At 41.8% G+C, this 144,179-nt stretch overlaps 2 protein-coding genes across 2 annotated transcripts; one reads left to right on the top strand and one right to left on the bottom strand.

Annotated features, from left to right (window-relative positions):
• Positions 1-51,736: 51,736 nt before the first annotated feature.
• Positions 51,737-115,099, bottom strand: LOC149309074 (src kinase-associated phosphoprotein 1-like). The gene is made up of 5 exons (XM_089532053.1): positions 115,034-115,099; positions 109,853-109,955; positions 89,924-89,949; positions 57,272-57,385; positions 51,737-51,831 (listed from the first exon to the last, which is right to left on the bottom strand). Exons 1-5 carry the CDS (start codon positions 115,083-115,085, stop codon positions 51,737-51,739), a joined length of 390 nt encoding a protein of 129 aa, XP_089388179.1. The 5' UTR covers positions 115,086-115,099.
• LOC149309075 (uncharacterized) lies at positions 103,373-109,664 on the top strand. The gene is made up of 3 exons (XM_089531206.1): positions 103,373-103,405; positions 104,185-105,288; positions 109,644-109,664. Exons 1-3 carry the CDS (start codon positions 103,373-103,375, stop codon positions 109,662-109,664), a joined length of 1,158 nt encoding a protein of 385 aa, XP_089387332.1.
• Positions 115,100-144,179: the final 29,080 nt, after the last annotated feature.

The following is a 144,179-nucleotide window of genomic DNA, read 5'->3' as shown; positions in this document are numbered from 1 at the left end:
TCAACAACAGAACATCAGATAGTAAGCGACAATTATGCGATGCCTGGGAAGGCTTCTCTGAACAGGATGGTTCAGGATGTAGTCAGCATTGTTCAAGGACTGCTCTGGTGTTCATGTGGCCTGTATGACTGCACCAGAAGCTGTTACCTACCCACTGAAGTGGTACCTATCTATCTATTTGCATTTACATGCTTTCAAATTGCTAGGTTGGCAGAAGCTGGGACTAATGACAGCAGCTCACCCCATAATGTGGCACTTGGGCCTCGAACTGCCAGCCTTTTGATTTTCCAATCATCAAAATTGGCATCTTAACCACTAAGCCACTACATCCCCAAAAAGTGGGTTAACAGAGGATTAACTGATGTTGTCCCTACCACACAGGGAAAACTGGAGAATATCCACATTGAGCACTGCATACTTTGGTTTAGGGGACAGAATGGGGCTTTTCGCTTGGCTTATTAATTCATCTTACCTCTCCTGATTTAAATTTCAATTTGGACTGCATCCTGATGTTATCATGTTTTTGCCACCAAATTTCCCGACCGAATACAGCCTGGGTACATCCCCGCTTCCAGGAGCACTCCGCGCAGCTCTTTTTAAATCTGGGGCCCCATTCATACTGGTCTAAAAGACCTGGAAGGAACTGGGCTGATCCGGATGCCCCTCCCCCGAATCGCTCCGTTAGCAAGTGCCCACTACAAATTTGAAATCGAATGCATTTTGACCTGCAAATTAGAAATCGAATGCATTCTGTGTCTGCTGGCGAGGTGGCTGCTGCCAATCAAGCTATCATCATGGTGACGTTTGCAGGGCATCGGGGAAAGTGTCCTCCCTTTTTAAAGAGCCAGGCACAGGGGTTTCAGCGGCTGAAGCAGGGAGAGAGATGCCTCTCTCTCTCTCTCTTTTTTTATAAACCTGTGGGCTTTTGGGTCAGATCTGCCCCTGTCCCAGGCAAAGAATGGGATTGCCATGCATTTTTTTTTATGCTTTTAAAAGCAACATTAGCTTTCCCTTTGCTTCCCTTGCTGTATCTGCTCAAGAAGACAAACCATGCGCATATTTGCTCCAAAAAAATTGTTAAAAATGTAACATTGATTGTTTGCAACATTTGTAGCTTCCCCCTCTGCAGAAGGCAAGGAGATCCAAGGATATAAAGTGCAAGCCCAGCTCCATCTGCCTCTGGAATACAAACATAATGTATTCCATGCACATATTTGCTCCAAAAAAATGTTAAAAATGTAACATTGATTGTTTGCAACATTTGTAGCTTCCCCCTCTGCAGAAGGCAAGGAGATCCAAGGATATAAAGTGCAAGCCCAGCTCCATCTGCCTCTGGAATACAAACATAATGTATTCAATGCGCATATTTGCTAAAAAAAAAATTGTTTGAATTTGAAAAGGGGGGGGGGGTTGCCTGACATGAGCTCCGTTCGTGACCTGAATTTTTTCCTCCTGCAAGGGAAGGAATGCCCAGCGACAGAGGGCTTTGGGCAGGGGATGCAGGGAAAAGAGGCTCCTAAAGAATGCCTTCCCTTGCTCTCTTCTTCCCAGGACTCTTTCCTCCTCCCCCTCCCTTCCGATGAGGGGAGGAAATGCCTTGCCCTTTGCCCACCCTCTGACCTAAATCCCTCCCTCATTTTGCCTCGATCATGATCGAGGCCAAGTTCTCATTCCCAGGACCCGGGGTTTTCCAAAAGAAACGGTATTTGCGCCGATTTCAAAAACACCGCGCTAGGGGCCATTTAACACGGAACGGGTGTGCAAGCCCCGGATTCGCTTGTGTGAGATTCGGGGTGAGTAGGAACTTCACGTGATTGAATCGGTTTCAGAACCGATTTTTTTTGTAATGTGAATGGGCCCTGGGAGTTTTCTGGCTTAAAAAAAATGGCTGCCGGAGCACTCCTGGAAGCGGGGATGCATCCAGGCGGCATTCAGGTGGCAAATTCGGCAGCAAAAATCTTCTGATAAGATCAGGATACTGCCCGAATTGAAATTTAAACTGGGAGAGGTAAGCCGAATTAATAAAACAAGTGATAAGCTCCAATTTCTAGGTTATGCAGTGTTTCTTGGCAGGATACAGCTTCATGTATCTTACCCCACCCCACCCTTTTAAAAAAACAAATTACATTCTGAGTGAATCTTCCTTTATACAATAATTGCTTAAGAAAGAGGGGAACTATAAAAAGAGAGGAAACATTTTGAAACTAGCACTTTATAGAGGGGAAAGGACAAAGACAGTGTGAGGAAAGTTGGGTGGGAATCCACTATTCCTTAGCACAGAATCTGGGAGGAGACACCATAAGGGGAAATGAATGAGACTGTTTGTGAGTAATACTCGTTCTCTCTCCTTCTTTCTCTCTCTCTCTCTCTCTCTCTCTCTCTCTCTCACACACACACACACACACACACACACGCATACACAGACACACATACTACCAGATGAGTCTTTAGGGATTTGCATGAACTTTTGAACCAGAGGCTCAAAGACAGGGCCCAGCCTGTTCCCACTTTAATAAACAATCTTTTTCTTCAATTAATTAAGGTTTGGAAAGGAAAAAAAATAGCAGAAGCGAAGTAATTTAGCATGCAGCACATACGTTACAGATGGATCCCACCTTTGGATGCTTATTAAATCTATGCATGATTGCACTGGGAGAAAATTAATTGCATTGTTTTTCACAATTCAAGATGGCTTTGCAAAACAGCGAAGAAAACGATCCAAAACTCTAGACTTTTTGTTCCTTTTTTAAAAAAAATTCAACCCTTTCCAAACATCAAGAGCCTTCTTGGAGAAATTTTGTTTCAATTAGCTCCCAGATGCTTTAGGAAGAGACGACAGATAGCTTCTAAAAATGAGTAAAGGGATTATAACAATCTGCTGGAGTAAAAAGGCGACACTGATGTAAAACCATCCTACTAAATTGCATCTTTCCTTCTCCTCAGAATGACCCCTCCTTCCCTGCCTCATGGTAACAAATAAAAAGTCGCACTCAGCAATTACCAAACTTAGAAAGCGAGTTTTGCCAAATGTAAAAAGTTAGAGGAACAGCTAAATGCTCGGGAAAATAGGAAATGGTTTTATACCAACCCATATTATTGGTCCAAGCAGCTCACTATTGCTCATACTGGCAATAGCTCTCTGGAGTCCAGGACCAGCCCTACCATTAGACACAGTGAAATAGCCATATCAGATGGCAGATGCTGAGGGGCAGAGAATGCCAGAAAGCTGTGGGGAGGACAGAAGGAGTGCCATTTTGGCTTGCCCTGCATCCCTGAAACTAGTCTGCTGTCCTCACATGTTGCCCGAGAAGAAAGGATCATTCTGTTGGTCAACGTGGACAGCAAAATGTCTTGGGCCACACCTAAAATTATTTTAAACCAGAATCTCTCCTAGCCTTCTGAACTTTTAGGTTAAGCATGTGCTCTCCCATTTAGCCATGCCCCTTTCCTACAAGTGGCTTTACCAGATGAAGTGGATGTCTTTAGGGATAATATTTGGTTGCCAGCGGAGTGGAAGACTAGCCCAAGGAACACAAATCCCCAGCCATTTTCCTGCACAAACTGAAATGAAAGAGCTGAAAAGGCTATGTTCATTTCAATGAAAGGTGAACTTCACTTGGGCAAACGTCTAGGATGTTCCTCTCCATTTCAGTGGATTATTGGATACCCTGAACAGACAAGATCAGTCCATTCAGAGAAGCATAAATTCATGGAACTGTTCATTTATATTTTATATAGACCAGAGGTGGGCAACTGTGCAGGGGCCAGGGGCCAATTTTCCCCTCAACTCCCAAGTAAACTACACATTCACCAGTAGCAGGACCAAATAACTTCCGTCTTCTCTGTATCTTGGTCAAAAAGGCTACCAGCAGTGACATTATACTTCTGGATGTGATTTTAGCCAGGATATAAAGGGAACAGAAGTATGTAAGGAGAATGTTTTTGCACATTTCAACTTCAGCCCTTCATCTGCAACTTGGAGTGTGCAGTGCTGACATCCTATAAAAGTCGTTGTATGGAATACTGAAGTGATGTTCATGAAATACTTTGAATACTATGAATTGCCACATACACAGTTACTGTTATGAATTTTTGTCATTGTTCATTAAAGTTTCAGTGTTCAAGACAAAAGAGAAAAACAGAAGTTGCACTTGGCGTTGTGGGCTTACAAAGCCACTGCCTAAACAAGGTGGACATGTTACGTTTTCTTGATGAGTCTCCTAGTAAATATTATTTGGGAAATGAGCAAGAAACAAAATCCAGGGGGAAATGTTACAAACTGAAGGAATATCAACTCAAGCAAGCCTACTATTTTGCTCATTATCCTTTCCCATCTACCTCCCACCCCGCTGCCTCTGGTTGGCCTAGTCTTGGGAGTCTATAGATGAATTGTAAACTCACCCAGACTGCCCCTCAAATGACCTCGTGCCGAACTTGAAAGGCCCACACGTTTTTCTAAAGGGGGCAAAAAGAGCCATTTGTTTTCCTAAACACACTTCCAGGTTCTTTCAAATACAGCTCTTTCCCTTGAACACATGCTGCCTTTACACAAGCCAGCTTTGTACCATGGGAATCTCTTGCTCTCGGATGGAACAGTGATGACCCCATGATACTTTCAACCTAAAACCAGAAAACAAACTTGAACCTGGCCCTCAGAGAGGCCAGAGTATCAATGCTTTTTCCCCCTTTACCCAGGAAGAATCCTGAGCGAAAAGGGCTCTCAAATATGAATTCCACAGCACCTTCTTCAAAGATAAACTGAATGCCATCCCGACCTCTAATGCTATCAAAGGCCACTGCTTGCTTATGTTGATGTCATGCAACTGACATGATTAAAAGGTGATAGCAGGTATCACCTGGAACACATGTCTTCAATGCACATACATCTGGAACACTGCTCCTGAATGATCCTGGTAATGTTTCAGCTTATTGGAGTGATACGACTTTAAAATAAAATACATGTTCATATGTAGTTGAACCAATAAGATTTTCTGACGATGCAGGAGGTGGAGTACAAAGCAATCCTAACAATGTTCTTGTTGGTGTTGAATGCATTCTAGTCACTTCTGACGTATGTTGACTCAAAGGTGAAAGTGTCACGGGGTTTTTGGCAGTATTTGTTCAGAAGAGGTTTACCCTTGTCTTCCACAAAGGCTGAGAGAATGTGACCTGTCCAAGGTCACCCAATGGATTTCCATGCCCAAGCAGGGATTTGAACTCTGGTCTCTCAATGTCTTTGTCCAGCACTCAAACCACTATACCATGATGGCTCATTGTTCATGTAAAATACATTTTTCAATGTAAAAAAACAATGAGGGGATCGTGTGATCTGATGAACATATGGTAGACTGCAATTAACTTCCACTGAATTCAAAGGCCTTATGTCATGACTAACTTGTCCCATTGATTTCTGACAGGATATACCTTTGCTTGAAGCCAGCACATAGACTTCAGTGTTACAGGAATCATGACTGCTAGCTCTTTGTTTGTAAATGGAGAAAGGGAGCATCCAGCTTCCCCCCCCCCCCAAAGGCTTTAGATTCTCCTCCACCAAGACCATGGTGGACAGTGTATTTCTAAGACTGCAAGATAATTATACATACATAACAGACTGGTGTGACACATCAGAAATATGGACTCTGTCGTTCAAAGTGCTTGGTGCCAATTTCAACTAGTGTGCCAGCTTCAAGTGATGTGCCAACTATGGCCTTTCCTGGACAGAGATAACCTAGCCACAGTAGTCCACACACTGGTAAGCTTCCAATTAGACTACTGTAATGTGCTCCAGCATGGCGTAGTGGTTTGAGTGTTGGACTATGACTCTGGAGACAAGGGTTTAATTCCTAGCTCAGCCATGAAACCCACTGGGTGACCTTGGGTAAGTCACATGCTCACAACCTCAGGAGAAGGCAATGGCAAACCTCCTCTGAACAAACCTTGCCAAGAAAATGCCATCATGGCTTTGCCATGACCTTAGGATTGCCATAGGTCAGAAACAACATGAAGGCACACAACAACAACAACAGTGCGCCTTTGTAGAAGACTCAAAACTGTAGCTAGTGCAAAATGCAATAGCTCAACTGCTGCATGGAATATCATACAGAAAGCACATAATGCCAGTCTTAAAAGAATTGCAATGACAGCCAATACCTTTCTGGTCTAAATTCAAAGTGCTTATGATGACATTTAAAGTCCTAAATGACTTGGGAGCTCAATACTTGTGCCTAACCTATTAAATGTGCCTAACCAATTAAAACGTCTTAATTTTTAAAATATGTTTTTAAATTTAAATATGCTTATTTAAAGTATCTTACTGTTTAACCTGTTTTAACACTATTTGTAAGCCGCCCTGAGATCTGTTGGTATGGGAGGGGAATGTATAAATAAAGACTCTAGACCTCATGTAAGAAAAGGGAAAAAAACACATTTATATCCTAATCAAGTAAACTTAATTCACATCTAAGACCCATAGGTGCTTGGTGTACTAAACTCTCATATATTTTCAAAGTAGTAACTATGGACTTGGTAATTCAAGAGTAAATCAATGTCTTATCCCTATATATGTCCACATGTGCCCCACATTTAGACCCAAATTTCTCTTTATTTGTAAGAGCATCAGTAGGCAAGCAGACTTTTGTAGCTATTGTGGTTCAGTGGATCAGTTTAAAAATATGAGGGGAGCACTTTCTGAAAGCTCAGAAAGCAAGAGATAATTTATGAGTTGTTTTAAATTACTAGTAGGTAGATCTGTGGACCTCGACACTTTTTAAAAACTGTAATATAATAAAAAATGTACAAGTGGGTGTAGGGAATACTGGCAGATTTGGTTCTGGGCAGCCCAGGTTTATATCTGTATTTGGATATTAAATTCTCAGTGTAGTTTTGCACAAATTTTTGTCTCCCACCCTACTCTAGCCTAACCTATTTTGAAGAATTCTTGTGTGGACAGGAGAGATAAGAAAACATTTTGTGCACTAGAATATGCTACAGAAATCCTTGATTTCAGAAATCTTGCCCTTAATTAAAGCTTGGTGAATTCCTCAAATGCTCTGCACATAAATCTAATCTGGTAATGTACAGAGGAGTGGGCATTCTTGAAATGCTAGCTGCTATTTTTTTTAAAAAAAGCAAGTTTCTAGTCCTTGTTTGTGCAGAAAGAGGTGAAATGGCATAAGAAGTGCCTGGTGGAATCTGGAAAATTGGAAAACAGACTGACGGAGAAGACTTTCCATTGGTCAATGAAAAAAGTATATGTGAGGAGGAGGGGACAGGGCCCTCCATTATTGCTTGCCGTTCCTCATAAATCAGAAATGTGTATTTTGTGTCAAAGTAAATGCGAAATTTGTATGGTGTTCTTAGTTTATGCAACAAAAAGAATTTTGCTTTTACTTGAGCATGTTTTTTAAGTGCTGAGAACATTTTCCTTGACAAACACACCTTTGTTTGTCAAACTATGGCGGGTTACAAACCGCCAAAAAGTGGCGGCCTGCACCTGCCCGTTTCCCCGCCGGATTGGGGCCTCAGCAGCCAGAGCGGCAGCCGCTGAGGCCCTGATCCGTCGCTTTCCAGGCCGTGGGGAAGCGGCAAAACGCCGCTTCCCTGCTGCCTGGAAAGGGGTGTCCTTGGGGCTCCAAGCCCCAAGGACACCCCGCGACAGCAGGGAGGAGGAGAAAGGGGCTGCTTGGCCCCTTTCTCCTCTGCGTTGCTGGACACAGCTGTCTGAAGGCTGCGCCCAGTGACGCAAAGCCAGGAAGGAGCTCTGAAACGGAGCTCCTTCCAGAGTCACAGAAAGGGTGCCCTAGGCGCCCTGGCGTGGCCCCAATACATCACAACCGCACCGCCTTGTTTGGAGGCGGCGCGGTCGTGACGTAGTGATGGCAGCGGCCGTGTGGAACGGCTGCCGCCATTTTCTACGTGCAGAGAGCATACTAGGGTTAGGGGCGTTCCGGACGCCCCTTTCTAACCCTAGTATGTGCTCATTGCGTACTTTAAGGCCCGTTTGTAACGAGCCTATCAAAGTAAAAACGTACCTGCAGTGTTTGAACCAAAAAGGTACTTCAGGTGAGTTCACACACACATCTAACTGCTAAATTACTAAAACAGGTGGCTGAAATATTTGAAATAGATCCCTTGACATCAAACAGTGCCAACAAAGCTTGTTATCACCATATAGACAGACCTATTTCATTGGAATGGTTTAAGCATTCAGTTGAAAGTTATCATGCAAAATGTATATATGTGTGTGAAACAGTTCTCAAACATAGTCCCTGAACATTTTTAGAACTACATTACATTTAGACATCTACAACTGTTTAGACTATTTTAAGATCCTGTGTCACCTGAGAGCTTGTGTACTCCTGCACAATAACAGGATATCTTCACTAGGAGTGGCCATATCATTAGACAGAGTGCCTTGGCTGTCAGATGTGGGAGAGTGGCAGAAACAATCTCCTGGCCATGCTTCTTGAGCCTTTTGATCTTTCTCTTCAGTTGGGGGAACAGGGATGTATCTGTCACAACCTTGGAATCTCAGTGATCTTCACAGAAGTCCTGTAATGTAGACAGCATCCATACTGCAGAAATAATCCAGCTTGACCCCACTTTAACTGCCACGGCTCCATATTATAGACCTCTTGGAATAATAGTTTGTTGTAGCCCTGGAATGGAGCAGAGCAGTGCCATAACTACAATTCCCAAAACTCCATAGCATGGAGCTGTGACAGTTAAAGCAGAGTCACACTGGATTATTTCTGCAGTGTGGATGCAACCGTAGATGAGTACTATCATCTTGTGTAAACACGAAAGCTGAAAATATAGTTTAGCTTATTGCCAGTAGTGAGTTAATGGTTCAAGCAAATGTTCAAGCAAGAGCTTCATTCATACACTAAGTCATTACATCATAAGGACTAGCCTTATTTGTGCTTATCTTTCGGGGAATTGAAGTTTTTTTTTAAAAAAAGTAACATGCTCAGTCACACTCTAATATTTATTATTTACTTGTCTGAGAGTTGAGTTATGATATTCAGAACTAAAGAGGGATTCATCTATCAACTTTGGTTCATTCTCATGCACATTTTTCTTATCTTCAAATGGGTTTGTCCCATTTGCACATCTGACTGTAAATCTTTTGAAAAGTCCATACATGAAAATTCATACATGTTTTGCCCACATTTCCCTTAATAGAGTAGGTCTTCGGTATCAGCTCAGGTTTGGTCCTAAGAACCCCTGTGGATGCCAATATCCATGGATGCTCAAGTCCCATTAAATACAGTGGTGTAGTGAAATGGTGTCTCTTATATAAAATAGCAAAACCAACATTTTCTTTTTGGAATGTATATATTTTCAGAATATTTTCAAGGTATGGATGGTTGAATCCTAGAAAAAAGAATCTATGGATACGGAGGACTGACTGTATATATATTTTTGCAATCAGTAATCCTGGACATAACATGCTTCATATGTTGATGTAATTAATATACACATTATTGCACATGCCGTTCCCTGCTACACAAACTTTTCATATACATTTTTCTATTGAATTTGCACTGCAAAATCTGGAAAACACAAAGATCAGTATAAACGTGTGTTTTGGTTTGTGTATTGATTCACAAAATGAGAATTTGGCAAGTTCACATTAAAATAAGAACCAAACAAATTTCTTAGCCATTACAGTTCAATATATGTTTAACCATCTCTGTTCAGTATATAATGCATAGCCCAGGTTAAGATACTTGCTGGCTTAAGCCCACTCCTGTTTGAAGTGCAAATCTCAATTAAAGCATCATGTCTCTTCTGTAATCATACACAAGTCTGTGTATTCTGGACTCATGATTTAGAAACAGCTGAACGTAGAAGAATAAAACTGTCTCTTGTTGAATGGCAGAGCAGCATCAAGGCTCCTAGCGTAAGGAGAAAATCCCCTGTTTCTCTTGTGGTACTCCAAAGTGGCCTAAAGAAACCCTGTGAACATATTTGATACTGTGGATTTTAAGGGGAGGCAGCGGAAAAGAGTAACATCAACAATTTAAGATATGCCGATGACACCATACTAGCAGAAAATAGCAAAGTCAAGGAAGAAAGTGTAAAGGCAGGCTGAACAGTAGGAAAACAAAAATAATGACCACAGATGAGTTACATTGGTCAGGCCCCACCTGGAATACTGTGTCCAGTTCTGGGCACCACAATTAAAAAAGGACATTGAGAAACTGGAGCGTGTCCAAAGGAGGGTGACTAAAATGGTGAAGGGTCTGGAAACCATGTCCTATGAGGAACGACTTAGGGAGCTGGGGATGTTTAGCCTAGAGAAAAGAAGGTTAAGAGGTGATATGATAGCCCTATTTAAATATTTGAAGGAATGTCATATTCAGGAAGGAGCAAGCTTGTTTTTTGCTGCTCCAGAGAACAGGACCCGGAACAATGGATGCAAGCTGCAGGAAAAGAGATTCCACCTCAACATTAGGAAGAACTTCCTAACAGTAAGGGCTGTTTGACAGTGGAACACACTCCCTCAGAGTGTAGTGGAGTCTCCTTCTTTGGAGGTCTTTAAGCAGAGGCTGGATGGCCATCTGTTGAGTATGCTTTGATTGAGATTTCCTGCATGGTAGGGGGTTGAACTGGATAGCCCTTGTGGTCTCTATGATTCTATGATTCTATGATAACTTTTAAAGTAGACAATGAAGACACTGAAACAGTGAAAGATTTCCCATTGCTTGGCTCAGGATCTACATACATTTAACCTAGAGAATGAGGAAATTCAAATAGAGTTCCTGTACCTTGGATCAAACACTGATTGGAATGGAGACTGCAGTCAAGAAATCAGAAGATGACTAGAATTTGGAAGGGCAACTATCAAGGAAGTAGACAAGCTCCTGAAATGTCAAAATATATAATTGAACACTAAAGTCCATGCCATTGCGTTACTGATTTCTATGTATGGTTGTGAAAGCTGGACAGTGAAAAAATCTGGTAGGAAGAAAATGAATTCATTTGAGATGTGATGCTGCAGAAGAGTTCTACAGATACTGTGAACTGCTAAAAACAACAACAAATAAATGGATCCTAGAGCAAATCAAGCTTTGATTCCCTAGGAATCAATATGAGACTATCGTACTTTGGCCATATCATGAGAAGAGATGACTAGCTAAAAAATACAATAATGCTTGGTAAGGTAAAAAGCTGTAGGGAAAGAGGAAGACTGCATTCTAGATGGATAGACTCAACTGAGGAAGCCACAGCCCTGAGTCTGCAGGACCTGAGCTGGGCTGTTGAGAATAGGGTGACTTGGAGGTCTCTCATTCATAGGGTCCCCATAAGTTGACTTGACGGTAGTTAACAACAACAGTGAGAGTGGGGAAATAGAGGGGGGAGATGGGGGAGTATACTGCTTTCAGTTGCCATGGCTGCCCAGCGTGCCTTCTAGACTTGGCTTGTACCAGCAGAGTTCAGACAGGTCAGCGTGTGACCGGCTCAAAACCCCTGAGGTTAAAAGTTCAAGCAGCAATGGAAAAACCAATATGTCTGCGTTGGAAGGTATGCTGTACAATATATTTCAATTTACATCAACCCATGCATATAAAATTTAGATAAATTCTGTTCAGATCTCATGTGGTTTGACACACAAGTCTACGCAACCAGATGTCCGGGAATGGGGGAGGGGGAAATGCCTAGGACTCTCCAATTTAGAACTGGAGGGTGGGGGATGACATTTAAAATACATGAGTGTGTATATACTTGTTATTTAAAAGCAAAGTGAAACAGCAATTATGTATCTGGGATTTTTCTTTAGCTGATTACAAAGAACAAATGCCAGCACACCTTGTTAAAAACATCTAAAACATAGTTGCATCATTCCAATCCCCCTTTTCAGCACTTTCCTCCCCCCTCAATCTTTTGTAATTTCCTGAGGCCTTGCAATTCACATTCTGTCACATTAAGATAATGAGTATTTACAACTGGAGCTCCATCGCTTTTGTCGTTCCAGCTCCTATTTATACTCCATGCCATTTTCTGTGGCTTTGTAGTGACTGATCATTTTGATTTATATTTGGATCCATCCCTCCTCCTCCTGCATGCCTCCCCACCCCAGCCAATATCCAGTGTGCACCCCTTGTCCTCTACTGCTGTTTTCTCTCCTTGAAAACCAACCTTCGAAATATTTTTTTATACCATAAACCCAAGATGCTGGTTGCAAAACCAGCCACAAGATGGCTCCCTGTACCCCTTCCTTCTTTCCTTCTTTGGCTTCCAACAGCAAAAATAGGCCATGTTTAAGTTCTCCAAGACAACAACAATGGAAGAGTCCAAGTGTTATTCATATTTGAACTAAATGGGCCACAACATATCCACCAGTGCAATAAGCCAGAATACAACACTGAACCAAAAAAGAACACACTTCAACCATAGCGTTCCTGATGCTAACTTTCCCAAAAAGCACATCCTTCTAGATGGCCAGATACATATAATTCTGTTTGCTGCTTTTGAGAAGCTGAAGAAGCTATCAAAGGTCATAGAGATGGAAGGATCCAAGTTGGGCAAGGTAGGACTACATATTTGCCCCTCCAGTCAGTCCCCTCCCAGTCCAGAAAGAGACCACCTTGGCTTTTCCACCTAGCCTCCACTTCCAACTGGAAAGTATCAGATTGGACAGGTTTGAGTTAAGCCTACATCTGGGCTGTATCCATTCTTCCATATAGAAACTGTTCATTCAAATCATTACACTACATAAGAATCCCCTCCCTCCCCCAAGATCTGGGGGCTATTCATAGTACAGCATTATACTGCTATCATTCCATGTCAAAGGCCATAATTCCAGCCTATAAAAATCTATTTGCAATTTAGGGAGGGACATTTAAAATTCTCAGCCAGGGTGTTCCAGTGCCTCATCAAACTAGGATTCCACAGGATGAACCATGGCAAGTGGAATACTGCTATAGAGTCAGCCCCCCACATTTGCGGTTTTGACTTTTGCGGATTTGATTATTCACAGATCTGATCAATATGTTCTCTTTAGGAATCTCTAGGTCCTCCAGCATGATTCTATGGTCAACTTTCATTGGAGAAAATGCTCCTCTGGGCATTTGTAGATCCTCCACAATGCAATTCTACAGAGTTGCACTGCAGGACCTCGAGGTGTTCTCTCAGTTTAAAAAAAAAAGGGTTTTTTATTTGCAATTTCTCCACTTTCACAGGGGTCCTGCTCCCCTAGCCTCAGCGAATGTTGAGGGCCCACTGTAATTCTGTAGTGTGAAAGAGCCCCTAGTTTTTCATATTCAGGGGGGCTTTTTACTGGGGGTGAATAATTATTCCATCATGTGTGTCACCTCCTGTAGTCTGAAGTAGCACAGCCCAGACAGTGGATTAGCATTTCAAGGTCTGGCTCTACTAGTAGGCAGAGATGGCCACTGAAGGGAACTAATTTTGACTATCATTAAAAAGCTGCATAATTTGAGTTCTTTAGCCTATTAGTATTGTGTGCGTATGTGTGCATGTGCATGTGTCCACATGCATGCTGTGTATTCTCCTGGGAGAGGTAGAAGTTCTTTTCTGACTCAGGTGCCTCTTGATGGTTGGGGTACCATGTCCATCACAAGCAGCAACATTTCTCTGACAGGTCCTGCCTATATGGTGCAAGGAGAAACCAGATGCTCTATAGAAAAGTGCCTATGAACTAATATCTATATATAGCTTGAGCAAGCAAGCCAAGCCATGAATTACCTAGGAAGGCAGAACAATTCCCAGATGTACAATAACTCCCAGATTGACAAATCAGGAAATATTTGCAGTTGTAGAATCTGTGTTAAAGACTGCAACGAGCAAAGAAGAGTGTTTGCTGTCTGTGGAGAGTGAAGAGACTTTTCAGCACTGGCCTCAGGAGTCCTGTGCAAAGAAAGGTCCAATTCTAGTCTAGAATACAGGCATCAACCTGTTGGCTCAGGCAATTTTTAAAGGCCATTTTTGAAATTGTTAGTATTATTGCATAATTGACACTATATAATTACATTGTTATTGCACAATAATATAACTGTATAATTTAATCTTATCAGACAACAGCATAGTTGATTGTTACCAGCCCTTAATGCACTACCACTACAACCACTATCAAAATATCACTTTTCCAAATCTCAGTGCCCTCTCCAGAAGACACTAACAGTGCTGGCACCAGATATTTTTGCGCATGAACCAAATGGGCATAACATGACATTAAACACACACAAACACAACACTCAGAGACGATGAGGCAGGAGGAGGAAGAGTCCTAAAGATTCCCTCACTTGATGATAAAATCAAACTAGAAAACTACTTATTTTATACCACAACTAAGGAAGGTTTGTATTTTATTTTATTTCTGTTAGAACCAATTAGTCTATCACATTTCCTGTTGTGGTTTCCCCAGATATAGCAAAAGTGAATGGAGTGATAAAATTTATGGAGTTAAAATGCATATCCTGTTCTACTCTATGGACTTGTGACCAGTGATTATATTTTCTAGACAGCACCCAGGCATAAGGTTTAAAGCACATTAAAATGTTCAGGAAGAAAAACATGTGGCACCGCTTCATAATACTGGGGATGTAACTGAATGCTCCATTAAAACTTCTCCTTGTAAGTGGAAACCCAGCATGTACAGAAGCTTTCTCCTTCTTTGCTAGTTGTAAAATTTCTTGCTAGTTTATTAGGTGCAGGGAATTTTGACATAATATTATGGAATCCCTGTTCCAATATCTAAAGTAGAGCAATCCTAGAACATTTTCTAGAGGCTTGTATTTGCCTTTATGCTGCTGTTGGAACATGACCAGATCTTAGTAAACTTCCCAAAGGCAAGGAACTGCAGAGCAGGCTGAGAACACCTCTGGGGTTCAGACATTCCTTGGAACTTTCAAGATACAGCTGAAGAAGTCATTAGAGAAGCAGAAATGGGGCGCTGGAAAAGAGACAACCTCCATGGGATGTAAAAGATCTTCTACCTCCAGAATACATTTTTGAAAATCAGAAAATCTGGCAAACTTCAGATGAAGCCCAGACTTTCTGTTCTGCTAACAAGTTTGTTGTTATGTGCCTTCACGCTGACTCCAACTTATGGAGACCAGCTCATATCATCTTCTTGGCAAGATTTATTCAGAGGAGATTTGCCATTGCTTTCCTGTAAGGGTGAGAGAGCGTGACTTGCCCAAGGTCACCAAGTAGGTTTCTACAGCCTGAGAAGGGATTCAAACCCTGGTGTCCCAAAGTCCTAGTCCCACACTCAAACCATCACACTATGCTGGCTCTTAACAATACATTACACCTGGAAATTGTAATTTTGGGAACTATGAAACCTAGGACTTTCACATTCAATGTTACATTAAATTATGAGAGGCATTGGCCTGAATTACTACGTTCCGAGGAACTGAATTAGATCTTCATGTCCAACTTCCAACCTCCAGACAGGCCATCAAATATCTAAATCCTCATTAGCAGGTACAAGGCCAACTTTCTTCAGATCTGCAGTGGTCTAACCTATTTAAATCTAGCACTGCAAGACTGACTGTACAAAACAATCTGTTATATGAAACAACCTGTTTGTTCAGTGCTTTAGGGACCGTACCACCCAAACGCAGATAGGCAAAGGAATAATGCTGCCAGGTTTTCAAAACAGGAATAATGGACAGTCAACATTCATGCCATGCAAGATTGACAATCAGGAAGTGCCTATTAAGTGTGTGTTGTATCTAAATAGAAAATGGAAGTTGACTTCAGTTAATTTAGCCATTTGTTTCTCTGCAAAATTAACATATTGTCCACATTCAAGAATAACATGATAACACACACTTTTGTTATTATGAAAGGCCCTAACCCTGCAATACAGGATTTTTTTTAAAAAATTGGCATTTCATTCCATCCATAAAAAGAAAAAGCTTCCCAACCCTTAAATGGAGGGCATCCCTCATATAAGTCACACCTGTCAGTCCTATAAGGGACAAGCTTTCTGTCCCTCAAATAAGGGGCATCCCTTATAATAAAGGATGCTTGGCAACCTTATTCAGCCACCATCGTGCTTGGACAGGATAGAGCAGGGTTGTACTCTATCTCCATTTGTGCTTGCAGTACTTTCTCTTTGCATTGCTATCTTATTCACAGTATATGAAATGTGTGTGTGTGCGCGCATGCACGCATGTGTGCATGAGACTTCAAGTTGTCTGTCGACTTATGGCAACCCCATGAATTTCACATGGTTTTCTTGAGCAAGGAATGCTCACAGGTGCCAGTTACCTTGGTTGTTTTTGTTGTTTTTTTGTATGTATCTTCGTTGTGTACCTTTCAATTGTTTCCAACTTACGGCAACTCTAAGTCAACCTGTGGTGTTCTTGGCCAGATTTATTCAAAAGGGATTTGCCACCGTCTTCCTCTGAGACTGGGGAATGTGACTTGGCAGAGCAGTGATTTGAACCCTGGTTTCTAGAGTGATAGTTGAATGTTCAAACTACCATAGGGCATAGACCCATGTCTTCAAGTGCAGGTGAAATCAAAAGAAAATTCTTCTATACATGAAATGTGGAGGGGAGCATCTTGGCCATGCTGACTAGGGAATTCTGGGAACTGTAGTCCCAAAGAGTAAAATTTCCAAACTCTATGAAGGATTGGATGGGAAGAGGAATGCTGAATTTTTCCTCTGCAAGTCACATGTTCTCTCTGGAATCTGGAAATGAGACTACATAATGGGAAAAAGCAATAGGGGAAAGATTACAAGGTGGAGGTCAGAAGGCTAACTGGAAAGGGAAAGGTTTCAGCACTCTCCCCCCTCCGTCTGCTGCATCTTTTTCACTGGAAACTGCCTCTTCCTTACTCTTGGTGGCAGCCCATGTTTGTTTATTGGCTTGTCTTTAAAAAGTGTTTATACCATACTATTCATCTGGGAAGGCTCCCAGGATGGCTTGCAGCTCATTATTCTTCCTGCTCAGGTTTACAGTCTAAAAGAACATAACACAAGCTAAGCAGGGCCAGCCCTGGTTAGTAATAGGTTGGGAAATCCCCAACAAATACCAAGTGCTGTAGGGTATATTCAGGCGAAGGGAAAACCACCTCTAGGATTCCTTTCCTAAGACAACCCTATGAAATTCATGGAGTCACCATAAGTCAACAGGTGATTTGAAGGCACATCCACCCACAGAGGAGAAGCAAGAGATACAAAAAAAAAATATTCAGACTTCAGCACACATGTTTTTAAGATATGGCTTTGTCACTATCACATGTAGCTCCACCTTCACTTGAGCAGTAACTTCTAAACTGTGCATACTGTCAGGACTGGGGTAGACAACTTCAGATATAATCATATATAATCAAAGAATATAGAAGGGTTCACCAAGCTCTGAACCTGGTAGACAGGGAGTGAGGTAGGCCTTGTTTTCAATGGAAAAAGTGTATAAAGGATAGGTTCCTCCCACTCCTACTCCACCACCACCACCTCCTTTCATAATGCTAGAATTCTTAGTTACTTAGTCCAATTCACACATTTTGTAATGAATTTTTGGTCACTAGCTCAGGTCAGAACTTGATAAAGCTATATTTTTCAAACAATAGTTCCCAGAGTGCTGGTTCTGACATTCTGATAATTATAGTCCAAAAAAAAACAAAAACCCTTCTCCAAGATTTTGCTCAAATGGTTTCTAAGGACATATCTATAATGCAGTTTGACACCACTTTAACTGCCATGGCTCCATCCTACAGAATCCTGTGATTTGTAGTTTTGTGAGGAACCACCACTCTTTGACAGAGAAGGCTAAACTTCAAATTCCAAGATTCTATAGGTTGGAGCTACAGTACTTTAACTGGTGTCACAGTGTACTATTTCTACAGTTTCAATGCACCCTAGAACCACCCAAGAAGGACTAGATAGACTCTAAGCTTCAGCTGCTTTACTGACTTCATGTCCTCTGGTGGGATTCCTTGTCACAGGAATGTGGCTGGTCAATGTGGGAAACAGTATGTCTGATCCAACACTGCCCTTCTTTGTTTTTTATTATCCCAACTTTTTCTGGCAAACTGCTTTGGCAAGCATGTTAGTACATACTTTTCTGCCACTAAAACCTTGTTAGTTGTACTTCAGCGTGTGTGAGATTCAGTCTGAACTTTAAAGACATTATCCAAGATGCTGAACTCTGTACCCAAAATGGACCCAACACTTTTCATAGCTCCTGAAAAGAGTCGTATTTGTTCAGCCCTACTGTAGCCCTTACTGTCCTTAATACAAACCTTTGGCCTTTCAGTGACCTAAACATAACTGCTAGTGACTGCAGTTAGAGTAGACCACTAGATGTTATGTAAGTCTTGAATTATAAAGGCTAGAATCCTGTTAGTGTACTACTCTAGTGTAATAGTCTATTACCATGGTGCACTTTTTGCATGGCTGTGTAGTGGCTGCAAGGGAAGGCAGGTAAAGCTGTTTCTATCAGCCATCAATGCTGAACAACCTTTTCTCTAATGCCTAACTTCCAGGAGGCTCTTTAGAGGCAAGGCATCCAGGGAAAGAAGACTTTGAAATTTGCTTATCCTGTGCAACAGGTGATTTTCCACAGCAGCCTTCCAATACCATCCTGGAATTGAGGACCCACCTAAAAGCCAGGCTTTGAAGAAAGAGGCCACTCGGCATCAGCAACCTCTCCCAGTGACAATAGAGACAATGTTGCCTGCCTTCCCTTATGATTACTATGGCCAATGTGTTTTTTCCCCTCCAGCCACCAGTGTAGAACATCCAGAGGATTCAAATTCATTTTCCCTCTGATTCAATGGGTTCACCCTGCTTGGGACTAACAACTGAATTTAGATCAATCTGTTCCTATGTACTCCTATTTCTACAGCTGATAACTAAAACAATTAACAGTACTACACTAATATACTTATCAAAAAAACATGCAAATTTCAACCGCCCATCCCAAAAAAACTACAGCATAATTTTAGACTAGTGCTATTATCTGAAACATTACTAATGGGTGCTGCAAAAGAGAAACCGTAGCTGCTAAAGGTTTCTTCTGATTATTCTCAACAGTATTTGTAACTTCCATATTAAGCAAACAGAGCATCTGAGATGGTATAATTGTATTAAACACTTTCCACAAAACAGGTGACTAAAAGTTCATAGAACAGAGGAAGGTTTTCAAAGATTTCCCCTCTCGGCCCATTTTTTGTTATTAAAAAAATCAGTCTACAACATCTATGCTGTAAATTAGGCTGAAAGTCAGGATGCCACCTTTCCATCAGCGCTGTACTATGGACTACCAGAAGGCAAAATGCAAGATTGCTGAGGAAAATAGCTTTTACAGTTATTTCAAATAAATGTTTCTTTCATTCTGGTTCCAGACTTCATCTATGAAGATATCCTCAAAGAGCAGATGGGTAGGTGGTAGAAAGGATTACAATTCATCCTAAATACAGTTTAGGGGGTCAGTCCCCAAAGGCTTTCTGGCTTAGGGGATTCAAGTAGCTGAGGAAGGAAAAGTTACTTTGTTTTATGGCATGCTGAAAAATAACATAAACTGAAAATGCTGCAAGCAAAGATTGCCAATTTGCTGCACTCTAGGAGAGAAGTAAGGATGTTGTGTGAGTGTGTGCACAAGAGAGAGTGTGTGTTAGAGAAAAGTGAATGAGTGAGGAATGCCTACAAGAGCTCCAGAATCATCCATGTCTTGAATCTGCTTGCAGCCCTTCATCAGTGTGAAAAATGACAACCCCAGCCAGATTTCTCTCTGTCGCTGGCATAAATGTGCGATTACATTACAGCTGTTCATATTTTCACTCTAATGAAGGGTTGTGCGTTTAAATGGCGAGATTTATGGCACAAGTCTCTAACGTCTGTGTACAGGCAAAACTGTTAATTGATGTCTAAAACGCTTCTTGTTTATTTTGACATCAATTATCATTTTTCTCTATTTTAAAATTTTTTGAAAAAGAAAAAGAAAGGGGAGAACGTGGCAGAGTGTGTGTCTGTGTGCATACATGCCTGTGTGTAACCAACCATTTCCATGCTGCTACTGACTTGGAACAGACGGGGCTTCTCGCTTCTTCCACAGGGAAGAAATTAATACACACGAATAATGAGGAAAAGAGATGAGCCTGAAAAGGCAGCAGTTTGGAAGAAGGTTAAAAAAAAGTCGGCACCTCATTCTCCACATACTGCAATACTCTCAGTGTTGATGAAAATAAAAGAACCAATTGTGCAAGTCTGTTTAATTTTGCAAAGGGGGAAAAAAAACACCCATGGGTAAGAGGTTGAGTTCAGAAACAGGTGAAATCAGAGCTTATTACTGCAAACGTCAGGCGATGAAACTAAATAACTGTGTTGCCGTCTTGGTGCTGTGGAAAAGACGGATGGTAAACTTGACCTGACGCTGGTACTATCCGATAGCCATTTTTTATCTGTCCTAACCCCCACCACCACCACCACAAGGCTGAGGCATGTTGTGTAAAATGCATAGACACGGTCGGGTCAGGCCTCGGGATCGGGTGAAACTAGGTTCACATTTGCATACAGGCGGGGTTTCACAATGAAGGCCCATCTGTTCCCGTCAGAGAGTACAAATCGAGTGTCACCCAAGTCGGTGCAAAACGACAGCAGCACGGCTATTAGGTGGAGAAACATTCAGCTTGGGTTACGGATATGGAACTGCTGATTTGGGTTTAAATACCTGATAACTGAAGAGTTTTTATGGTGCGCGAACAAAGCGTGAACCTTGTCTGATCCACTGCCCTCTCCTTCCCTGCACTGCTGTTGCTATTTTTCCTTCCACATCTCATCCACTCACAATCTATTTTACCAAAGATAAAAGTGATGTTATTTTTGGAAGCTGTCCTAAGAAAAAGGAAATTAGAAAAGAAAGAAGAGATTCTATTATAAGGTTCCAGGAAAGAAGCTGGTGGTGGTGGTGGGGGGGGGGCAAGAGTAGAAGGGAAGCTTTTATTGGGGATGAAGGAATTATACAAAAAGGCGTAAAATAGAAGATGAACTCTGAACTTTGCATGCCCTCTGTGGTCATTAATATTGCAGTAAGGTTAGGCCATGAACTTTTAGTAAATTTTATCCTTGCTGATATTTATAGAATGTGAAACTGCATTCCTTGTCTATCTCCCACACCTAAGCCTGTCCCAGGACAAGGCATCTTGTAAGCTTTTCCTCCATTTCTGTTCACCACTGACGATCTATTTACAAGGCTGTTTAGCAGAATCAAGTTAAAATGCCACATAAACTTTACTCTTTTTACATTATATTTAGAGACACTGGGGGATGAAGGAGAGGATGGGAAAAGCATCATCCTTACTGGTATGCAGTGGAGAGGCAGCTAGCTAGCTAAAAAGGCTGTGCAAAGAGAAACAATTATAAAATTCATGTTCCAAAGCCACAAAAAGCTTTGTCTAAACAACCAAGAGTCTTGGGGCAGAATGAAGAATAAAGAATTTACATGACACAAGATTTCATGGACAGGATCAACTTCATCTTTTGAAGTCAATTGGTTTGTTACAACTTGACACAACTGGCACAAAACATAGGATGGCACCTTACAGCAGGAGTGGGCAACTTCCCCTGGCTATATAGGGGACTATATTGGCCCCTAATAGGGACCATTTACTCCCACTACCACCAATCCACTAACTACAGCTTTCTGTTTTCACTGCCAGAGTTAACTTGTCCCCATCAAAATCCCAACAATCTTCTGGGAAACATGCAAGGAACAAGACTGCAGGAATTTTGTCAGCAGCACCTTTGGCAGCAAGACCACAGAATACAGAAATAGATGAGGTGCATATGAAGCCTGTAGGCCATGTCTTGGCCACCCTTTCTTAAAGACAATAGGAATGCAAAGCACAAAGGTAACTAAAGTTTGTGGTAACCAGGTGTTTAATGTATGAATGCAGAACAAATCCAAATTTCCTGCCAACTATTGTTCTTGTATTCCTTCATGTTGTGTGCCTTCCCCGTAGTTCATGACTTATGGAGACTAACGCAAACCCACTGTGGGGTTTGCTTTGGCAAGATTGGTTTAGAGTCGGTTTGCCATTGACTTTCTCTAAGGCCAAGAGAGTATGACTTGCCAGTGTCAGACTGTGAGTTTCCATGGCCAAGAAGGGATTTGAATACTGATCACTCTGAGTACTAGTCAGACCACTACACCACACTGGTTCTCCCACACTGTCTATATACTTTCTGTTTCATGTGTTTTAGACCTGCCTATTTATAATCACCAGAGCCAGAATGGCATAGTGGTTTTGGCATTGGGCTAGCACTCTGGAGACTTGGCTCCACCATGTAAACCAATTGGATGACTATTGGGCAACTCACACTCTCTCAGCCTCAGAGGATGGCAATGGCAAACCCCCTCTGGAGAAACTTGCCAAGAAAACCCCATGATAGGTTCACCTTGGGGTTGCCGTAGAAATAACTTGAAGCCATAACAACAACAACAGCAACCAACCACATGTCTTCTTGTACATTTGACAACTTTTACATTTCATGAAGTTGACTGTAGTCCACTAAATGTACACCGCAGTAAAGCCTTTGGTTGACACAAAAACGATTCCTCTTCCTCCTTCTCCCCTTCTAACAATTCTACATATAGCCTCCATTTGTTGGAGTGCTGAATATCAATTGTTTGCTGTATGAGCAAAGAACGAAAAACCAGATGGTCTAGTAAGGATGCTTTCCATAATCTTCATTTAAACAACAGAGTCAAATATATTGATAAATGTCTGTTCCATGGGTTCTTCCTATGACTGACTCTTTAATTCTTGACTTTAAAAAAGCAACTCCAAACTTCACTGAGCATCTTGCAACAAAACAAGTGGGCTTCTGTCTCTGAAGCATTGTAGCTTCAATGATGTCAGGTGATAATGACAGTTTTACTTGGGGATACTGGATCTTTAATAGCTTATTCACAGTAACAAACCATCATTTGTTGTTGCAGACATCAAACGATTCAGATGCAAACTCACCAGTAAGGGACAGAGGATAGGATGCCAAAAGGAATACCTACTACACTATTTGTTTAGTGTAGCTAATGCAATTGTATAGTTAATCCCAATTAGAATAGACCCACTGAATCAATGAAATGTACAAATGTGTTAATTTAACAAGCTGTCATTGATTCAGTGGGTCTATTCTACTTGGAACTAACTATTGGATTCAGTGCTTTGTATTATTTAGAGTTGAGTCTTCTTGCAAACATTGGAATTTGGAGTCACCTAATTTCAGGTTTTGCTTAAGACTGTGAGCTGCAGAGAATACTGAACAAAGCCTTTGAGTGAGGGAATATATGAAGGTATTGAATGTTACACGTTTACCTGACCATCTCATTATGAAGGATAATGAAGAATTATTCCTTCAAAAAAATTAGAACATCTGTCTTGCAAGCCTTCCTTGAGAGGCAACACCAGATTACTGTATGTTTCTTTCTCTGAAACAACTATTTTTCCTTTAGAATTGTCAAGTAGTAAAAAATAAAAGAGAAATTCTGATGGAAGCCCATAATATATCCCCTTTAAGCATTTAGAGAGAAAGGCTTATCCCATAGCCTATTGTTCTACATGAGAAGTTTTATCCCTGTATTTACCAATATGGAAAAGAAGGAGCAAAGGGAGATAAGAGCAACAGCTGTCCCTTGATAGTGTCTACTTACCAGACTGGATTCCAGAGTTTGAAAGAATGAAAAGCAATCTAAGCACAAGCGGTGCTCCTGTAGTACCCATGGCTCCTTTATTGACTGTGAAAATATAGAACACTTTTCTGTTCAGCCATAGCTTTAATGATGACTAAGGTTGTATCCACACTGCAGAAATAATCCAGTTGGACACCACTTTAACTGCAATGGCTAAATGCTACAGAATTCTGGGAAGTGTAGTTTTGTGAGACATTAAAACTTCTCTCTCAGAGAGCTCTGGTGCTGCAACAAACTACAAATCCCAGAATTCCATAGCACTGAGCCATGGCAGTTAAAGTGGTGTCAAACTGGATTGTTTCTGCAGTGTGGATGTAGCCAGAGTAAATGTGTGTTAAATAAAGAATATTTGACATACAGAATCATGGACAAAGCTGTATCTCACTGAACAGCTTACTGAAATCAGGCTTAGATACTTGTACATGAAATCACCCTGTCTTATTTACAGAATGTTATGGTGTGATATTTCTACCTCTTTATAACCCGCCCATGATTTTCCATCACTTCTTCCACTCTTTCTCTTTCTACAAAAGAATCAATCATCGAGGAACAGATAGAATAATCACATAATGCTTTTTGACTTCGAGTGTCAGAACCCCTCCACCTGGAAGTGTTGCCTAACATGAAAGAATCCTGAATGTGGAGCTTGATGGATTACAATCTTACGATCTAACCAAAGATGAGAATTACAGGCTAAGTAGGAATATAAAACCTCCTACTGGAATCCCCTAGGGTTAACTCTCAAAATCTGAGAAAAAGAAGGTTGTAGCATAAGACTGAGGATGGATCCATACTCACAAAAAAATCCAAACCCACCTTGATTCCTGTGCAGTTGGAGCACCCAATGTATGACTGTTTTAGAGTACAGTTGCTTTTTTTAGACTTTAATACGGTTTAGAAAAACTCACTTTTTACTCTGCAGTTTTAGGGAAAACTGTGTGGAATCAGGGAAAGGGGCAGAGGATGGGACAGGTTGGTGTGTGGCTACCTAGGTACGGAAAGTGGCGTTGATATTTTTTAAAAAATTAAGTGTATGCATGTATGTATCAGAGCTCAAATATTCAAAGAGGTCCCACTGTTTCAGAAGCCCTACAAACCTTTATTTACGGTTATGGGGGTATGCATGCTGGGCTGTACGTGTTACATTTTATTAAATAAAGGGATGGGATGTCTCTGGAATAGACAGAGAAAGCTGGATATGGGGAGGGGAGAGGCATTGTCGTAGTCCCTTCCTACTTCCCTTCATAGGCCTGGGCATAATAGGGACTATAAAATTCAAGGGAAGTGGGAAGGATCACCATCGTAGAATCTTCCAGCTTCCCTTGATGGGTCTGGGTTTAATAGGGACTATAAGCTTCAAAGGAAGCAGGAAGGAACACCATCATACTCCCTTCGTGCTTCCCTTGATGGATCTGGACTAATCCTAACCCTAACTTTTTCTTTCTTTCTCCTTCTCCTCAGGGTGGTCTGTGTCAGGAGAGATTCAAAGTTCCCTTGCTTACTCACTCGGGCACAAAGTGGGGAAGGGGATTGGATGGGGGAGCCATCCAAAAAAGAGTATAAAGTGGGTAGTAAGATTGGCAGAAAAACAAGAAAGGCTTTTGGTTGAGAGGTTTATGCATTCTGGGAAGGTGGGAAACACATAGCAAGAAATGCCCCTGAAGCTTTTGTACCAATTTGAATTCAGCTGGAGAAATGTGTGGTGTCAATACAATTTGAGTCAGGATTTCTATAAGTCAGTGTGGTGTAAGCGGGGTGAAATTTGGGCAAAATACTGGGTCTGGATTATTTTCCTGGGGTGAATTCAGCCTAAAATTTACTTCATCAGATGTATCTCATGAAGCACACTGAGCCTTTGGCCCGTTACAGACGGGTGTATAGTACGGACTGAGTCCGTACTAGGGTTAGAAAGGGGCATCCCTTTCAGACACCCCTAACCCTAGTACGGATCGAGTCCATACAAAATGGCGGTGCCCGTTCCACATGGGGGCCGCCATTGCTACATCACCACCACACCGTCTCCAAACAAGGCGGCGTGGTTGTGACGTACTGGCGCCACGCCAGGGCACATAGAGCGCCCTTTCTGCGGTGCCAGAAGGAGCTCTGAAACAGAGCTCCTTCCGGGATTTGCATTACTGGCACAGCCTTTAGACGGCTGCGCCAGCAACACAAGGCAGAAAGGGGCCAAGCGGCCCCTTTCTACTTGTCCCCATTGCCGTCAAGTGTCCTTGGGGCATGAAGCCCCAAGGACACCCCTTTCCAGGCTGCGGGGAAGCGGCCTTTTGCCGCTTCCCTGTGGCCTGGAAAGCGGTGGATCGGGGCCCCAGAGGCTGCTGTTCTGGCAGCTGAGGCCCCGATCCAGCGGGGAAAGGAGCACCTACAGGTTGCCCCAATGGGGCGGTCTGTAACACGCCTATGAAAACCTATGCTACAGCCTTCTTTCTCTGTTAGTCTCAAAGATGCTACAACATCCCTTTGCATATTGATTCAGACTAATGCGGCTATGTCTTTGAATTCTCAAAATCTTGTTGGACTACAATTCCTATCAGCAAGAGCAAGCACAACCAACTGTGACAGATGCTGAAAGTTACAAGCCAACAACACCTAGAAAACCATGTTTCACAAGCCTGTATTACAAGTTTATTTCCAAGTACAGCTTTCTGTCCAGGATTCAATTACTTCTTTATAAAACTGCATGTAAGAGTTATGGCACCTCCCAATCATGCACTGTTTTTGAAACTGAATGTTGCTTCCTATAGATTTCCTCCTTGAACACCAGATCTGGATTCAAGTCAATCCAGCATGGATCCTCCCCTAGTATGGAAACATTCCAGAGGATGCATTCAGACTTATCTTGCTCTGTGTTCTTTCATTGAGTCACAACATTGACTCACAACATTTAGCACTGCGTTGTATCTTGTCTAATGCTTGGGAGAAGCAGTGCTTGGAGATATCTCACAGAAACCAAACATTATGTTGTGCAACATCTATTGCTGGCATCACCCATCTTCCACCATTTGTAACATACAGAGCAACTGGGATTCTGCTCTATTTGTCACAGTAGGACAGCCATTTAAAACACATTACACATGCGCTTGTAACACATTTTAAGTGGCAGTGATATGGAAGCACTGAGGACAGGTAGAGGAAAATGGCAGCAATGTTGACAAAATAATGCCCAAGGGAGTCCTGGGAAATGACAGGGGCAGTGGGGTGTTCTTTCTATTGTACGGCCATTTCTGGATCTTTTCCACCCTGCAAACAAAACAAGAAGAAAAAGAATGAAAAATTAAAAGGTATTTCACAGCCCCCACCAATCTGCTTGTTAAAGCAGCCATATTTTTCTGCAAAGCCATGAGCAAATCGTTCTTGTGTATAACAAGCTACATTAGTGGCGTATCTTGCCGAGAGATGTGGTTTATTTGTGCACTGATGACTGGATGTGCTTGGAATGAAAAGAACAAACCAATGGGAAACTGGAGAGATTCATCGTACCTTTCTCCCCCCCCCCACCTCTTCTGTCCTTCCTAGTGGGGGGGGGGAACCTAATTAGAGGCCCTTGTCTCTGTTTTAATTGCCTTTCGTCACTCTGATATGATCTCTTGCTTTCTCTCCTCGGATCCAAATAAAACAACATGTCTGATAGAAATATTAGCCTCCTGCTCTCCCCCCCCCCCCCCCAAGTACGAGAAGCGAACAGGAACTGAACCTTGAACTTAATTTCCCCTTTGAACTTGTTACCTTTTTTAAACAAGTTAACTACCAAGCACGCGCACACACACACACACACACACACACAAGAGAGAGAGAGAGATCATACACACACACCCTTTGCTTCCCTCTTTTCAGACAAATTTCATCACAATTACTGCCCCTTCCACTTGGCCTTAAGATATATAATCATTGATTTGACCTAATTACCTGGCGCGGCCTCTTTCTACAAGGTGAAAGGTGGATTCGTGCGAACAGAAGCTGACCCCAATGTTCCCGATACCCCAATTTTATTCTAATTATTGCAAAGCAGGTTGTCCATCTTACTAGCAACCCCCACAGCTCAGATGACTATTTTGTTCCCATCATCCTCGGAGATGCCCCTTGGGTTAACTGAAGTGGCTTGGGGACCTGTTTTTCCCCCCAACCCATCTCACACTCAAAGCTTAAGCATGAGAGGCGTCCTTTTTGTTATAATTGTTCATGGTTTCAAAAAAGGAGGAGAAAAGAGGAGTATTAGCAGCAGCTGCAGCAGAAGCAAAGCGTTACTGGATGGGCTTTTGATACCCGCTCACTCGCATTATTCCACATTCAGAAGTGAAAACAGATATTTGATGCATAATGTTTGAAAAGGGGGATAAAATCAAGAAGAAAAAAACTAATAAATTATTCTTGTTATTGTTGTTGTGTGCCTTCATGTCATTTCTAACTTATGGTGACCCTAAGGCAAACCTGTCATAGGGTTTTCTTGGCAATTTTGTTTACAGGGATTTTGCAACTGCCAACCTCTGAGGCTGAGATAGTGTAACTTGCCCAAGGTCACCCAGTGGTTTTCTATGGCCAAGCTAGGATTTGAATCCTGGTCTCCCAGTGTCCTAGTCCAGGGCCCAAAGCATTACACCACACTGGCTCTCAAATTACTATTACATCATTTGGGGGGGGGGGTGAATTATATATGTGAAATAAGTATGTTTGAGTGGCTAACAATTGAGCTTTATACTGTAAAATCAAAATGATAACAGATCAAAATAGCCGTGTTTTGTTCACATAATTTAAAGCAAACAAATGCTTACGGTGGAAGTATGTATAGTATATATATTTTTAAAAAACTATTATTACATCATTTTGCTCTGATAGCCTTTTGGCTGAAGAGCGGGATATAAATACTATAAATAAATAATAATAAGTACTTAAAAAAAAAAAAAAAGAACAGCCAAAGAAATGGGTAAAGCCAATCTGAAATGGGTCAAGATGGTCTAGTTTCTACATCCTGATAACCTACAGTTGTGGAGGAATCCCACCCTATCTATCATTTAGGACCTGTCTTCTCATGCATAGTGCCTGATCATCCCCAGTGTAAGTGGAAACAGATAAACTGGAGGGCTTTCTGTCCATGCTTTGTTTAAGGTGATGTGCAAACCAGAAACTCTGAATTATCTATCTCCTTGGCAAGTCAGGGTCATAAGCCTTTTGGGATATTATGGTTTGTTGGGTGACAAAGAAGAGAGAAAGACAAGTCAAAATTCCTAGTTCACCCATCACACATTAGGTAAACCATAGACAAAAGGCCTCTTGTTGCAAGGGGAGCCAGGCAGAGATAACTGAGCAGTACAGCCTCAGGTAAGTATGATGACTTATTCCCACATTTTTAGAATTCTGGCTTATCAAGATATCCAGATACGTTCACTGTGACATCAGCTGGGATAAGTGGAATTTTATTTTACTTCATTTTTGCTGAAAAAATTACCAAAATTCAGATTACTTCATTTGTTTTTTCCTTTTGTTGTTTTTGTTGTTGTGTGCCTTTAAGTTGTTTTTGATTTATGGAGACTCTAAGGCACACTACCGTGGCTTTTTCTTGGCAAAATTTAATCAGAGGGGCTTTGGCATTGCCTTCTTTTGAAGCTGAGAGAGTGTAGTTTGTCCAAGGCCGTTTCCGTGACTGAGCATGGATTCAACCTAAATTTCACAGAATCCTAGTCCAAGATTAAAAATTTACCAAATTTCAGATTATTTCACATCCGGAATTAAAAACCTGAAGTTTCAAATATGGAAATGTTGGATAAACAAAACATGAGAGAGTCATCATCCATCCAGGCCCAGGGCTGTGAGTCCTTAACTTATAAAAGTCTTTAATTACCCATATATTCAACCAAGGACAAGGAGAGCTACTATAATAATCAATGCAGAGAAATAGAATATGACACCACCCAAAAGGAAGAACAAGAGACCTCTTCCACAAGATCCAAGAAATCAACAGGGGAGTTAAACCAAGAATGAGAATGCTCTATGACCAGCAGAGGAAAATATTACATGACCAAGTAGAAACAAATAGACAATGGAGATTCATCACTTCTCATTATCTCATAACCATAGTGAGTCCCTACATATCTAGGATGAGAGGAAAAAGCATTCAAATGCGATGAAACAGGTTCCAGACAGACTTCAGTCTTGGTGTCTCACATTAAAAAAATTAGTCACCTTAAGGATAACTGTCTGAACAAGAATGTCGTAAAATCAGACATGTTTCTAGTCATGTGGTAATGGATATAGCTTGGAAAGCCTAACAAATCAATCCTAGTTTTTTTTGTGGATTTTTCGGGCTATGTGGCCATATTCTAGAAGAGTTTCTTCCTGATGTTTCGCCAGCATCCGTGGCTGGCATCTTCACATGCTGGCAAAACATCAGGAAAAAACTCTTCTAGAACATGGCAACATAGCCTGAAAAACCCACAAAAAATTATGGATGCCAGCCATGAAAGCCTTCAACTTCACAAATCAATCCTAGTGGGGAAGGGAGCAGCAGCAAAAGACTGATCACAACAGATTAAATTTTTGCCACCAGAGAAGAGAGAGTATCCATTGCGGGGTCCACTTTTGTAGGCAGACCTCTCTCTCATCCAGTGGGGGGAGTTCCACAGTAGTACCTTATGCTTAGTACCTTAGTACCCTTCCACCCAACTAATGGTGTCGGTTGTACTGGACTACAACTCATATGTACTTCCCTACTGGCAATGAAGCTTGGAATAATGGGGACCATAGCCCAACCTATCTGAAGAGTGCCAGCTTAAGAAAGACTGTCCTTATCGCCCCCTCTGCTGCCACGCCGGACGCCGCCGCCGCTTTGCCACCGCTGGACTGCACCCTTTGCCGGACGGCCTCCTCCCGGGGTTTTTTCGAGGTGCGCAGCTGCGCACCGCCCCCGGGAGTGCCGCTCTTGGACTTGGGGAACATCCCCACTGGAGACCGGGACTGTCTGGCCTTGGCGGTTGGCGGCCAGCGGGCTGTGCGGGCCCTTTAAGGACCATCTAGGGGGAAGTTTGGGAGGAGCCCCGCTGGTGAGAGCGGCGGGGATAAAAGCCGGGGAACCGGTCCCTCCCGACACGCCCCCTCTGCTGCCACGCCGGACGCCGCCGCCGCTTTGCCACCGCTGGACTGCACCCTTTGCCGGACGGCCTCCTCCCGGGGTTTTTTCGAGGTGCGCAGCTGCGCACCGCCCCCGGGAGTGCCGCTCTTGGACTTGGGGAACATCCCCACTGGAGACCGGGACTGTCTGGCCTTGGCGGTTGGCGGCCAGCGGGCTGTGCGGGCCCTTTAAGGACCATCTAGGGGGAAGTTTGGGAGGAGCCCCGCTGGTGAGAGCGGCGGGGATAAAAGCCGGGGAACCGGTCCCTCCCGACACGCCCCCTCTGCTGCCACGCCGGACGCCGCCGCCGCTTTGCCACCGCTGGACTGCACCCTTTGCCGGACGGCCTCCTCCCGGGGTTTTTTCGAGGTGCGCAGCTGCGCACCGCCCCCGGGAGTGCCGCTCTTGGACTTGGGGAACATCCCCACTGGAGACCGGGACTGTCTGGCCTTGGCGTTTGGCGGCCAGCGGGCTGTGCGGGCCCTTTAAGGACCATCTAGGGGGAAGTTTGGGAGGAGCCCCGCTGGTGAGAGCGGCGGGGATAAAAGCCGGGGAACCGGTCCCTCCCGACACGCCCCCTCTGCTGCCACGCCGGACGCCGCCGCCGCTTTGCCACCGCTGGACTGCACCCTTTGCCGGACGGCCTCCTCCCGGGGTTTTTTCGAGGTGCGCAGCTGCGCACCGCCCCCGGGAGTGCCGCTCTTGGACTTGGGGAACATCGCAGCTGCGGAACTGCGCAACTGCGCAGTTCCGATCAGGGCGTGGGAGGGTTGTTTTAGCCCGGGGAGCATGAGGATGCCTATAGTGGCTGCCCTCTGCTCCACTAGTTGCCATAGAGGGTTGGGGGGAGGCTAGGGGCGCGGGGGATGCCAGGGCCAGGGATGACATCTGGGAGAGCGGAGCCCCTATTGAGGTAGTGTGGGGCAGGGGGAGGTATGGCGGTGGGAGAAGGGACTTGCGTTCCAGGGGAAGGCGAGATAGATGCGTTATATCTATCCCGCCTTCCTGTCCCCCTCCCAACCGAAAGAACCTGAGGGTCTCTCCAACCGTGCCACAAACCCTGTCGCTGCTCCTGTGCAATGCCAGGTCTATTAACAACAAGTCCCACATCCTCCATGACCTCCTGGAGGACTCTAAGTGTGGCCTGGCTTGCATTACCGAGACCTGGCTGGGGCCTGAAGGGGATGCTGTGTGGGCTCAGGCCCTGCCTGCCGGGTACTCGGTGAAGGACCAGCGCAGGTTAGGTGGGCGGGGGGGGGGGGTGTGGCCTTGGTACATAGGAACATCGTGTCCCTCACCAGGAACCACGTCCGACAGACCACCTATATCGAGTGTATTTACCTGACCCTAAAGGCTAGGGACAGTCTAGGGATTCTGTTGGTGTATCGGCCACCCCGTGCATTAGCGGACTCCCTTAACGAGCTGACACAGCTGGTCGCTGAGCTGATGTTGGAGACGCCCAGGCTTCTTGTCCTGGGCGACTTCAACATCTCCCTCACGTCCAACTATGTTCCATCCGGTGCGGCTCGGGAATTCATGGAAACCATGGCGGCCATGGGCCTGTCCCAGCTGATACAGGGTCCTACGCATTGTGCGGGTAATACCCTCGATTTGGTCTTCTGTACGGATGCGGAAAATCCGTGGGTGGAAATTGCTAAAATTTCCCCCTTGTCATGGACGGATCATTTCCTGGTAGAGGTGGAAATCAAGGCTTCTACCCAGATCCCTCCCGGGGGTGGTGGACCAGTTAGGATGGTCCACCCTCGAAGGCTGATGGAACCTCAGAGGTTCCAAGAAGCCCTAGAGGGGCTCACGGTTGGAAATGACGGCGACTCTGTTGATGCCCTTACCGGTATCTGGAATACCGGTCTTTCTGGGGCTATACACAGAATCGCTCCCAAGCGTCCTCTCAGGCCCGCTTCCAATCGTAAGCCCTGGTATACGGAAGATCTCCGGGCAAGGAAGCGGGTCCTGCGACGACTAGAGTACCGTTGGCGGAAACACCTTCGCTTAAATGACAAGACTCTCCTAGACCGGCTGTTGAAGGACTATGGAGAGGCAATACGAGCAACAAAGAATTCGTTCTATGGTGCTCGTATTGCGTCCGCTGAGTCACGTCCGGCAGAGTTGTTCAGGGTGGTCAGGGAGCTAACCCAGCTCCCTCCTGCCCCGAACCAGATCCTTGAACCTTCTAAGGCCTGCTGTGACCTTTTCAATGACTTTTTTGTGGATAAAACTTCTCGCATAAGCGAAGGTCTGAACGCCGATGTTAATGCAGAGCCTAGGGTAGAAGTGTCCAGAGCCTCCGTGGACTGTGTTACACTGGATCAGTTTGAGTTGGTGAGTACCGAGGATGTGGACAAGATCCTCGGAAGTGTTCGGAAAACGACCTGCTCTCTTGATCCCTGCCCCTCATGGCTAGCGGCCCAGGGGGGACCGGTAGTAACGACATTGTTACGCCGAATAATTAATACCTCTTTGAGGGACGGGCAGTTTCCATCGGATCTCAAATTGGCCATAGTAAGACCGATCCTAAAAAAGCCCTCCCTCGACCCCCTGGTACATAATAATTATCGGCCTGTTTCGCTGCTACCATTTTTGGGGAAGGTGATCGAGAGGGCGGTTGCGATCCAGCTTCAGGCGGTCTTGGATGAAACTGATTATCTGGATCCATTTCAAACTGGCTTCCGGGCGGGTCACGGGGTCGAGACGGCCATGGTCGCCTTGGTCGATGATCTCCGTCTGAGCATCGACAGGGGAAGCGTGTCCCTGTTGGTGCTCTTGGACATCTCAGCGGCTTTCGATACCATAGACCATGGTATCCTTCTGGGGCGCCTGGCGGAGGTTGGGATCGGGGGCACTGTGCTCCAGTGGTTCCGGTCCTACCTCTCTGGGAGGTCCCAGATGGTGCAGCTGGGAGACGTGTGCTCCAGTGAGCGGGCCCTTAAAACTGGGGTCCCTCAGGGAGCCATTCTGTCTCCCATGCTATTTAACATTTACATGAAACCGCTGGGAGAGATCATCCGGAGACATGGGGCGCGGGGTTATCAGTACGCTGATGACACCCAGATTATTTTCTCTATGTCTCCGACTGATGCAGTGACCAGGGATGGCGTCTCCCCTCTCGTGGCCTGTCTGGAGTCAGTAATGGACTGGATGAGGAAAAACCGACTCAAACTAAATCCAGAGAAAACGGAGGTACTAGTGATAGGTTCCCCCGGTCCAGGAATGGCCGTGGTTCCACCTGTCCTGAACGGGGTCACGCTCCCTGTGAAGGACTCTGTGCGCAGTCTGGGCGTGCTTCTTGATTCGTCGCTTCATCTAACTGCTCAGGTGAATGCGACGGTCAAGAGCACTTGTTATCAGCTTCGGCTGATCCGCCAGCTGCGCCCATACCTGGACCGGAGGGACCTAGAATCTGTTGTACATGCTCTGGTAACTTCGAGATTGGACTTCTGCAATGTACTCTACATGGGGCAACCCTTATACCAAACTCGGAAGCTTCAATTGGTACAGAATATGGCAGCCCGGCTGGTCACTGGCGCTACCAGGACCAGCCATATAACACCTATACTTAAAGATCTTCATTGGCTGCCTATTCGCTTCCGAGCTCAATATAAGGCGTTGGTTATTACCTATAAAGCCCTAAATGGCTTGGGCCCAGGTTTCCTGAAGGACCGCCTCTCCCCGTACAATCCGCCTCGCACCCTCAGAACATCTGGGCAGCAATTGCTGAAGGTGCCAGGGGCTAGGCTTGCTTCTACTTCTAGAAGAGCCTTTTCCACAGCTGCCCCTGCCCTTTGGAATACGCTGCCCACCGAGCTCCGCTCATCTACTACCCTGGCCCAATTTAGGAAGGATCTTAAGACCTTCCTATTTAAGCAGGCATTCCCCGACTAACATCCTGTGGGCCTCCCTCCTCTTCCGTGGCCATGAGGACGGGCTAATGGGGCTTTTTATTGTTATTTTTATTGACCTTGTTGTGTTTTTAATCTGTATTTGTTGTATTGTTATATTGTAAGCCGCCCTGATCTTTCTGGAAGGGCGGGATATAAATAAAGATTTTATTTATTATTATTATTATTATTATTCTTGGACACCCTCTCAGGAATCATAGGCTTACACTCCAAGACAATTTAATAAATGAAACATATTCCAAGAAAATGATGCTATCATATCAATCTGGACTGCGCATTTTCTTCTTTTATACTAAGACATCTTGATTAATTGAGATAGGCAGCCAGGACAAAAGCTGGGATCAAAAGGCTGCAGTCAGATCCAGTAGAACAAGCAAGTACAATGCAAATCAAGTGACAAAGAGATCAGTTTAAAATTTAGGTTAGAAGCAGCAACACCCTCTGCAATCAGATTGGCCAAGACGAATGTTTAGAGCTTCCACTGGCACACATATATAGCAGCTCAATAGTCCTATTGCTGCCCACTGTAGTATCACTAACCCAGACATTTTATTTTTCTGAACTAGAATTCTCAGAAGTCTCAGACAGAATTTCTGGGAATTATCATCCAAAAACGAAGTTTTCCGAGCTCTGCTCCAGGCCTGGACACTATAACCAAACCTGCAGATCTAAAGCTGCATTCTCTTCGCAGAAATAAAACAGTTTGACACCACTTTAACTGCCATGGCTCAATGCTATAGAATCCTGGGATTTGTAGTTTCTTGTGGAACCACATCTTTCTGACAGAGAAGGCTAAATGTTTTACATAACTACGTATCCCAGAATTCCGTAGCATTGAGCCATGGCAGCTAAAGTCGTGTCAAACTGGATTATTTATGTAGTGCAGATGCAGCCTCAGGCAAAACAGCCAAAATTAAAGATCTCAGAAGCCCAACTTAATATTAATAAGATTTATTCAATGAATTGTCAAATTTCCTTTTTTAAACTTGTTTTTAAAATAGAAAACAAGGATGCATTGGAAGCAGCTCTTGGAATTAGGCATTGTTTGCGGTGATAATTTTGGCTCATGAATAAACCCACTTTCCCTTCCCAGCCCCAATAGGCCTGCTACTCAGATAACTTTTAAAATGGTAACTAGGCTCTAATCACAGCCTTGTCAATAAGTATATTCACAAGAGGACAGATGAACAAAATTGTAAGGAACTGGATATTTCTAAATCAGCAAACCAGGACAGTTTTCATCTGTCTATCTTAAGGGAATAGTGATAAAAAAATCAGTATTTTTTAAGTTAGTGGGGACAGAGGGAATTAAAATAAATTGGTTCATTTTGCTTATGAAGAATTTACTAACATTGACAAATGTGTTCATATTTAGGAAGGTACGAATCAAGAATCTCTAAAATTTCATCACTTACTAAAATATGGTAAGACAACAGCAATGCAAATCCCAGTAAGTACTGCAGGCACTAGACTAAACTTCTAAGAAAGAACTGTAGTTCTTTTAAAGAGGAATTGCATAGTTATTAGTAAGCAGAACCAATACCAGCAATTACGGTTTTGAAATAACACTACTTCAGTTTGTCTACACAAATTTGTATTTTCCTAACAGTCAGTCTAATATGGATAATGCTAGATAATGCTGTTTATCTGGGGTGTGGAAACAAAAGTGTAAAGGCATCTTTTATCTTTAAAATAAGCTCTTCACAATGTTGCCTTGTATTAATCAGTAAGACTTGAGTTCTTCAAAAGTAAAAATTATTTATTGCTTTTAAAAAGTTGAAATAGTCAGATCTGTGTACATTTACAGCACTATATAAATAACCTATAATCTGATTTATGGAAAAAAAGAAATCATTCCTGCTACAGAAATAAATGAAGGATCGGGGTGTACCCTGCTGGCTTAGTTCAGTTAATTCATTCAAGGGAGTTTGTCCCTTTTGAGAGTGTAATTAATCTGGACTCCAGGATGATGTGAAAATTAATCATAAATAGATGCCATCATTGCCTTACTAGGTCTTACAGGTCCCCAATCATTCCTGGCCTCTTAGCCTACTGGGAAATATAATTCCCAGATAATTCCAAGGCAGAAACCTTAAAATGGACTCAAGCCAGAATGGTAATTGGACTCAATGCAAGGCCTTGTTATTCACCTAAATCACCCAGGCACAAAAGCATGACAGAAGGGACTCAGTTTCCACTGTTCCAAATTTGCTCTTGATAACATAATTTTTTTTCTAACAGCCTACTGCGATGGCATTGGCCAGCTGAAAGAGATGTAGCCAAAACAAGGCAAACTGAGAAAAGAGGGGGGCATCAGTATGATGAGGGGGATAGGAGGGGGGAAATCCCAAAAACCTAAGAAGACAAACAAACAAACCCACTATCCCCCCAAAAATCAGTCTAGTGAGGACTGAGCATGCTCAGCTGTGGAAATTGTCATATCAGGTAAAACAGAAATGCCTAAAAAAAGGCATTGCTGGCTGGGTAGCCAGTAAGTGTGTTCAACTGCTACAATCCTTCTGCAACATGTGAATATCCATTGCAGGCATGACAACCCAGAAATGGTTAACTTAATCTAGAATTTTTTTAAGTTCCAGGAATCCATGTTTGTGCTGTAAGGTTTGTGGTTTGCTAGTCAGCTACACCCGTTCCTATACAAAGATCCGATGTGGCTAAGGTGACACATGCTTTAGTTACATCCCATTTGGATTGTAATAGCACATTCTGTGTATGACTACCTTTAGAAAATTTCAACTGATTCAAAGAACTGCAGCCAAGCTATTGACCGGTTGGTTACATTAGTTCCACTGGCTACTGGTCTCTTGCTGGTTATGATCTATGAATAATCATAATAATAATAGATTTATTTGTAACCCGCTATTCCAACTTGTATGATCAAAGCGGCGTACAATTGTAATATAAAACATTCCAGTAAAATTAATTAAAAACAAGATTAAAAACAGCATAAAAATCATAGCAGCAAAGGGCCAGATGAAAGGGGGAGTTGAAATACACTGTTCCAGGGTCGTCAACAAAAGGGGTAGGGGTAAAATGATTTTTCATGGTGGGAAGGCCTGGGAAAAGAAATACGTCTTCAAGTTCTTTTTAAAAAGAACTAAAGATGTGGTGGAGTGGAGCTCGTCCAGGAGACTATTCCAAGATTTAGGGGCCACGATAGAAAATGCCCTCTGTGAGGTCCTCGCATAGTGTGTCGTAGGGACCTCCAACAGTTTCATCCCTGTCGACCTGAGTGTGCGGGGCGGATTATATGGGGAGAGGCGGTCCTCCAAGTACCCTGGGCCCAAGCCATTTAGGGCTTTATACGTTATTATCAACACCTTGTATTGAGCCCGGAAGCGAATAGGCAGCCAGTGAATAGGCAGCCACCTATCTTTCAAAATAGGTGTTATATGGTCAGACCTGGAACCACCAGCGACCAGTCTCGCTGCCATATTCTGCACCAACTGTAGCTTCCGGGTTTGGTACAAGGGTTGCCCCATGTAGAGCACATTACAGAAATCCAATCGAGAGGTTACCAGAGCATGTACAACAGTTTCAAGGTCCCTCCGGTCCAAGTAGGGGCGCAGCTGGCATATCACCCGAAGCTGATAGCAAGCGCTCCTGACCATCGCATCCACCTGAGATGGCAACTGGAGCGAAGAGTCTAGGAGCACTCCCAAGCTGCGCACCGAGTCCTTCAAGGGGAGCGTGACCCCATTCAGGACTGGATGGCAGATCTCATTGCCCGGATCCGGGGAACCTATCACCAGTACTTCCATTTTCTCTGGATTCACACTGAGTTTGTTTTCCCTCATCCAGCCCTATATGGCTTGGGTCCTGCTATCTGAAGGCAGATGTGAGCCTACTTGTGTCTTGACATCTTTAGGAAAGGTCTCCATCTCACCACACTTCTAGGTAGACCTGGTGAAAACATGAGAGGGTGCCTCCTTGTGGCTACCCCTAGGTTCTGGAACCCCCTAAAACTATATCAGGAGAAAGGCAGGATATAAGTAAACAATAACATCAACTAAAAGCTGATGGGAAAGGGGCTCTTAAGAAAGTGCTGTATTGTCTCTATTTGTTAGATTCTTTTAAAAATGAGTATACTTTTAAATCTGTTTTAATTCAGTTTCTAGAGTAACAATGTTTTAATGAGCCCTTGAATTCCAGGTGGGGGGGAAAGTGAAATGTAAACAAATAAGCACAAACAACATAATCCTCTCTTTGTGCAACATTTCTGTCTCGTGCAAAATCTCGGCCTCACTGTGAAACAGAGACATTTTCCATCCAGATTTCACAAAGGTAAATGAGTGTAAGTAGGTATTTGCATTCACTCTGATCACTGTTCTGAGACCCAAGATTAGTGTGGAAAGACTCTTCCCAAGATACACCTCTGACTTTTGATTTCAGCCTCTCCCTTCATCCCATTTATCTAAAACAGCAAAACTACTTCTGAGATTTAGGTCAAGATCAGAGAAAGCCTAGTTTATCTGTAGTTTTCATGGGGCCCATTCCCACTATCGTTTAAACCGGATTGTGTTGAATCATGATCCGGTTTAAACTACTATGGTTCCCACTTGGGAATCGATTTGAAATTGATTCCTAAGGGGGGGCATAGTCCCCCCCCCCATTTAATCCACGTCAAAAAGGAGCTGGGTATAAATTGATTCTGTCAGTGGAAACCCAGGGCGGATTCAATTCCGCCCTGGCCATGGCTCCCTTCGTCCTCCCGCCTTCTCTCTTTCCTTCTTCATTTCTTCCCTCCTTCCTTCCTTCTTCCTCTCCTCCTCCTCCCTTGTCCTTCCCTCCTTCCCTCCTGCCTGCCTGCCTTGGGGTCCCAGCGGCAGCTGTCAGGGTTCGTTGACCCTCTCCTCCTCCTCCTCCTCCTCCTCCTCCTCCTCCTCCATGGAATCCGTGTGCAGCCCAGCCTCCCTCTCCTTCCCTGCCCCGGGCCTACCTTAAAAGGAGGCCAGGAGGTCTGCTGGAGGATGGGGGCTGGATCTGCCACCTGTCATGGGCAGCTTGCCTTCCTCCTTGGAGTCGGCGGCAACGGCAGTGGTGGCGGCAACAGTGGCGGCTGTCGGGGATCATTGGACATGCCTTTGGCGTGCCTCCATTGGATGTCTGACGGAGGCACATCCAACGAGCCCTGACAGCCACCGCTGTTGCTGCTGTCGCTGCTGTTGCTGCTGCCACCACGGCAGGAAGAAGGAAGGCAAGCTGCCCACGGTCCGGCCCCCATCCTCTAGCAGGCCTCCCGGCCTCTTTCTAAGCTAGGCCCTGGGCAGGGAAGGAGAGGGAGGCCGGGCTGCATGCGGCAAGGAGGCTGGTGACAGGAGGGATGGCCAGGGCCCTTGCAGGGCTCTTGCACCTGTCCCCCACGCAGGCTTGACTCAGCGCATACATAGTGGGAACCATGCTCGCTGCTGGAACCGAATCCATGATTCGGTTCAGCAGCGATTTAAAAGGTGGTCTCTTCCTTAATCTGGCTGCCATCACACCCCTTTGATAGTACCTTCATCTTGCTTAGAAGCTCCTCTTCTCCAGCTGCCTCGGGCAGTTTCCTATGCCAAACACCTCCCAACACTTCCAATAAAATGCCTGTACATCTTTGGCCCTGCCCCAGACTTGTTCTGGCCCTTCCCTGTAATAAAAGTCTGCCTACCTACTTAAAAGGATGCTTCTGTACATACTTTATTTCCAAGAGAAATGCTATCTGATTCTGGGGATGCCTACAGTGGGGAATGAATGGGACAGAACAGAACTGTGAGCTCTCGGGTTCATCTACCACAGCCGTTCTTGTTTTTTTAAACCAGAACTTGGAAGTGGACTGTTGGACTGTTGTAATCCAAAAAAAAGTAAGCTTTTCCTGTTCAACTGGACTGTGGGAAAATATATGTAGGGGAACACAGGGACAAGCTGAAGGCCATGTTTGGTCAGAAAGCCACAGGTTGTGCATCCAACCTATCATATGCACTTTTTCATTATCATCTGTTCTGCCAAGGTTATGTTGGAGCAAAAAGATGAAATGGATATTGTTATTGCCACACATTCTTGTTTTCCCAAAATGCAGAAGTAAGGCACAGGATGGTGCTGACATCAATAGTTTCAAGTGTTTTAGTAAATGCCCCAGCCCATGATGTGGGGGTTTTTTTTTGGGGGGGGGGGGTGGAGAGCTGCAGACTATAGAGAGTTGGTATAGGATAGCAGTCAAGAGCACAAGTTAGAGGCAGATATCCCTCTGTTTACATCTCAACTCAGCCACAACCCCATAGAGGTACAACCACTCAGCTGTACTTAATCCTGTATTTGCTACATAAATAGTAATGCAGACCCATTTTATGCAATGGTTGTAAAGACTGATGAAATAAGTAATGTGGAGATGTGCTGAAACAGGATGGGTGAAAAATTCACCATGTTTGCATTTTTATGCAAAATTATTAAATTTGCATTAAACACAAGTTTTGTCCACAGCCCTAGTGGGTATGGCCCATAACAAAATGCCCATTTCCAGGAAGGAAGGAAGGATTGTTCAAGAAGCAAGGTACCTGGCAGAAATGAGACAAGTGCTCCAAAAAAGAAAACCACTGTTTTGAACCGACAGTTTTCTGCTCCAACAACCATTTCTCAGAAGACAGATTGAAGAATTTCAGAAACAAGCAACTTGGCCAAGCACACCGATAAAAGGTAGAAGTGGGATATAAGCACAAATGAATCCCCCCCCCCAAAGCACAACAAAATATTTATTACATAGAAGGCCAATGGACTGCTCAAAGCAAAGCTTATGTCCAGGCAAAAGCCATGTACTGTATACCACTAACAAAAAAACAACCAGGCAAAAACCATCAAGAGATCTGCATTACAGTTCTCATGCACTGTGTGTAGTTTGATCATGAGGACAGTCCATACATAAGGCTCACAAGGCCCATCACGCTCTTAAAAATATTCTGGATGTACCTCCGTGTCAGGATAATACTCAGTTATGGAAATAACATACCCCTTTATTTATTCACTTATTTCCTGGCCTCGTCTACAGTTCTGCCCAGTATCAAGGAAACAAGCCAGCTGGAACGTCAATATTAAATTGCAACTGGCATGCTCTGCAGTTCCAGAACACCGCCTGCACAGAATATAAAGAACGTCAACAGCAAATTTGTAACAATCCAGTCAAAACAAAAAGGGGCATCTGGATGTCGGGGAGACAAACCGGTAATTGCTTCTTCGGTCACCCAGTCCCTGCCACTGACCCCAAAAATGTTAACTTTAGGAGTGTTAATTGTTTTACACTTCACCTGTGGACATTTCTTCTAGCCCAGTACCCCCAGGTGCTGAACCACCCACATGTCTTCAGACAAAGGCAAACAATGGAAGGGCAACAGCAGCCAGAAAGGAGAATCAGAGCAGGACCCATTACACCATAATATACCACTGGCCACCATTTCCGTGCACCTAAAGTATGTGGGCTTAAACAACATGTGAAAATGGAACCAATGGAAAACTATTCTAAGCACTTTCAGTGCTCAAATCCAAGTTACAGTGCAGAAATATTGCCAGTTAAAGAATCTTTGCTAGGATGCCCTCACTGTGAAAGTTGCTCTTAATGTTTTTTTTCCCATGAGGCATCTTGCAGGGGGGAAAACTCACAATTTTTAAAGGTTCTCTGCGTGCTTTATTTGCTTTAATTTCACTTCCCCTCCTTTTTTTAATTATGGTATTAGGTTTTGGGGGTATTACTGCCAATTAAAATAGCACAAAAACAAAGCTTTTGTCAACTGTTTTATCAAGTGCCCTAGGCAACAACATGCATAAAACTAAGTGAAATTACCAGCATCTGGACAAGCAACCCACACCTCCAGACAGGATATCCTATCCATAAAATGTTCCTCTTCACTATATTGTTTGAAAATGTCCAATGGAACGGCATGACTTTCCAAGGCAGTCCTGTTAACTTAGGAAGCATTTTCCCAGTTGTTCTTGTTGTGTGTCTTCAAGTCATTTCTGACTTATGGTGACCCAAACACAAACCTATCATGGGGCTACTTGGCAGAATTTGTTCAGAGGGAGTTTGCCCTTACCTCCCTATGAAGCTGAGAGAGAGTGATATTCATTTAAATCCATGCTGCTGGACGTTTATTCTTACTGTATCTTCAGAGGAAAGAAGGAACAACTGTAGTTCCATCTTCCTGAAATAAAATATTAAGCTCCAAGAGCATATGTACATTTAGAGTGGGCCTTTCCAGATGAGATCTTCCCTAATCATCTTCTGACTTTTTTGAAGAATCAGGAGCATCACAGCCAGCAATCTTTCCACCTTAAGAATTTTTGGCACCCAGGAAACTTGTGGTGGGACTTGCATACCAGAACTGGATGTTCCCAGAGTCCAAAATGTGTGTGGCCTCCCCACTGTCTCACATGTCAGTCACAAATACACATGCAACACAGCCACAATTCATGCATGCACACACATGCATCCAATCTTCTGAATATTCTATAGAGAGGTCTGACTCTTCATCTGCTATTCAGATTGCAGCACTGAATTCTGGAGGGAAATGGCTTCACCGTATGGTTTTCATCCTCTAGGATATTCTATGGCTTTCAACTGCAACAGGATAGGGGGAAGTGCATTTCCTTTCAATTGACTGTGGAAGTTGAGAAAATGCTATGTGTGCGGGACTTGGCAGTCCATATTAATCAGGAAGGAAAAAAACTTTAGTTTTTAAACACTGTCTGGAAAAAACTACTTTTAGCAACACCATGAAATATCTCCAAGACAGAGCATATAATCTGCAGGTTGAAGATTCTGGGTTCAGTCCTTAGTATCAACTTAAAAGAATCTCCTGGAAGGTTGTACTTAAGAGATCAGGAAGGGCCTTAACTGCAGATCCTACTCTAAATGTTTAGTCTTTTTTTTAAAAAAAGTAACTGTATAGCCTTTGTTTTGATACTATGTACAAGTTGTCAACAGCAATGAACCCAAATATTCTACACTTTATGAAGCCAACCAAAGCTTAGAAACATTATATTTTTTCAGATTACAGGTACACTCCTAGAGTTTTGCCAATCAGCATGAGCAGTGTGGCTAAAGGATTCTGTGAGCTGCAGGACGAAAAGGTCATGTCTCCAACAGACATTTAGATTCATTTGGGGGACCCAGTAACTATGAGCCCCTGCATTTCCCTGTTATATTGTTGTCAGTACAAACATGCAGACTTTGTGAAGGGTAACTGTGGCAGCAAGAGCCTTCCCATCTGACATCCCAGGCTCACCACATGTCTCAGAACCCTAATTAAGAAAGGATCCAGATTGTGTAGATAGCCTACACAAGTGCAGAAGTGTCCTTGATGCCTCACCCTGCAACCTATGGAGAACTACAGGGTTGGATTATGAGGATGCTATGGAGGTGGCAAGATCAATAGGCTCATCCCCTTCTCATGCAGCTTTTAGGAGCCTCAACAGATTGGCAAAAAGAGCCGGCCTCGGGGTGGAGTGGGGGTGTGGCGTTCGCATAACAGCCACCCAGACACCACCCCCACACCACCCGCCTGACCAGATGAAGGGCAGAGTCATGCTGCATCTTCGATGCAGTGCTTACATGCGCTGTGCCGAAGAAGCAGCGAAAAGCCGCTGCAATGGCTAGGACGCCCTTTCCTCAGTCCAAAAAGGAGCTGCTTTTTGCGGCTCCTTTTTATGCCACAGAAATGCCAAATTGATAAAAGAGGCGGCTGCAGGCCACCCCTCAGGGGTGGTCTGTTTAGCCCCTAACTGCACAGGAAGGAAATGTCTACACACCACTAATCACTATATATACATTGTTGTTTTCTGCAGCAAATGTATAGATAACAGAAGGGCATGTAAAATTTTCAGAAATTTTGACACCACAACAAAGTATGAGGGGAAGAGGGGGTCTGCTTTTAAAAAAATAAATAAATAACAGAAAAATTCATTAAAAAATTAAAAATGCAATATTACAAACTGAAAGTAACTTTAGACACAGGAGCAAAACAGGCTGGCATAAAAAGCTGGCCTCCGGGCATCTTGGAGTTTTGGCGTACAGATGACGCATGCCCCCAAGACACCCGGAAGCCAGCTTCAAGCTGCCTGTCTGCCCAGACGTGGACCGGCTTCCAGGTGCACCAGCAGTGCGACCTTTACATGCCACATGCCACTGAGTGGCTTAAAGCCACCCATGGGCCGCAGCAGGCAGGAAAAGCTTCCTTTTTGCTGGCCCAAAAAGGAGCAGCTCTTTGCCACTCCTTTTTTGGCCAGCAAAAAGGCAGATTGGGACTGCTGCACTCTCAATCTGCCATCGGAATGGGCAACTTGAAGCCATCTCTTTGGGGCACTCTGTTTCACCCCCTAATCACACTACGTTGTTGTATGGCTGCCTACTGTGGAATCCTGGTATTTGCAGTTTAGGGAAGGGCATTGAGAATTTTCAGCCAAAGAACTCTTAGGCCTCCCTAAACTACAAAGACCAGAATTCCATTGGAGGCAGCCATAGCAATAAAAATGGAATAATAGCGGTATACCAGTGTAGTGGGATATTGTCTTTTCTAATTTTAGAAACATAACATGCATTATATATACCTTGTTCTTGTATAAAATTATCGTATTTTATATTTTACAGTATACTTTATGTTCAGGATATAATTACAAACTGAACTTATTTTCAATTGTTTGTTCTGTTTTGTTACAAATGGAGCTACAACATCTTGAACTACAAGAAAAACCTCAACTATAAGGAACTTCTTTCATTTTGCCAGTTTGAGGAGCAAGGAGAAAAACAGAATAAACATCAGCTTTAGCAAAACAGAAAATTATTTCGCCTACACTAATCCTCCATAGTGTCAAGCAGCTATAAGACGTTCATTTCCATAAAAGGAACTCAGCAAAGGAAACCAAGACCAGGAACTGTAATGATCGGATACTACAAAGTAATATATAATTTTTTCCATAGTTTTAGCAATGATTTTCAGGATGTAGATATGTAAAAACACTTGGTCTTAAATGTTTTAGTCATCATTTTAAAAGAAAATATTCCATAATCCACCCCCCTCCCATTTTTCTGTGGGGGAGACTTTCTCTCCAATTTTTTCTGTCCCGCCCCCAGCCTTCATATCTCTAATAACAAACACATTTTTAAGCACCCATGTACATGCTTCTTCCAGAAACATCCATGTGGGAAAAGGTACAGACATGTTATCCACACTTCACTCATTTCCTGCAAGAGACACAAATGTAAATGTATTAATTGGATTAGCAGCATTAAGTGTGGAGCCACCCAAGATCTCCTTTTGCCTTGCAGTCTTTAAACCCATCAGTTCAAAGGTAATGGATGATTGACAAGCACTGGCAGGTACATTCAGTCTATGAAAAAAATGTTACTTAGTGTATTAAACAGCAATTATTTTTCATTGATTGAAAATACCTGCCAGTTGCTTGCCAATCATACTTTAATCATATTATAGGTTTCTACTGATTTGCATTCACATATTGAACTACCTCCAGTTTAAATCATGAGGCTAGAGCCACAAATATTCTGATTATAATGCTGGAATGCTACCTGCTTGACACTTTGGGGCAGCTACAGAGTGAGAAGGAAATAGGACTGCATCAGGTTGACCTCCTTTCCCAGGATATGTCCTGCATTTCAACCATTTGTCCAAGAGGAACTTCAACACATCCTCCACGTCGAACATGACCAAGAATGAATTTACATTTATATTAATGTTTTTAGCTTTTATTTTGCAATGCCCTGCATTTTTCTTGAATGTCCTGCATTTAGCAGAGCCTTGTCCTCCTTTGCAGTTAGGACATCTGGTCATCTTGGACTGACTTCTCATGAAACCACTGCCAGATAAACCTTCTTTTGGGGGGGAAAGAATTTCCAAATGTATTAATTCCATTTTACCACAAGAGGGGGCTCCAGAACTCTTCTCGTTTTTTCTCTGCCTATAAATCCCTTCCCCTTCCCCCCTTCTTTTAACTGCCACTTTACAGGCAATTACAACACAAGGCGTTAAGCCATTAATGTAACATATATCCGCCCACATATTGTCATCGTGCGGTTGCAGGCCTATTTCCAAGGGCCTACTCCAAGCACGACACACACGGCACGTCACAGGCTACAGAAGAAAAAGCCAAATAGCTCAAAAGCAGAAGATGGTTTCGGGTTTTAATCTGACTGTAAAAGATGCTATCTCAGTACTGAACTGAACAATACAGTATAGAGCCAGTGTGGTGCTGTGGTTGGAAGGTTGGACACTGGAAACCAGGGTCCGATTCCCTGCTTGGCCATAAAACCTGTGGGGTGATCTAGGGCAAGTCACGCTCTCTCAGCCTCTGGGGAAGGCAACGGCAAACCTCCTCTGAACAAATCTTAGCAAGAAAACCCTATGATAGGTTCACCTCAGGATCACCACAAGTTGGAAACAACTTGAAGGAACAACAACAACAGAACAAAACAAAACAAACAAGGCCATGATCCAAAGGGTCCTTGAACACTCACACTGGGTCTTATTTTTTAATAAGTTTTTATGCCACCACACCCACAATGTCCTACTCACACTACATGCACTTTCACAAAACACTGGCCCTGGCTGCACAGGCCAAATATAATGTCTTTCCAATCCACCCCATCCTCTTGGCAAGGAGTCCAGATAGCGCAAGGCTAAAACCCTAGTTCTGGTGTGAGCAGTCCAGATGATATCCAGCCCATTCAGCACCAAACCTGCTCTATTACACTCTTAAAACATTTTTGGTTTGTTTGTCTTCAAGTTACCTTTTGCTCCAGATTTTCCGGGAAGATCTGGAGCCCTTTGTTGCAATGCCAGGTGGATGTTTAAAAAACATCCCACTGTGCCACCTGGAATGGCCACCACTTCCATGCATTGCTCCTCTGAGGTCAGAAGAAGCACCCAGCTATGTGATGGAGACTAGGCACCTCATTTTTGGCCTCAGAGAGTGTGACATATAGCAGCCATGCCAGGCATCACAGGAGATGCCCATGCAGCCAGCAATAGAGGGCCCCTTGGTAATGGGGAGGATGTCAGGACAGCTATGGAGCCAGAATACATTTAAGGTGTCCCTGGGGTATTCTGGCCTGTGTCAATTCGGCCACAGTTATAGCACTGTGATTCCACTTTAGCTACCACAGCTGCAACCTAAGGACTTCTAGGAGTTGCAGTTTGGTGAAGAACATTTAGAATCTTCTGCCAGGGAGCTCTAGTGCCTCACCAAACCACAAAACTCAGAGTTTCATAGGATATAGTCATGACAATTAAAGAGAGGTCACTGTGTAGCCTGAAAGGGCCCTGTGCCAAAATATGAGTTGTGAAACTATCTCCCAATTTAGGGAATCATTTTATGGCCTACATCCAATTGTTATTCTCAGTGGACTAGCAAATTATCTTTAAGCTCTAGTTGGGATGAACAAGTGCGTCTAGGCATTTATCTTGTATTTTAAGGACTTAAAAAGAGCACTGCTGGGGGGGAAAAAACCAAAGGCCTACCAAGACCAGAATTTTGATCCTGTAGCAGCAAACCAGAAACCACTGGGTAGTCCCAAAACTAATACAGGAGGGCAACCAACATTATTAGTAGACTTCTCTTCAAAAAAGCATCTGGAAGGCTGGTTGTCAATACACTGTCTACCAGTTTACTAGAATGGTTTAGGGGGAAATCACGGCGGGAGGGGGGTGGAGGAGGCTTAAAAAAAGACACACAAGAATTGGATGAGAGATAAATAGTTAATATGTAAATATGAGATGTAAACCTTTGGAAATGTAGTATGCCTTTTGCTGCCTAGGCAGAAACCCATAATCTTCCAAGAAGCATCAGAACATGGTCAAGATCACAACTATTATTGATGAGGGGAGAAATCCAGAGAAGGTAAGGGAATCTGCAGCAATTTGCTTTTGCCTAAGTCTACAGGGAAGGGCACAATCCCCTCCCCTCCTCTTTTCTCCCCCTGCTGAACAATTTGCCACAACTGAAGCAAGCTGAAGACGAAGGAGGAAAGTGAGTGGAGAGAGAGAAACTGGGATTCTGCCTCCTCCTGGTGAATTAATTGACTGATTAATTAGATTAGAGAGATTAGAAACTATCTAATCACTTTTATACTATTAACTCAATGTGCAGTAATTGAAGTAAGCTAAGGACAAAGGAGGACAGTGGGAAGAACAGAAAAAAATTAGGTCAATTTTAAAACAGCTGAAAAAAATGAGATGACAAGATATTAACTAGGACTGTCCCAGAAGATAGGGGATTATTTGACTCAAAAACTCCTACTTCCCAGCCATATCCATCCCAACATGGCTGTCACCCTAGTAAGAGTGGCAAAGAGCAAATGTGAGCTAATAAAGGTTACCTGCCCTGCCCAAAATCCTTTGGCTTTTGGGGGATCATGAAGCATACTTTTGTTGCATAGAGATTTGTGCATATTTCCCTACTACAATTCATGCTTGTTTCAGCAAAGATTTCTCTTCCTGTATAAATGTAGATAGATTTCTGACTAAAAATCGCATTCCATTATGGAGGCTGCAAACTGGGCCCACAAATACAAATCTGTGAGTCCAACAAAGTTCTTGCCGGTCCTTACTCATAGTTCAGTTAGCGACAAGGATGAATGTAACGTGTCTGAGAATCTGACCTGATGCTGTTCCTGCCCAAAACTGCTCCTTATGACTTAAACTCTGGCTGATGCCTGTTCTGGCTGATTCCAGACATGGTGCCAAGTCATGCAACCAATGTGCTGGAAATCTTTCCAACAAACCTGCATCATTACCTTATTACTGTTGACAAACTGACATAATGTTTGCAATCCTGCCATTAATATGGGGGCACCGTTTGAAAGGGAGAAAAAAAAAATCCAGGATATCTAATGGATAATAGATTGAAAGATGGAGCTAGGAAATAGAAACATGCCCAATCAGCTGATTAACATAAATGGAAATATAAGTAATAAAACCACATTACAAAACAACCAGACTTACAATTTGCTTCCTGTCCAAAATTGTCCTATTAAAGTTGCTTTAAGGGTCTTCTTGTTTGGTGAAAACCAAAAAGTACCACAAACACCATTTTTCTACCACATATTCTCACAGAGCTGCACCCGGAGGTCTACAGATTTGATTGCCCACATAAGCCTTTAAAATTCCTCAAGGGTGACAACAAGAATAGAGGCAGAGCCTTCACAATAAAGTCTGGTCTTTGGTAGTACACAGTGGCAGGAAATATGGTGCTTTAATTTCTTCTTTCTCAAAATCAATGTCCACAACCATCATACTTCCTTTCCAATTGGTAAGTAGAAGGAAGCTGGGTAAAACAAACAGGCAGGGGGCCAATAGCTAGGTTTTCATGTCTCCTCTAACTCCAAAGGTGACTGCAAAATATCTAATCACATGCTTAGGCCAGCATTAGCCAATGTTCTTCATGTCTTGTGGGGAGGGGGGCTCCACTTCCTATCCTAGGTGACAGCAAGGTGCATGAGCACATTTCTAACAACAGCTAGGTGACTGCACCTACAGACAACAGTAAAGCTACCCCCAACCCAAACACTCGCCTACACTGACCATTTCTGTCAGGATGAGTTTGACCACTCTATCTCTTCCCTCTACTAGAGAGGATGCAGGATGGGCAAAGTTTTCTGCTATTATCTCTGATCAGACATTGGAGCCAACATTGAAAATTACACATGCACCTGCCTTATCTAAATGGGAAGGTGAGTGAGAGGTTATCTACACTTTCAGTAAAATCTGGGTGGGCCTTGTGTTTTCTACAATCACCGCAACACTGGCCTAGTCTACACTATTACTATGGACACTGAGGCAAACTGCAGAAAATTCGACTTAACCAGCCACATGTTCCCTCATTCCAAGAGTGATTCATTGTAAAATGGCAACTCACAAGCCAGTTTTATTTTCAGCCACATGTCCATGGTCATTCTGCTTTATTTCCCCTTGTCAGGCAAGCATGTGAACATATGCATTTCCGCTTTTGTTGTCATACTTCCACTGGCTGCCCTGGTAGGAACCTTGTGAAAAATTTTCCACACATTCATTAAGTAGTTCATTGGAGGTGTGCAGATCCTGGTATAAATTTCAAGCAAGCAGATATACTTATATCCTGTTATGTGCACAAATGCAACACTGCACCCTTTTAAAAATGGCAAATGAGCCATTCAGACTTCCCAGACTCTTTTGAGGATTGTCCCGTTCTGGCAGGAACAATAATATGACCACTGTTCCCTTACAATCTGTCCCACCCCACCCACCGTAAATTCCTCCTTCCACAGCCAATTTGAATCCACCTGACTCATCCACTCATCTGAATTTTCCAGGAAATTCTGGAGGAAATCTAGATTCTTTTTTCTGCAGATTAGAGCCCTCAGATGCCTCAAAGCCTCACACCCAACGTAAACTGGTCACAGGGTCTCCAATTCAAAGTGAGCAAGGGGTTTTTAAATAGCACAGACAAGACCTGAGATGGGGGCAGACAAGAGATTTTTCTTACCTGAATGCTTCCTTCACTCAATACAGTTTTCAAAACTAATTTCCTTGCAAAAAATGTTACCTTTCTATTTTTAACCCCATCCCCTTTTTTCCCATATGCATCTGTATCAGTACTGAACATAAACAAGCACATACATTTTGAATTAGGTAAAAATGCATTTAACAATTGACATGCTTCCAACTGTGCATATGAAGTGGCATTTGTAATCACCAAATGAACGTGGGGGATAGGTTTGTACTGCTGCTGCTGCTGCTGCTGCTGCCATGGTAAAATGAACTACAGATAGGAAAAAAGATGGTTAGCACTTTGAAATAGCTGCATCTTCCATTTGTATGCAGCTATTTATGTATGAAAGATAAATTAGTAATACAGGAGAAAGGCACATCATCTAGAAATCTGCACAGACCACAGCCTTAAAAGTCTGAGGCCTTTGTCACAATAACAGAAGTTAGCACTTAAGAGAGCTCCTGGACCACCCAGCACCATACAAACATTAGCTCCTTAATCGCTCATTAGAGGCCATCATCTAGAACATGGTCGTGGCTCATTGAATAAAGCCGTCCCTCTCGAACTTTGTGGAATTGCCTCTCTTTATCATCATCTCCCTCTGCCAGAAAAAGAGAGGGGGAGAGAGAAGCCATGTGTTGGAGGAGTGAACAAGCTATAATAAAATACATACACACACATATAAATATACCCACAGATACTGCTGTGCAGATATGCAGGGTGAGGCCCTAAGAAGACAGAACTAGACCAACATTCACAAGGTGAAAAATCCCAAACCACACCATTTACTTCCCCATTACCATGAGACACAACCTGCTTGAGAACCTCTCCTGCACAAACCTCCCTGAAAGGAAACAGTTGTGAAACATTAATATAAAGCTGTATGTTCCCTGGTTTTTATTTGGACAGATTATTTGACTCATTTCAAAGCATATGCTTAAACCTGCCCAACCTTCTTGGTCTGGTGCTGTGCACCAGGAGCTACTCCTCTTCAGTTAAACTGAAACTCATCAATGGTGAGCTAGACCTGCAGAAAGAGCGAGGAAGAAGGTTGTATGAGGGCACAAATGACCATTCAAAGAACCCCAGTTACAAGTAATTAATCTCTTCTTCATCATCATCATCATCATCATCATCATCATCATCATCATCATGGTCTCACACTTTGAGGTCACGCAAATGGGTGAGTAATAGAGGACAGTACCGGCCTTCCAAAGAGTGCATCCGCCCCAGCTCTAAGGTCTACACAGTAGGGCTAAATAAAGGTTGAAGGCAGAGATCAAGTAGCTGCTCTACAGACCTCTGGTAGGAAAATACACTATAGCCATGCCTTGAATGTAGACATCACGTGGGTTGAGTGGGATCTGAGGCCCAATGGCTCAGGTTTCTTGGCAAGCTGGCATGCCAAATTTATCAATTCAATCATCCATTTGGATAGCCTCTGCAAAAAGATTGGAAAACCTGCCTTCTGACTGTCATAGCAGACAAACAGTCTAGGTGATTTCCTCATATAAGCCATATGGTGAGTATAGTAAACTAAAGCACGCTGGACGTCAAGTCAATGCAAGGCCTTTTCCAACTGTGAACAATGGTCTCGATGGAAGGCTGGCAACACATCTTGGTTAAGGTGGAATGGTGAAAATTTCCCTAATTTCTTAGGGAGAAATGTTGAGGCAAAGCATAACAATACCTTGTCCCTATGGAAAATTATATAGGGTTGGTCTGACCAGAGAGAACAAATTTCACTTGCCTACTTTGCAGAATTAACTGCTACAAGAAAAAAACATTTTCAGTGTGAGAAGTCAGAAATCTGTGGCCACCATTGGTATGAAGGACTTCTTTATCAGCTGGGATAGAAGAAATGAGAGGCATCAAGGTGGAACAGGGCCCATGACAGGAAGATAGGATAGGCCACATAAGAATTTCTTGAACAGCATTCAGGCAGTGTACTGATGGGCAGCCCCACCAGTGCATCATTAAGTCAAAGGCATGGTGAGATAGATACCATTCAGGCACTTCTCTGGCCATGCAATTCAGTGAATCTGCCAGGAGATTGTCTTGCCTGGGAATATAAAGATACAACTGAAGTTGTAGGGTGAGAACATTCATGGTAGAGGATGCTGTCCTCCCTGCTTGTTGATGTAGAAAGCTGTGGTCTTAAGACTATCTGTGTAATTCTCCCACAGAGGCTGCCCTTGAACACTTTGAGCACCTTCATTACCACAATCAGCTCCAAGGCTAACCTTTCTCTGTCACTGACCAGTGACCATGGACTGTGAGATTAGCATAGTGGACACCCCATCTCCATGTGAAATTGCAAGGACAGTTGGGTGGGGTGGATGAAGAGGCATGCCCTTGCAGAGGCTGATTGGTCTGAGCCACCAACATAGGGCTGAGTGGATCAAAGGTGCCACAAAATCCGTTAGTTGTCTGCTTAAGGTATTTATGAGTGATGCAAGGCTGTTTCCAGGACAGTTTTACCAGCACTCTCCATAGATTTGGTGGCTGCTGGATACATATATTAAAGTAGCTCTTTATTTTTCTGCTTCTCAATAATAACTAAAAAATCATTGTCTTATTCTGAAAGACAGACAGGGTAAGTAACTACTAGCAAGTCCTAGAGGTTGTTGGACGACAACTTACATCAATCATGGCCACTATGCTTGCTAGAGTTGCCATCCAACAATACTAGAGGAATCACAGCACTTATACAGTCTAATTTAACAATAGCTGCTCATGAACTTTACCATTTAAAGCATGGATCTCCCACATTGCCCTACTCTTCAGTTGTTTAGTTTTAAGCTGTTCTTTCAGTGTGACTTTAAAGAACTTATGCAGACAACCAGAACAGCCATGACACACACCTTCTGAAGAAAATGACTTCTTGCTGTCAGATGGCATGTGAACAGGAAGGTAAATAAATATTTCCAAAATCAGAATGTGTATACATACTGCCAGACCTAATGGAAATTCTCTCTCTCTCTCTCTCTCTCTCTCTGTGGAAGATACCTTTACTTTTCTTGATGTCAGACAAGTGCTCCTGTCTCTTGATGGGAGAGGGGCTGCTGTTTGCGACCACCAACAGTTGTCAGTTGCCAAACCTGGAAATGATTGTTCCTGGACATCTTCATTTATGGGGATCGGCAATGTGTATGTATAGTGCTTTCCCAGAGTCTTTTAAAGAGCTCTTTTTCCTCCCTGTGGGAACCTGAGCCTATGCCAAAGCAATTTTAAAGTAGCATCTATCTCCTCTGTGTTAGAGAAAAGAAAAAGGGTTTACAGAACTCAGGCTACCAGGGGATTTGCTTGCATATCTATTCCTGGTATGGCCTTGGCCTTCTTCCAGTTTGACTGGCTCCTTGAAAGACCATCAAGAAAATTCCCCAGGAGGCAGCCTGGTTTCAAAGCAGGATCCATGATACCAGAGACACGTAATTGCCTTTACTTTTACTATTGTGGCTGCTGAAAAGCACTGCGTGGGGGGTTGCCCTTAATGATTGCTTGGAAGAAAAAGTTGACTCTGATTCCAGCATGCTTGCAGAGCTATCTGTTCCTGCAAAGATATGCACTGAGGACCCTAAACCTGCCAACAAACAAACAAAGCAAAGCAAAGCTCACCAATCTCCAGTATATGCATTTAACTACTTTTCCACCTTCAGTATAAACTGGGTATGTCACCTACTGATCTGTTAGGGATGTGACTATCCATTAGTTTCTTTTTTGTTGTATTTTTCAGAATTTCACCAGATATCTCATCTTGTCTAAGCCCCATTCCAGGCAGTCACTCTTTATTGCTTTTGACCAATGAAAATACACTTTGATTCCGCTTTAACTGCCATGGGCCCAACCTATGAAACGCTGGTAGTTGTAATTTGGTGAAACACTAGAGCAATCAGGCAGATAATGCTACATATCTCACAATAGCACAGATCCCAAGATTCCAAGGGATGGAACCAAGGCAGTAAAAGTGGTATCAAAGCATTATAATTGTGTGGTGCGAAAAAAGACACCATAGTCCTGCCACCCTCAAACACATGTTTTAAAGAAATGCCAAAAAAGGCCTTATTGGTACCAACTTGCCCAAGGTTTTCAACACTCCTCTCAGGCTATCTTTTCTTCCTATCTTTCTGCCAGCCAGTTAAAACCCTTTTTTTCAAGGGTGCTTTCACCAAATATGGGTCTATGAGAAAGCAGCTTTTAACAGGTAGGTGCTGTACTTGTTGACTAATCTTCTTTTAATTTTTTTAACTAAACTATGTTCTAATAGTAGGATTTGTTTAGCTGCTTCTAATGTTATTATGTATTGTGTTTTTATATTATCTGTTTTCCCCCCATTTTACTGTGAACCACTCTAAGATATGTTAAATTCATACAGTATATAGCACAAACATATTTTGTGGCGTTCGAATATTTGCAGCCTGTCACCCACTTTTTCTTTATCCTATGGAGAAATCCTATGAAAGGATTAACTGTCTAGCCTTAGGTCACGCCGACCCACACCTGTCACAAATATTGTACCTACTATGCTTCACCTCAGCCAAGTTTATTATAATACAGTGACTCCCAAATGTCCAGACTTTCTAATGCCTGAAACAAAACAGCCAGATCAATATGGCATCTTAATAAATATAATAATAGTAATAAAATATTTATTTATTTATATCCCTCCTCTTCCCTTTTGGGAAACAACAGTTTAAAAATACAAAGTAATAAGCAACAAAATCCCCCAGCTCTCTATCCCACCCTCCCTAAAATACAAATTTGTAAAAATAAAATCATAGATAATTACAAACATCACAATATCAGAAGATGTTGTTCGTTGAGCAGTGCCAACTAATATGGGAGCATAATATGGACAGATTTCTTCGTTCAGGACCTAGTCAATCTGGGTAGGCCAGATTGCACCTCTTATCTCACTTCTGCATTCGTTTATCCAAGGAAGACAGATCACCAAGTATAAAACCGAAAGACTCAGTTCCCTTCTGCAGTCCTCTGTTTGCTTCCATGCCAAGCCAAAAGAACACTTCAACTTACATGTGATAAAACATTATTCCCATCACATTTAAAAATTCAGTTTTTGGACAATTCAACATTTGTTATTTCATGATATAACAGATATTAGATTGTTAGTTTTTACGTAACTGCATTGTTTCATCAACACATTCTAAATATCAACATATTAACCAAATTTGATGGGCCACATACACAGAGACACAATGTAAAAGCATGTGTGGCCCTCCAGATCTTATTGTTCTGCAACTCCCATCAGCCCTAGCTACCAAAGAACAATGGAATCTGCAGATGAACAATATGCTGATGGTCTCTCATTAATTGCACTAAAAATCCAAGAAAAATCTAAAACATGAAAGTTTTTCTTTAATCAAGTGTGAAGATTTTAACATCTGAGACTATGAAATCAGGCCAGGGTAAGCTCTATAAGAACTTTTTTATTATTATACATTATTAAGCAGTATAGAAATGTATTTGCTATTGCTATTGGGACTGTAGGCTGTTTTCAGCAAACCTTTGCAGAATACAAAAGAAGCTGCAATAAGTTCTTTTGGTCCTCTCCTCGCCCCACAACAACAAACAAAGCCCTTTCTAATAGTTTTCCAATGACCACTGTCCTTTGTACCTATCCAAAGTCTTCCTAAGCAGTTCATCTCCAACCAACTGAAAAGTTGGCAGAAAATATATTTCAGAAGGTAATCTTTTACCTCTTATCTCCAACAGGTTTGAGGAAAGCACACAATTATAATCAACCAGATAGGCCAATGTTAAAACACTACCATCACTGACACATATCCAAAAAACTAACTACTCCTTTTCAGTTTATGGTCTCTGGCACTTGGCTGGATGTCCCAACTCTATCCATTATTGAACTGAATTACCCTCCTGCCTATATACTAATGCACAGCTGAGTTGATCTTCCTGTATGTCAACCAACCAACCTCCTTCTTTCTCATTCTTCTTCCATCCCCAAGAAACATCCAGTCAATGCCACTACACCAATTTCAATTATTTCAGCAAGGTAGACTTACCATTTTCTGAGAAGTTTGGTGCCATCAATGCTTCTGACGTTATGGATGGGTCGAAACTCCTGGTCTGACTGTCATCTGAACCATTTTGTGCTGGGTAAAAATTGGCTGGAATGCCTTTTTTAAAAAAAGAAAAGAAATTGAAAATAAATATAAGTTATGAACAAAGGAAAATGTAATCAAACAACCAGTTTTGAATGTCATCATTCAAGAAAAAAATTACTTTGTCATGAAGAAAACTGATGACAAGAGTATTAATAAAGATTCCTAAGAGTCTTTCAAACAAGGTCACAAATATTACTAGCTTGTATGCCCAGTCCTTGTGGCTCACTTGGACACACAATATTTTCTGATCAGTTTTTCTACAGGTTCCATGTATGTTCATCTTTCTGGGATTTTGACTTACCAAGGTGACCAGGGAGATACCTTTTACAAGTGTGTGATAAAAGATGTGTTAAATACAAATTATAGAAAGACATTGCATAGTGGTTTGAGAGTTGGACAAGGACTCTGGGAGACCAAGGTTCAAATCCCTGCTTGGTCATGGAAAATCCTGGGTGACCTTGGGTAAGTCACTCTCTTTGAGCTTCAGAAGAAAGCAATGGTAAACCTTCTTGACAAGAATATCCTGAGACAGGATCACCATAAGATGGTAACAACTTGACTGTACACAACAACAACAACAACAACAACAACAATGCACAGGATGAAGTTAGTTTCTAACCATTATATTTGAGACTTTAAGAATTGTTAATACCATTAACCATAATTACTAACTATTAAAACTAATCTTACTCTTATTTTTCTTTTAAAATGTTCATCAGCTTATGCCACAACTCTATATACTTTTCCAGGAGTATGTCCCACTGAACTCAGTAAAATAGGCTGAGCTTTTAACAGTCCTTTTCCTTCATTTTTTTATTCAGGTATGGATGTTTATTTAATAATAATAATAATAATAATATTTATTTGTATACCGCCCTCTGGCAAACCAATCCGGGCAGTTAACAACAGTAAAATATAAAATATGACAATTAAAAACCCTTTATCCCTCCCCCCCTTAAGACAGTATTAAATAGTATAACATATTAAAGTGTGCTGATTACATCAGATCTATCTACACCATTAAATTAACCATGTGCAAATGTGGGGTCGTGTTCTTAGCTTATATTTCTATTTTGCAGCACTTGAATGTGTAAAACTCTAAGCATTTTGTGTTTTGCATGATGCAGGCCAACCTCTATATATTCTCAGAAGCCATGCTAATCACCCAGCTGCGGTTTTGAGGCCAGAAAGTATATTTTGCTTCACCATTACAGCCCTTCTGAAGTGGTTACACTCTATAATTAAATCAACAACAAGGATTTCAGAGTTGTGGAAGAAGAAATATATTTGAGCATGACCAGTGTGTTATACACAAAACCCAAAGAGAGATGTCGCATTAAAATGCATAGTACATATTTCTTCATTGCATATAATGGGGAAACCATTTTATTTTTCTTTCAGGAAACTGTGGGCAAAGAGTTCGCTAGCTTTAAGTTACATTTAGTAGAGTCAGCAAGGGATTTAATTTTTTTCGAAAACACACACACCTCAAAGCTATGAATTGTGGACTGTCATTTGGCTACTGCTGTTGTAGACTTTGGACAGTAAATTGATGGACCAAGACCCATATTTAGACTTCCATTCTATGTTTTGCTGGCTGTCAGTTCAGACACAATATGAACATGCTTACATGTGCAGGATGGAGCACTTGGTACCCAGCCCACTGTTATTGCTGATCTTTTAAGAAATTTGACAGCTCTTATAGACTGCCTCCTTTCTTCATAACCCCACCTTCTGAACAGTACAAAGCAAGTCCAAATGGAAAAAACAAAAATAAAACCGATGCTGTGTCAGTATTATAAACTTCCTTGTTGTTCTTGTTGTTGTTGCTGCTGCTGTCGTTGCTGGGAAATGATGACTAATGGACAAACCTCAGGGACCTCTATCTCAGAGTTTACATTTTTCTAAAAATTTTGATTCAGAATTGTGGAACACATAATTAATCTCTACTATACCCTTAAGTGACTAAAGCAGTTTCATATATGTATACCCTTTACTTGAGCAGTAGCTTCTATCAAATAGTGCAGTGTTAGACAACCTGTGCATCTAGGACTGCATGTCACCCTCACTCTATTTTCAAAAGTCCACTGTCAATAATCGGTTCAAACCATAGCATGGGAAAGTTTTGTTTTGTTTTTTACAACCCCTAGAATCTCCCATTGGCATGACAGCTGGGGATTTCTGGGAACCATGTTCCAAAAAGTTATCTTTCCCCAGTTCCTTGTGCACAGTTCTGGTAGGACTGATCTCTTTGGGTCCTGGTAGAATAGAAAAAGAGAAAGTGAAAAAGGGTGAGAGAAAAATATCAGAAAAAGAGAAACAAATAGAAAATGTGACCATGTTCATGTTTGGTTCTTTCAATCTCACTCTCTACTGACAGATTGCCCTGCAAAAAAAGAACACAGCCCTCAACAGTTGCTATCCCAGAAGTAGTGCCTCACCATCAAACATCTCTGAATATGAATTTTCTTTTCTTCTGACATCATTTCAAACTCAGTGCATTTCAGTGGTGAAAGTGTAGGGATCACAGGTTCAGCTGTATGCTTATTTGTTTTATTATTTATTTATTTCAAGGATTTATATCTGGCCTTTCTCCCACAATAGGATTCATGTGATGTAATTATGCTGTAAAGGCTGGAGTCGTAAACTTACATAGTGTGGAGTAAATGCCACTGAACTCAGTGGCTCTTCATTCTCAGTAACACATGTAAGATCACACTGCAAATCTTTTTGAGGAATTGGATCGTGTGATGAATTGCATGTGTTAGTCAGCCCTTATTTTCAAATCAAACACCAATATGTGTAATTAACATACAACAGCCTTACCACACCTGATGCCTTCCTAATGTGTTACACTACATCTCCCCTCATCCAGGATGGCCAGTGGCCAGTAGACCAACACAGGTCACTAGGATGGGGGAAAGTGACTTACCATATACCAGTCCTTAAATTGTATTTTTCTTACTACACCATAAACTAAGAAAACATTGCATGCCACCTTCTACTAGTAAATAAGAGTGATTATCTGGGTAAATCTATACATTTCAGGCAGCTGGAGGTCAAGCAAGATAAGGGATCCTGATTATACAGATAGACTTCCCCCATTTAACCAATGTAAATTACTGCCACTCTCCTAATGCTCCAATAGAAGATTCCTGCCTCAAGTCTGTCCAAACCCATTAGATGTAAAATTACCTCCTAACAATCCCAAAGCCTTTTTTTTGGTCAAGACCTGTCTTGGGAAGAAGGTCAGTCCACAGATAAGAATGGTTAGAGGATGGAGATGATGACAAAGTGGGGGGGGGTTCCTATTCAAAGGGAACAAAAGTCAAATATTCTTAGGCAGGTGTCACTGCTGTGTTGTGTTGGAAGAGGAGGAGGTGCTGTTAACAGACTTGGCTGATGGAGAAAGATGGTGTTAATCACCATGGGTGGAAGATGGGAGACGAACTGATGTGCAAATATAATGCTTGAATCACTTCCAAAAAATAAAAAATAAATAGAAGGATATACACATACACACAGGGTGAAGTAAGATAGCTGATAAAGGGGGCAAAGACAGCTGCTGAGATCACTCAACACACAACCAGGAACAAAGGCTGCAAGGGTAGTTAGTGGCCATGGATTTCCCTAAGTTCAACAATGATCTTAAAACACCAGTCTGTTAACTTCTTACCCCATCTCCACCCCAACAAACAAACCATAGGATGTATTTTTAAATAGAAACAACAGCCATAAAAAAGGGGGGAGGACAGAGGTCCCTCTGGGCAGGCCATTAAAATGAAGCAAGCATCATGTTGATATACTCACTGTCTAGTGAATAGGTGTCCCTACCACAACACCCCACTCAGAAAGGCCCATTCCTAGTGTAAGCAGGGAAACAAATTGTGCTTCCTTGTCTCTCACACATCCACACATACAACCCCCACATACCCTTGTTACATTCTTTGGATTGGGGCCACACACTAAAGACTCTTTACAGAACAGATCAAAATTCACACTGTTCTTCATACATTTGTGGGAAAGAACTTGCGATTTAAAATTCACATGGGAGAAAAGTAAAACTGGAAGATTTGTTCACTCTATTTGAATTTTCTTTTTGGGGGAGATGTCCCACTGAAAAGCTTCTACAGAGTGACCCCCATGCTTATTTGTGTTGTGTGCCTTCAAATAGTTTCCAGCTTATAGCAACCCTAAGACGAAGCTATCATAGGGTTTTCCTGGCACGTTTTGTTCAGAGGCGGTTTACCATTGCCTTGCCCTGAGGTTGAGAGAGTATGACTTGCCCCAAGTCACCTAGTGGACTTCATAGCCAAGCTGGCATTGAGGTTAGAAAATTCTTGCTTCTGTTGATATCGGTGGTCTCAAATGGCCGATGGCTACTAAGGTACTGACAGTCTGAAAGAGCAAAGAGCTTGTAAAGGAAGGAGGCATTTCCAAGGTTTAGATGGTTCACAGGTATAAAAGCCAACTCAAAGATAGCTGTTTCTCAGTTTAGCCATTATGTCCTAAAACTTGTAGGCTAGGAACAGACACAAGGAATGCAAAAACACACATACACATCAGCATGTGAGAAGATGTTCAGATAAACATTTGATAAACAGAAATAATTATTCATGTGAGTTAGATCAAAGTGGCTTGTTAGATCTTCTTCTTGTGTTTCAAGTGTGCATGTATGAATTCAGTGGTAGCAAAATGGCTAGAATATGCATGAAGCCTCACATCACGCTCCCAAGGAGAATATTCTGCACCACTATTGCTTTGGCAGGATATAATCCCTCCCAATTTCAAATAAAGAAGGTTTTTTAAATTAAAAAAACCCAAACAACCTTTTTGTTTTTCCATTATTCAATCTGTTTTCCCATAAAGTTTATGGAGCAGCAACAATTAGATGAGTCTAAGTTACAAAGAAAAAAAAACAATACAAGGGAACAACTTTATCAGATTCTAAGGAACTATTGTCCCCAAGTTGTTGAGGAAGGGGGAGGGAGGAAAGCCTCATTAGTAGTTAATGAAAACACAGGGAATTAAACAACTAATAGCACAGAAGTGGCTGTAATTAGCTTGTACCCCAGATCCCCCAAACTATCACTGCTTGGTGCAGATTCAAAAATAAGATGGTATCCCAGGGAAGAAACAAGTAAGGCAGCACAGGCTCAAAGGAGGTCTAGGGCCTTACCACGTTACTTCCACAGAAGCATATTAAGAACTGCTGCATCTTGCCTCTGATTTTAACAGCATGGTTGGGAAAGACAGTAGTAAACTGCAGTACCTATTAGGCAGCCTGCTTTTTACAAGGCCACTGTGAGCCCCTGCCGTGCTGCAATGACAGGCCCAAAGGTGCAATGCGTAATTAATGAAGAGAGAGTGCCTGATACATATTGATTCAAAGTGAGCTACGCCAACCTGGGATTCTGTCTCCAGTGATGCAGAGCCTAAAAGGCAGAAACAAAAACTCCAAACTGGAACAGAATTAACCATTCTGCTACAAGAAGAACAACGTGGTTAAAATAGGTGGTGGTCTGTAAGATGCAACCTATGTTTCTGAGCTTGTGCTGAGTGTCTAGCCTGACTCAACACTGAATGACCATAACCAAACCCTTCATGCCAGGCACTGGAGCTGCTGGTTTCAGGGAAGAGGGCACAAATTCCAGGCAGGTTTGAGCAGCCACAAAAATAATTTTAGAAATTAATTGTGAGACACTTCTATAGTAAGTGTGGGTAAAGTGCAGCCTTCCAAATGCTACAACTTCCAGCAGACCTCACCAGCATAACTTGTGGTGATGAATGCTGGGAGCTGCAGTCCAACATGGGGCATTCTTTGATCACCTGCTCTATAGATTGACAAATAAGGTTGGTTCATGGAGACTGCTGTGGCTCTTCAGCTGCATGGTCAGTGCTTACACTTAAAGAGAGAAAACACAGACTAAACATGTGCACTAAGCAATCAGTTAGGAGTTGACCAGATTCTCCTTGTGATGCTCCCAGACTTAACTAGGAGACAGATTCAGGGGCAGTCCTATCCACTGACCACCAGAGCAAGATGGCTATGTAAGGCAAACTAATCAGGGGCATCATGAAAATATGATAAATCATTACTTGTTTAATTTGCTGTTATTTAATCTATACTGTCGGTGATGGGGAGAGGTGTTTGAAGGCATTACTGACTTCTGTGCCAAAAGACAGCTGGCTTTGGGCATTAAACACATAATTGACTGGGCAGGGGACTATTGGCTACTCTGCCTCAGGTAGCATAAAGCCTCCTTGGATTATTCACCGAATGGTAAGAACAGTAGTGGCCAGTTGTATCTTTGACACTGGGAACTTTCACAAACACTACTGACTCAACTCAGTGATTGTGCAATTTCCTAAAATTTTGCATTCACTGGAAGAAAGGAATTTGTTATTGCTTTTTCACCTAAACCTATTTAAATATTTTCCTTTTATAACGTAAGAACAACAAGACTAGATCCCACTCTTCAAGCTGCAGGCAACATCAAAATATTATTAATTTGGTCAGCCAAAGCAGGTAGACAGGAACTGGATCTGAAAAGACTGTAATGACAGATCAAGAGAGAAAAATAAAATATTCTATATTTCACAACTCTATACTCATAGGTGATTTGGTTCTAGATTTTTTTAAAAAAAAACCTTGAGTTTCTAGCCCTTATGGATTCAGACATACTTAAACATATCTGATTCCTGCCTGAAATAATCCAAAGCAAAGTTCTCACATCCATGGTGGTATCTTGGAGGCCACAGGATCATTGAAGGATGTTTTGAATGTGCAGTAAAGACATCACAAACCTGCCAATACAAACAGACCCTTGAGCCGTCTCTAGCACAATACATACACAAAAAGAAAGAAAGAACAGGGTTCACATTCCAAGTGAAACACCAAATGATCAAATTTGTACAGGCTATGACAACTGACATTTCCAGCGCACAGATTTTGGATTTTTATTGGGGCAAGATAAAAACACAGTCCAAAATAAAATGGACAAGTGTGGAGATGGCCCAGATCATGTGGATTTGTTTCTGCATGCCCAACTTTTTGTGTACAAATGCCAGCAGATGGCACTACATGGCTTGTAACTTAAGACAACAGCTGGGTGCCAATCACCATCTGGCCTTGAATCAACTTGCTCCCTTATTTGCAAAGATATTCAGGTTCCTTCCCCATCTTATAAGTTCCAACAGTTCCCAACCAAATGTGAAGAATGAATTTAAAAATCAGAAAAAGTACACTACAGTTCACAGGCCCAAACACAAGCCTGTAGCATGTTTTACTAATTCACAGCAGGTTCACATAGGAACACCAAAAAGCTGCCTTATACTGTCACTTAAGACTATTGGTTCATCTGGTCAGCACGGTCTTTACTAGGAATGGGAATCCCAGGGCCTTTTAGAAGTTGTTGGACTGTAACTTCCAGCAGCCTTCCCCAGAATAACCAAAACTGGAGAATACTGGAAGATATAGCCTACCAGCAACTGAAAGGACACCTGATTCCTACTCCTGGTGTACACCAACTTTTCTCAAACTAGCACTTTCCACCCGCATCAGACTACTATCATCAACCCCAGAGGTACATTGTTAAGGGTAAGGGAGTATGGAGATAGAAGTCAAAATGCATGAAGGGCAGGAAGGCTGACTAAAAGTGTGAGATGAGGGAAGGAAAAACTTGGAAACTGGGACCTACTACATGCATCTTGGGGCCAGAAACTGTCCATTCCTGCTCTATGAGATCACAGAAACAAGTGGTGAGCAATCTGACAACTACAGTGAATTCAAATAAATGGAGCTGCATGGAGCATGATGGAAGAGAAGTCCAAATTCTGAAAATTCAAAAACTGACAGGGGGCAAGAACTGTATCTCACTCCAGGATTTAGGTTTGTTCTGTCCTGTTTCATTTAAAATGTGGAATGACACATATCCATTTCTTCATGCAAAAACAAGAGGGCCTTTGCCATATATTGTTATCGCTGCAAAACAAATATAAGTGTTGTCATTATTATTACTATTACCACTACTACCACGACCACCACAGTCAAGTTCTTCTCCACAAGCCCCACTAAAATAAATGGGAGCTGTGCAAATGTATGCCACACACATGAACAACTCCTATTCATTTCAATGAGGCATGCACCCCTAAGCTTCACATGTAGCATGAAGAAACCTCTTTTCATTGATTCTTAGAATACCTGAAAGAGCTCTGAATTGAAAAATGCATTCTTGTCTAGGAGAAGATGGTTAAGGGAGAGGCAATTAGAGAGATCTCCCCCACCCCACATCTACCCTCTCAACCCAAGCCCTGCATTTCCCTTCAGTGAATGCCTTTATCTGGATACCTGGAGCTTCATTAAGAGCCTTTTTAGGTTAAAGGGGGGGTGGAATCAATATTAACTGGGTTAAGTTTATGCTTTTATGATGGACTAGTTCCTGTCAGGAAGGAAGCAAAAGTCCCTTACTCTGGCTGAATATTTGAAAGCCTGCAGGAAGAAACCAAAAAATCCTGCTTCTAACTAATGAACCCTCAAGTATCTCATTGGAAATAAAAGCTGATGATCCAGACTCCATCTGCCTTCATGCTCCATGGTGTCAGTATCTCCAGATTTTCAGAGACTAATTTAACAATAATGCACATTCCCAAAACAGATTTGCAGAAGTGTTATTGATACTGCAGCTTAACACTCCTTACTGCAGCCGTTCCCCTGAATTATTGGCTATCGAGAAGAAATGCAGCTGCACTTGTAAACCTTTTTCGCACATAAAAATGATATCACGGCCTCCCATTCAGCAGAGCTGTAGTTAAAGGCTCTGTCAACATTGCCATTATAAATTACATCCCTTTTTGAACACATTTATGAACTAGAAAAACGCACACCGTTTCTCAGCGAGAATGGCTTGTAGGCCTCATCGGTTCCTAAATACCCGTTTGAATATATGCTGTTAGCTAGGTTTCAGCACCAATATGTGCAAATCTTGGAGCCAATTCAAATGTTATGGGACAGCTCCAGCCAGGGCTCAGTCAGCACACTTCAAGCCAAAAGCCTGCCTCTTAAACGCAAGGGCTTATTGTTAGAAAAAAATGAAATAAAAATAGTGCCTCTGAGTAACTACAGAATGCACTCTCCACTGAGGTATCCCTTCACAAGCTCAATCATATGTAACCTGGGAATAGCACTGGCAGCCACTTTGCTTTTGGACATGATTTTATGGCACTAGTTGCTCCTATTTCAGCTCCATTTTGTCTGTTTGCCAGTGGGTGCCAGTGGTTGGAGGGCTGACTAGGGCTCTGGAAGACCAAGGTTCAAATCCCTTCAACTATGTAAATCCACTGGTTGATGCTGGGCAAGCCACATTCTTTTTCAGCCTTGTTGTTGTTGCTGCTGTGTGCCTTCAAGTTGTTTCTGACTTATGGCAACCCTTAGGGAAACCTGTCATAGGGTTTTCTAGAGCTGAAAGTGTGTGGCTCACCCAAGACCACCAAGTGGTTTTTTATGGGGAACCCTGATTTGCAGAGTCATAGTCCAATGCTCAAACCACTACAGCACACTGTCTCTCCTCTCTATTGCCTTAGAGAAAGGCAATAGCAAACCACCACTGAATAAATCTTGCCAAAAGAAACTTAGGATAGAATCACCATAAGTCAGTCGAGTTGAAGGCACAGAACAAGTTTAAATTATTTACATTATTTCAGTTTTGAGTAAATACAGTTCCGATTTCAGCCATGAACTCTTCAATGGCTTTTGGCCACTGAGAGAGTAGATCTATATATTTATACAATATTTCTGAGAGAGTAGATCCATATATGTTCTGTCTTGTATGGAAGATCTACTATTTAGGACCTGCTTTTGATTAATATTCAGAGCATGGTTGTTTCCATAGCAGTGCCACAAATTTGGAGTGCTCTACTTTCTACGACCATGCACTTCTTCTATCTCTCTTACTGTAGATACGGCAAGACTTCTTGGGCATGTCTACACAGGCCTTTTACACCAGTTTCCCCACATTCTCTCTACATGACTCAGGGCCAAATCCCCTATTCAAGTGCAGAAAGTTTTCAGTAGGGAAGGCAAGTTCCACACTGAATCAGCCCTATCCCTGGCTGATTCGGATTTTAAAAACTCACTTTTGCTCTGAATTTTGTAAGAATTTTGTAAGAACTGGCCAATACTGCAGGATGCATGTATAGACAGTTGTATGGCATTGCCACTATGAGAAGTGTGAAGGTAATGAGGGGAATCCAGGGCCAGAATACTCTGGAAGCAGCCCACGGTATTTTGGCCAGTGTAGAAGAGCTCCTTGTTCTACTAAAAAGTCTTGTGGCCTGCTAAAAACTTAATTATAGTATGAGTTTAGATAAAGGCTGTATTTACTGTGGCTCCAATTGTGCTACACTTTTGGGACATAAACCTTTAAAATCTAAACTCTTTCAGATTTCTGATGCAAAGTGTTAAGTATGTTCTCTCTTATGGAAATCAATAGGATAGGAAGGGACTTATGGCTACAGGCTATTAAATAGGATACATCCATTTCATATTCAGTGATGCTACTAAGGAAGAACTTTGGTACAGACATTTAGTCCTTCTGCCCCAGCAGAAACTGCAACACACACACACACACACACAGCGCAGCAGAGTGACACTGTTATACAGTAATAGTTATTTGAGGGTGAAACCATCTTGGGTTTTATTTTCTCTGACATAAACCTGCCATGCCATTGGGCGTCAAGGGCTGTGCCTGTTGCCAGGTGAGTCACTATTGTGTAAGTGATCTCCATCCCAAAGAGGCTGCATCCTAGTTAAACACCAACATCTAGTTGACCCATTGCAGGAAACCAATTCTAGTTGGTGTATTTTGCTCAATTGGCTCTCAAAATGAGGAAGGATGTTACCACAGGGCAACGGGAGATGCTCTTCCTTTTCATGTGCAGCTTAATTTTGTTAAACTGGCTATGTTGATAAACACATGGAGATGTACAGTGTACACTTCAAAGCTCTAAGTCATGCTGTCTTAATCTGCTGGGGCCATAGGCAACTAACTGTCCACGTCTAGGGCCCTTTAAAACTACACAATTATAGCACTATGATTCTACTGCAGCTACCATGGCAACACCCCATGGCATCCTGGGATTTGATATTTAAAAAGAGAGATTTAGAATTCTTAACCAGAGAGCTCTTGCGCCTTACAAAACCACAAACTCCAGAATTCTATAGGGCTATTAAAATGGAATCATAACACAAATAATTATGGACCAACTTATGCTTTGGAAAAATCTGAGCATCTGAGCACCAGCTTTCATGCAGCTGAGGAATTAGGAGAATGGACTTCAAGACCTTTAAAAGCTGAACTGGGGCATAGTTTATGGCTTAATTTATAAGAAGTCAGTTTATTCTTAGGAATGAGTAGGAAATGAGAACTAGAATTAGTGCTGTGTGTAAAAACACATTTAAATGTGCAAATAATGAATGAAGCTGTAACTGAAAGTCATAGCAAAGGAACATGGAACTTTTCAAATAACACAGCAAGATAGCTCTTAGCACCATCTACATACACAAACACAGTAGAGCTTGGGGCCTAATAGCTGGATCCATACTAGGTTTAGTCATGCTTGAACGCTGCCCTGCACTGGAACTAGTTAATGATGACTAACCTAGGTCTCAGTGATTTCACTATGGCTCAAAAATGACTGTCTGGACCCAATACATGCTACCCTCCAAGCCTTTGTATAGCCTACTCCCACATCTCTCACATTACATATTAATCATACTTGCCTAAAACTTTAGTTTACAGCATGAAAAATGATGCAGACCAGGAAGAGAGTATCCTAAGATACATTGGCAAAATTTAACATAAATGTTTCCTGGGGAGACTGTCAAGTTGCCATGACAGAGTTTGCTAGGCAAAATCCTAGCCTAGAGGCTAAATCAACACCTCTTCCCCAAGACACACACACGCAGAGACACAAATGCCAATTTGAGTGACTAGCAAGCAGTTTTCTATGATGTCTGAGATAAACTTGAGGAAAGCCTACAATGAAATCATTAGTGCAAATTTCCAAAGAAAAATAACAGCTCATTATTAAATTTTAGCATAGCACTAACTATGGTTTTGTATGCAGAAGGTTTTGTAGGGCAGAACAGCTGACAACAGACACGAAGTCAGATTGGATTATTCAAGGAAGGTCCCTCCTGATTTTGAATTCAGCGATATAGATAAAAATGGTGTCTCAGGGCTAATTTTGTTCATTAAGGTACTCCAGTTTGCTTATCAAACAAAGTGAAAAGCAAATTAACAGGCTACTAAAATGCCACAGGGTTTAATAGCATTGTCGCTGTGATAATTCCTATGAAAGAGATGTGTGCGCAAGTAGATGAAGCAATGACTTTGGGGGGTGGGGAGGGGCGTCCAACAAAGGGATGCCATCTTGTCTATTTTTAATTTCACACTTTATGCCTAAAATTTGGTAATGAGAAGTACCTGTTGAAGGTTTGGAAGCAAAGTATTTCAGTGCACTATTCCAGAAATGCACAGTGTCTGTAATGCTTGCTTTAAAAAAAACAAAGTGGTTTCCTCCATACAGTAGCATAAATAGTTAATTTTAGTCCCAAGACTTGATGGTTTTATGGCTCCCCATACAGAAACCTCTTTAGAAGGTTGTATTACTTCAGCTGTGAAAAACACAACAAACAATTCTCTTCTTTCTTCCCCCTGAACAACCATTCCATGTTTTATGACTGCTCCTACATTCTTTGCACAATAGAGGGGAACACACTCAGGCACACACTATCCAAACTAGCCAAATAAATACTCTGAGCATTTGTAGCTTCACATTTTGAATTCACTTTATTCATAGCACTATCATAATGACAGGAATATAATCAAGTTGTCTTCTATTGCCCTGGTACTAAACATATTTACTTGTGAATAAGTACAATTTTGTTGTACAAATATATATATATATATATATATATATATATATATATATATATTAAAAATGACAAAATGAACATCTGAGAGTAGGCGTGGTATAGTAGTTTGAGTGTTGGACTACAACTCTGGAGACCATGGTTCGATTCCCAGCTCAGCCATGAAACCCACTGGGTGACCTTGGGCAAGTCATACACTCTCAGTCTCAGGGAAGTCAATGTCAAACCTCCTCCAAACAAAGCATGCCAAGAAAACCCCATGATAAGTTTGCCTTGGGATCACCATAAGTCAGAAACTACTCAAAGGTGCACAGCAAGAACAATCACATCTATCCTTTGTCAACATTAGCAGCTCATGATCTGAAGAGAGAAATCTCTCTCTACTATTTTGGGATGAGGTGCATCCCTGTTCAGATCATAGCGTCCTCCTGTGCATCAAGCCAACTGCTGACTATAAAAAGGTCTTTATACAGGAGTGAAGAGGGGACACTGTGGCAACCTTTGTGAACCTCTATGGGCCCCAGCATACCTGTGCAGGCTAGGTGCTTCCACTGGGCTTCTTTGCCACTGCCCATCAACTGCTGCCATCTAAATGGTCATTGCTGCTTGGATTTCAGAGCCCTAGACTTTGACCCTAGAGTCCAACCCCAGCTGCACCATTGGCTCCACAAACAACATCACTTTTGCTACCTCCTCAGCAACTATTTTGAAAGCTCCCTCCCATGATTTAATAACAGGGTTGCAAGAAAAGCCTTTCTAAAGGCCACAAAAATACATCTTTTATATTGGCAACCTAGGTGTTAGATATGCCAATAGCTTCCAAACTACAGATGAGGAGCATGTGTCTCTCCCAGTATTGCTGGATTACAAGGTTAATCAGCCATAGCCATAGTCAAGATGAAAGAGGTAGGAGTTACAATCTGACCACATCTGCAGAGTTACATTTTCTCCATCCCTGAGGAATGATACTATTGGAGAGTCCATATGACATACCCTAAACACAGAAACTCAGCACACCATGAGGAGAACCCTCTCAGTTCTCACACTTTGGGTCAATCCTTAAAATCCACCTTAAGTCCCACTATGTCTATAGCCACATGTCTGCCTAGTTATAATGGCTTCCTCATTCTCCTACTCACCAAAACCTCCCAAGAAGTCAACTGTTTGAATTTCTCTTCATATTTTAATGACAGGCCTTCCCCAGATAATTTTGTCTTCTTGCTCCCTGCCTTGCTAGATGGGTGAACTGGATTTGAGCCATTGGGTACAAGTAAGACAATGGAAATAACGGGTTGGAACAGTGTTCCTACTTAAATATCCATATCAATATTGATATAAATATAACTTCTCCCAAATCCATAGATCTCTACATCCAGCCACATACAACACAGTTGTAGGAGAGACATTCCGAAGGTTCTCACACCAAAGAGATGGTTGGCACACAGACGGTGAGATACAGGAGATGAAAGAAATTTTAGAAGGCGGCTGAACTTTAGAAATCCTAGGCAGGATTTGTTCTTTAAGCCCTCATTAATGCCAATGGATCAGGCTACTGATGTATATACACACACCGTATTGACATGGACTTCTAATCACCATTTGCATTGCTAATTTCATGATTATATCCATCTTCTTAGATTTCATATCCCAATTGCACGGAAACTACTTCTTCAGAAATTCTAGCTGCCAAATGGAATTTTAGCAGATTCCAGCTGTACTTCAGTTCTCTCAGTACAGTGGGCTCTTGGTATCCACTGGAATTTGGTGCCAGGACCCCACAAGGATACCAAAATCTGTGGATGTTCAAGTTCCATTAAATACAATGGCATAGTAAAATGACGTTTCTAAATATAAAATGGCAAAATCAAGGTTTGCTTGATTCATTCTCAGATATGTGCATTTTACAGCACAAACACTGCCAAAACTATGCAGGTCAGTCACTATCAGAAGTCCCCCTTTCCTTTGTACAACATTCTTTGTACAACATTATCCATGTACTGGCTAAAATAGTCTGAGTATTTCCGTGGCTCCTCCTCCACTGAAATGGCACAAGTTTAATTTGGCAAAACACCACACTGGCCAAACTATTTCAAGAATGCATTAAGCTTGTTTATATAGCTGTGACTCCTGAAGTGGATTAACTAAAGTTATGGTAGACTCAAAACGTACAGCAGCAAAAATGGTGCCAGCATTCAGAGCTGAAAGAATTATAACATTCAGCTAAAATCTGTAAGCCTTTGTTTAAAAAACAAACAAACAAAAAAAAACCAGAAGCTCTGTCTATATAAAGTGTACTTTCAATCTCATTTATTCCCCTGAAACACTTTCGTGGGCCATTCAAGGATTCAGGATGCCATGTTTTCAAAATACCTTCAGGGTGTACAATGAAGCAGACATCATCGGATGATCTAGATTTTTTAAGTGAGTTGTGTTGCTAAATAGTGAATGTTAACTTAAATTCAGGAAGGAAAAAAAAAACTATCATCATCATCACTGTCAAAATCTATCTATTTTCCACCTTTTCCAAAAACTGGGACTCAAGGCGGTTTAAAGAAAGACAAAATCAAAATAGAATGAATCTATTAACAATATTAGAATGAATATTAAATAGAGACTAAATAATAAATAATGGATAATATATAAATATATAATAGATAATAAATAATAGAATTAATCTAGTAACAATATCAAAACAGTAAGTGCTGCCCTTACAACCTATGTTTGCCTACTGCCCTCAGGTGTGGTGAAAGATGTTGGCCTGTACCAAATTAGCATATCGCATTGCTCAGAGATTCTATCACAGCCCTATCCCTACTGAACTAGTTTAAGGGGGTATTCAAAATAATGATTACCCCACCTGAAATGGCATGATCTGTTCTACCACCTCGGAACTCTGCCATCACATTCTGCTGTGTGGATAAAGTAAGCCACAGGTTCTCTAGTTCAGTAAAATGTTTCAAGTGTGCCACTACAAACTGACAACTACCAAAGATCAAATGTAACCATGTCCATGGACTCAGAGAACAGGGGTTGGGGAAGGCTCCATCCCCTAAAGCTTGGGGCTACCTCAAAATTATTAAGACCATCAAGACTCCTGTGTAGTTGAGCCCCATGAAGAATTAAATTATCAATCAAGAGTGCCTTTGTTCATAGCCATCTTTGCATTTGCTTAGTGGGATTTTATATGAGAACCAGCATGGTATAGTGGTTAAGTGCTGGACTCCAACTCTGAAGACTAGAGTCTGAATCCCTGATTGACCACAGACCACCTCTCATTCTTAGCCATTCATAAGTCCGTAACACTTAGAACATTTGCTGCTATTGTGTATCTTTCTGACTTATGAAGACCCTAGGTTTTCTAGAGCAGAGATTGTGGGACTAGACAGACTGCCCCTTTGGGGCGGTCTGCAGCTGCCCCTTTCCTGGCCGGATTGGCATGCTGTGACACTGATCCAACCTCCGTAGAGCACAAAAAGGAGCTGAAAAAAACGGCTCCTTCTTGTGTCCTCGAAGGGGTGCCATAGCTGCCACCACACAGCATGATGACGCCTCTTTGGGGCTGTGCTGTTTGGACACTGCGCCAGAGGTGTGTCATTGTGGCACGTGCCATGTAGACCAGTGTGCGCCACAATGGCACCCTGCCAGCAGCAGTAGGGCTTGGAGCGTGTGGATGCTCAGCCCTCATCCTGCCCACAGGCCGGTACTTTTTGCCGATCTGTACAGGGCCTGTGTGACTCATCTATACCAGTACCTTTTTAACTAGATTAATTTTCACTGGAACCATCTGCCAACATCCACCTCTAATATTCAAATTTCACAGAATTCTTCCGGGAAAAGCAAACAAAATAAGAATTATGTCTAAGATATAATGAAAGTTAAGTAGCTTAGTCTTAGGTTTACACAATTCCATACCTTGGGAATAAAAAGTAGAAAAGCTTGCATGAAAAGTATTAACTGGACTGCAGAAGTCCAGTCGCACATGCACATGTACTGATTCTACATACACCACTATCCCATTACAACAGTATGCAAGAGAAACTTAAAATCAAGAAATATTACGAAATATAAATAACTACATTTTGAAAGAATACTAGATCACCTTTAGGGAGTGTTTCATTGTGGTTAGAATGTATGGCCCATTTGAAAACAATTATTTTTAAGGCCAGTGAACATTTTTCCACATTAAGAAAAATATTCAATAACAGAATGTTTGCTTCACAGACTACTTAAAATAGCAACAGTTTTGTCACAGTTGTTTTAATAAAATTAATTCCATTTTAATGCTAAACACATATACAAACAAGTTAATTTATCCCCTGCTACTACTAGGCAACTAATGTTCTTGCACCTTCTCTGGATTTTTAGTGGTAAACATATGTATGCTGTTTTGTTCCTAATTTTCCTAAGCAAGCAACTACTACATGACTTGAGACAAGAGAGTGGCCTTACTGCTGAGCTTGGAAAAGTTAGGAGGGATTGGATTACAACTCCCAGAATCCTTTAGCCTGGTAAGTCCTGCTGAGAGCAGGAATACCAAAACCCAACTTTTCCAAGCTTTGCATGCTATATTTCCATGCTATTTTTTTTTCTTTTAACATTGATCACTCCTTGGTGGCTGGGAATGAGAGAGGCAGTTCACTTAAATATTCATGAAACACAAGGGGCTAAACTGTGACTGGCAGACAAACTATTGAGCAGGAGGCCCCAACTATCCAGTTTTCCCTTGCTGAATAGTTTACTTCCAAATTGCAATGTCCAAGCTTGGCCAGTAGAGAGGGCTGCAGTGTGCAGCATTTCTTCCTTGCCTAGAAAAGCAAGGAAAATCTTCCCCTTTCAACATGAGCATATATATACATATATATGTGCAAGTGCATGAATAGATACACAAATGAGTTGAGATTGTAACCCTTCTGCAACCTCATGACAAGCTTCCTGGCATTCATAAAAGGAGGCAGATGGCAGCACCTCATGTGACAAAGGCAAGCCAAAAATGATTGGGGACACTTCATAAAGCAAACCCTAACCTTGGAAAGAGGAAATCCCAGGCCTACAGGAAAGAAGGAAAGGCAAGGGAGGAAAGTCTACTATTGTTAAAGACCAACATACTGCAAGGAAGCCAAGACCAGAGCTGTGCTTGGAAATAATGTTCAGCAGGCGAGAAACATAGGTATTGATGAGCGTACAAACTACATGTTCTTTCTGCCTGGTAGCCAAAATATAGGCTAAAGGAATCTGTATATGCAAAGTGCACCTAGAATGGCTGTACCACATGTTCAGAAGATTGCTACAGTGGAAGATTACATAACCTACACAACATACTTTTTAAAAACACATATTTAAACCCCATGTTTTACCCTGCACAGATCATCCTTTGGCAGCTCTTTGTAGGAGGCACCTTCTATGTGCTCTGTAGCTCTCTGGAAGGTATCATTTCCATAAGCAATCTTTAACAACAGCTATTTAACTCTTCTCACAATACTGTGCGTACATTTGTGAACTATTAATTATGGTGTCATTTATCAAGCACAGGGCAGAAGATGCTCATTTCAAACCAAAACAAATCTGCAAGGAAAATTTGGATTTCTGGTTCATGTACGCTGCACCTTTTCCATCACCTGTGAATGGACACGCTCTTTTCAAAAAGCAAATTCTGCCCTACATCTGCCCTACCTGTTGTAAGTCTGCCTACTTCTGCAAATGAAGAAGTGGACACTCGGAAATTAATAGCAGCAACAACAAAATCAATACTAATAAATATGCCTATAAAGGGTTTGTATGCTACTCCCAGGGCCTGGGAAAACCACATTGCACCTCACATACTCTGTATGACTGCACATCCAGACACCACAATGCCAAAATTTGGGAAGGTAAAATTCACTATCACCACCTCCTTAATCAATAGCATTCCTAGATCACTGGGGAAAGGTGTACTCCTTATCCACAGATTCTTAATCCATGGATTCAAGCATTCATGGTTCAAAAATATTTTAATATATATATAACTTTTTAAAAGTAGACGTTGAGCTTGCCATTTTATATAAGGGAGTCAATTTTACTATTTGGGACTTGTGAAAAAAAATGAGCACAGTAACTTATAAACACAACGATAGTGTGGAACAGTTGGCATCTACCTTGGTATCTACTTGCATCAATAACACTACAAATCTTCAAAGGATAAGGTACCCCAGGATAGGGTTGTTTTTGCTAAAACAGACTGATACAGCTACACTACAGCAAGGTTGTGGTTTCTTCCCCACAATAGTTGCAAGTGAGCCTTGTGAGAGCTTTGAAATGGAACAGGAATACGCTAATTCCACTGAAATAGTGGCAACATCAAATACATGCTTCAAAGTGATAAATTGGTAATGTTATCTGTGAAAAGGCAGGTCAATTTTAATCTTTAAGTAAGATGCTCTCAATAAGTCCCCACCTTAAATGCATCTGTCTCTTCTTCTTTGCTATGGTTGCCACTGATTATTCATTCACCCCTAATTCAAGGCCCAATCTATGTCATTTTCCAGAGAGAGAGGAGATGGGTAAGAGGTATACAGGTTACTGTTCATTCTCATCTCTCTGCTTGCTTCATCTAAAATGTGATGAACAGGGATGTCACTAAGGGGATGCGGACCACACCAGGTGACCCCTCACAGTGGAATAAACACTCAGTGGTGTGGTCGCTCCTGAGACCCCACCCCGCTACCAGACAATCCATCAGCTGCAGCCCGCAGCTCCTTCCAGGTCTGGCAGGGCTGTTGGATAAGTGGGGGGAAAGCTGCAGACAGCAGCAGTAGCCCACTCAGGTGGAAAGGGACTGCCTTCAGGATCCAGCAGGTGCGCTGGTCAGGCAGGAAAGCCAGTTGCCTCCCTTTTCTGGTCACTCAGAACCTCTGCCTGACCCAAAAAAGGGTTCAGGGCAACAGCAGCAGCAGCAGCCCATCCCCACTATGACACAGGTAGTCTGGTTGGTGGAAAGGGGTAGCTGGTGGCAATGGCATGAGTTACTGCTCTGGAATGACACCAACCCTAGTGATGCCACTGGTGATGAACAGGCAGTAATAGGAATTTGGAGCAACAAAAGTATCCAAATATATGAGGGTGGGAAGACAACTCCTTCAGAAGCATTGGTCTCAGTACGTGCACGATGACACATGCACACCTGAAAACTCTACATCTATGAGGCTAAAAACAGAACAAGATGCCTATTAACATGATTGCTGCATGATGACGAACTGGCTGTTTGTGCAAAGCAATCCACCCTGAAGAAGTTTTCCAAAGTCTGGCCAGGTGAATTGCTAAAGGGCCACTTGCAGGGGATGGATAGTAAATGAAAAATAAAAGATAAAAATCCTTTAAAAATAGATGGTCCTTCTTTTTCTATGAGAAAAAAAAATGGCTTATTAGATCAGACGCAGGGTCAGCACAACTGATGGCTTCCTGTGGGACACATCTTGGCCAGAAACAATTAGTAGCTCATTATTGCTCCAGATCAATTCAGAATTTTAGACATTATGACTTGGTTCCACCTTAATGACTTTAACTGGAAAGACATTCTCAGCTGGGTCCTGCAGGTTTTGAATGGGAAAGGGAATACTTTCTGTACTTTCTATGGTTGAGAGCCACAGCATAGCAAAGAGTCAACAACAAAATCCACAGCAGAGGAAAGCCTGTTACCTAACCCAATGCTTGCTCCTCGTGAACTAATCTAATCTGATCAAGTGAAGGTTCTTCCATTGAAACATTCACCAGAGATTTCCCGCTTATGAAGATTCAGACAATTTCCTTTTGGGGGGAAGTAAGGTGACAACAGCCTTTTTTTTTTTTTTACCAAATCTGCATGGAAATTTCTGGACTACAGGGTAACAAAGGAACTTTAATTGCATTTGGACAATATCTGCTTAAAGCTCCGCACACGCTCGAATATTTTAGAACTCCCTATCCTCTCTCATTGTGCTAATCCAAGGCTCAGGTGACACTATGTGGAGGCAATATATCATATACAGAATCCCCAGAGGAGCTATTTCTTTACCTCTCTCTAGTTCATCATGAACATGGAATAACAGTAGGGCCGTGTGCTAATTTAAGTAGCCCTTGAGATTTCATCATCAAACAGAGAGCAGCAGTGTCACACACGCCCCTTTACTGCACATGTTCAGCTTCCAAAAGACCCACAGATCATAAGGCTCACATGGCCCCTGGAAGCAGCATGCCAGGCTGTTTAAAGCAACACTCAGAAATTCTACTATTTCATTAAGTGCCTACATCCATAAAACTGAAAGAACCTCTTAAATTTTTAACTTCTTGGAAACTCCCCAAACTGCTATACATTTAGCATCATTACAGTTATTCTATATAACTCCCTGGTTGTTGTTGTTTTGCAAAACTCTGTTAAGTCCTTAATTTCTTCTTTAAAAAAGGGAAGAAAACTGAAAAAGAAGCAGCAGCTAATTACTTGCATGCCGAAGAGAAAAACATTTTAACAGGTACAGAACACTGAGACATCATGGAACTTGTCCTTAAGCATCACATTCAGCATTGTAAGAAATGAAGTTTCACAAATGAAAAGAAAAAATACATCTGAACATGTACAGCACATATTTTCATCAATGCTTAACTATAAACAGGCAACATGCATACAAGACTGTAGTTGCATCCGCACTGCAGAAATAATCCAAGTTGACACCACTTTAACTGCCATGGCTCAGTGCTATGGAATTCTGGGGATTGTAGTTCATTGTAGCACCAGATTCTCTGACAGAGAAAGCTAAATGTCTCACAAAATTACAGTTCCCAGAATTCCATAGCACTGAGCCACGGCAGATAAAGCGGTATCACTCTATATTATTTCTGCAGTGAGGATGCAGCTTGTAGATAAAGTTTGGGCTATTAAGGGCTAATTCTCATTTTACACTTGGGAACAGACACTCAAGCTCACAGGGCACATACATCTAATGAAATATGAAGGATGTTGCCATGTAATATTCCAGGCATGCCATTTTGAAATATTTTTGTAACAAGCAAGACAGGCTGGAGTTTTGTGTGTATTTTCTGACTACTTTATATTCATTATTTTAGTTTAATGCACTTTTTATGTACTTCTGAGTGCTTTTACCAGAAAAGTAGTTAATAAAGTTGTATCAATAAAATAAATATGAATAAATAAAAGCCTAGCCTTTGCTTTCATTCTTATCTCAGTCTAGTCTAGATCCCAAGCCACGAGAATTAAGAACATAAGAGCCATGCTGAATGATCAGAAGCCTCTCTAGTCCAGCATAATATTCCCAAAGAGATGAACGAGATGTCTCTGGGAAGTCGTAAGTAAAATATAGGAGCATTAGCACCCTCCCATGCATGTTTCCTAGCCACAGCTAATCAGATGCACACTGCCTTTGGTCCTGGAGGTAGTATACAGTCATTAAATGCAGTAGCACCTGTCAGCCCAATCCTCAATAAACTTGCCTAATTCATTTTTAAAGCCACTCAAATTGGTGTGAATACCAAAATCCACCACTCAACTGTGTGTGAAAATGTAGTTCATTCTCTCTAATGTCTGCCTCCTTGACTTCTGTATGCCCAGTATATGTATACGAAAGGAAAGGCCTATCACACTATACTGTTATAAAACTCTATTCCACTTTTAAAACCATGGCAACATTATGTGGAATTCTGGAGTTTGGAGTTTAGCGGCTCAAGACTTCTCTGGCTGAAAATTTTAACTGCCTCTCCCTAAACTGCAGATCCCAGGATTCCACACAATTTTGTCATAGCTTTTAAAGTAGAATATAGAGCTATATTATAACAATATAATAGCCCTTCTGTAAGAGCTTGAAAGCCTAAAACTGGGACAAAATCCAGCCTCTCTGGGGCTGCAGTCTAGCTGTCTGTTTTTTCCCAACCTGGCTTGCCCTTATCTCATACTGTACTATCATTTTATTTCCCATATTTGGTACACCTCCTCCCCATTCCAAAAGACTGAAGGCTTAGGTACTGCCAGTGAGAGATTTAAGCTAAAACATGTTGGTACTGTTGCTTCCACCCTTTCAGCTTTGGCCCACTGGAATGTAGCCACCAAGACTTTAAATGAAACTGAATCCAGGTTCCACTCCCTAGCACTAAGAAGAACTGATACAAAGAAAGCTCTGAATCACCTTTGTGCACGATGAATATCAGAATAATTCATCTGGATGCTGTTGAGAACAGAAATGGAACATGGTACAACTTAGTAAGGATTTTTTTTAATGTTCTTAATCTCAAAAATAGGGGACTGTTGTGGTATAAACTTCTGTTCCCTGAAAATTTTATCTTAATTCCTGTCAGGTTGCTTCCTAAACCCTATACTGTATCTAAGACAGGCTACACTTATTTCATGGAGGAAAAAGCACCCTGAAATTGCTCAGGGGCATGCACCTTCACACTTCTATCTCATAAAACAGATTTGGAGCCCTGTCTAGAATGAGGCCGTGTTATATATAACAGTCTATGCTGTGGAAAAAAATGTATTTAATGCACACACAATTTTGTTTTCATTTATTTTAAACCAAAGAATCTGGTTTAGTAGCTGGCACTTCAACAGCAAGAAGAATCCCAAGCACTCAACACAAGATATATTTTAACAACGAGGCATAAATATTGACAATCTGGTGCTTTATCCCTCGCAGCTTAAGTCACATCATAAATCCAAGGCAGACCAGTTTCTGATTTTTGCTTAAAACGTATACAAGTACCCTTCAGCACGTCAAGAGCGCAAAGATGTTTGAATAAACAGAACTTAGCCAAGAAATCGTGGCACACTCCATTAATTCAAGAACACTCTATGGCTTCAAAGAAGGCCCATTTCCTCCTTACAGGTCTTACAGACTTGGTTGCTGCTTTAATGTTTTACCACTTAGCCTTGTCATAACTACATGGACAACAAACCCTGAGGGAAAGTGAAAAGGTATAGCAAAAGTGGTACCATACACACGTGTGTGTTAGAGCCAAAACAGAAACACACACACACACACACCCCTCACTATCTTTAAGAAAAATGTAACTTAGTGGGCTTGGACCACAATATAAATTCCTTGCTTATAAATCCATCACAAGGGGACTTTTTCTTTCCCTCCTACACTTTATGTTTTCTGACTAGTATACAAGAGAGATGGGCCAACCTCAGGCTGGTGAGTCCTGCTCTGTTTTTCTACTAGGATCCTAAGATCTGCCAATTTGAACCAGGTGCTTCAGCCAGAAATGTATGTTTTATCAAAAAGCTTACAAGCATTTCATTCCAAAATATAATATACAATCAGCCGTCCATGTCCAGAGATTTTTTTATTCATGGATTCAAGCATCCACGGCTGAAAATGTTATATATATGCACGTACATATATATTACCAAACCTTGATTTTGCCATTTTATATGAGGGACGCCATTTTACTATGCCATTGTATTTAATGGGACTTGGGCATCCATGGATTTTGGTACCCACAGGGGGTTCTGGAACCAAATCCCAGCAGATACACCCTCCTTCCCCAGAGACACATCTTCGCCACACAGCTTCAAGTGCCCCCGCCCAAAATACATTGTTTCTTCTGCTACCTCCTCTCTAGGCTACCTGATCAAAGAAAACAGAAACAGTAGAGCTCCAATGCGCCAGCCAAGTCCCTGCAAAGGTCACAAAGCTTAACAGGGTCCCAAAATTTTGCTACCATTTTTGTTACCATTTCCCCCTCACCGCTATGTGCTCTAACCCCTTGCTCCAGTCAGTCAATCTGTCCCAAAATAGTGCTGCCAAACAAAACACAGGTGTGCAATGATTGTCCTTGTCTTTTTTGTGCACCGATACTATGACTGAAGGCCTCCCCTGTTGCCCCTTTACCTTCCCACTGCCCCCATGGATCTTTCTATAGCTTCCGGGGGGGGGGGCATACCACCAACTTTGGGAATCACTGACTTAGGCTATAAACTCTAACAATGCTGTCTAATGTATGTCTATTAAGAAGCCACTTTCCTAGGTTTACTCTCATGAAAGTCAGGTGTGTTTGGGAATATAGGATTGCAGCCTAAGGGAAGCTACTGCTCTTTCAGTTCTAGCCTCCACCTGCTCCCATTTGTAATACGATGCTTAAAAATAGTGTTGTAATAAGAATTCTGTCGATAATAATTATGATTTTTGCCACCTGCACCCTGCATACTAAAATCAAGACATTAAAATGTAGTAAAAATCAAAAGGCTGAAAGTTTTATATAGAGAGAGTTGTGTAAACAGATAGGGAAAAGTTAAATGTGCACGCATCTGGATTCTGGGTGTTTAGCCAAATGATCAAATAAACCAAAATAAGGAGATAAACAAAATTTCAGAACCGAAAACAGTAGTGAACAAATGTGATGTAGAGAGGATTCATGAAAATGATTCATGAAAAGCAGAAAAAAAATAAGCAATATTAACTGCTCCGGGGCAGGTAGCCAGAGAAAGAGTTGATGGCCTCTAGTGCCTCAATCTTTTGAGGCACAGTACATTTACTGAATGAAAGAACAAACAAATGAACAAATGATAAGAAAGTTACAGAAATAGACCACACTCCAGGACCAATCTGCCTAGTACTGTATGACTAAGTCAGAAGATATGAAGCTGTGTGCTTATATGGTGTGTGCCAAGATGGGTGAGATTACATTAATAATGCTCTGATTAAGAAGCAAGTATAACAGACAGAAAGCCAATGTGGTGGAGTCATTTCAGCATTCAACTGCAACTCTGGAGACCAGGGTTCGAATCCCCACTGGGTCACCTTGGCCAAGTCAATCTCTCTCAGCCTCAGAGGAAGGAAAAGACAACCCACCCCCCAACAAATCTCACCAAGAAAACCCTGTGATAGGTTTGCCTTAAGGTTGCCATAAGTCCGAAACAACGTGAACGCACAGAACAACATAACAAATTCACTTTCCCTCCCTCTGAAGGGTAAAAACACTTCTTAGAACAATGTATTGCTATGCTGAATTAATGCAATGTATGTAAATGTAATGTAATGTTGAACTAAGCTGAAAAGTATCTGAAATTTATTGTGTTAGATGCCTTACATGTACAACAGTACATGAGAAATGCAGAAATGCTACTAAATACTGCAAATGTATTTAAATACTTGAATGAGATAGACACAAGAGACATATTTTCAAGGACTTACTGTTTATCTCCTCATGTAGTGTACACACTACAACTGAAGAAAAATTTAACAGCTTAAACAAGTTTATGATATCTCATGACATGGATTGGTTGAAATGTCTTGGAATTAGCATAGACAGGACACAAGCAATGTCTGGAAAGCTTACCGGACTTATTAACATGGATTAAGGAAATCATACCATCAGTGACTTGGTACCATTGCTGCATACATAGGGAAGCTCTATTTGCTCAGAATATATCAGAAAACTGAAAACAGATCTTAAATGAATCAGTCAAAATTGTCAATTTTACAAAAAGCATATCACCAAATTCAAGACTTTTTGAGCGCCTTTGCAAAGATATGGTCAGGGAACACCATTAACTTTTACTACACTGTGAAGTTCATTGGCTATTATAAAGTTTTGTTCCCTTTTTGGCGAATTGAGAGATGAGATAAGATTATTTGTGACTGAACGGCAATTTCACCTCAGCTATGGTTTGACAGATTTTTTCTGGCTAGTAAAATTAGCATATCTATCAGATATCTTCACCCATTTAAATATGCTCAACTTAAATCTTAAGGAAGAAAAAGGCTCAGCTTTTCAAGTTGAAGACAAGATTGATACAATTATGACAGAGTGACATCATCACCTATCAAACTGAAACTATGAGACATTTCCAAAGCACAAATTTTCTTGGTTCCACAGACAAAGAGTTGTCTGAGGACACATTGCACGACATGTGAACATTTGCAGCATAGTTTCCATGAATATTTTCCTATTCCTAATGCAAGCAAAAAATGGATAAGAGATCCATTTTCAGTTAGTGTGTATCAACTAGAGGGGCTCACAGCAGCAGAGGAAGACAAGCTCATAAAAATATCCATGGATGGTCCTCTGAAACTGCAGTTCAAGAACAGTACCTTCCAAATTTCTGGGCTCATTTACAAGCAAATTTCCTGGAACTATTGAAGCCATGCTCTATGAAAGTATTGATGCCTTTTGTAATGACATACTTGTGTGAAAAATCATTCACTGTTCTCATTTATCTTTAAAATAAATATAGAAACCATTTGAAAAACAGAGTCAGAACTCAGAATATACATTTCAGCTATTAAACCCAATATAATAAGGCTTGTAAGTGAGATGCAGCACCAGCATTCTCATTAATTAATTTAAATTAACAAGTAATATTAGGCCATGATTCAGTGTTCAGATATTACAGTGGGCCCTCAGTATCCACTGGGGTTTCATTCCAGGACTTCCCTGTGGATACCAAAATCCGTAGATGCTCAAGTCCCATTATATACAACGCAAAATTAAGGTTTGCTTTATGAAAATTTTGTGTGTCAATATTTTCAAACTATGGTTGGTTCAATCCGTGGACATGGATGGCCAACTGTACTGTTATTATTTTAAATTTGTATGATATCATTCCAATAACAATAGTGTAATAGGAGTGTGTGCATTTACCTATTTCTCCCTTCTCTCCAAATCTGAAGACTCTTGATGAGCAACTTTAAATATTTGATGCACTTTAGGGTTTTAAATCTTAAATTACATCTTGGCGGTCTGCAGCAAGAAATCATCTTTAAAGGGGGTCCATGGTGAAGGAAAGGTTACAAACCACTGTCTTACACTACAGTCTTTCTATGCTGAGAGTGGTCACAGCAAAATTTTCAGTTAAAGAAAATAAATGAGTCATCGGAGGGCAGGGAGGTATCATTCTGAAAAAAAATGGAGGAAAGGAGATTCATGACTAACTTGACTCATGACTAACATTTTATATTGATCACAACTTACTTAGTTTTAATCCTGCTTGTTATATCATATATTGACTTAGATCTTAAAATAGATAGCAGGCTTTCTAGCCATTCTAACAGCTATGATTTGCAGCTAGACCTTTCAAGCCAAAGAGTAACACTAAGCTCCATATATTAAAATAGGTCTGTTGTTATTCTTGTGTGCCTTCAAGTCATTCCTGATTTATGGCAACCATAACTCATGGAATTGTCTTGGCAAGATTTGTTCAAAGGAGGTTTTGGCTTTGCCTTCCTCTGAGGCTGAGAAAGTATGACTTGCCCAAGGCCACTCAATGAGTTTCCATGGCCAAGCAGGGACTGGAACCCTAGTCCAACCCACTATACTACACTGGTTGTATGGAAAGCAGTGATGCACTGTAGAAAAACCCTAACTGATGTGCAGAATCCTAGACTAAATATCTATGACTGCTTAACAAAAGAACACAAATATCAAAAGTTTTTTTTTAAGAGATGTAAACATTTTTAGGAGGAAAGAAAAATCTAATTTTTATGCTTTTATGTCTTCTAATCAGGGTGACGCTTTTTTAATTCTGAACACAGCTGTCTGCTTTACGGTTTCTCCAATGACGCCAGATGCCCAGTTCATCAAGGAAATGCAGGAAAACAATGATTTGAAAGCAATTAGAAGCTCCGAGGCTCATATTAAAATGTGATAACACCATCCTAGTGGGAATTCCAGGCACCACTGCATTTCTGACATTTCTGTGCTGCCAGAGATGAACATGTGTTGGAAGCAGAGTCCCCCTCCCCCCAACATCAGTGAAAGGGTATCATGCTGGAATTTATATCTGAAGCCATTGAAAGCAATTAAGCCAATATAGGACATTTGTTTTTTGCCTCTTGACTGTTTCATCTTTTATATGTACACCCCAACTATCTACATTAATTCTTCAATGTAAAATAACATGCATTCATCCTGATCCAGATATTATTATGAAGCTGCAGCGAATACGTGGAAAAATATTCCATTTGGAGGAGGGGCAGAGAACACCACTCTGATTAGCATGCCTCACATGTTACTCCTTCCCATATAGAAGCTTGTATGCACACAGCAGAGTATTCTCGGCCTTCTGTCATTTCTAATTATTTCTTTGCACCACAGGAAGCCTGTTTCTAGACTACTGATGCCAATTGTTGAAGCAGTCAACTTCCTACACAGCGATCTTTGCTGGCTTATTTTCAGGCAGCAAGTAATTTCTGCAAAAATACTACCTACAATGAAAAACAGAAAACATAATTGGATCATACCAGCATCTGGCCTACACAAAGTAGATGCCTAGTAGGGATGGTTTTTTCCAACTCTCCCCACTCCAATTCCCCAGCCCTTTGCAATCCGTTTTCCATGTCGGCAACTGATCACTTGATCTGGTGATTATATTCATGATAATTATGTTTATTTTTGAAGGATTGTTCTCTAATTTATCCTTTGATTTATGCATACTTAAAATGAGGCAACCTCAGTTTTTGATTTGGCAAGTATAAATAAAATATGACGAGGGGAAATAATTTGGAGAATAAACATTCATTTGATGAATGGGTAGGTGAATTAAATCAAAAATCCAAGGCAACCCCTGTATGGCATTCTGCCTTTGAATGTCTGGGAGTAATCCAATAGAAGTAACATACTGCTCTTTCAGACTATACAACTACAGCATGATAATTCCACTTTAACTGCCATATTGCATCCTGTGGAATCCTGGGATCTGCAGTTTAGTGAAGGGTACTTAGAAATCTCAGGCAGAAAGCAATAATGCCTCATCAAATTGAAAATCTCAGGATTCCACAGGAAAAAGCCATAGTAGTTAAAGTGGAATCACAGTGCTCTGTAATTGCACAGTCAGACCTTGGTATGCACGGGGATCTGTTCTGGACTCCCCCGCAGATGCGAAAAAAGTGGGACCTTGTCCCATTGTCTAATGGCAGTGCAACGTCTGTGTGGCCACTAGTGCAGCCACGTGCACATTGATGGCAAGCCCACAGATAGCAAGGCCCCACTGTATAGTGTGAAAAGGCACCCAGAGTAGTTTGTTCGGTAGGATGTAGAGGGTTCTTGCACAAGGCAATTAAAGGACAATTGCATCTTCATATTAGCGTTCTCTGTTTGGGTTTACCACATGACATTATCAATCTTCTGTCAAGGGAGACAGTTCTAAGGGAAGGGAAGGCAAGGGACTTTGTCAAAGACTACACCTCTCAAGCACAGTGTGGGTGCCAAACAATGAAAAGGGACAGGGATGATGTTTTGGAAGGTGCTGTGAGCAGCTACGTTCAATAACATTTTAACACAAATAGGCACTTTAATCCTGCAAATAGTTCCAAAGGTGTGCAAAGTAAGACAGCAATGTGTTTTTACAGACAACGCAATAAGGCCTCCATTCTCTAAAAGGTTTCTCAGCAGGGTGATTGCTAGGCACTTAAAAAAATCTGTGACACAGTCATAAGATAACAATGTATATAAAGTCTGTAGTTGCTATCTCTATACTTATATCAATATATGCATATTTAAAAATAATTAATTCAAATTCAAATTCAAATTTATTTATTTATTTATTTACATTTCATAGGAGGCCAAGCCAGTCTCTTAATTTTTTATCACTTCAAAACACTTCAAGTCGCCTAAAATAAGATAAATTCCACTCCTTCCAAAATCATCTCACATCGTCTTTCTTCGGTAACAATTATTTGCAATTTTATAGGGGGAAAAGAGGAATTGATATGTTGAGGTATTTTTAAGTAAGACTTTTCACACACATACAGCAACACTGATATCCCAATGGAGTTTCAAAAATGGATACATTAAATACATATATCCAAGACTAAGCCAAGGATAAATTAGGGAGACATCCCATCCCATTAAGTTCTCATCCTGCTCCTGCCCCAACATTTAAAATATTCTTCTTCTGTTAATTATCCCATTCATCAATCATCATTACCTTTAAAGATGAAATTCAAAATAAAATAAAATAGCACACAATATTCAATCTTGCTCTCTCACGCTGTGTTTGTGTGTGTGTGTTGGGTAGCATGTAGTAAATGGGCTGCAGGGTGGAGCAAAAGAGGTATAAGAAATAGCTCAAGAATAATTAGAATAAACTGTAGAGCAGGGAAGGAAGGCGCAAAACACTTACAGGGTGGTAATTAAACTCAGAAAAAGTTTACACTGGCTTCAGCTTAAGTTTTAGGCAGTGAGGGATTAAAAAGCAGCTTGGAGGTAAGAGGGGAATCCCCTTCTTTGGCTGTCATCTCCCTTAAAATCATGGTCCTCTAACTACAATTAAACTGAGGATGGGGACCCAGAGCATCACTAGAGATGGCCTGGAAGAGTGATCACACCACATGACAGTTCAGAAAGGGAGTGAACACCTGCTGGGGTAGTCAGTTGTCATCTGTCTCAATTCCCCCTTCACCCACCATCACCAGCCAGAGTGCCTTCGTAAAATATATACTATAGATTGGAATTTAAGTCAGAATTGGAACCAGTATGGCTCATGACATGGAAATGCAAACACATCTGATAGTCCTGTTGAGGAATCTGTACTTTGAACAAGAGGCTACTCTCAGAACAGAACATGGAGAAACAGAATGGTTCCCAATTGGCAAAGGGATCAGGAAAGGATGCATTTTTTCACTCTATTTGTTCAACTTAGGGCCAAAATAGACTGGTGGAAGGGGCAGCTTGAAGCCACCCCTTCTGAAGATGGATTGGGGCAGCAACTGCATGCCGTGGCCCCAATGCACTCTCAAGCCACCCGATAAAGGAGTGGCAAAGAGCCACTCTTTTTTCAGACGGCAAAAACCTGGCTTTGCACCTGCACTGCAGCCAGAAGCCTACTTAATGTTACTCCCACGGCATGCTGCATGTAAACATCGTGCCGGCAGAGAGTCATGAAGCTGCTCCCATGTAAACAGCCACATTCCCAAGCTGCCCAGAAGGCATCTTAACTTTCCAGTCTGTTCCAGTTCTTATATGCAAAACATATTATATGGAAAGCAGAACTGGACACAGAAGAAGAAGTGAAAATAGGAGAAAGGAATATCAACAGTCTAAGACATGCAGATGACACCTTACTACTAACAGAAAACATCACAGACCTAGAACAACTACTAAAGAAGGTCAAGGAAGAAAGTGTAAAAGCAGGCTTACTGCTGAGTTCTCAACCATTGACTGTACAGATGTTCTGGAATCCCAGAATTTCTGAAAACTGGCATGTTAGCTGAGGGTTTGGGGTCTGGAAGCCCAAAACAAATGGAGGCCCAAAAGTTGAGAAGCATTGGGGGAAAGCAAAGTTTCCAGTAGGCTTATAAAAATTATTGCAGGCTACTAACTTTCATGGGCTAGTTTACAAATCTGGTGTAGTACTTCTGTAGCCCTTGCACTTGGTTTTCTATGTATGTACCTTTAAGTCACCTGTCAACTTGTAGCAACCCCATGAATTTCAGAAGGTTTTCTTATGCAATAGCCACAGGTGGTTTTGCCAGTTCCTTCCTCTGAAATATAGCCTACAGCATCTAGTAAAATAAAAACCTAATAAAACCTATTATTATTAGTAGTATTTGTTTGCTGTCTCCCATCCAAGTACTAAGCAGTGCTGCAGACCCTCTGTTCTACTATAATAGTATAATCCTTTTTCCTGAATTAAATTTTAAAGATGCACTCACCTCCAGGCAGGAATCCCCAATGGTACCTGAAAGACAGTAACAAAGACAACATCAGTACCAATTAACTTTGAACAAATTAACTATTGTGCTTCAAAGTCTAGTTAACAAATGAAGGAGAAAACACAGAACCAGATCATACTAATGATAATAGGCAAGATCTCCCTATTTCTTTCACCTGCCTTACTGTATCTAGTTATTTTGACAGTATGGACACTAGGGCACTTTTTTATAATTATACTCTCTAATGTATTTAGCTAGGTCCTTCTTGCTTTATGATTTTTAAAAATGTATTTAGTGGTAGGAAACCTAAGGCCCTTTCTATGTCATCACTCTACAGTTCCTCTACCTAGGAAAAATTCTACCTAACATGTCCAAGGGTCAAGGATGAGGGGAGTTGCAATTCAACAACATCTGTAAGGCTCTTGTATCAACTGGGTTTTTAGCCAGGTACAGCCATGAGTATGAGAAACATTCCAATTTGCATCCTAAATTGAGCAGTTGTTGAAAACTGTCTTTGTAGCTAAATTTCACTTTATTCTTAATAAGATTAAATTTGGTTCCAGCAACTGTAACATGTTTTCCTGTTCTTCAGAGCTTGAGCATCATGCTTGGTCTGCACTGTCAACACAGACATAAGTGTGCACATTGAATTTTGCAGGAAAATTCAACCAGAACAATCAATAGTTGATTTGGTTCATTTTTATTTCATCCTGACAGCCCCATGGAAGACAATACCAGACCTTGATAGGAAAAGCTATCTGAAGGTGATGATCAATGATGCACTTAATTTCCTGTCACTGAGAAAAAGAGAGCACACACAATCTTTCACTATGGTTCCAACATTTTGAGATTGCAATACTGGGTCATACAAAAAGGAAGAGCACAGAACATCTATGCTCCATTATCATGAGAATATGATACAACCCATGAAGTTCAGTGTGGAATATTTCAACTAAAATATTTCCCAACTTCCTTACCTGGTACTACTGTTAATATCAAAGATGAGCAATGGGTGGCCTTTCAGATGTTTCTTGGCCTGCAAACACACACCCCTGTCTATACTGGCTATGGCTAATGGGAATTGCAATCCAAGAAGTTATATAGAGCTATGGTTTTCACCTGTGACTTATACAGTAGCAAGTTATACTTTGGGTACTTCAATGATCAAGCAATTTAGTCCAATGTGTGTATATATGTGCCTTCAAGTCACCTGTCGACATATGGTAAACCCATAATTTTATAGGGTTTTCTTAGGCAAGAAATACTCACAGGTGGTTTCACTAGTTCCTTCCTCTAAAACAGTGGTTCCCAACCTTCCTAATGCCATGACCCTTTAATACAGTTCCTCATGTTGTGGTGACCCAAACCCATGAAATTATTTTCAATGCTACTTCATAACTGTAATTAAATAGGTGTTTTCCAATGGTCTTAGGCGACCCCCATGAAAGGGTCATTCAACCCCCAAAGGGGTCCCAACCCACAGGTTGGGAACCACTGCTCTAAAACATAGCCTACAGCATCTGGTGTTTGTTGGCAGTCTCCCATTCAAATACTAACCAGGCTGGGCTTGCTTAGCTTCCAAGATCAGATAGGATCTGGTGCCTTCAAGGTATTTTAGGCTATATACCACAATTTTAAAATCCAAGGGGTTGGACCCATCTTTAGCCATTTTAAGAACTGAGATCAGTGGTACTTAAATTAGGGGCTAGATAGATTGGCAGAAAGGGGCGGCAAGATGCCGCCCCGTTCTGCCCCAGAAGCAGGCTGCGGCAACCAAATGCCACAGTCTGCGCATGGCTCAAAAAGCCCTTAGTTAACTTTTTTTCCACTGGGCCTATTCTAACTATTCTGTCAGTCTAATACATTCTACTTGCAGTGCCCAATGCTTTGCTCTAGTTTGTCACACCTATTTGCACAATTACTATTCCATGGAGGGGGGATTAACTGATTCACAGAATGCCCCTGGTTTAAATAATCTTTCAACTGTTAACTTACCAGCACAAGATAGATTAAAGCCAAGTGATTTATTCCGAGTTAGCCAAGGCTGCACACACAGGTGCTGATCAAATGTGTTAAACGCAATAATTGCCTGACAGAACTCTGTCATTAGCTTGGGTTGATTGTTTTTTACATGCCTGTTAGCATCACATTTAAACTGCATGACGTATTAAACAAAATTCTTCTTAAACAAGAATCCCATCTATTATAAGCAGGCTTACTCTCTGAGTTTGAAATAAGAAGTTTTACAATGAATGTTGTAGTTGCAACAGTTCTGAACCTTGATACAAATATTCCATCTCCCATTCTACAATGAGAAACTTACTGAGAATGCACTAACTATGATTTTCAGTAAGTTCTTTGCTCAATAAATCACTGTGGGCAGGATGGGTGAGGTTCAGCACTGCAGTATCTGATTTTGACCATGCAGCACACCTAATAGCAGCTGCCTGATCAACCCTTAAAAGACATGGCTCTGAACCCAGTGGAGGCTGACAGAACAGTTCAAAGCAGATATCTCTTATTTTCCATCTATAAAGAAGAAACTCTTTCTCATGCTGTCTAGTTCAGGTCTCTTTTCCCCACTTGCTAGAGTTGCTTCCTCTATTTTTCAAGATAGGACAGTTGTTCTTATTCAATGATGATTCTTTTTAAGTCACTATGAAGCTTCTGAGACACAAATACTTCTTGTTTGGTGAATTCTTGTTCTCTCTCCTTGAGAGAAGCACCTAATCTTTCTTGAAGATGTCTTCTTGGTAACATTTATTGCACTAGGTGCCAAAAATGATTTTCTGTCACTTTCCATTTCATTTTGACCACAAGGATTGGTGTTTCTGTCCCTAACCTCTGTCATTTCTAATACTGTACACTGGAAGGTTTTTCTAAAGTAAATCTGAGTTTCAGTATACACTTTAGTGCCATGAGAAATCCTTTCATAGAACACGATCACTGCCTAAGTGAGGCATTCTAAAAATTGTGGGCCAAACTAAACATGACATGATTCACATGGTTTCTCCTTGCATGGTTGATTTTAAAAAATAGAATGAAACAGGTCAGGACTGAGTGTTGGGGAGTTTTAAGCTTTTGCCTCCCACTATGGTCCCAATCATACCTTCAGACCTTTTATTTGCCTACTAGTTTCAAGGGAAATCTAACTAATCCAAAACAAAATACTCTGGTGTACTGCAAACTATTTACAAACTAGATAAATCTTCCAAACTGAGCTGCTAGCTCACAATATAGTTCATTTGAGGGCCTTGGTATCTTTATAAAATAATTTATTTAAAATTATTTTAGCCTGTCCTTAAAACTCTCTCAGCAGCATTCAAGAATTTTTTTAAAAAATAAAAACTAATTAAATAAAGATGCAGTATAACTTTTTTTAAAAAGAAATAACATTAAGATAAAATTGCCTCAGTCCAAACTATTAAGGTAGCTCAGATTTAAAATTTTGCTTTTCCAGTAGCAAGTTGAGTAACAGATGGCTAGTTTTATATTTACAGAATAGAATAATAATGACTTAAAATGTCTACAGTCAAGTCTTCAAAGCCTGACAATATGGATTAAGTTATAAAATGTATTAGCTGGGTTTTTTTATTTGAAATATCAAAAGCTATTAAGCATCGTAAATGTTTTTGCTGTCAGCATGTATTTCAAAATATGTTCTTAATTCAAATATTACAATATCTAACCTGCTTTTCCTGGCTTAACTTGCAGCACGTGTTATAGCAAGGTTGATGCTACCTATTGAGCTGGTTGGATGGTGGCCTAAGGGTAGGAAATTATGTAGATGTAGGGTGGGGGAGAAGAGAAATAAATTCTTACTGTCCCAAAGTCAGTAATGTAAGAAGAATTACTGCATCAGGGCACATATCCCTTTGAGGGAGGATTTCTTTTACCCCAGCAGCCTACTATTGGTTCTTTGATCACTTACTTAAAAACAAGTTGGACAGGTGTGTCTCTCACACACTAGTGAGCAGCTGCTTTGAATCAGGAGATACAAGTACTCCCAGATCTTAGAATCATAGAGTCGTAGGAGACCACAAGGGCCATCCAGTCCAACCCCCTGCCATGCAGGAACTCACAATCAAAGCACCCTCGACAGATGGCCATCCAGCCTCTGTTAAAAGTCCTCCAAAGAAGGAGACTCCACCACACTCAGAGAGAGTGTGTTCCACTGTCAAACAGCTCTTACTATCAGGAAGTTCCTCCTAATGTTGAGGTCTAATCTCTTTTCCTGTAGTTTGAATCCATTGTTCTGGGTCCTATTCTCTGGAGCAGCAGAACACAAGCTTGCTCCATCCTCAATATGACACTCCTTCAAATATTTAAACAGAGCTATCGTATCACCTCTTAATCTTCTCTTCTCCAGACTTAATATACCCAACTCCCTAAGTCTCTCCTCATAAGGCATGGTTTCTAGACCCTTCACCATTTTGGTTGCCCTCCTCTGGACATGCTCCAGCTTGTCAGCATCTTTTCTGAACTGTGGTGCCCAGAACTGGACGCAGTATTCCAGGTGAGGTGTGACCAAAGCAGAATACAGTGGCACTATTACTTCCCTTGATCTAGACTTGATCTAGGTTTTTGGGAATATGGGTTAAACTCAAGACTCTCAAAATGGCACCTCCATAAAATGGGTGACAGTATCTGGAAAACTGTCCCGAGGCATACCTATAGAAAGGGACTGGAACTAGACAAGAGCACAGTAGTATCTTTCTATCAAGCACACACAGTTTTGTCCCATGTTTCAAAGATCTGTCCCTTCCTTCCACAGAATTGTAAATTCACCTGTTGAAGTAGCTATTTACCATGGCCTCCAAGCAGAATCATGCTCTGCACTTATTTTTACCCAGAGTACAAACACCTTTGTAGCCATGAAAACAAGCAAGGTAGGAATAGACGTATATATTAGTTTTCCTTTCTCCCACTTTAGAATTTTCTCCCCATTTGCTGGTGATGGTATAAATTCTAATCAGAAATGAAATAAGGAAACAAAATGCTCATACACCCCCACAAACTGTACAGGTCCAGCTCTGTACATCACAGAGAGGCTCGTGTTCTATGTATGATCACCTTCAATTTTAAAGATAAGACATCCATCAAAGAAAAGCAAAAGAGGGCCACCCTCATTCTGTACCACAGACATGATGAAATACAATAGAATTGTAACCCATACTTTTAAAAAACAAGAAGACAAAACCAAGTGGCCTGATGGCTGCAACTGTCGCTTCTGTATTCTCCTGCATTTGATTTCTTTTCATATTTGCAATATATTTATGGAGAAATGTGCAAATGTTGGGTCGTTCTTATTCACTTTTAATAAAAGGACCAAACAAACATTCTTCCCCATCAGGCATCACCCCATCTGGCATCCATCAGAACTAGGTGGAAGGATTGTCAGGAACAATCTTTCATGAAGGGGTTTTAAAAAAATAGCAAGTAGAGGAATACATTTAACTAAGGCTGCCACCCTCCAAAACAGTTGCAAGGAAACGAGCCGTGAGGTAAATCCATAAAGTCAAGGTATAATTACACTCCCCTGCACTTCTAACCAATTGAGAACACTAAAACCACCACAGCGGATATTTAAGTAAGATCTTGACAAATCAGGGTCTAACTTGTTGGCTATTTTAATGCCTACCCAAGGAAAAATAATTGCTGCTGAGCAGACTTCAAGCAGGCCAAAGGGAAGAGCAGCTGGGAAACCAGAAAGAAACATCAGAATACACTCTTGGCAAAGAACAGCAGCACAAACCACTTGAATCACATTACTTGTCCAAGAAAAGTTGGTGGGGAGGGAGACATGGGAAACTAATTTTGACTAGACAGCATTTTTACAGCTGCAAAGGGCAACCTTGGGCCCTAGGGCCAAATTTGACTTTCCTGGAATCAGGCATCCTTTGCCCCATGACGCCATAATTTGGTGGTTTCCTGCTTTTTAAAGTGTACCCCCCGCCCATTCTAGAAGTTTGAAATGTCTCTTCTGTGGCTTAGTTACTGGTAGTAATTGCTTTAAGCTAAAGTATGCTGGTATTTTTGGTCCATTTGACTCCACTCACCACTGGAATGTGGCCTCACCTGAAACTGAATTTGGCCCCAGGTTGAAAAAGGTTTCCACTTTTGACACAAAGTGATAAGGCTCAAAATTAATGCCTAAGCCATGAAGGGGAAGATGGAAGAACTGGGGTAAAAACACATTTTTAAGAAGTGGGTGTTTTGTTTTTTAATTTTAAAATTTTCCTCCATAACTGCAAAACCAGAAACAAGTGATGCTGAAAACTGGCAGCTGGCCTCCTCTGAGGCAGGTGAGGGGTGGAAAGAGCAGCTAACTACTATATAAATAGAACCAAAAGAAGGTAAGCTAGAAGTCACAACAGACAATAATAAATTCAAAATCTTGGGCACAAACAGGGCTTCAGCTGTTGGTTTCATCCATACACAAAAGCACTCCTTCGAATGGGTACATTCCTCCCCAGCAACCAGCTGCACTGAACAGGCGAACTGATGCAAGTGACTTCAAGATCTTTAGTACATCAGACTAGACAGGGGTGATCTAATCCATACAACAGGTACATCAAACTGGAATGAGTGCAGGCTTTTCTTCTACAGAGTTCTTATCCCTGCCTTCTTTCTTAAAAGCCTACCCCTACAGCCTCAAATCAAAGGCTGGTTGCCTCATATTGAAAACACATGCCATTTTAAAAAAAACTCTTGAAAAATTGCAGATGCTGGTCGGAATAGATGATTTCATGACTGGCACAAAGTACACTGATGCTACAGAGAACATAAGAGGTTTTCCCCCCATAAAATCAATCTAGAAGAAAAGACTAATGTTCAAACAGCAGAGAATACATTTCCAAAATGGGCACACTGCTGAAATAATGTATGCCTGCATCTGTGCTCATTGTTTGTATAATAAGTACACTTTGTAGCCAGAATTAAACCTTATCCTGGAATTATGGTGAGCTGAATCAACTGATAGACCTATCTCCACATATATCTCACAACTGCCCCACAAATCTCTACCACTCTGTTTTACACCAGACACTGCTCCAGAAAGGCTGCCCCAACATTTTCATAAAAGGGGGATGGGGTGAAACTAGACATGCTAAGGACAAACGTATCTTCACCAAAGCATGATATGCAAGCATATTATAATTAATAAATAGAGTGAGATACTCCCTGGCATGTTCTCTCTTTTTTTCTTGGTCTGAAATATATATTCTCAGATATACTCTTTCTATGGTGAAGTAACTGTTGCCGGCAGATTCCATTCTTCTCTATCAGATAGCTAATTTCCTTAATAAATACCCCTATCATAACTGATACTGATTCTAAGCAACTAATTTCCAGATAAATCCAATAAAGCCAGTGAAGTGAAACAGTTTTAGCTCTGCTCACCTTCATACACTGGAATGAGACAGATATGGCTATCTCAAATCCATCTAGCTCACCCCCTCCCCAGTGTTTTTCTCCCAAACTAACAACTTTTTCACCTTACTGCCTGATCAGGTAACTGAAAGGTGGTAGCATGATTATAGAGAAAGGTGGTACATGGCACTGCTGTCTGTGTACATCTCTCATTACAAGCATCTTTACCCAAACGAAACCTGAACACTCAGAGTAAACAGAATTGCCAACTGGAGATTGCAGCACACGAAAACCAACACTCCAACTAATTAAAGGAAATCTAGCAGGGCTAGGCTAGATGGGGCATTAACACAGAGAGCTTAGCTACCTGCCTGATCAAGAGGTCACACTCTTAAATACCACTTTTATCTTGATATCACAAGCCATCTGACTTAATGAGCTTCTTATTGCTAGGGAATTATATACACTATAGTTAGGCTAATGAGCTAAAGATTACTCTGAAATTCCTCTCCCATTTAGTCTCATCTCTGATTATTCTAACATCTTTGAAAATTAAAATTACTTAGTTAGTTAATGTGAGTAGAAGCAGTTTGCCATTTTTTAAAAGGTGAGGAAGGTAGAGGTAGCTCTGATTCAGTTAAAAATAGAATTGCATGCTGACCTTAATTTAACCCAGTATTCAGCAGGGCCTCCTGACTAACTTCACAATATCCATGAATCCCAGCATCCCTCTTTGATATTTATTAATTAACTACTATGATTAACTGAGCACTGAATTCAGTATCTGTGCCATGAAAATCAAAGTTAGTTGTCTAACTTAAGTTCACTTATACTTAGGGTTACAATCTTTCCACCATCTTTATTCACCAAATCAGGCCACATTTCTCTGAATACCTGTCTGTACAGAAAATCCCATTAGGGTTGCTATAAGTTGGAACTGACTTGAAGGCATACAACAATCACGATAAAAACATCTGTGCTAGCAGCAGTGGTGGACCTCGCATTCTTCCGAGGTCACTAAAATGAGTACCCAGATTGTTGGGAACAATTAACTTACAGTTGTAAGCTGCTTAGAGACTCTTAGGCACTATGAAGCAGTATAGAAATGAAATGAAATGAAGCTGCTATTAAATTGTTAATGAGTCTTTTGTCAAACTGGTTTGTTCAGTGGTGATCTGTGGACTAGCACCCTACTACAAGCTGTTGGCTACTGGTAGCCAACATGCTCTGGTAACCTCTCGTTTGGATTTCTGCAATGCGCTCTACATGGGGAAGCCCTTGTATCATACCCGGAAGCTGCAATTAGTGCAGAATATGGCAGCACGACTGGTCACTGGTACAGCCAGGGCCAGTCATATAACACCGGTCATTAAAGACCTACACTGGCTGCCTATTCACTTCCGGGCGCAATACAAGGTGTTGGTTGTTACCTATAAAGCCCTAAATGGCTTGGGCCCAGGGTACTTAGAGGACCACCTCTCTCCGTACAATCCGCCCCGCACACTCAGATCAACCGGGCAGCAATTGCTAAGGGTTCCAGAGGCCAGATTAGTTGCTACTACTAGGAGTAGTACTTCTCCATCTCGGCCCCCAGCCTCTGGAACGCGCTGCCCTTTGAGCTCCGCTCGGCCGCCTCCCTTACTCAGTTTAGGAAGGGGTTAAAAACATTCCTATTTGAGCAGGCTTACCCCTGACTCTCTGACCCCTGAAGTATTCTCTCCTCGCCCCCTTCGTCAGCATGTCAGCTGGCATGAGTGGTGGTTTTTATTGTTTTTATTGTATAAGGTTTTTAATGTTATGTTTTTGTGATTTTATACTGTTTATATTGACATATTGTCATATTGTTATTGTTATGTGGAATGTTGGAAACCACCTTGGTCTTAGAAAGGCGGTATACAAATAAAATTTTACTTACTTACTTACTTACTTACTGATCTGTAGTGAGTTTTCAGAAAAAAGAAACAGCTGGAGTCTGTGGGTACAAATATGTGCACACTGGGGGACAAGCTTGCTAATTCACTATATGATATAACCTAGGAAACATTGTCCATAGTTGGAGCCAGAAGTGTAGCTGGTAGATGGTACTGCTCCACTGTCAAAGACAAAGACTAAACAGCTAATAGTTCAGCAAAGTTGAGAATCATCTAATTACAAAATTTTGGTTTATTTGTCATAATACATTTTCAGCTCCTAAAGCTTAATTAGGTTACATTATGATTATAATATGACAAAAGGGTGGTTGTACTATTCATCTGTTTGCCTCATCACTTTCCTAAATTTAACCTGGCAACTTTGTTTTACTGTAATGGCAGAAATTAAATTTCAGGGCACCATAATCCCAGAACGAACAGGCTATTTCACAAGCTTTCTCAAGATTTCCCCTCCCACAACTCTTGAGTTCTGGAGAATCCAAGGATATTGAGCAAAATGCTACTAGCACCCATTTTGCCACCTGTAAAAGGGAGAAAATTTTCAGAAAGCCATTTTCACCGAGTCTTGTAGAACTGGTACAACCAGGATTATTGACATGAACAACAGTTTTAATCTGTCCAGAGAACAAGAAAGAAAGTGATTGTTTCTGAAACTGGGTGACAAGTAGCATAGGGTGGAAAGCTGTATTGTATATTGTTGATGTTTTTACATCACCTGTGTGTCTACCTGAGCCTCATCTCCTCTACTTATATAATTATATGGATAAACATCTAAAAGACAGACAAACAACAACTCCCATCCACTTAGTAAAAGCAAGGATCATAATGTGGTATAAATACATGGAAAAACTCCCATGGAGAAAAATTCAGTGATAAATAACTCCCATTGAATCCTACAGGGATGATTTTAGAGAATATAAATAACAAGTGGGGAGACTAAGAACCCTGAAAGCTAGAAGCATAGAAGGAAAGATGAGGAAGAAAGAGAATGAGCTACAAAAAGTATTGGTCTAGATGAAAACAATAGAAGAGAGAATGCTTGTATTTTCTGCAGAAGCCAAAGAAGTGCAGAATTTACCAGGCAAAGAACTCCTGATCAGGAGATGCTCAGTTTTAACTTATATAAGAGAAATGTAAAAATGATAGGGCCGAAATATATGAAATCCTGAGAGGTTGCTCACACGGAAGTGTAAATATCAATACAGACACCTCTCCTAACTCGCGGAGGGTGCAGAATGGATAACCCCATGAGTTAGTAGACTCGCAGATAATCAAGCCCCATTGAAATGAATGGGGTGCACTCCTGCCCACGAGCATAGGGCGCACACCGCGGGAGTGCACCTCATTCACCTCCATGGATCATCAAGTCCACCAATTTCAAGTCCGCAAACTTGGAGGGGCGACTATATTTCTTTTCAGACTTGTCACTTTCCATAGGAGGAAACAGATAACAGAGTGGGGCAGGGCTCTCTACTCGTGTGCAGAAGAATCCCGGGAGAGTAGTGAGTTCATAAGGCTAGTTAGTCTTCAGTGCACCTTCTTCCAAAGAATTTTTATACTGTAAATGTGTACATTCATCCTTGACATACATTCAACTTAAAACATGAGGAAATCAAGAATCCCCATATTTTGGATCAAACATTGATCAGAATGGAGACTGCAGTCAGAAAATCAGAAGACTACGAATGAGAAGAGTAGCTATGAAGGAACTGGACAAGGTCCTAAAATGTAAAGATATAACTCTGAATACACAAGTGAGGAATGTCCAAGCCAATGTATGCCCCATCACTATGGATTTTATCACACAGGGGAAAATCAGACGTTTAAAAAGGCATTTTCCTAGGGACATTCATGTGATCGCGGCAAAGATTTTCCCACACATTGCTCTTAGTGAGGACCTACCCAGGAAGAACCAGGAATGCTTCAGAAACAAATCATTCATGTTGCTGGAGCACTCTTGGTTCTTCCCGAGATAAGTCCTGTCTAATAATCATGGGAAAATCTTTGCCGCGATCATGCAAATGTCCCAGGAAAACGCCTTTTTAAACCTCCGATTTCCCCCCATGATAAAGTCCTAAGTATGGATGTGAGAGCTGGACAGTGAAGAAAGTGGATAGGAAGAAAACATGGTGCTGGAGAAGAGTGCTGAGGATATCGTGGAGGGCCAAGAAGATAAACAAATGTATCATTGATCAGATCAGATCAATCCTGAACTCTCCCTGGAAGTCAGGATGATCAAACTGAGGTTGTCATATCATGAGAAAGCATGACTCATTAGAAAAGACAATAATGCTAGGTGAAGGGCAGTAGAAAGAGAGGATGACCATAAGCTAGATGTATAGACACAGTTAGAGAAGTCACAAGTATGAATTTACAGGAGCCAAACAGAGCAGTGGAGGACAGGGGAACTTGGAGATGTCTCATCCACAGCGTCAACGTGAGTTAGGGTTGACTCAAGGGTAGATAACAACAACAACAATAACAACAACAAATGTGCTTGGGACCTCAGCCCAGACTCTCCTGTGAAGCAATGCTTCTTGTTTGCCCACCTCCATCCCTCTGACATGCAACGGAATGGCCAGTTTCCTGGGACACCAGAACACTGCTGGAACAACCTCTGTCTTTTGTTGCCATGACAATGACAGGCAAAGCCAACAAGGGAACTGTGTTGTCATGGCAATGGGGGGGTCTCCTAGTCCTGCCTGAATAGGAAATCAAGAGAAAGACAGATTCTCTGTTGCTAGAACAGGAAATTAGAACAGGTAAAGCCTTCCTACAAATATTTCAAAGCAGGTAAAACAAGTCTGAAAATGCATGTGCATGCAGAGAGTGGAAACACAGAAAAACAGAGTCAGAGAAATCAACCTTCTCTCTTCTGAAGCCAGAAGTGGCAATGGTGTGGTTATGGAGGCCATTACAAATACTGAAGAAAATGAGCATTTTAGAACTATAGAAAACCCTCTTTAGTGTCCCCCAAAAATCACTCTGTTCCTATATGCATAAAGCTCCCTCCATCCTCTGCATTCAGTACCTCTGTCTTTCAATTATTTGCAGCAACCCGGGCTGTTAATTACACAGTCCCAAGTTGCTAAGTAAGAAAACTGGTGCTTAATTAGCCAGCAGGAAAGATTGATTTGGAGACAGTGCAGGCATCACACAATGTTCTTCTGCAGGAGATGCCCAGCTGTGACCTTATGAAGGATAAAAACTCTCTGCCCACTTGAGTGAATTCAAAGACAGGGATCTAAAAACTCCAAATTTTGGACTAGTATGCAATCAGTACTGAAGTGTGAAGTTGCCAGCGACTGCGTTACCAAAAAGGCAGGGTTGCATGCACACAGTTTAAAGTTATCTTTACTATGGGCCACTGCAGAATTTTGGAATCCTATCTTACTTTGTTGGCACTGTGATTCTATATTGAGAACGGATCCCCCGCAAAAACAGAAGGCCAACTGTTGTTCCTATATTTTCAAAAATGGAGGCTCAAACATATCTGCTTTTCTTGCTCTCAGCACTCATAGGTGTAGTCCAGGTGAAACCTACAAACATCCCCTCACAAGCTAGGGTCTCATTTGTCTGTAGACCCCTTCTTCTGCCTAAAATCATAATGCAGATACCATGATTTAAAGATCAAGTCAGATTTCCAACGCCACCCCAAACTGCTACACGATGAAGAAATCCTGAAAATCTCATCCACAATTTTGTTCTCATGTGGTTAAAATAATAAAACATGAAATCTGGAACAGGAAGGCAGGGTGCTTGGGTCCTCCTTTTCTAGGCTGGCAGGGGAGGCAGAGCTTCATCTGAATAGATCTGACAAAACTGGGCTACCAAGACTCCCGTGTACTTGAGCCTCCTCAGGCATTATCAATCAGAAGTATACTAAATGATCAACCACTAATATTAAGACAGTTGTTATCATTTAGGCCTCCCAGGAGTTTTTTTAAAAAGCATTCTATCATCTATTCTATCCTCATCTATCCTTACTTGGGAGTAAGCTACACTGAACAAATGGGAGTTTATCAGACAAGGGAATTTGGAAGTATAATCCAATGGCAATCTGAACGCAATCATGGGGTTTAACATTATTGCATGATAACCCACTACACGCAAATTCAGGCTATGGGAAGTCAGTCCGAACGCAATCATGTGGAGAAAGTGGATGGTTGTACAGCAGACAGTGAATGTTGGGGGAAGATGAAGAAGAGTTTGTAAACACCTTGTATATATTGCAATAAGAGATAAAAGAACCTCCAAGGACTTTGGAAGAATTCAATTGTGTCTGTGAATCATTCAAGGTTTCTAGAGAGTTCAGGTTTGATCTGCTTCAAGACCTGTTCACATGTCTTTTTAGCAACCCATGGTATCTCTCCAGCACCACATTTCCACTGGATCTATAGAGCTAACACCACTCCAGCCCTGAAGCCAGAGGCCTGAAGCCAGAGCCAGCAGCAGCAGCAGCAGCAGCAGCAAGCTTCCCCACACCATTGGGACTTAAGCAGAGGCAAGGCAAAGGCAGAGGCAACAGCAGCTAAGGAAAGGGGGCGTGGCTTTGGGTGAGATATTTATACCCTCCCCAAACACTCCTTCAAGGAACACCACTCCAGCCCTGAAGCCAGAGGCCTGAAGCCAGAGCCAGCAGCAGCAGCAGCAGCAGCAGCAGCTGCTAGCTTCCCCACACCATTGGGACTCCTCAAGCAGAGCTCGGCGGTTGTGGCGGAGGGAGAGTTGTGGACGCAGTGGGTTCCCTTGAGGGCCCAGGGAACACCACCACCCTCCCAATTCAGTGGGGTTTGACCTCTCACCATCTCACCTGAGGCCGGGAATGTGGCAGGGGCGGCCATTGGAGTTGTGCTGGGGAATGGGAGGTATGGTTGGGATAAAGGGAACAGATGTTACAAAAGAAGACGGGATCGCTGTCTGAAAGCTATCCCGTCTTCAGTTCCCTCTGTTTCTCAGGATGGCTTGGAGAGCAGACCAACCATTCCACAGAACCTCTCTCTGCTCCTTTGCAATGCCAGGTCAGTAAAAAACAAGACCCATATCATCCAGGACCTCCTCCTGGATGAAGATGCCGACCTGGCTTGCTTCACAGAGACCTGGCTGGGAGAGGATAGCACTGCTATCTGGGCGCAGGCCCTCCCAGCTGGGTACTCTGTCAGTGAGCAGGTGAGGGGAAGTGGGCGGGGGGGCGGAGTGGCTCTAGTCTATAAGAACCATCTGACCTTGGCCAGGATACCTGTCCGGAACACAGTCCATTTCGAGTGTATGTACCTTAGCCTGAAGACAAGGGATAGTTTGGGGATTTTGCTAGTCTACCGGCCACCCCGTTGTCTGGCAGACTCCCTGACCGAGCTGACACAGCTGGTCTCTGAGCTGCTGTTGGAGACCCCCAGACTCTTAGTTTTGGGGGACTTTAACATTCCGCTCGAGACCAATTTAACAGGTGCGGCTCGGGAGTTCATGGAGACCATGACAAACATGGGCCTATCCCAATTGGTCAAAGGGCCCACACATTGTGCAGGTCATACACTCGATGCGGTCTTCAGTACGGAACAGGAATATCCGTGGGCGGAGGTGGTAAGTACCTCCGCATTGTCATGGACGGATCATTTCCTGATCAAGACGAAACTTAGAGCCAATATCTGCCCCACCGGGGTTGGCGGACCCATTAGAATGGTCCGCCCTCAAAGGCTGATGGAGCCCATTGGATTCCAGACAGCCTTAGAGGGTTTAATGGTTGGGAATACCGGTGATCCGGTTGATGCTCTGGTCAATACCTGGAACACCGATCTTACCAGGGCTATCGACACGATCGCTCCCAAGCGCCCTTGCCATCCCGCCCCAAATCGGAGGCCCTGGTTCACACCAGAGCTGAGGAAGATGAAGCGGTTTGGACGACGGCTAGAGCGCAGGTGGCGGAAGACTCGACTCTTATCCGACAGAACTCGCCATAGGAACTTTCTTCGTTCCTATCGGGAGGCAATAAGTGCAGCGAAGAGAGCCTTCTCCTCTGCACGTATTGCGTCTGCAGAGTCCCGTCCAGCAGAGCTGTTTAAGATGGTGAGGGAAATGACACAGGTGACCCCTGCGCCAAATCCCTTACTTAACCCGACGACGGCCTGCTGTGACGCGTTTAACAACTTCTTTGCAGACAAAATCTCTCAGATAAGAGCCGACTTAGATGCCACCGTTGAAACAGAGTCGACAGGCGAGGCGTCCAGTGACTCCGCCGATGTAGTCATACTGGATCAGCTCCAATCTGTGAGTACTGATGACGCGGACAAGCTGCTTGGTAAGATGAGGAAGACAACTTGCCCTCTTGACCCTTGCCCATCATGGCTGGCCGTCCAGGGGGGGGGATGCATTGATGAGATTCCTCACGGATATCATCGGTGCATCCTTCAGGGAAGGACATGTTCCATCTTGTTTAAAGGAAGCGGTGGTTAGGCCGCTCCTGAAAAAACCTTCCCTGGACCTCCTGGATATGAAGAATTATAGGCCGGTGTCATTGCTGCCATTTTTGAGCAAGGTGATCGAGAGGGCGGTTGCCCTTCAGCTCCAAGCTGTCTTGGATGAAGCCAATTATCTAGACCCATTTCAAACTGGCTTTAGGACAGGCTTTGGGGTTGAGACTGCCATGGTTGCCTTGACCGACGATCTGCGTCTGAGCATTGACCCTGTTGGTGCTCTTAGACCTCTCAGCGGCTTTTGATACTATAGATCACGGCATCCTCTTGGACCGCCTGAAGGGGTTAGGTATCGGGGGCACTGCTTTGCAGTGGTTCCGGTCCTTCCTCTCGGGCAGGTCTCAGAGGGTGCTACTCGGGGACTGTAGCTCCAGTAAGAGGTACCTCACTTGTGGGGTTCCTCAGGGGGCTATTTTGTCCCCGATGTTATTTAACATCTATATGAAGCCGCTGGGTGAGATAATACGGAGTTATGGTGCTGGGTGTTATCAGTATGCTGATGACACCCAAATCTATTTCTCCGTATCTCATTCGTCGGCCTCGAATTCCGATGGCATCTCTTCTCTCAATGAATGTCTTCAGGCGGTAATGGGCTGGATGAGGAAAAACAGATTGAAACTGAATCCAGACAAGACGGAGGTGCTCATGGTAGCGGCCCCGAAACCAAGAATTGGGTTGCAACCTCCAGTCCTGGATGGGGTCACACTCTCCTCCAGCGACTGTGTTCGCAGTCTGGGGGTGCTCCTTGACTCGTCGCTCCTGATGACAAATCAGGTAAATGCGACGGTCAGGAGTGCCTGTTATCAGCTTCGGCTGATACGCCAGCTGCACCCTTTTCTGGAAGTAAGGGATCTCGAGACGGTTGTGCACGCACTGGTAACCTCACGCCTTGACTTCTGTAATGCACTCTACATGGGGCTACCCCTGTGCTTGACTCGGAAATTACAGCTGGTTCAAAACATGGCAGCCAGGCTTGTGTCAGGTACATCTAGGAGGGACCACATTACTCCGGTTTTGAGGTCCCTCCACTGGCTGCCTATCAGCTTCCGGGCCCAGTACAAGGTGTTGGTTATCACCTTTAAAGCCCTAAATGGCTTGGGTCCAAGCTATCTTAGGGACCGCCTCCTCCCGTACAATCCTCCCCGCGCTCTCCGGTCCTCTGGGAGGAACTTACTGCAGCCTCTAAAATCTAGGCTTGCAGCGACCTCCCAGAGGGCGTTCTCTGCTGTCGCCCCCAAACTCTGGAACGACCTGGCAGATGAGATCCGTCAGATAACATCATTAGACAGCTTTAAAAAAGCGGTCAAGACGGATCTCTTCCGGCAGGCCTTTCCAGATTAACCATCCCGGCCCAGGTTCCCAGGTTCCCTGATTCCCTCATTCCTCCCGTGGCCCCATCTTAGTGATGGTTGAGGATCAACAGAGGGATATCAGGGTTTTTAGTTTTAATTGCTGTTTTTATGCTTGATATTGTGTTTTTAATATGTTATACTATTTAATACTGTCTTAAGGGGGGGAGGGATAAAGGGTTTTTAATTGTCATATTTTATATTTTACTGTTGTTAACCGCCCGGATTGGTTTGCCAGAGGGCGGTATACAAATAATAATAATAATAATAATTATTATTATTATTATTATTATTATTATTAGACTGCCACACGCAAATTCGGACAATGGCATGCTATTTTCGGGCAATGGGGAGCCAGTTCGAACACAGTGCGCATTCACGTAATTGCGCTAAACTAGCGACTTTAAGTGAATGTGTTCTGGCCCCGCTTTCTTTTCATTCGAATTTAAGAGAAATTCCTCCCGTTTGATAAACTCCATGGAGGGCACTTCTAAGCACACATGGTGTTTTTATTAGTTTTCATATTTAAGGACGTTTCAATGATAATGGATGAGAAAAGTAATTTGCCCTTCCTCTCCATATACTCATAACTAAACAAAATCAGTAATGATCCATCCTACTAATGTTGAGCACCCCCCCTCAAACACGCACACCTCAAAAACAGCTCTGGGATCCCTATAATAAAGGTGTTAAATTATTACAGAAATTATAATTAATCCACACAGTGGAGTTTTGACTTGCACACTATGTGCCAGGGCTAGTTCTGGACATCTGTTAGAAATTCTGGAATGAAACATTTACAGATACAGAAACCTGTCCCTGCACAGCCTTTGCATTTCTTGAAATGTAGTGACTGGATGGATATGAGAAGTTATAGTTTCACCTTCAGTTCCATGTCCATCAAATGGGACTACATGAATACCTCCCTCCTACAATATTCCTTTCCTTGTCCAAGGATAACTCCACTCCTACATTTCGTGCTGTCTTTGGTGCCAACATATACCACAACCACATGCCCCATCAGTCTGTCTGCACATATGTTATACCCTCAAACTTCACAGCAAGCAAACAAATTATCATTTCATTCAGAAGCCCACATTTTAGAATCAATTTGCAGGCTCCAATTCTGTGGTCACACCACTCAAGCATAGAATGTGTTGCTGGAAGCAGAATTCAGCATCCTAAGAATTTGTGTTAAAATACCAAACGTGTGGTCTTTACTGCCACAAAGAGATGCTTCAAAATATGTGGGCCAAATGACATCACAGAAAGCAATAATAAGTGTGTTCATGCCAACAGATGCTACACTGTATTGTGTGATGTTTCCAAGGGCCCATGGCTAAACACAATAAAATCTTATGGAAATGTTGAAAAAGCAGTGTGGGCACCAACAGATTTTCGAGTCATTATTGGCTTATTTAGGAGCTCCAAATAATTGTTACCCTTCCCCATGACAAACAAACATTTATGACTAATCATCTGAATTGTTAATTGGTGGCCATTTTCTAAGAGCTAAGACATTAAACAACTAAAAAATTGGAGCACATTCTAATTATAAAGCCAGTTCCAGTGCAATATGTACATGTTCATGTGGACACAACAAGATATAAGAAACTGATCCCAAAAGAGAGTGAGAGCACACGCTACATAAAGCAGTTGACTTATCAAGCAGTAAATTACACTTCTAAAAGAAAACAGTCTCTAGTTCCACCTTGTATGAAATATAATGGATACTGCCCTATACAAGCAAAATCAATCATGCAGAATATAAGCAAACTTCCTTAATATGCACAATTTATATAGGCCACATAATTTCTCATTCCTTGGTGCAGAATTCTAATTTGTTGTTGAGGCTGAAATACAAACTATGCCAAGCCCACTCTGCAGCACAGGTTTTAGTTTTTCTGACTGTCCGGAATGGACCTAATTGCAACCCAGACTTTTAAAAACCTGCCCTCCACTTCCTACCAAGCATTCTGTTCTTGTAACCTACACCACATCCTCTTCAAAATTTGCCCATAACTAATGGCTTGGAAAGGCCATGGTGGTGCCAACTGAATTAATATCAAAAGCTCTTGGGATTCTTCTAGAAATCCTGTCCTTTCTAGATAATGAATGCCATTTATTTCAGAGCATTTGTCCTTACTTAGAACACTCTATCAAGCATGCAATAGACCAGAGAATTGCTCATCTATCAAAGAATTTAAAAGCATTCTAAAAGCAAACTACCATAACCAATATGCAGCCACAAGGTTCAGATGGGACAAAGTGGTCCTGGGTGTCCCTTTCTATCAGTGATATAAAACAGTGCTAGTGAAAGGACCAGTGTCAGTCCACAAGCTTTTGGCTGCCAGTCCATTGCAAATTAAGATGCTAGCCACAGATGCTGGCGAAATGGCAGAAAGAAACTGTTCTGGAACATGGCCACATAGCCCGAAAACCCCACAAAAAACTATGCATGCCGGCCATGAAAGCCTTCGACTTTACAAAGTCCCTAGAGTTGAGCAGAAGAAAAGAGGGACAACTTGTAGTAAGCTTGAGTCCCATTCAGGTGGAAGTATCTGTACCTCTTACCTGCTACCCCTTCTACTGTTAAAAGACACTTTCACCATATGATTGAGTCAGATCCATATATTCGTTGCCATCCTGTTAGTTTGACTCACAGAGTTCAGGAGAGAACAAGAGGAAGCAGGCTATGTCTTTGTTGGTTTTACACCATTTTCAGTTGAAGTGCTGTTGTCTCAAACAAAATTGGAAAATTGGTACCTCATGGAAATTGCTCCTATAAATATAAAGCAATATACAAACCTCTCTTTAAGTTGCTTAATACTGGACAAGATTTCATCCTTTTGCACTCTTGCTCTAGCGCTAAGGTTCTCAGTCTGCAGCCCCTCCAAGTAATCTTCAACATCTGTTTGTGGAAGAAGTTACAGAATAGGAAGACAGAAGAATTAATTTCCATATAAATATTAAAGCTAAAACTGTCAAACTACTACAGTTGGCCCTCCGCATTTGCAGCTTTGACTATTGCGAATTTGATTATTTGTAGATTTGATTAATATGGTCTCTCTAGGAATTTGTAGGTCCTACAGCACAACAGCCAGAAGTTGACCATAGAGTTCCTAGGCATTTGTAGGCCCTCCAGCATGATTCTATGATCGAATTTAGGCAGATGTTGACCATACAGTTGCACTAGAGGACCTAGGGATTCCTAGAAAAGCATTCTCTCAAGTAAAATGAATAGTGGTGTTTTTTTATTTGCAGCTTTTCCACATTCACTGGGGGTCCTTCTCCCCTAACCCTAACAAATGTGGGTGGACCACTGTAGTCCAACAATCAAGAAACACAGGCATAGCAACCTAGATCAGTGGTTCCCAAACTTTGGTCTGTGTGTTTTGGACTTCAGCTCACAGAAGCCCAAGCCAGTTTGGCCAACATTCAGAAATTATGGAGGCTGAAGGGTATTGGTATTCGTGTGTGTGTGTGTTGTGTTCATCTTAGTGTTGCCGTAAGTAGGGAATGGCTTGAAAGCAAATAACAAACACAGGGAGGAAGCAATAGACCTGTACTTGGAAACCTATTTCTGTACATGAATTTTATTCTCTGCATTTAGACACATTGTCTGGGACTCCATCACACATTACATGATTTTGTTACTTGGATACCACATGTACATGAAATGGAGAGACACAGTCTCTTGTCTGGGACATGCACATTTGTTGCATATGTACCTTGCATTTTTTAAGCATATATCCATTAAAAAGACAGATGTGTAAAGCAACTCTCATTTCAATGCCACATCAAGCCATTGAATGAACTGAACTATAATAAAAATGCCAATCACTACTGCAAACCTGCACTCCCAGCCTTCCCCTCCCACTCCCATTTCCAGAGCCGTCTGCCATGTTCATAGCACCAGGAAATGAGACAGAAAGCCTGGCCATAAAGTTTCAGAGTGGATCAGGAAGAGCAGCATGTAAACCACTCAAGATTAAGTTGTGTTAGTTTTACGGCTTGTCTGTGATATTATAAAACATCAAAAAAGAACACAGACAAGCAAGAAGCAATCTCAGCTACAAATATTCCACAGGGAGGAAGAAAAACAATGAAAGGAGGATAGATGGGGAAACATGATGGAGAACAAAATAGCAAATGACCTTTTAGGCTAAACCCAATGTTTAATTTCTAAAGAGGAGTGCCACTCTCCTTATCTGGTTGGGAACACACTCAGAATTTCAGTATGTCAGATTCCAATATAAAATGTCCTTTAGGTCGGCAGCAAAAAAAAAGTGTGTCTAAGATGAGTCCACCCTAACCAATTTAGGGAAACAAGATCACAACTGTTCATGCCCAGAAGCTGAACCAATATTAGAAGAGCTTGGAATATTTTGTAATAGTAATGAGTTGTTGTTGTTGTTGTTGTTGTTATGTGCCTTCAAGTCATTTCCAGGCTATAGCGACCCTAAGGCAGGCCTATCACAAAGGTTTCTCAGTAAGTTTCTTCAGTGGGAATTTGCCCTTGCCGTCCTCTGAGGCTGAGAGAGTATGACTTGCCCAAGCTCTGAATCCTGGTCTCCAGAGTCACTGTTCAGTGTTCAAACCACTACACCATGTTATTCATTATTTATTACTTTATTAACACATTACTTTTGGGGATTTAGTATTTTAAAAATAGGAAAATGCTCAAGATCTCCAATAATGTCTCCTCCAAAAAGTATTCCAAAGTAGCAATAAAATGTTACTCATTTTACATACACACCAAAAAGGACAGGACATTACAAGTCCTTATGGTGTTTCATAAAAAGGATGATATTATGCCTCTCAGGGTGCAGCCACACTGTAGAATTAAAGCAGTTTGACACCAGGTTAAAGAATCCTGGGGATTTTATGAGGCGCCAGAGCGCTCCAACAGACCAGGCTGAACACCTGTTAACAATGAAAGGAGTGAGGGATTTTCTAGAGTACATAGCACTATTCATCAATATGGTATCCCCCACATATTTGGGCCACAATTCTCGTTGTCCTCCAATATTGAATCTACTCACTGTAGCTGGTTTTAAGTTGTGTAGGGGGGCAATACATCACAAAAGGCTGTTATACGAGAAATATTTCCCTCACCACTGAGTACACAGATCTTTTTCATAGATTTGCTGGGATTAGGGTCCAGGCTTCTATGAAGTTTCCAGCGTTAGCTATTCCTGTTTTATAAATTAATTACCTCTTAATACTCTTATGGTGTTGTAAACTAACTCCCAGCACACACACAAAATTGAAAGTCTACCCATGCAAAAGATCAGTACAATCCAGTTTCCTTATTTCTCATATGTGTCTTCCAAATGATATGATCGCTTCTGACGACACATTAGGCAGACGTGGCCATTGACTCAAGAGCCTGTCTTTCTAGCTTGTGTAGATGGAACATACCTTTCCTATCGGAAGGCCTAGAGACTCTGCAGATTGTTAAAGACGCAGCAAGTTTGATGTAGGAGAGCGTGACATGCAATTAATCTCCATTCATAGCCTGTTCTACTTGTCAGGAGAGGAAGGCTCCTTCTTTAGAAGGGGATCCGAAGACTTCAATTAAAAACAGTCAGCTAACAAGAAAATAATCTGAGCTAAAGGAAAGGTGGCAGGTGCCGAAAATGAGTTGTTTACGAGAAATGTCAGTTTGAAACAATAAAGCACAGAGCATTAAAAAAAAATTGAAATGAGCTGCCTGCACCACATCCTCCAATTTAAGGCAAGGAAACCCACACATTCAGCTAAGAGAGACAACCAGCTTCAAAAGGCAAGTTTCACAGTCCAGTCCAAAAATAATTAATTTTAAATTGAAGTAATCAGACATTAGTGTTGAAAAGCTGCTTTTTAGTGTCTTGACTTTGCCCAGAGACATGTCAAATTTTGGTAAGAGAGCCAACAAGCATATGCAAAGTCTGTTTTCCTCAGCAACTCACTCACAAGCTTTGCATTCGAGTCACAAAAAGTAACCTGAAGGCAACACCTCTGCAATCCTTTTCCCACTGAACATTCATTTTTCCTTGGAACATCAGACATGCCCGCTCCAGAAAGCAACCTGCCACATATTTAGCAGAGGAAACTTTCCTAGGATTGAAGATTAAAAAGTGGCAAGAGAATTTCACCCGTAAAATGTTTGTATATCCAACTGCTGCTAAAGGAGCTGACCCAGTAAATGAAAATTTGCAACCTTAAACAGGTATGCAAATGAGATGAAGGGAAAGTAAGACTCGGTAGCAGTGTAGTGTGTAAGGTCAGAATAAGCTGGGTCATTCAAGCTATAACTAATTCCTTAACAAATAAAAATAAAATAAAATCCAGAAGTGGCAGAACACCAAAGGTGCTTGAAAACTTCCATCATTGTATGTGAGGCTGGTTATAGGTGCACAAATGTACTCTGCACTTGCTCAGATATATTTTGTGATGGCACATTTTCTCTTGCTGGATTCTGGCAGTGGCAACAGATAACAGGGAAGGGCTTAGTCAACTCTAGATTTAAGCTAAGGTCTGGGGATGCTTTAAACTCTGCTGGAAAAAAGTGATAGCAAGCCAGGCATCATGGAATGTCTAATAGACTTGGGGCCACAATTCATGGGACAGTAATGGTACAGAAATGGCTACCAGATGGGAAGAAGGCTTGTCCCCAGTTTTCCACCCCACAATCTTTCATCCATGTTACTATGGTATGAAGTTCCTATGCAGAACTGGTTCATTTTGAACAAGCAGCAGAGGTTAAGCTGTCCCTTTTTTATGAATATGTATCATTATGCCAAGAATCATGCCTGTATGCCTACACACACAACAGTGAGTTTGTATAGCCTGGATACATAAGTATCATACTCTTAAAATAATCCCTACCAATTGAAGATGGTCTTTCTATTGTCAGATGTCAGTGAATAAATTTTGGCATCACAATTAAAACATCTACAGAAACATACATCTAATCACCCCAAGAGTAATGCTTCATTTTCCTTCCTACAAATGAATATAAGCCACTCATACAAGAGAAAAACAGTATGCTTCAAGGTTCAATGCACCCTTTATCTCCGGTACCCCAGTTTAGAGGAGGATTAAAATTCATCTCTTCAAAATTGAATCTCACACATTGTAGCTCAATGAAGTGAATTTTCATTTTCCAAGATGGAGCAGAAAAGAGCGCTCCCACTCCCTAGAAAGTCAATGTGTATAGTAACGAAGACTGGCGGACATGTTTTGGTACCGGAGGTTCAAACCATTCTACCATCTATCATCTGGATTTGTTAAAATATGGACACAACAGATTAAATATGCAACCATATCCTGAGAACAAGCCCCATCAAATTTGGAGGCCTTAGTTTGAAGGAAATATGCACAACTGCAGACTGTTGGTTGAATTTATTCCAGCAGGGCAATGGTAGTGTTATACTTTTCATTTTTTTAATGTCACATTCCACCCCATATTCAGTGATATCCATCACTCAAAGATAAGCATTTAGTGTTTTATTTGTGTGTTGTTGTTGTTGTTGTTGTTGTTGTTGTTACATGCCTTCAGGTCATTTCTGACTTATGGTGACCCTAAGGCAAACCTATCATAGGATTTTCTTGGCAAGATTCTTCAGAGGGGGTTTGCCTTTGCCATCCTCTGAGGCTGAGAGTGTGTGACTTGCCCAAGATCACACAGTGGGCTTCCATGGCTTAGTGGGGATTTGAACCTGTGGAAAGAGCGACACTTTGAATTCTTGCTGCTAGCAAGGTGCTGGGCTTGCCCACCCCCACTACCTCCAACTTTGCTGTGCCACAATTCCCAAAAGAATCTCAAGATATTGAGAAAAATAATGGTACTTCAAATGCCCTAAAGTTTCCAAACAATGGGGAACAAAAGTTATAATACATAGTCAAGAATATAAAAGAAGGAGAAGGGCTGGGAGGTAAAGCTGGATGAGCATCAAAACCCTAAGTGACAGGCCTAGTTATTCAAAGGAACAGTGTAGTTACCTGCAAAGATCTCTTGGACATCTTCTGGAAGGATACCGCCTGCAGTTTGCATTTGGGGACAACCTTGACCTTAAAAGCAAACCAAGAGACAAGCCCAAATCCCTGCTGTGGCTGTTCGCTTCTCTTACTATTAACAACAGTCTGAAGAAGAAAGGAAGCATCAGAGGTAAAACAGACAGAAAAGAAATGGGGAGGGGCTATTTGTTTTGAAGGCTCCTCCTTTGCAGCTACAAGCTCCTCCAGCACAATAGGAAAACCTGAGTAGATACCTATGGGAGGAAGCAGCAAGTGCAGTAAGATTGTGGTATTCAGCATAGCTCTCAGTTTTAAATTTTGAGTTCAGGCTGTATCCTATGCCGGCATAACTGGGAGTAAACTTCTCTGAATTAAGCAGGACTTTCAAGCAGACAGTCATAGGACAGCAATATTAATAGTCCTAAACACCAAAACCAACTCTTTCATACCTCTAAACATTTCAGAGGTGAAAACCAGGAAACATCTAGCTAAGCAGCATCAGAGTGTGGTCAAAGGGTCAAACTTTAGTAATGAGAAAGAACAAACAAAGTAGGAGAGGCTACAGCAGTTTGATTTTGCCTGAGCCTACTGGGAAGACTAGATTGTGCCCCCTCCTCTGCCTTGAGTCCAAGTTACTTTTGCACTTTGAACTTGATTTCCAGCAAAGCTAAAGACAAAGAGGGGGAAGTGAGAAGAGGAGAGACAAACTAGGACATTTTTAAAGCAGTAGAAAAAGTGGATTAATTGGAGAGTCTTTTTCAAATCAGCACAACTGGAGTGTATGCTCTGTCAGATACTAATGTTGTGGTGTTACAGTACCTTGCAAACTGTTTTAAGCCAATCCAGATGCATTTGGTTGGAATGCTATTGATGGCACAGATGTGCATATATATATTGTGAAATGTTGAATATGTCTATTTTGGTTAATGATGCTACTGGCTATAATGACACTGTTGGTAGATCTTGAGAAGGGATGTTGGAATAGTAAGATCTATATTTGAGTCATTCTAGGGGTAATGGTGAGCTACTGAGAATGCAGATAATCTTCAGCTGTGTATATATAGCGCTAATTAACTTTTGAGCCTTCATAATGCTAGCTTTTGCTGTAACCCTCTCTTTTACTCACTCTATTCTTAGCCTTCTTTCCTGTTGTATTATATTTGTGTTATTTGCTTCAATATAGTTTGTGTTATTTGCTATTTTGTTATTGTGCTTGCCATTATTACTATGGTGTATTTTATATCTCTTGTATATATTGGTTTTATATACTTTTGTTATATACATTGTTTGTTACCCTTTTAAACAAATATAGATAAAGCTTACTTATAGTACCCTTTGTTTTGGGGTCTTTTCAAATCCATTGTTTCAACAGGTTTCCCCTCATTTTTCTGAGTAGCACCTAGAGTTCCCAGGTGACAAAGACAGGGCTCTTGTACTCCTACTGGATCTGTAGAAAAGGTAATTTCAGCAAGTGCTGAAAATCCTCATTCTACAAAACTATTAAAGGTACAGGAGCCCTATCCCTTATTTTTCCTGGCAGCTCTGGTGGTACCCTGGGGCTGTCTTTGAGGATACATTATTATGGGTATTATTTATTGCCAATTCCTTCAATATGATCTGGGTTACCTAAAGAATTATTTTCTTCCCCCTTTCACTCTTACAACAACCCTGTGAGGTAGATCAGACTGAGAGTAAGTGATTGGCCCAAGACCACACTACGTTTTCATGTCTCAGTGAGGATTCAGTGAGAACCTGGATCTCCCAAATACCACACCAACACTTTAATCACTGCACACACTTGATCTACAATGTGAACATCTTGCAGCCTGCTTCTGTGTCTTTGTACACAAAATAAAATTTATATTCCACTGACTTGCTCTTAAGTGTATATCAAACTAAGGACTCCACTGCATATAGTTATTAGTCAGTATGTGTAGCTGCAATGAAACAAAGTGGACCTGATTTCTGAAGTTTAGGGTGGAGAAAGTTAAGAGGAAAAAGGATGTGGTATGTTTGAAACAGATAGAGTGCAAGATTAATTGCCAGATGTGTTCTGTCGAGGTGAATGCAGCATTCCCTTATAAAAACTGCTGTCCCTGAACTATTTAACCCTGGCCTCAGGTTCTGATGTTTATTTTTAAAACCTATGTTCATGCAAACTAAAGAGAATAACACTTCATAGGTAGGGGCTCCATTTCTCTCATCACCGAAGAATGGCTGCCTGCCCACATATAAAATGACTTTTTTCTTAGAAATTACTAACTCCATGGGTTTACTTTGTTGTCTTCTTGCCTTTGAACACATGTCTCCTTGATGTTGTCACAATGTATTAATTTCCTTTCTTTGTAAACTTTTTATGTTAGCTGAAACTCCTAGTAGTGCTGCCTTTGGCTGTTATGATCATACATTCTACTGATTCTTTTAAAGCTATGATCTTGTGTCTATGGCCCTGTACAGACAGGCCAAAATAAAGCTGCTTCAGGCCACTTTGGAGGTATGCTGTTTAAATGATGCATGCGTCCTAAGAGTTCGGAAGCCATGCCAAAGCCACACTCCAGTCCTAGGTCTGTACAGGGCCTAAATTTTTCTGGATGATGTCACAGAGAACTCAATGGGGCTTACATCTGAGTAGATAATAGGCACTGGATTGCCCTGTTAAAATCTACTTTTTGTACACAGCCATACTCTCATTCACCACTCAGATAAGTTGAACCAATTGATTTTTCTCTTGTTGGGAAACAGAGAATACATGTGCATCTGAGCACACTGGAAATTTTTCATTCCAGTTAGCATGAAAAAGGATGAGCATGAAAGTGGGTGTATAGAAATGGTATACGCAATAGATGCCCCATGTATCCCACCTACCTGCAAAAATTTCTAAGGAGCACTTTGTTACACATAATTCTCAAATTCTTGAGATATTTCAGCCCCCCCCCCCCGCCACCTTTGGAAGAATAGTAGGGTTTTTGTGATATTTGATTTTTTTTCCCGAAACATGGAAAGTGAGCATAGATGGAGGAATAGTTTAAAGCATTGTAAAGGACAGGCAAAATTTCATCACTCCCACATTAGATCTCTAAGAAGACAGCAACAACCCTCCTCTGTTCTCTGCTGCTGCCACCTACTCTTTTATTTTTATATACACACAGCTGAATTACACCACAAACTAAGCCTTACTAGTAAGGAATGGGAGAGAGGTAAGCCCTGGTTCCAGATGGCTTTCATTTTCTGTAAGCGTCTCTAGCATGCCACCTCTCTAATAACTGAAAGATGTTTGGCAACTTTGCCAGAGCTTTTAAGACCATCGCCAATTCCATCAACCCTTCCTGCAGGGACGTAGCCGGGGGGGTCTTGGGGTCCAGACCCCCCCTTCCATTAGAAAAATGAATGATGCATGCTGCTGCACCGCCGCGCCCAAGCCCCATTATAATGGTGGCACTGACTCTGGACCCGCCCCTTCCTAAAATCCTGGCTACGTCCCTGCTTCCTGTAAATCATTACTTCAAAGTTCTGCTTATTTCTCAGTAAATCACAGCAAGTACTGTAAATACATTTTTCCCACAATCCTGTTTCATATACCAGACCAGATTATTTGGCCAACTAGCCTGTTGTTGTCTACACTGAGTAGTCATCATTATCTAGCAGATCTACATCTCTAGCAGAGGTCTTTTCACCAGCTGCTAAATGAAACACCTAAGATCATATTGGGATCTTCACCATGTTTTTCCACTAAACTATATTATCCCCTCAAGAGATCATCTAACTGTAAAATTTAAGAAACATGGATTATGGGTATCATTAAAGCTGAAATGTCATGCACATTATTTTTTTAAGGAGAAAGGTGCACTGAAATTAGCGGCACATTTCCAAAGTGGCCTGCTGTCTGAATTTTCTTCCAAGCACCAGAAGCCTTGAGAACCAGAAATCAGACAATTCCTGGTTATTTGAGTTCACTGTTTTGTGATTTCTCATCCTTACCTAGGAAGGCAGAAAGAAGTACATATCCCACATCAAATGCAGATAAGCAAAATCTGCCCCTCAAGAACTTGTTGGGCTGCTGCTCCTATAATCGCTCACCATTATGCTGACTTGAGTCTCAAAAGCACTGCAGAAAGAATGTAGTTTGACACCTCTTTAAAGGTCATAGCTCCATCCTATGGAATCTTGGCATTTGTTGTGCCACCAGAGCTCTCTGACAGAGAACACTAAACATCCAACAATACAACAAATCCCAGAATTCCATAGCTTTGAGCCATGGCAATTAAAGTGGTGTCAAACTGCATTATTTCTGCAGTGCAGATGAGACCTAAGACTGGTAAGAGTTGCAGTCTAGTATCTGAGGGAGGCTCATACTCTGCCCATCCCACTGTAAAACCTGGTATAAAATGTTCAGAGGGCAATCCAACCATAGACCAAGTCCAGACTCTGTACTTGATGCTTCTTGTGTGTATACTGTGTGCCTTCAAGTCGTTTCCAACATATGGTGACCCTAAGGTGTTCCTATCGTGAGGTTTTCTTGGCAAGATTTGTTCAGAGGAGGTTTGCCAATGCTTTTCCCTGAGGCTGAGAGCTTTTGACTTGCTCAAGGTCACCCAGTGGGCTTCATGGTTGAGTGGGAACCAAATCCTGGTCTCCAGGGTGGTAAACCAATGCTCAAACTGCTTTACATATGTCCTATTGGGGGAAAAGACAACTGCTGTGTGGGAGGCAAGAGTGTTAGGGAGTTGGAGCAGTTTTACAAACTGGAGACCGAAGAATGAATGCACAATATGGCATTGCCTTTTATTAATTCTTACAGCAAAATACTGGTTGAGATATACAGATATATACATTTACTTTATTATTTACAGCTATTTTCTGCAGCTCTGAGAATATATATCTCTGAGCTGCAGAAAATGGCTGTAAATAATAAAATACATGTTTCATTAGAAGCCTAGATCCATGGTAGAAATAATGGACCCAAGGGAAAACTGGTACAAAAAGGAGATCTTGTTTGCCTGCTCCAAGTTCTTCCCATACTTCATGGCTGTCCATGGCTTTGAGACTGGCCAAAATTAAGACTTGGCTCAAAATGTGCTTTTTGTCTTGTATAATTAAAGATAGCCTGGAGTCCATATATTGCCCATTTTTTGAACTGAGTTTGAACTGAGCATAAACTTTAGGGAATTGAACCCTGCCCCTACCACTGAGTCGAAGGAGAAAAATATGGGGAATATAGGCAGACCTTTTTAAAAAATCTCCCACCCCCTGCAAAGTAGCTCCCGTCTCAGACTCTTTATGAAGGACCTCACACACCACTATGGGTAATACTATGTAGAGAGCTCTTGTAGTATCTTTGAGACTAACTGAAAGAAAGAAGTTTTGATAATACTAGTTTCTGATATGAAGAAATTAACTTGTATATGATATATGTTAAAATAATATATAACAAAATATATATATCCCGCCTGACCTCTTGCACAGGAACCAGGAGGGCTGGCCAGTGACAAATGGAGCAGTAAACTAGGTTGGAATTATTTTGTATTTTATATTTTATTGTATTTTCTGTCTATTGTATTTCTCTTATTGCTGTTAGCTGCCTGGATTCCCTGTGACTGGGCGGGATACAAACAAATCTATATTATTATTATTATTATTATTATTATTATTATTGAATTCTGTCTTGTTCTTGTGTCCAGACTCATTTTTCAAATAATGCTTTGATACCAAGCCCCTAACCACAATTAGAAGCAATCATTTGTTGCTGGTTTACACATTCTGGCTTATTTGAACCATGGCTGTCATTACATCTGAACCCAGAACCCAGGCTTATCCCTGACTTACTTCCCCAGCTATCCACTAAAGTTGCAGCTAAAAAGGGTGGATGTAATTGAAACAAACAATAAACTGAGAAAAGAACCTGTGGCATGTTTGCTTATCTATGGGACAATTCATGGTAAAAGCAAGAAATTCGAGCTAATGTAAATCATGGCTGGGTTTTTATGTACAAAAGATAGCCAGTGCAACATACAGAACATTTAGTGACAGCAATGAGGATGATGTGGTTTACATACCACTACAAGCTAATCTGAAGTCTGAGCAGATAAAACATTACAACACAGCAGCGCTGGCAGTGAGCAGCAGAAGCATCAGTAACTGATATAAAGCTCATCCCCTAAGTCCAAACTCTCAAATCCCAGACCCATCAATCTTTTATATCTAAACACAGATGCATACACAGATACCCACACCTACATACAAACCTAACAGTAGCAGTAAATAGCAATGATAAAATAGGCTGTTCCCTCTTGGTTCCCTTTTAGGCTGCAAACTGTCCCATTGGGTTCTATGGTTAGAATTCTGCTGATAGATCCATTAAATTAATTGTTGACTAGTGACCTGACACATAGGTAAATCCAACTGACTGAGTGTGTCTTCTCAGGACTAATGATCAGATTTAGGCTTATACCCTATAAAATTCACAGGGTTGCCATAAATTGACAGATGATGTGACAAACATGCACGCACGTGCTCATACACACACACACACACACACACAGAGGATTACTATATACTGAAGAGTAAAAAAGCAGAGACATTCACCAACTGACTACTTCAACTCACCAATCGCTATGATGATTCCCTGTTTAAGTACCCCTACTATATGAGCTGTGATAATTGTTACTACAAATATTCCTGATCTTAATAATGCAGTCAGCTCTCCATTTCCATGGATTTTTTATCCACAGATTCAACCATCCACGGCTTGAAAAAATTCCAAAAATATATACATTCTAATAAGAAAACCTTGATTGTGCCATTTTATATAAGAGACACCATTTTACTACACCATTGTCTGTAATGGGACTTGAGCATCCACGGATTTTGGTATCTTCCTCAGATGCATGGAGTGAACTGGTGCATATGCATCTGAGGAATTAGACGCAAGTCTATTTATGCTATTTATTTTGCACAGTTAGGGCTTTACCCCACAAGGCTTGTTCTCACAGCAATCACATTGGGAGGGAAAATGGAAACATAATGCATTCACAGCCCCAATATCGCAAGTCTTTGGAATCACATGACAGGGGCTGCTGCTGTTTTCACCGTATTTTTGTGGGTCCCCTTTAACTTCACCTCCCTGCCTCATTTCCTTTTATTAATTAGAATAATTTTATTTCACACAGTTCTGGAGCTCTGCTACAGTAGTCAGTAAAAAAAGTTTTTAAAAGAAAGAAATAAAAGAAATGAGGAGGGGATAAGGTAATTGGGCTGTTTATGAACAGCACGGTGGAACAGAGGCGAGGAAGGGACATTGACACCACATGGCTGGCAATCTTGCAACTACCCTGGGAGTGACTTTTTGCACCTGGGCACTAGCACTATGGACAACTCATTGATGGGTTTTCCCCATCAGTGAAAAGGGATGCCCTAATTGTGGTTGGGGTATGCAGCAGCTACATGTCAGCACTGCGAATACAGATGGAGTCAATGATGCAGATGTATTCGAAACATGTTCAAGACATGGAGAGGTTTATCTGCATTGCTTATTCACTCAGCTGGCAATGCAAATCTTTCAGGAAAACTTGAAAAAGAGCCTGAGATCTATTATCCGGGGGAGGGCCATTGGCAGGCCCCCCTCAACTTAATCGAATGTGTTCAAAATTCATGTGAACAACATTCACAGTCATTCATATGTTTTCTATGTGCGACTATGCAAATAATCTCACTCCCACAATCTAGCTTTATTATTCACGCTACAGAATTGCATCTATGTGACTTCTGTTGCTCACACATGGCAGCACTCGAATAAAGATGTAGTCGATGGTGTGGATGTACAGTTGTCCCTCCGTTTGTGTGGACTTCGAATCCACATCCCTCACTTACTCACAGGAGGCAAACAGAGGGACTTAAAATAGGTCATGAATATCAGTGGATTTCCTTTTGGGGGGGGCAGGGGTTCCAGAATGGATCCCGCAAAAATGGAGGGGCGACCGTATTCAAAACACATTCAGGTCAGGCAGAGTTTTATTTGCATTGGTTATTCACACAACTGAGAATGTGAATCTTTTTGGGGGGGAAACTTGGGAGGAAAACCCAAGATCGATTATCTCGGGTTAAGTGACTTTTTTGGCACCCTCCTCCCCTCACCCCCCCAAATGCATCTGACCATAAAGATGTAACCTGGATTCTACTGGGATTATTTTCATCGTCTGAATATCCCCAGAGAAAGAATGATGCTGATATTCAGAATGCAGTTCAGTGCCAAACCTGGCTCAACCCCAGAACCTGAAGACGTTACAACATGTGTGCATGCACAAAGTGTATCTCCTCTCATTCTTCTTGCCCCTAGTCAGCATCTTACACCTCTGTGGGCAATTGTGTAGGTTAGAAATGCATAGCTTCCAGGCAGCTTTGAGCCCTGGCACTTGTCATTTTAGAAATTAATCACTGTCAGGGACCAATTTGGAGCAGGCAAGACAAGAAAGGGGGGAAAGAAAAAGACTGTTGGTAGTGACTGGCAAATTCTCCTGCATCGCTGCCATATCTCATCAACATTTCCTGTGCCTGAGATGCCAAACTGCCTCCCCTAACACAGCCTGATAAGCGCTCCACCTTATTCGTCTGGGGCTCTTCTGAGTTCAGCAGGCAGCCTCTTTCTCTCTCTTTAGCGATAGCCTATTAAATGGACACATTCCTTTGAAGCCTCCTCTTGATTTTGAAATCCAATTTTCCCCAGCAAAGTCAGGAGATCTGATTGAGGGTAACTATGGAAACTGAGCTCAGGGAAGGGGAGGCAGAAGACTTGAAGGGAGCTGAGAGAGCAGCAAGGTTAAAAGAGGGGGGAAAGCCACCCTGTAATCGAAAGTCAGGCAACGCTTTGGCAGTGGAATATCAGAAGATCTGGAAAGAGGCTTTGCAGAGAAGAGGGGGTTGTCTTGAGGGGTGTTTTGCATGGCTGGGACCCAACACCTGTCAGAGGAGGCAAGCAGTCGGCCTTATCCTGTCACAACCTGGGCGAGCATCTGAATACTCAAATGCATGTAGGCCGCATCTTTGTACCAGCTCTCTCCCAGTTACATCAAAATCATGGCCTGCTCCCTTCCCTCCTCCTTTGACTCTTCTAAAAGGTTAACAATAATGTGTGACAAGGTTAAGCTATGCCAACTACACTCCATGGCAGCCAATTTTTTTTTCCCATTTTCAAAAGACAGCCCTGAAGTTCATTTGTATTTTCTTGCAACTAAAGGAAGATAAGAAAGAGGCAGCAAAACAGTATTCTTTTACACACACACACACACACACACACACTGGTGTTTCCAGACTGAAAACTGGAGATGGTTCCTGTACCTGTTTAAAGGTTGTGTACAAGACAGGATGACCAGATGTCATGCTTTCAGAGAAGGACAAGGCACCACAGAATATAAGACATTCAAGAAAAATGTACGGCATTACAAAATATAAGCTACAAATGCTAAGATCAATATACATTCATTCAATTGTTTACAGCTATCTTACCTATAAAGGTAAAGGTAGTCCCTTGACATGAATGTCTAGTCGTAACCAACTGTAGGGAGCGGTGCTCATCTCTGTTTCTAAGTTGAAGAGCCAGCATTGTTCAAGGACTGCTCTGGTGGTCATGTGGCCAGCATGACTGCACCAAACGCTGTTACCTTCCCACTGAGAAGTTGTACCTATCTCTCTACTTGCATCTACATGCTGTCAAACTGCTAGGTTGGCAGAAGTTGGGACTAGTCACAGGAACTCACCTCATTCTCCTTAGTTGTGCTCAAAATGACAGTCATTTTGGAATTCCTCCTGGGCAGGAGGTTGAACTGTAGGACATGTGCTGGAAAAGGAAGATGTCTGGTCACCCTGGTAGAAAAGGGAATTACAACAAATATATCTGTTACCTGGTTGTGTGACACACAGCATCTGCTGAAATTCCCTCATCAAACTGACCATTTCAAGGCAGTAGCTAATTCCAGTTTTCAATCTGGCAACCCAGACATAGACAGACCTACCTACCTACCTACCTGCCTATCTCAGCATCACCAGTAGACAAATCTGAAGCAGGTCATCACTAGTTCTAGATGATGGAGCCAAGCTAGAACTGGACCAAGACAAGACCTTTTGATGCCCATGCTAAATGAATAAGATGCTTCCATGCCCATTTTATACAGAGACACAAAATGGATTGGCAATTGAATCTGATTTCATCTCTGGCTTAGGTGACCTATGCTTTGTGTTCGGAGCTGCTTGTGACCCAAAGATTGCATGATTCCCATGTCTCTTTCCCATCTATGACAGAAGAGACCTGCAAGGCAGATATGAACTGGAGTAGAAACAAAAATTTGCACACATCTAAAATATGGGGAATGAGGAACTCACAGTGTGTCACTCCCCAGTGGAAGGTCGATATACCTTCTTCCACAATTGGACCATGCACCAATAAATTGTGGTGACAAGATAACATGTTAACATGCTCAAATCAGTTGCATGGCACAAACACCCCTGCCTTCCAGCACCTTGCCACTGCTCTGTAACCCCTTAAATGTCTGCCACATGAAGCAGGTGTTTCACTCTGCCTCATGTTTGGTCCAGCCCTGATGAGATGGTACCACAGAAAACAGCAAAAATCATAATTTATTATATATTGAGCACCATTTGGAATTTTCTGCTTTATGCGCTAAGATGTAGGTCTATCTCTTGTAAGGATAACAAGCAATTTATCAGACCCTCTTCTGACTGGAGAGATATCATCTCTCTTCATTGGGTGATTCTACAATGTCTCACTTCCTTTGGACTTAAACAATAGTTGCCAACCAGCAAGAGTTTCTTATCTGTGCAAGAACCAGGTCCAACCTGACCATTAGGCAGGGTGAGGCAGCTGTTTCAAGTTGGAGATGCAGAATATTATTAAAGGGTAGAAAATGTTTGTTTAATTTGTTATTTTTGTGTTCTTACTGCCAAGGATAGGGAAAGGATGTGAAATGTTAGGTCTTACGTTCCAAAATAACTTGACTGGCTTTATGCATTTTGAAGCTTGGAGTAGGGAAAGTGCATATAGGCATTTTTCTCCCCACCCCCAAAGATCTTCTTTTCTGCCCCAAACCTTAAATCAGTATTAAATATTTCCTCTGGGAAGACCATAAGCAGGACATGTTGGCAATAGTAGCATCTTGTTCATGTTCCCCAGCAAGTAGTCCAAAGAGGCATACTGCTTAAGATATTGGGGACCTTCGAGGTTCCATTGGACCCTTGGAGCCACAGAAACAGCCTTGGGACTGCTGAGGCACCCCACTGGCTGCAATCTGCCCACTCCTGATGTACAGTTTTACAGATAGGGCAATGATATTTGGTTCTTATATGGCATGTTGCTTATATGGCATGACCAAATACCAAAAAGCCTAACCATCTGGCAGGAACTCTCAGAGTGTATGCACACTGCAGAAATAAAGCAGTTTGACACCACTTTAACTGCCATGACTCTATCCTACAGAATCACGGGACCTGTAGTTGAGGTACCAGAGCTCTCTAACAGACCAGGCTGAAACCTCAGCAAACTACAAATCCCAAGATTCCACAAGATGGAACCATGGCAGTTAAAGTGGTAAAGGATTTATTCATGTAATGTGGATATATCCCTTGACAGGTGGGCAAAAACTGATATGGGAAAAAGCATAGAACTGGTGACATTCAAGATACACGTTTAAAGTGCTATATGTAAATTTAAAAAAAGTCAAGGAACTGTGTGCAAAAGGAGCATATATATAAAGCATAAAAGCTAGTTTCATATCACCTGCTAATGGGAAGGTCTTATGGATGCCAACATTCATATGTATACTTAGGTGCCTCATGTAAGATATGGTACAGCTCTGCTTCTAGCAGCCCTATTTTTAGGGTTAATGTCATGGAAAGACAAGGTCATATGTCCATTGTGCAACTAATTCATGTAACCCTCACTGTCTCAGTCAGGGCTGGGTGTGCATTGAGGGCCAGAGGAGCCCTCAGTGGTCTCTCCAACATTGTGGCTGTACTACTACATAGAACCAGAAGTGACATTATGATCACTTCCTGACAGTTTTTATTTGGGTTGGTCAATTGTTTTTGGCTGAGGTGTTCAAAACAGCATTTAATTGCTAAACCAAATTCCCAGAGCATTTGAGTTTCTAAAACAGAATTTGTCAGCCAATTTCTTTTTTAAAAAATATAGGATTGTGGGGGCCAAGGGCTCTCCAAGAGCTGCTTGTGACCCGAAGATGGCATGATTCCTACCTCTCTTTTTCATCTAGGACAGAAGAGACCTGCAAGGCAGATATGAACTGGAGTAGAAACAAAAATTTGCACACATCTAAAACATGGGGAATGAGGGACTCACATTTTTAACTTTGAAAAAGTGTCACATTTCTCTTCTGAAAGTCAAGTTGAAGAGAGATTTTTTAAAAATCAATGAAATCATAAATCTCAGTGAGTTTAGCTAAGAATGTAACTGTCACCTTTCTAAATTCAGTACACATATACATCCGACAGCATCTATAATTGGATATGCTCAGTACACATTGCAATATAGCACTTTAAATTTGCTTGGCATGGACCCCTGAGATCACAATCCCAGGTCTTGTTCTAGACTTATAAAGGAAGGCAGGTATGAGAAACAAAGAGAGTCAGAAGGAATCTTTCACAAATTCTTCCTGAACAGATGAGCCCACAGAATCAGATATCCTGGATTTCAGTTCCTAAAACGGTCAGGTTGCATTCGTGCTAGCTAGCTAGCTTGCTTGCTTTTTTAAACAGGCTTTCAGCACTGGCCCAAGATATTCTGTGTTTGGACATGAAGAATAAGATAGCATCCCTCTATCATCATTCCACTGATAGAAGCTAACCATATCAGCAGTTGACTCAGATTTAATACTGATGGTGAAACAATATCCTTTATCATACCTTAAGCCATCAGACTATCTTTGGTTGGTGAAGCATATTGTGTGGCATACACAACTCTGTTCTCTGCAGAAACAGCCTAGGGGCTGCAACTACTCCCTCATCTTGTCACCCATCACTTGCTGCCTAAGGTTACTGTCTCATTTTGCCTAATAGTAGGAGTGCCCCAAGACATCTTGTTGTCTGAGGAAGAGCATCAAATGGTTCCCCTCACCCCTCTGTGTCAAGGGGCACAGAGCCTTATTTTGGCAGGCAAAAATATCCATAAGGGTCTCTCTCTCACTCCATGGAAGGAAAAATACAACAATAACAAATAATTTTGTTGTATCTTCTGGATAGCCAGCTGCTACCTGAAGCAGGTTTTATTATGCCTAATGTTAGGGTCGTCCTGGTTGGCCTATTGGTTTTGGAGAGCTTTTGGGGGGGAATATTCTGGATTTCTTTTTGAGTCTGTTGTTTGAGTCAGACTTCATGCTTAATGCACATAATATTAAGGACCAGCAAAGTTGACTGCAAACAAAGAGGGCCGACAGACCATGAATCTGAGTGGAACAGAAAAGGAAAGAAGGAGAACCAGTGAGATGAGATGGAGATACCAGCAATGTCTTTTGAGGGTGGGAAGAAGCTGGCATCCATCAGACCCTGAAGGGAAAAAAGGTTAGAAAGAATGCAACAAAGGTTAGTTTGAGATGAGACATAAGATAAGTTCTCCCACAGCCCTTTTGTTCCCTCCCACTGACTGATGGGCCTTGGTTTAAAGCTGAGGAGTTTATTGATCCTTTGCCTTTGCACTCAGAATATGAGATGGAGCTGCACCTTCTGGTCCCCTTGGATGTCTTCGAGGCTGCAGCTCCTTTCTCCCAATGTCTCCCCTAATGACTTTTTTATTGACAAGGCTGAGTCTTAATGAGGAGGAGTGGTGTGTGTTTGTGTGTATAAAGACTACTAGAAAGGGGTAGCTCTTGCACACTTAAGGTAAGGATGGAGCAAGCGGGATTGGCTATGGGGAGTATGTACAAGAGCTTGCTATCAGAGTTTTTTTAAAGATACTATAAGTACCTGTGGCAGCAGGGTAAGAGATAAAATTAAAAGGCCAACCAACCAGATTGGCATGGTGCTGCCCACAGAGACAATTTGGAAATTTCTAGGGCTCTGTTTCAAATGCTAATACTAGCTGTAAAGCCCTCATCTGGAATCTGATTACCTAAAGGATCACTTTCTCCTAAATTATCCCAGAATCTGAAATTGTAGTTCATCTTCTTTTTCTCTATTCTGTGGTCTCTTTTTAAAACAGACTCAGAGGAATGGCCTTTTCTGTGGTGGACAATTTCCTCCCTAGTGTAATCCAAAGATAGGTGTCGGGGGGGAGGGGGCTCTTAACCAACTGTGTCAATGTGTCTTAAAAGTTGGGGAATTTGTTTAGCTCAAGTAAGCATACAAGATGCTGGGTAACTTGAGGAACATTTCCACATGTGTATACTGGTACTAATGTGAAAGAACATTGGGTTTGGGGTTAATAAAAGGAGGTTTTGTTTAGAAATATGCAAGAGTGCAAGCAATCGTATGATAGACACAGTATTCAGACAGACACAGCATTCAGAGCTAACCAAAGTGAAAGTATGGAGATTGGATAGCAGAGTTTTAGGGGCACAGAGGAAGAATACACCATGGAAAGCGGAGGTGGTTCAGACTGGGGTGTGAGGGAGACCCAGGGAGTGGAAGAATCTCTCTGTGCACATGATGGAGCTAGGTTTGGGAGTGATATTTATACTTGGGATCCTAGCCTCAAGAGTTGTGCTATCATATGCTGTAACAAAGACCTGATGGACTTTCCAGGAATCAACAGTGGGACTCTGGACCAGTTGATGACTTTAACTTTAGGGTTACAAAAACAATGATTGGATTAGGATAGCCCCTGGGTGAAGGGATAGGGAAGATGGTTGGGAACATGGCAGGGGATAGGTAGGAAGCATTGGCTTAACTGTCTTCAGTGCAATGTGACCTCCTTTGTCTCTCCAAACAAGAGCATATGCAGAGGGCCTGGGGGATGAAGGAGCGATCAACACACCCATTTAGCTTTGATTGCAGCATTTACTGGGTCTTACACATGTTCTCAGGTCTGCGCTTCTTTTTCATGGGAAATCCACCTGCTATTCCAAAGGTCATTGTGTCCTCTACTTTAGGGTTACAAAGCCTGGTGGTGCCATGGTTAAATGCCTGTACTGCAGCTACTCACTCACAAAGCACAAGGTTGTGAGTTCAATACCAGCTAGGGGCTTCAGGTCAACTCAGCCTGGCATCCTTCCATAGGTTGCTCAAATAAGTAACCAGCTTGTTGGGGGCAATTAGCTTACATTTTGTAAACTACTTAATATATTGGTAAGCCGTACAGAAATGTATTTGTTATTGCTATTGCTCTTAAGAAAATGCCTGATCCTGATATGAAAATATAGGGACCACAAATACAGTGTGGGGTATGCAGGCTGTACTGTCATGGGTGTACTGAAAATCTGTCAGGTCCCTTCACTACATTCTTTAAAGCAAACTTTGATGCTTTTGTTTAATTGAAAGACTTTTAATGATGAAGTTCTGTATTCATTGGTTTGTCTGTACTATTTTAAACTGCCCCCCCCCTTTTTTTTTTTTACTGGTTTGATCTTATTGCTGAGTTTATCACCTTTATATTTTAATGACAATTGTCTAAAGTACTTGTGAAATTTCCTCCTAAAAACCTAGCTACTACAGCCCAGCCACCTGAAATATGTAAAGGAATGAAACTGGTATATCAGTTTGAGACAGAGTTGTGGCAAAACTCAGTGATGGCTAGATTAAGCCAGTATCAACAGTGAGGTTGTCAAAGAGTAACTTGGAGTGGAAATGAAAGTGAGCAGAAAGCTGGAGTTAAACAACAGTGAAATGAGCACTAACACACAAAATTACAGATAGTCAGCAAAATGACCTCCTGCTATGGGTAGACCCATCTCCTCCATACCACAATTGCTCATGCCCAAACGTTGGAAGAGTTACCTTTGGAGCTAGAATTCCCACAATTCTCGGAGTTGGTGGTCCAAAAAGGGAGGTTTTTCAAACTCTGCTTCTGACCATTTCTTGATCTGCATGGAGTCTAGACAACCACCTCTAAGGAGAATCCAAACTGAACAGAAGATGTGCTTCTTCTCCTTTCACTTGTCTATGTTTCCATGTTTGTAGAAGGCAGACAGACACTTTATCAAGTCAGAAAGTTGGCCTGAGGCACTGTCACCAGGAACCAATGATATAACCACTGGTTGGGTTGAGGGGCAGTGATGTCAAATATTTCTGGAGAAGAATAGAGGCCCTCTGCTGGTAACGCATTGTGTATGCCTGGCAGAGAAGTCAGCCACATAGTGGCTTTCTTCAAACCCACTCCTGGATTGGTATGCTTGTTCTACAAATGAAGCAGAAGAATTTAGTATCCTTTATTGATAGTTTTGCAAAATGTTCTTCTAGGGGAGACTACATGTCCAACAACATATCCAGCAACATTTCTTTGTCTGATAACCTGAAAGATCCCCATGAGGTTCCCTTTGAGCTGATAAGATAGAGAAGATTGATGTTGGAGCCTGTTCTCTGCAGCTCTTAGTCTTTTAAGAATGGGATATGCCATAGAAAAGGACTTTTATCTATTACCCGTTAAACTATCTGTTTCCAGCAAATGAACATCTTGCAAAGGAATTTGGCTACCCTAGGGGGAAAGGAAATGTAATATCTTGTTGTAGTAGTAGTTGTTGTAAGTGGCTTCAGATTGACTCTGGTTTATGGTCACCCAATTCTTGGGGGTGTGGGATTTGGTAAGGTTTATTCAAAATAGGTTTGCCATTGCCTTTCTCTGAGGCTGAGAGAGTTTAATTTGCCCAAGGTCTGCCTCTGGGTTTCTATGGCGGAGTGGAGATTCAGTCCTTCATTTTTCAGATTGCTAATCCAGCACTCAAATCACTATACCTAGTTGTCTTTACTGTTCATTAATACTTACTTCTAAGTAAATGTGCACAACATTTTGCTTTTAAACTCTAAAACTAATGTGTTTTGTAATCTCAAATCATACTTACAAATTCACTGTTTGACACTGGCAGATTTTTAAAATATCTGCTGTGCCTACTTCATGTTTAAATTAAGTGCTCTCTGTCAGCAAATGATCCAGCACCACATCCATTTTAACAATCTGTAAAAAGTCAACCACTGTTCTGTTCTGCTTTTGTTACAGAACCCTTCAATTTCAGGAGACTTTTATAGCATATTGCTTGATTTGATTAAAGGCACTGGAAACATTTAAACTAGTCTGCTCCCCCAACAGCCATCACCCTATAACCCAGTGCTATGATAGACTTTTTTGTGGGGGGGAAATTAATTGAAGGCAGCTTTCTGTCTCAGTTGTATTTTATAGCAATTGGCCCCATGCTAGACCTTAGCTATTTTGGGACACCAAGTATAAAAGTTTAATCAGGGTCTGACCTTACTCAGTGGTTTTACACAATGAATAGCTACCACGATTACTATAAATGAGAAAAATCCCAGCATAATATGTATGCATGTCAAAAGCACACACTCTTTTTTTCTTTAAAAGAGCAATTGACCTCTTTTATTACCTGAGATATAATATAACTAAACATTTATTCTGAAATATAACTAAAACAAAAGGTCTGATATTGTGGTGCTTTTTAACTGTTTACTCTTGAATATAGATATAAATTCATCTTGGATATATTGGAGAGTGCCATTTAAATATCTCCACTTAACTGAGATCCAAAATGAAATCTGGCCTTAAGACTCTTCCTGTTTGTTAGTCTTTTGATCTGTGAAGATCCATGTCTTTGCTGCATCCTTTCCTGCAAGTCAGGGATACTGAAACCACGGTACATGCGCTGGTAAACTCACGTCTGGATTTCTGTAATGCACTCTACATTGGGCTACCCTTGTGCTTGGTCCAGAAACTTCAACTAGTACAGAATATGGCAGCCAGATTGGTCTCAGGTACATCTAGAAGATATCATATTAAACCAATCCTAAGATCACTACACTGGCTGCCCATCAGTTTCCAGGCCCAGTACAAGATGATGGTTTTTACCTTTAAAGTCCTAAATGGCTTGGGTCCAACCTATCTTCAGGACCACCTCCCTCCACACAATCCACCCCCCCACACACACTCATGTCCTCTGAGAAGAACCTGTTACAACCTTTAAAAACTAGGCTGTCTGAGATGGCCCAGAGGACCTTTTAGGCTACTGCTCCCAGGTTATGGAACAGCCTTCCGGAAGAGATCCATCACATAACCACCTTAAACAGCTTCAAAAAAGCTGTTAAGATGGATCTCTTCTGGCAGGTCTTTCCAGAGTAGATCCAGAATGGCCACCAGAAAGAATATCTACTTTGTCAGACCCCGATTTTTCGCTGCAGTCACTGTTGTTGTTTTATTATTTTTAAATCATGTTTTATATTTTAATAGTATTTTAAGGGAGGGATTAGGGGATATGGAATGTATATTTTAATGCTGTAAGCCGCCCTGATTGCATTGCGTAGAGGGATGGGTTAAAAAATAAATTTTATTATTATTTTTTATTATTTATTATATCCAAGAACTCTCAAGATCCTCACCCTTTGATACTCTGGTACTTGATAGAACTGGCTTATGATGCCTGGTAATGGCTTGCACTACCTCTCCTTCATCTAGGGCTAGGCCAACAGCCAGTGCATTGGACATAAATGAGCTGCTGTAGGATACTGCAAAGTAGCATTTTCTTTGGGGTATTTGGTAGATAAGTTTTATAGGGTGTCTTTTCCTCTAGTGTGTATGGCACAGTTTACATGCTAAACTAAATGAGCATGCATGTATACACTGAACAAAGTCAATAGGTGACAGCTGTGCATAAGTCAATATTGCATAAACCATGTGAAGGGCCATGGGGACAGCAACAGGGATTAACTTGGTGACGTGGTGAATAAGCACAACATAACAGAATAGTTCAAGAAGCTTCATTGCAAACTCTGTGGTGTATGTATGTTTGCATAAACACAGGATATTGCAGGTGTGCAATAAAATTCATTGTTTATGTGTGTAGAGATAAAACTAGTCTGAAGAACACTAGCCATTCTGTGTGTTATGGATCAACATCCCAGGGGATTATTTAGCAGTGGACAAGAGTGCAGAGATTACCTCTGATTTATCCCTTAACTAAATTTGCATTGGTATTCCATGAGCTTCCCACAGGCAACAAAGTTAACTCATTATAATTTATATGAAACCATATGTAATTGATTAATGGTCAATGGAAAATTGGAAACATACCACTAAGGTACAATCAAGGTAAAGAATGAACTTGGTAAATGTAAAGCAATGATACAAAGAGCTGATAAGGACCTGAAACAAAAATTATTCAGTAACATCTACAACATGCTTGCTTGACATTAAAGCCCATAAAATCAATGGCCTTTGTTCTTAATCACTGTTGATATGCTTTAATTCAAGCTGCTGAGTTTATATAACTGGGATCTTTTTATAAGCAGCTTTGTATGGAAGGAAGGAAAAGAAAGAAAGAAAGAAAGAAAGAAAGAAAGAAAGAAAGAAAGAGATCTAGACTATACATTTAAATTGGCTTAATAGTCATTCTATATTCTCAAGGAGTTCTAGGAATTGCAGCTCTTGGGTAGGTGAATGGATGGATTACAGTAATTCAATAGCGTCATTAAGGTTGGTGTCACCTGGTGCAGGAACTCATGGTGTTGCCCTCCCCCCCCATGGACCTCCTTCTCTATCACACCATACATAATTCTTAGTAATATTTTTGTGCTGATGTTACTCATAAATCATACTTCCTGTATAACACTGAATGTAATAGTATTAGTTGTGACATAAACAAATAGAAAGATAAGATTATACCTTTAAATTACAATGGGACCTTGTTATTCACTGGGGTTTGGTTCCATGGATAACAAAATCTGTGGATGCACAAGTCCCATTAAATTTAATGGCAGAGCAAAATGGTGTTCCTTATATAAAATGGAAAATCAAGGTTTGCTATTTGGAATTTATCCTTTTTTGGAATATTTTCAAGTTGCGGATGCTTGAATCCGTGGATAACAAATCTGTGGATAAGGAGGACCAACTGTATTATATCATATGCACGGCCTAAATGTATTTACATATACATGATTTCATGTGGTTAAAGTGGGAAAATTGGTAAAAGGTGATGTGTTTAAAGAAAAAAAAATTAAAGAATTTTTTAAAAAATTAAATTTTAAATTATTTTTTTATTTTAAATTTTATTTTTTAAAAAAACTAGGGCCTCTCCTTTTTTCTCCCACTGAGCCTCACCCCACTCACCCCATCTCTTAAGCATTTTAAAGGGACACAGGGGAACCCCGCAGCCTGTTTCTATCCAAAGGCAGTTGCATGAGGAATAGCGGTGTCACCCCTCTAAGTGTGTCACCTGGTGTGGTGTGAACCCCCTGCACCTCTTAGTGACACCGCTGCAGTGATTTTTAACAGAATTCTGAACACTGCACCTTTTCCCAAGCTTCCTTTCCCAAGTTTATCAAGGGAAGCCATGATAGTGAACATTATGTAATACAACCAACATCAATTTGCAACACATTAGGGCCAGAGAAGATGGAAATACACTCATCCCTCCATATTTGCGGCTTTGATATTTGTGGATTTGATTATTCACGGATTTGATTAATATGTTCTCTCTAGGACTATCTAGAGACCATCTGTGGTCAACTTTAACTAAAAGTTGTACTGAAAGACCTAGAGATTCCTAGAGAGGATACTCTACTAGACTTTTGTAGCTCCTCCAGTGCAGTTCTATGGTCAGCATCTGTCGGACGTTGGCCACAGAGTTGCACTGGAGGACCTAGAGATTCCTAGACAGGTGTCCTCTTGGGTAAAAACATAGTGTTTTTGTTATTTGCAGTGTTTCCATATTCACGAGGGTCTTGTGCCTCTAACCCTAGTGAATATGGAGGGACAAGTGTATTAATATTGCTTTTGCCCAGGGACTACTCAGTAGGTGCCTCTGAACAACTCTTGCCAAGAAATCCCCCCCTCCATGATAGGTTAGACCTATGATAGGCACCCAACAGCAACAAGAAGTGAATTTATATTAGTGTTTTTAGCTTTTATCTGGTCGCATCCTCAGACTTTCCTCGAATGTCCTAAATTTTGTGGGGCTTGTGCTCCTTTGTGGCTAAGACATCTGGTCACTCAGGGCCCAAACAGACAGGCCAAAATAAAGCTGCATCAGGTCACTTTGGAGGTATGCTGTTTAAATGATACTCGCATCTTAAGAGGCCAGAAGCTGTGCCAAGCTGCACTCTAGTTTTTAGGACTGGAACATGGCTTTGGCGCAGCTTCCAGCCTCTTAGGATGCATGCATCATTTAAACAGCATATTTCCAAAGTGACCCGAAGCAGCTTTATTTTGGCCTGTCTGTTCAGTCCCTCAGTCCACAAGCAGCCTCTAAAGACCTATCCTCCATACCAAGTCCTGTTGGCACCTGACTTTCTAGCAGCCACCTCCTTATGACTCCTTCCCTGAAAGGGTCTGGAGGAGAACCTTCTGTCAAAGCAGATGCCCACAGTTTGTGGCTGTGGTAGCTGTGGCGGAAACCTCCCAGAGACGCAAAGTGACTGAACTGCACGGGAGGATCGGGCCCTGCAAAAATGTAGGACACTCAAGAAAAATGCAGAGTGTGACCAAAGAAAGCTGCAAGCACTGATATGAAAGTCAATCAATGCTTCTTGGTCACGCTCGAAAGCTGTCAACAAGTAGACTGTGCAGTTCGGTTGGCCAAGAAAAGCTTCCCTGTTGGGTGGGTTTTTGTTTGGGTTGTGGGTTTTTGGACTCAGATGGGAGGATGGACCTTTTGGGAATCCCTCCTGGACTGATGGATGGGAAGGTAGGGCGTGTCCTGGGGAAAGGAGGACTGGGCTTGGTCAGTTTGACCATCCTGTGGCTCTTGCTGGAGGAGAACAGCTCTGAAGCAGTTAATCAGGCTCCTAGCCAGATGGATCAGCCTGCAATGAACTTGCCTCCTTCGCTGGGGGTTCGGAGGCAGCGGAACTCAATCAAGGCCGGGCCACGCGGTTCAGCGCCGCAATTCATCCCTCCGCGCCTCTGCCAAATGGGAGGTGACAGTTCATTTTGCCAGTGACAGTCTGTCGGTCTCGCTCAGTGCTTCTCTCTCTCTCTCTCTCGCCTCTCGCAGAGGAACAGGACGATGGGAGGGGATCAGGGCAGGGTGGCACAGTGGTGAGATCCCTCCCAGGGATCCTTACCTGAAAGGAGGACCAAATGTATTGCATCCAAGAAGAATGGAAGTAGGAGAGTCCAAAATCATCATCATCATCATCATCATCATCATCATCATCATCATCATCATCTTTAAAGTACTCATCGGTTGCATCCGCACTGCAGAAACGATCCAGTTTGGCTCCGCTTTCAGTGCTTTGGCTCAGTGCCAGGGAATTCTGGGAACTGTGGTTCTGCGAGACATTTGTTTTAGCCTTCCCTGTCACAGAGCTCTGATGCCACCACAAACCAGAGTTCCTAGAATCCCATAGTCCTGAGTGGTGTCAGACTGGATTATTATTTATTATTATTATAAATAATAATAATAATTTAATAATAATAATAATAATAATAATAATAATAATAATTTATTTGTTTATTTATTATAACAACATTTATAATAATAATAATATATTAATATACTTGATACATTATTATTAATATACTTACTATTATTATAAATAAATAATATATTATTATAATAAGTAATCCCAATAACCCTAATAAATTAATAATCCTAATAACCCTTATTATTTATTATAATAAATAACCATTATTATTGTTGTTGTTATTATTTTAGCCTTCTCTGTCAGAGAGCTCTGATGCCACAAAAAACCATAGCACTGATTGGTGTCAGACTGGATTATTTCTGCAGTGCAGAGGCAGCCCTTGTTAAGGAACCTGTGACCCAATGGTCCCCAAACGCTGCTCTTTAAGGGATTTTGGACTCCAGCTCCCAGAACCCCGGACTATTGGACAACATGGCTGAGGCTTCTGGGAGTTGAAGTCCAAAATCTCTTTAAAAGGCACAGTTTGGGGACCACTGTTATACAGTCTACATTGCCTCAACGAACTACACTTCCCAGAATTCCAGACCATTGAGCCATGGCCCTTAAAACGGGGTAAAACTGGATTGTTTCTGCAGTGCGGATGCAGCCCCAGAAATATCAATTCATTTTATATGCTTTATTCGCAGCTACATTACATAGGCTGCATTTTATTATGTACTCAGCTGTATTTTCCTGATGAAATTTATTTTGGTTACCTGTCTCTTGGTTAAGTGTTGTGTGTCTATGTTGTTTGCCTTCAAGTTACTTCTGAATTATGGCAACCTTATCACACAATTTTCTTGGCAAGTTTCTTCAGAGGGGGTTCGTCACGCCCATCCTGTGAAGTTGAGAGAGTGTGACTTGCCCAAGGTCACCCAATGGGCTTCCATGACTGAGCTGGGATTTGAACCCTACTCTCCAGAGTTGTAGTCCAATGCTCAAACCACTACAGCACACTGGCTCCCCGCCTACACCATGGTTATATCCCCCTCCAAACGGTCACTCCCAGGATGTTGCCATGTCGTTTAAAGTGGAATCATAGCACTCTTAACTGTGTAGTGTGAAAAGATCCTAAGTATGACATTGGCAGAAAGGCCACAGTCCACGCAATGTTAATGACATTGAACGTTTCATTGATTTCAGCTCAAGTTCTCCTATCAGTAAATTATGACACTTTATACTTGCGCTTTAACAATTCCATTTATGCATGCTTATGGAGAAATACCATAGTGCCCAATGGGGGTAATTCCTAGGCAAGAGTATTCAGCGCTGGTGAGAAGTGAGCAGTCCTCTAGATGTTATTGGACTGCAAATTCTGGTATCCCTCACAATGCTAGCTAGGGCTGCTTGAGATGCAGTTCAACAGTGTTTGAAATTATGCATGTTTCACACCTCTAGTGTGTAGGAGTGGGTTGAATAAGAGACTTGAATAGAACGCAATGGTACTTTCTTCTATGTAGACGTAGAGATCAGTCTGTGGAAATACAGTACTTACTTTTAATTGGATTGTGCCAAAGTGGTTATCAGTGCCTCAATATCACTGAAAGAGTTTTGAAATGTTATCTGTTGTGTAAATGTAACTATGATGGTACATTATTTATTTCATAATTGCAATATAAAGTTGAGAAGGGGAAAGGAATCTTGGAAGATCAAAAAGCTAATTATCAGTCTCCGTCATCTGCTGTATTGTTTGTCACTAGGAAATAAAAGAAAACCAGTTTACAAGGAAGGCACCCTGCAGCAAGTATTGAAACCTAAATTCAATTTTAGTTGCAAGTGGAGTAAACCCACTGAATCAATGGGAATGTGACAAGTCAACATTTGTAGAAATTGCTCCCATGGGTCTGCCCTATGTGGGGCTAAGAACTAGATTTAGGCCTTCATCAGAGATGTGAATGAACTATAACTCCCAACATGCCTCAGGCCCACCTGAGGTTGCTGCAGAATGCACTTCACCAACATATGGGGGGAGCACACTGTTCTCACCCCTCCTTACATTTTCAGAACTGTCACATGTAGACTTAGACTTCTTCTTCATCCCTTAAAGTTTTCCTGGGATTGGGGAAACATGCTTTTGCCTGCCTAAAGCCCCATGGCAAGAACAGGCAACTTATAGCACTTCAGATGTTGGGCTCTTTCACCCCACACAACTATAGCACTACCATTCCACTTTAATAGCCACTGGTTGAATTCTGGGATTTGCCGTCAAGGCTGCGTGTACGTGATATTTAGAATCCTCAGGCAGGAAGCTCTTGTGTCTCATCCAACTTCATGTACCATGGCAACTAAATGGAATAAATGTGCTATAATTGTGTGGTGTGAAAGCACCCAATGTCAGACTGTGCTCCTATTATCCTGTTGGAGCACAGCGAATGGTGAGGGATGCAAAATTATGAGAGTTGCAGTACAGTTGTCCACCACTACCCTAAGATGATCTCCTTTCCATCATCTACTGGAAAGTCCCAGGTTGGAACTGGTCCCCCATTATATTCTTGCAAAAAAGCTAGTAAAATGTGAACTAGACAATGCAGCTATTAGGTTGATTAGTAATTGGTTGACCGACCAAACCCAAACAGTGCTCACCAATGGCTCCTCTTTATCTTGGAGAGAAGCAGCTAGTGGGATGAATCTGTCCTGGGCCCAATGCTATTCAACATCCTTATCAATGACTTGGATGATGGAATAGAGGGCATGCTTATCAAATTTGCAGATGCAATCAAATTAGAAGGGGCATGTAATACTCCAGAGGACAAATTGAATTTCAGCATGGAGAAATGCAGGGTACTACATTTAGGCAGTAAAAATGAAATGTACAGATATAGGATGGGTGACACTTGACTTAACAATAATATACATGAAAGGGATCTAGGAATCTTGGCAGAGCTCAAGCTGAACATGAGCCAACAGTGTGATGCAGCAGCTAAAAAATCCAATGTCATTCTAGGCTGCATCAATAGGAGTACAAAGTCTATATCGAGGGAAGTAATAGTACCACTCTATTGTGCTTTGGCCAGACCTCACCTAGGATATTTTGTCCAGTTCGGAGCACCACCCTTCAAAAGGGATATTGACAAGCTGGAGCATGTCCAGAGGAGTGCAACCAAAATGTTGAAAGGTCTGGAAACTGTGCCCTATGAGGTGCAGCTTAGGAAGCTGTGCATGTTTAACCTGGAAAAGAGAAAGTTAAAGGACAACATAATAGCCATGTTTAAATATTTGAAGGGATGTCATATTGAAGATAGAGCAGACTTGTTTTATGGTGCTCCAGAGACAAATAGAGAGAACAACGGATTCAAACTACAGGAAAAGAGACTCCACTTAAACATCAGGAAGCACTTCCTGACTGGTAAGAGCTGTTCAACAGAGGAATGCACAGCCTTAGAGTGTGGTGGAGTTTCCTTCTTTGCAGGTTTATACACTGACGTTAGATGGCTATCTGTTGGGAGTGCTTTGACTGTGCATGGCAGGGGGTTGGGATGGATGGCCCTTGTGATCTCTTCCAACTCCATTATTCTAGAAACAATCATAGCAAAAATGTGTTTGCAAAACCACAGGATTTTAGCCACCTAGCAGATTGGGTTCAGTAAAGTTTATGTTGTGCTACATGGTTTTCATGTACTCCACACAAGAGATAGATCAGAACTCAGATTTAGCAGTGTTTATCCTAATGAACTTGTCAAAGGTTCAAAGGTCCTGTGGAGGTATTCCCTGAAAGCTCAAATTCTGTTTTAATTAATTTCTTGCAAATTGTTCTTTTTAACCCAGGGGGAACTTTGCTGAAAGGCCAGATCAGGGAGCCCCTATTAATAACAGTAACAAGAGCAAAAGATTGGAATATAATATATTTAAAAGCAAGTGGGAAAGAGGTTAATCTTCGAGATATTAGATTCTTACTAACAATGCTAGATATGACAAATCTACTTATTGCACACACTAACCCTGAACTCAGGGACAACCACTAGCCCTAGTAAACAGTGAGGAAATGACAATCTAGAAATTCTGGACAGTAAATCTCTATTTTAACTCCACCCTTTTTGTTTGGATCTGTCAGTTTGTCATAATTTTTAATTACTTTGAAACTTGGTCCAGAAGCATACTTTAAAAATAAAATAATGCTTATATGTTAAGCTCTGGTGATAGATTTCAAGGCAATGATGAAATGAATTGACAGATTAAATCCTTTTATGATTTTGCTTCCCTCCATCCCTTGAATTGTACTGCAGATGTATTATGAATGTTGAAAACAAATGCTTGTAAGATTGTATTGCAAATTTCATAACCAAATTGAAATAAGAATCTGACTGAGTTCCATTGGCAGGGACAGTCCTGATTAATTCTCTGTCATCCTATTTTTTCAGCTGTTTTTAACATATCCCAGTTTCTCTTCCTGGCTACTCACTTTCCCCCTTTGTCCTTAGCTTACTTTAGTTGCTACAGAGTGAAAAGTAGAAAAGGAGTATGTACTTAACTAATTCAGCAGAGTGGAGACAAAAAGAAGGCAACAGGCTATTGCCCTTCTCTTTCAACTCTGGTGAAAGCAAAATGCTCCAGACTCTCCTAGCTTTTATTTTCTTCCTTGTTAATAAGCTTTGCCGTCTTGCCCATGCTATGATGTTGCTTGGTCAGATGTGTCCCAGTTTTCATCTGAAATGTGTGTGGGGGGGGGGGCATGTTGTGCATGTACAATCAGCCCTCCATTTTTGTGAGGGATCCATTCTGGACACACACACACCGCAAAAATGGAGACTCGCCGATATTCAAACCCCATAGATTTGAAAGGGGTGTGCACTGCCAGGGCACACCCCATTGAAATTAACGAAGGTTGCCTCTCTGTGAATATTCAAGACCGCAGATCTCAAGTCCGTGAGATCAAAGGGGTGACTGTACTGAGTTTTACAAAGAGACTTAGGGAGCTGGGTATGTTTAGAGTGGAGAAGAGATGGTTAAGAGGTTAAGAGGTGATATGATAGCCCTGCTTAAGTATTTGAAGGAGTATCATGTTGAGGATGGAGCAAGCTTATTTTCTGCTGCTCCAGAGAATAGGACCCAGAACAATGGATGCAAGCTACAGGAAAAGAGATTCCACCTCAACATTAGGAAGAATTTCCTGACATTAAAAACTGTTCCACAGTGGAACACATGCTCTCAGAGAGTGGAGTCTCCTTTTTTTTGGAGTTTTTTAAACAGAGGCTGGATTGCCATCTGTCGAGGGTGCTTTGATTATGAGTTCCTGCATGGCAGGGAGGTTGGACTAGATGGCCCTTGGGATCTCTTCCAACTCTACGTTCTAGCAATAGCATGTACATTTCTATACCACTTATCAGTGAACCTAGCACTCTCTATGCAGTTTATAATCTCTAAGCTAATTGCCCCCAACAAGCTGAGCGCTCATTTTACTGACCTATGAAAGGATGGAAGGCTGAGTCAAACTTGGAGGCCCTAGGATTGAACTCACAACCTTCTGGCTGCAGTACCAAGATTTAACCACTGCGCCACCAGGGCTCCCAATTATATGATTCTATGATTCTAAGTAGCATACAAAATACACCCCACTGTCCCAGGTGATTTATATCTTTGTTGATCAATGACAGGAAAAAATGGAGAGAGATGAAGGAGGAGAGTTGTTTGGAGAACAACACTTCAGGAAGAGGATGGACACAGCAAGAGACACCTGTTAAGTAGTAGCAGTGGTGCCCTATGCAATCCCTTCCCCTTGAAAAATGAATAGACAATCCCCCCACAAAAAAAAATTATTGTGGCAGTATGAAGGCAACTGGGTCCTCCCAATCTGATTTCATAAAATTGGCATTGTGAGGAGGCAGCTGTAAACCCAGACAGATGGAGTATAGCTGGAATGGTTATTATATTTTCAAGCTCTTGCATGGTGACAAGCAGGCCCAGTGGGGGCTGGTGCTGGAATTAGTGTATGAAAAGGCAGCGGAGGAGACAGCTCTGAAAGATGGACTGGCGGCTGTACTCTGAGCTGAGCCATCTTGAAGATAACAGGTTGTCAGTCACTGAGAGCTGCTTATACATACACGGCGGCATTACTGAACTCCTACTACCGAGAGAATTAAACCTGTCTACACACACACACACACAACAGCTCCAGTGCTCTGATTACATTTACAGAGGTTGCGACCTGCGCTTCTGTCTCTATGGAAACCCTGTGCACTGCCAACATGGAGTCAGAGTTGTTTCACCATGGGTGGCGGATATTTAAAGGTAAAGAGGCTTTGCCAAGTTGGCCAAGCAGCTGGTAGAACCCATGTTTTGCTCTTTCTCATATTGTTCAGGCCTCACCTAACTGCTTCAGAAAAGAAAAATGGGGAGAGCATGCAGTGGGAATAGAGGGTGATGGAACAAGCATCACAGAAATCAAAGATTTTGAAGGTAATCTTTAAGGTTACTGTATATACCCATCTATAAGTCTAGAAATTTTATTCAAAAAATAGACCCAAAAATATTGGGTTGACCTATCTATGGGTCAGTGTAAATACTGTATTTCAACTCTTTTTTAAAAAATAAAGGAACCACCCCCTTCTCTGAGTAAAGT

Source organism: Sceloporus occidentalis, unplaced genomic scaffold, assembly GCF_023333645.1.
Source record: "Sceloporus occidentalis isolate IW3139 unplaced genomic scaffold, rSceOcc1.0.p SCAF_7, whole genome shotgun sequence".
Taxonomy (NCBI): domain Eukaryota; kingdom Metazoa; phylum Chordata; class Lepidosauria; order Squamata; family Phrynosomatidae; genus Sceloporus; species Sceloporus occidentalis.
The sequence above is the reverse complement of the archived record's forward strand: the minus strand, read 5'-3'. Positions and strand labels throughout refer to the sequence as shown.

What these genes read in the sequence shown, in the direction of transcription:
- LOC149309075 (XM_089531206.1), top strand. Translation starts at nt 103,373, where the DNA reads ATGTGGAGAAAGTGGATGGTTGTACAGCAGACA. An exon ending in GGATGGTTGTACAGCAGACA is followed by an intron (nt 103,406 to 104,184) that starts GTGAATGTTGGG and finishes TCTGTTTCTCAG; the next exon opens with GATGGCTTGGAGAGCAGACC. An exon ending in CAGCAGAGCTGTTTAAGATG is followed by an intron (nt 105,289 to 109,643) that starts GTGAGGGAAATG and finishes TACTGTTAAAAG; the next exon opens with ACACTTTCACCATATGATTG.
- LOC149309074 (XM_089532053.1), bottom strand. Translation starts at nt 115,085, where the DNA reads ATGCAAACTGCAGGCGGTATCCTTCCAGAAGATGTCCAAGAGATCTTT. An exon ending in ATTAAGCAACTTAAAGAGAG is followed by an intron (nt 89,950 to 109,852) that starts GTTTGTATATTG and finishes ACTGTCTTTCAG; the next exon opens with GTACCATTGGGGATTCCTGC. An exon ending in TTGGGGATTCCTGCCTGGAG is followed by an intron (nt 57,386 to 89,923) that starts GTGAGTGCATCT and finishes TTTTTAAAAAAG; the next exon opens with GCATTCCAGCCAATTTTTAC.